The sequence below is a fragment of the Narcine bancroftii genome, chromosome 5, assembly GCF_036971445.1.
Source record: "Narcine bancroftii isolate sNarBan1 chromosome 5, sNarBan1.hap1, whole genome shotgun sequence".
In the NCBI taxonomy this organism is placed as follows: Eukaryota; Metazoa; Chordata; class Chondrichthyes; order Torpediniformes; family Narcinidae; genus Narcine; species Narcine bancroftii.
The window spans coordinates 191,382,558-191,525,434 of record NC_091473.1 but is presented as its reverse complement, the minus strand read 5'-3'; the positions used below and the strand labels follow the sequence as shown (position 1 = coordinate 191,525,434).

General features: G+C 49.2%; 4 protein-coding genes across 7 annotated transcripts; 2 read left to right on the top strand and 2 right to left on the bottom strand.

The window, feature by feature from the left end:
• Positions 1–25,075: 25,075 nt before the first annotated feature.
• Positions 25,076–89,413, bottom strand: smg5 (SMG5 nonsense mediated mRNA decay factor). 3 transcript variants are annotated; one of them, XM_069940409.1, is made up of 22 exons: positions 89,196–89,413; positions 86,448–86,546; positions 85,075–85,198; positions 82,215–82,371; positions 75,060–75,149; positions 72,916–73,005; positions 64,577–64,655; positions 61,513–61,638; positions 60,677–60,745; positions 58,881–59,098; positions 57,627–57,764; positions 56,545–57,213; positions 55,100–55,269; positions 53,665–53,740; positions 51,625–51,800; positions 47,575–47,733; positions 47,378–47,437; positions 43,640–43,799; positions 32,143–32,233; positions 29,561–29,635; positions 27,542–27,680; positions 25,076–26,733 (listed from the first exon to the last, which is right to left on the bottom strand). In XM_069940409.1, the coding sequence occupies exons 1-22, from the start codon at positions 89,270–89,272 to the stop codon at positions 26,650–26,652; spliced, it is 3,126 nt and encodes a 1,041-aa protein (XP_069796510.1). In that variant the 5' UTR covers positions 89,273–89,413; the 3' UTR covers positions 25,076–26,649. The 3 variants fall into 3 exon arrangements, with proteins under 3 accessions (XP_069796510.1, XP_069796511.1, XP_069796513.1); XM_069940410.1 differs by having other exon boundaries at positions 58,890–59,098; positions 89,196–89,412; XM_069940412.1 differs by lacking the exon at positions 61,513–61,638.
• A 1,656-nt stretch (positions 89,414–91,069) lies between these two features.
• Positions 91,070–104,125, top strand: LOC138764461 (transmembrane protein 79-like). 2 transcript variants are annotated; one of them, XM_069940408.1, is made up of 4 exons: positions 91,070–91,224; positions 94,388–95,165; positions 97,336–97,549; positions 103,102–104,125. In XM_069940408.1, the coding sequence occupies exons 2-4, from the start codon at positions 94,400–94,402 to the stop codon at positions 103,304–103,306; spliced, it is 1,185 nt and encodes a 394-aa protein (XP_069796509.1). In that variant the 5' UTR covers positions 91,070–91,224; positions 94,388–94,399; the 3' UTR covers positions 103,307–104,125. The 2 variants fall into 2 exon arrangements, with proteins under 2 accessions (XP_069796509.1, XP_069796508.1); XM_069940407.1 differs by having other exon boundaries at positions 91,071–91,215.
• A 16,869-nt stretch (positions 104,126–120,994) lies between these two features.
• Positions 120,995–132,356, bottom strand: glmp (glycosylated lysosomal membrane protein). The gene is made up of 6 exons (XM_069940405.1): positions 132,072–132,356; positions 130,148–130,420; positions 125,796–125,993; positions 124,975–125,193; positions 123,672–123,952; positions 120,995–122,741 (listed from the first exon to the last, which is right to left on the bottom strand). The coding sequence occupies exons 1-6, from the start codon at positions 132,339–132,341 to the stop codon at positions 122,570–122,572; spliced, it is 1,413 nt and encodes a 470-aa protein (XP_069796506.1). The 5' UTR covers positions 132,342–132,356; the 3' UTR covers positions 120,995–122,569.
• A 231-nt stretch (positions 132,357–132,587) lies between these two features.
• On the top strand, positions 132,588–138,153 carry LOC138764460 (protein phosphatase 1 regulatory subunit 1B-like). Its single transcript, XM_069940406.1, has 2 exons — positions 132,588–133,669; positions 134,989–138,153. Exon 2 carries the CDS (start codon positions 136,620–136,622, stop codon positions 137,142–137,144), a length of 525 nt encoding a protein of 174 aa, XP_069796507.1. The 5' UTR covers positions 132,588–133,669; positions 134,989–136,619; the 3' UTR covers positions 137,145–138,153.
• The last annotated feature ends 4,724 nt before the right edge of the window (positions 138,154–142,877 follow it).

The following is a 142,877-nucleotide window of genomic DNA, read 5'->3' as shown; positions in this document are numbered from 1 at the left end:
GCCGGAGCCCAAATAAGCAAAGAACAGGAGGGCGCCGGAAGAAAGAGTGAAGACTACCCCTGGGTGGGGGGGGGGGGGTGAGGGGTCCAGATCAACAACAGGTGGGAATTGGAGATGATCAGGGGAGAGGTTCTGTGAAAGGAGACAGAGGGGAAAGAGAGAGAGAGACAGAGAGAGAGACGATGAGAGAGGGAGAGAGAGAGAGACGGTGAGAGAAGGAGGGAGAGAGAGAGAACATCGAACAGTACATAACAGCACAGTTCAGGCCCTTTGGCCCACGAAGTTGTGCCAACCCTATACAAACCTACTCAACAAATTAAACCTTCCCTACCTTACATCCATAACCCTCTATTTGTCTTATATCCACATCCCTGTCTGTCTTTTAAATGTCCTCATTGCACCAGCCTCCACCACCACCCCTGGCAATGCATTCCACTACTCTCTGTGTATTAAAAAAACGGACGTCTCCCCTAAACTTTCACTTTGTACAACCGTATTTGTTTATTCCTGCCCTGGGAAAGGGCCGTCCATGCCTCTTGTCATCTTGTCGACCTCTATGAAGTCACCTCTCATCCTTCTTCGCTCCCAAGCAACGAGCCCTGACTCTGTGAACCATGCCCTCATAGGACACATTCTCCAATCCAGGGATCATCCTGTACCCATTCCGAGAGAGTATGTTTTGCAAGCTGTCTAGCTGGTCAACTCAGTTATAGTACAGCACATAAAAGACAGCAGAAGTTACAGAGACAGATTAGTTGGTATAGAGCAAAGACAGCATAAGTTTACTGTTGTGATCTTAATTCAGTAATCTGATCATGGCAGGGAATCTGGAAGTCATTAATCTGGAAGTGAATCTTCTTCCAAATGAGAGGGTGAAGAGAGGGTGGCTGGGAATGAGTCTTTTAATACATTGGCTGCTTTTCCAAGGCGGGGGTTAATTGTAGATGGGGGTCAGTGAAGGGGAGGGGTATTTGTATGGTGGTCTGAGCTTTCTTCACACCTCTTAAGGGCTGAGGGAAAGGCGATAGGGGAAGAAGTGGTGGGGGGGGGGTAACAGAATCTGCAGAAGTTTATGTTAGTACCCAAACGGAAGATGAGGTGTTCCCCCGATTTGCGGGTGGTCTCAGTCTGGCAGCGCATGAGACCCGTCAGCGAGGGAGCGGGCCGGGGGGGAATTGAAGCGGGCGGCTACCGGGGCATCCGCGTTATCTGGTTCCGCCACCGTTCGCTGCGAGGCTCGCTGAGTTCCGCCAGCGTCTCTGTGGGGGTTTTTGTTTTTAACCGAAGTTAACGTCCATATCCAGTTGGGTTTATCCAAGATGGTGGCTGGTGGAGTGAGCGACAAGGAGCAGGGGCCAGACTTCGCCGGGAAGCATCAAGCCAGCAAGGGATATGATGGAAACGTGCTTAGATCAGCAAAAATAATACTAATCGTTGCTATGTATCGGTAATCTTGGTAACCAAATGGAGTCTGTAATTATATTGATGTGATTGGCTGTGAATGTAACATTTGTTGTTAATGTTTGCATCTTTTTTAAAACAAAGAATTAAATCTCAGACATGTAGTAATGTCCAAGTACATAAATGCCTTTCGTTATTTATATACATACATAGTATTTTCCACCAATTCCTCCCACACGCTCACCTCCCCCCCCCCCATCAATAAACTAAAGAACAAGATAGAAAATAAAGTGAGAAAAAGAGAAAGGTCACAAAAAACTCAATTACACTTTTGCCTATTTATATTCACCAAGGAGTTGAGAAGCTTCGAGGTTTCGGGAACGCTTTCATACTTACATTTTGTAAATATGGGCTCCAAATTTTTCTTTAAAAATTATCATATTTATTCCTCAAATTGTCTGGGTTTTTTTTCCCAACTACGCATTTCAGCATGCCGTCTTCCCAAATCTGAGTCCTAATCGCTTTCCTTGCAATCTTCCACAAATCGCGCTTGAAACTTAATGAAGGTTTTAAGGTCGCCCTATTTCCAGGAAGATTTACCTCGCAAGAAAATCGTTGGATCTCGAGGGAAATTTGACTTCCGTGACCCGTTCTTTAAAAAAATACTGCTAATTCTGTCCCAAATAAAGTCTCAATTTTGAACGTGGCCAGGTGGAGTGTCGAAAAAGTACCTCTCTCTTGATTTCAGCCTGTTTAATTTCTATGGGGTAAGATATAATTGATGTAAAAAGGTTATATTGGAACAATCTAGATCTAACATTTATATATCATACAGTCATGGCACCAGTTTTTTTAAACCCCAATACTAATATTTAAGTCATTTTCCCCATCTTTGTTCTCAACCATTTTCTTTCCACTCACATCCCACTTTAAGTAATCCCTCGGCCATCAGTGCTCTGTGATGAGTAAGGGGTTGCTTAAGGTGGGATGTGGATGGAAAGAAAAAGTTTGAAAGCCACTGATTTAATTGTCCCTCATGGACTCATTATGTGCACGGTCTCAGAGCTCCAAAGGAAATGGGCCAACGACAATTTTTCTCAAGCAAAATATTTCAGTGACAATTGGGTCCAGAGCAGTGGTTATCAACCCACATCCCACCTTAAGCAACCCCTGACTGATCCTAGAGCCCCGATGGCCGAGGGATTACTTAAAGTGGGATGTGAGTGGGAAGAAAAAGGTTGAGAACCACTGGTCTATCAATTCTTTGTTTCTGTATTCCCTTTTGCAATTAAGAATAATGTTTGCATCTTTGTTTGAATTAATTGATTAAAGTGATCTTCCAAAAGTGTTGCACTGGTCCCTCTCGAAGTAACAACATTTAAAATGGGAGTGAGTGTAATCCTTCCTCCTAATGGGGTTCATTAGCTGTTCTGTGAGTTTACAATGGGCGACTTTACACTCACCTTTGAAATGCACTTTACTCAAGGAAAGGTCCAACAAACAGTACCTTGTATGTCATTATTGTCTCGCGGACAATGAAGAACCTCAGCGAGGGAAGACATCATCAATGTATATTGATCATCCATCATCGTCAGTGAAGACCTCAACACCATTTTTCTGCTGGCTATCCATCCCGTAGGATGGAGATGATCCGTTTCAGTCAGATTGTAGGGTTTAATACTGTTACAAGCCCAAAACCCAGCAACAATAGATATTCACCACAACAAATGGTTACTTCAACAAAAGTTGCTTTTAATTAACTTTAAACATGAAAACAGAATCACACTTTAACTTATCACTATTAATTTAATGAACCCAACTTAACTCCTTTCTAATTCTAAATGCATGTGTGTGTGTAAGTTCAGAGAAGTTCTTTGGTTCACAGTCCTATCTCACTTCTCACTCCTCCAAGTTCACTGGTTGCAGGTGATTCTTATACTGTGCACAGAATTTAATATGTATAAAGTTCACCAGGCTTTGGTGCTCGAAAGGTAAATGGTGACAGGAAGGTTCTTTGCAGTGAGAGATTTGTTGTTCCAGGATTTTCACAACTGAGGTACCACCACAAGTCGCCTCAATGTCTTGCTAATTAAACCTACACTAACTTTTCCCAATTTCTCTCCCAAAAATATTTTTTTATATATTCTGTCATAATACCCCCATTCCTCAGTAAGGAAGAGTGTGTGCGCAAATGGATTTTGGGTGATTCAGGGGTTGCACAGGTCCAGACCCGCCCTCTTGACGTCTCCTCCCAGATCCAGTGAGGTCCAAGACGGCTGGGGGGGGGCACATTCTGTTGTGGTGAATGGCCAGGCCAAGCTTTGATGCAAGGAATTCCCTTTCCCCGGCTTCACAGCGAGAGGGTTCATCAGGTCTTGTTTTTCATCCAGCAGGGTGTCCAGCCACCCTCCGCACCAGACAAGCCTGGTGGGGGACCCGGCTTAGCCACCGACCTCCCAACCACGCGACAGGCAGCACTGGGTGACATGGTGCCAGTATCACTCAGCCAAGGGCCCTGACACCGTTATGGTGGTATCAAGACTAGCATTTGATTTGGATTAAAGTGAGGGCGAGTGGCACACCCTCAATCCCACTCTCTCTCTCTCTCTCTCTCTTTATCGCCCAATTCCCTTCTGGATCCAGTGGCAGGACAAAAGGCGGGATGACTGGAGATGGGACCAGGCGCAGTGGATGACCAGTGCATCTTCTGGGTCTTGTCCTTCTCTTCACCTTCCACGACGCTTGCAGAGAAAACCCTGGTGATCATTGGTCTCATCCGCTCTGTCTGCCTTCCCACGTTGGGATAGACAACTATCTCACCTAGGGCCCACTCAGTAAGGTGTGTGTGTGTGTAAGTTCAGAGAAGTTCTTTGGTTCACAGTCCTATCTCACTTCTCACTCCTCCAAGTTCACTGGTTGCAGGCAATTCTTATACTGTGCACAGAATTTAACATGTATAAAGTTCACCAGGCTTTGGTACTCGAAAGATAAATGGTGACAGGAAGGTTCTTTGCAGAGAGAGATTTGTCGGGCCCCGGAGCGACAAGATCACACCGACCCAGCCTGTGCCTTCGGCAGCTGCTGTTTGGCCGCCCACCCGTCCTTGCACGAGGCCATGGGTCCCATCGCATCCGCTTCGACTCATGGGCCCTCGTCTGCATCGTGCGCATCTCCCAGCACAGCGCCGATACCCAGGGTGATTCGCGCACTCTCGTCACTGACTCAAGGACGCCGATTCCTCGGCTTGTCTTGATAACTCGCCTCCCATCGTCAGTGAAAGGAGAAGGGGGGGAGGGGGGGGCGAGGAAAGAATCAGAAGGAAACCGGAGAAGTGGGTGTTAATGCCATCCAGTTGGAGGGTGCCCAGATGAGGTCTTGCTCCTCCAATTTTCCACCTTGAAGAAGCGTCCAGGCCTCCCGTGGACGCTGTGAGACGGCTGAGTTCCTCCCAGCATTTCTGTGCGTGTGTGTGTGTGTGTGTGGTTTTAATTGTTAAAAGTATTCGTCCCACCCCGGCCCCGATCACCCTCCCAACCAGGAAGGCGATTCGCGAGTGTGAGATCCACGCCAGGTTCAGAGGCAGATTCCTTCCCGCTGTTATCAGACCCCAAAAATGGAAGTTTGCCCGGTACCAGCTGATCTCTCTCCCTAACTCTGTGGGGCGGTTAGCGCCAGGGGATGACCGCGCCAGCCGCCCGGGTTCGAATCTGTCCCTGCCCGTAAGGAGTTCGGACGTTGTCCCCCCCCCGTCTGCGTGGGCTTCCTCCGGGTGATGGCTCCGTTACCCCCGCACCCTCCAAATAAAAGCCTACTTTTAATGTGGGTGTAATTGGGCGGCCCGGGTTTAAATGGCCAGAATCGACTGCTACTGTGCTGGAAATATTTATTTTTTACTTATTGAACAATGTACGAGTCATCCAACTACTGATAAAACAACGATGATGTGCCCAGATGAATGAGGGCAGCGCACCTGCAACATATATTGGCCAGCTTCATGCCGTTGATACTACGGGCTGACACTGAGGGCAAGGGGTGGTGAACGGTCGCTGCGGGCGGGTCGACGTTTGGGCACATTGCATCCTCGAGTTACCACCCGTCCAATCGCTCTGGGGTGGGGGTGGGGGGGGACACGTCCAATCGCTCTAGAAAAAAAAACCTATTGCACCATCTCTAACCTTGTCACTCCGGGTCGTCTCCTTCCCATGGCTTCCAATTTCATTGTTTCCCAGCCCTGCACTGCCCAGTTCTTCCCCCTACCCAAACCCAATTATGCAGGTAGACCTATTGTTTCCATGTGCCCCACCGAACTAGTATCAGCTTGTAACCATATTACAATTTACAGTACGGAAACGGCCCATCTCGGCCCTTCTAGTCCTCACCGATTTACGTGAAACTCCACTAGTTCCACCTACCCACTCCCTTGCCCATACCTTCCAACCCCCTCACATCCATGTATTCATCCAATCTCTTCTTAAATCACAGAATTGACCCTGCCGCAACTCTCTCTTCTGGAAGATCATTCCACTCAGCCAACAGTCTCTGAGTGAAACGTTGGTTGTGTATCTTACCTCGACTTCATTTTTTCTACCCTGGTCCAGTCCCTCCCTACCTATATCCTCACATCTCTCCAATAGCTTCCAATTCCCTGAACTTGACCATCTCATTTTCACTATGGATATCTAATCCCTCTAGAGCAATGGTTCTCAACCTTTTTCTTTCCACTCACAAGCCACTTTTAAGTAATCCCAAGGCCGTCAGTGCTCTGATTAGTAAGGGATTGCTTAAGGTGGGGTGTGAGTGGGAAGGGAAGGTTGAGGATCACTGGTCTGGACTCAATATTTACTGAAATATTTTGCTTGAGAAAAATTGTTTCCTTTGGGGTTCTGAAACCATGCACATAACGAGTCCATGAGGGATGATTAAAACAGTGGTTTCCAAACTTTTTCTTTCCACCCACATCCCACCTTAAGCAATCCCCGACTAATCACAGAGCACATGTGGTGTAGGGATTACTTAAAGTGGGATGTGAGTGGAAAGAAAAAGGTTGAGAACCAACCACTGCTCGAGAGAAAATAGTATTTCCATAGACTTCTTCTCCTAGACCCCTCCCTGTTCTCCCCGTCCCTCTGGCTCGAGGTCCCATGCTCCAGCCTGAGGTCACCGCTTATCCCCACCCAAGGTCTCCAGGCCCCTTGGTTTAAGCCTCCTCAGCCAAATGGTTGATTCGCCACTGTATCTCCAAACGTCTTAGCTTTACTCTACTGCTACCCATCAACAGGCGCTGGTTGGTTGTTAACAGCCCTTATTACCAGTCATTCACTTTATGATGGCCTCATCTTGTGGTCAATGTTGCTTGACCGATGACAGTAGGCCCCAGAGCACGTTCATTTAATTGTCATGTAATAAAACAGAAAATGTAATATTACACTAAACCTCATTTTGCCTGCAAAAAAAATCACCGTTAGCAATGCCCAATGCTCTTTACAGCGAGAGAGAAGCGAAAAGAGAGTCCCTTCAGGGTCACTGAGCGCATGTGGATTCAACTCCAACACTCCTGAAGCAGGTCAGACCCTTTGGCAACCCGAAGTACAGATGCAAACCTCCTGCACAATCAAGAATCCCTCCAAACCCAAGGCCCTTGGGGGAGCCTTTGTCCTCAGCACCCAAGGCCCTTGGGGGAGTCTTTGCCCTCAGCACCCTCTTTTTCCTTTACAAGTTTCTGCGTTTCTCCGGCATTGTGTCTTTGCTGTGTTAATAATGTTCTATCCATAGATGTGTACCCACCATCGCTCTGCACAATGGACATGTTCCCCACCATCCCTCTGTACAACAGAGCTTGGGACCTGTCCCTGTGACCGCAGGAGCTGCTCCACTTGCACCCACACCTCCTCCCTCATCAACATTCGGGGCCCTGAATGAGTGGTAACTCGAAGCAATGCTTCGCTGGCGAATCTGCGGGGGTTCTGCCTACTGCATCCGGTGCTCCCGTTGTGGTCTCTCCTACGTCGGGGAGACTGGATGCAGACCGGGAGATCGCCTTGTTGAGTACTTCACCTCCATCCGCCGCAATAGCGTGGGATCTCCCAGTGGCCGCCCATTTCAATTCTCCATCCCATTCCCATGTGTGTCTCATCACGGCCAGTGTTTGCAGACTTTCCTGCTTCATTCAAGATCCCCCTGTACAATATACACCATAATCACGCTGTCCACCAATGCTCCCACAAAATTACATCGTTCACTGGACAGTCTCCTCTGCCATTCGACCTCCCAAAGTGCAGCACCTCACGAGCCCAGATTAAACTTCCTGGCCATTTGTTTGCCCACACCTCCATCCAATTGTATCCTGCTGCATTGACAAGTGGGAGAATAAGCAGCACTGTGGCCACCAAAGGGAAAATGACCACTTCACCAGCAGAGAGTAACATTTAAAAAAAAACACCAGCAAGACCAAGGAGCTGGTCGCAAACTTCCGGAGGGTCAGAGCTCACTCCCAGTCCCCCATCAACGTAGCTGAGGTGGAGAAAGGACTGTTTTAAATTCCTTGGCGTGAGCATCTCCTGGGTTAGTGTAGAAAGTGAAGGGAGGGAAGTTTAGGCGAGGCATTGGGGGGGGGGTAAATGTTTTTGTACACCATGTTGTGGGGGACTGGAAATGCATTGCCAGCGGTGGTGGTGGAGGCTGGAGACTCTTAGACCAACACATGAATGAAAGAAAATAGAAGGCGATGAGGTAGAGAGGGTTAGGGTTTTTTTTTGGTTTACAGTAAACCCCACCCCCCCAAAAAAAAAAATATCTAAGCAACTGGCAGCCTGTTGTGTGTGTGGAAGGAACGTGAACTCCATGTCTGGAATGTGTATTGCAGGTGGTTCCCCCTCCGTCTGGACTGACATCGGCTGTCAGTCAAGGTTGGACCCAGCCACCTATTAGTGCACACCTTGCCTTTGGCTAATTTAAATCATTGGGCCAGCAGCGCAGATTTAGCCCCAGCGCAGAGCACGTTCGCTCTCTGCCTCACGGCCCAAGCCCCAGACACCGCTCCATGCCAGGTCGCGACTGTGGGCGTTCCTGGAAGGGACAAAGGTAAGGTGTGTGCTACACTGAAGCTGAGCCAATAGTATTGCGATAGATCAGCACTTGTAGTGGAGCCGCACCCCGATTTGATCAGGGAACCCGGAGCGAGTGCGAGTCCCTGTTTATAGTGTGTCAGCCGGGTCAACATAGGATTACAGCTGTTGGAGTCTAACTGACATATGAGAATGTCTGCATCATCGCTAACGGCAACGAGTAATTATTTAATGTTCTCTCCTGCTTGTTTCCCGTGTGTTAATAAAAGCTACAAGTGATTGCAATGCCTGTGTCCAGACTCGTCTCTCTGCGAACCCACTGCATCTGAATCATCTCCCAACATAACTTCAAGCAACTGGCAAACCCAAATCAGGGAAAATACATTTTAAAAATTAAAATAAGATTAAATAGGTTAAAAAAAATCACACAAGTTTGTGATTGTAAAAATGACACTGTATATATTTGAAAAGGAAAATGTATGTATCATGGTCAGTGGTTTATGGTGTGAAAAATAAAAATAAAAATTTTTAAAGTTCGTGATTGTAAAAAGTAAACGTTCTCTGAAGTAACACATAAACCTTGGGTGAAGATGGGAGCCAATATCCAGCCAGCGGAGGGAGGGCCTTGGTCGGGCTTTGCTTGGAGCAGCTGTTTGAACAAAGCTGTGTGAAGCAGCGATGGCGTCGCTCAGGACGAAGGGCGGGTTGACGCCGCTCACCGTTGGGGGAACTCTCTTAAAGTGTCTCCTTATCCCTGCTTAGTAAGTGTCGCCCCGGTCAGAGGCTTTATCTGTAAAGTTTGGAGAGGGGGAAGTTCATTATCTATAATGTTATTGTTCGGTGGCTCCATGGAGGGGGAGGAACCTGCAGATGCAACGATGGTTAAATGTTTTTAAAGAAAATAAAGTCAATGCTTTAAGGTTTATAGAGAAAATGGAACACTACAGCACAATAAAGGCCCTTCAGCCCTCGATGTTGTGCTGGCCCATATATTCCTGAAAACGCTAAACCCTTCTTACCTTGTAACCCTCTATTTTTCTTTCATCCATGTGCCTGTTTCTTAAATGCCCCTAATGTTCCAGCCTCCACCATCACCCCTGGCAATGCATTCCAGGTCACCGTAATTCTCTGTGTTAAAAAAAAAATCTCAGATGTCTCCCCTAAACTTGCTTCTCTTCACTTTGTACAGATGTCCTCTGATGTTTGCTACGCCTGCCCTGGGGAAAAGGGGCTGGGTATCTTGTAGACCTCTTTTAAGTCACCCAAGTCGATGCCAAAGCCCTTGGAAATATAGTCTGCTCCCTCCATCACTTCACCCAGACAGGTGTGACCATTGAAAGCATCCTGTCAGGGCCCATCACTGCATGGGACGGGAACTGCCCTGCAGTGCTGGGAACCCCCACCTACATCTCCCACTGCCTTTGGAAAGCGTCGAACAGATTGAAGGATCCGGCCCCTTCACTAGTCACCCCACTCCGGATGGGAAGAAGATTCATGAGTGTGATATCACATACCACCAGATTCAAGGACAGTTTCTTTTCCAACGCGATCTAACTCGCTAATGAACATCAAATAGCAAAACTGTTGCCTTCGCTCAGTACCAACTCGAGCTCTGCACTTCTGTATTATGTCTTGCTTCTACTGTGCTTGAGATGACAAAGATTGGAGGTGTAGTGGACAGTAAGGAAGGTTTTCAAACCTTCCAGCTGCTGAAAACAGGGCAGATGGAATTTAATGCAGACCAGCATTTGATGAAAGGCTGAGGATGTTGTCAACATAAGGTCCTAACTTACAATGGGGTAACAGCACTCCCATCACGTCAAAAAAGGGCAGTGGGATCAGTGTAGGGGGCAACATGGGGCTGGTGGGGAGAGAGCGGGGCAGTGGGATCAGTGTGGGGACTGATACAGCACTGTTGGGGGAGAGAGCGGAGCAGTGGGATCAGTGTGGGGACTGATTCAGGGCTGTTGGGGGAGAGAGCGGGGCAGCAGGATCAGTGTGGGGACTGATACAGCACTGTTGGGGGAGAGAGCGGGGCAGTGGGATCAGTGTGGGGACTGATTCAGGGCTGTTGGGGGAGAGAGCGGGGCAGCAGGATCAGTGTGGGGACTGATACAGCACTGTTGGGGGAGAGAGCGGGGCAGTGGGATCAGTGTGGGGACTGATTCAGGGCTGTTGGGGGAGAGAGCGGGGCAGCAGGATCAGTGTGGGGACTGATACAGCACTGTTGGGGGAGAGAGCGGGGCAGTGGGATCAGTGTGGGGACTGATACAGCACTGTTGGGGGAGAGAGCGGGGCAGTGGGATCAGTGTGGGGACTGATTCAGGGCTGTTGGGGGAGAGAGCGGGGCAGAGGGATCAGTGTGGGGATTGATTCAGGGCTGTTGGGGGAGAGAGCGGGGCAGCAGGATCAGTGTGGGGACTGATACAGCACTGTTGGGGGAGAGAGCGGGGCAGTGGGATCAGTGTGGGGACTGATACAGTACTGTTGGGGGAGAGAGCGGGGCAGTGGGATCAGTGTGGGGACAGATTCAGGGCTGTTGGGGGAGAGAGCGGGGCAGAGGGATCAGTGTGGGGATTGATTCAGGGCTGTTGGGGGAGGGAGTGGGGCAGTGGGATCAGTGTGGGGACTGATACAGCAATGTTGGGGGAGAGAGCGGGGCAGCAGGATCAGTGTGGGGACTGATACAGCAATGTTGGGGGAGAGAGCGGGGCAGAGGGATCAGTATGGGGACTGATAGAGCAATGTTGGGGGAGAGAGCGGGGCAGAGGGATCAGTGTGGGGACTGATACAGCAATGGGGGAGAGAGCGGGGCAGAGGGATCAGTGTGGGGACTGATACAGCACTGTTGGGGGAGAGAGCGGGGCAGAGCGATCAATGTGAGGACTGTTACAGCACTGTTGGGGGAGAGAGCGGGGAAGCAGGATCAGTGTGGGGATTGATACAGCAATGTTGGGGGAGAGAGCGGGGCAGAGGGATCAGTGTGGGGATTGATACAGCAATGTTGGGGGAGAGAGCGGGGCAGAGGGATTAGTGTGGGGATTGATTCAGGGCTGTTGGGGGAGAGAGCGGGGCAGTGGGATGAGTGTGGGGACTGATACAGCAATGTTGGGGGAGAGAGCGGGGCAGCAGGATCAATGTGGGGACTGATACAGCAATGTTGGGGGAGAGTGCGGGGCAGAGGGATCAGTGTGGGGACTGATACAGCACTGTTGGGGGAGAGAGCGGGGCAGCAGGATCAGTGTGGGGACTGATACAGCACTATTGGGTGAGAGAGCGGGGCAGCAGGATCAGTGTGGGGATTGATACAGCAATGTTGGGGGAGAGAGCGGGGCAGTGGGATCAGTGTGGGGACTGATACAGCAATGTTGGGGGAGAGAGCGGGGCAGAGGGATCAGTGTGGGGACTGATACAGCAATGTTGGGGGAGAGAGCGGGGCAGCAGGATCAGTGTGGGGACTGATACAGCAATGTTGGGGGAGAGAGCGGGGCAGCAGGATCAGTGTGGGGATTGATACAGCAATGTTGGGGGAGAGAGCGGGGCACTGGGATCAGTGTGGGGACTGATACAGTACTGTTGGGGGAGAGAGCAGGGCAGTGGGATCAGTGTGGGGACTGATACAGTACTGTTGGGAGAGAGAGCGGGGCAGTGGGATCAGTGTGGGGATTGATTCAGGGCTGTTGGGGGTGAGAGCGGGGCAGAGGGATCAGTGTGGGGATTGATTCAGGGCTGTTGGGGGAGAGAGCGGGGCAGTGGGATCAGTGTAGGGACTGATACAGCAATGTTGGGGGAGAGAACGGGGCAGCAGGATCAGTGTGGGGACTGATACAGCAATGTTGGGGGAGAGAGCGGGGCAGAGGGATCAGTGTGGGGGCTGATACAGCAATGTTGGGGGAGAGAGCGGGGCAGAGGGATCAGTGTGGGGACTCATACAGCAATGTTGGGGGAGAGAGCGGTGCAGAGGGATCAGTGTGGGGACTGATACAGCACTGTTGAGGGAGAGAGCGGGGCAGAGGGATCAATGTGAGGACTGTTACAGCACTGTTGGGGGAGAGAGCGGGGAAGCAGGATCAGTGTGGGGATTGATACAGCAATGTTGGGGGAGAGAGCGGGGCAGAGGGATCAGTGTGGGGATTGATACAGCAATGTTGGGGGAGAGAGCGGGTCAGAGGGATCAGTGTGGGGATTGATTCAGGGCTGTTGGGGGAGAGAGCGGGGCAGTGAGATGAGAGTGGGGACTGATACAGCAATGTTGGGGGAGAGAGCGGGGCAGCAGGATCAGTGTGGGGACTGATACAGCAATGTTGGGGGAGAGAGCGGGGCAGAGGGATCAGTGTGGGGACTGATACAGCACTGTTGGGGGAGAGAGCGGGGCAGCAGGATCAGTGTGGGGACTGATACAGCACTATTGGGTGAGAGAGCGGGGCAGCAGGATCAGTGTGGGGATTGATACAGCAATGTTGGGGGAGAGAGCGGGGCAAGGGGATCAGTGTGGGGACTGATACAGCAATGTTGGGGGAGAGAGCGGGGCAGAGGGATCAGTGTGGGGACTGATACAGCAATGTTGGGGGAGAGAGCGGGGCAGCAGGATCAGTGTGGGGACTGATACAGCAATGTTGGGGGAGAGAGCGGGGCAGCAGGATCAGTGTGGGGATTGATACAGCAATGTTGGGGGAGAGAGCGGGCAAGAGGGATCAGTGTGGGGACTGATACAGCAATGTTGGGGGAGAGAGCGGGGCAGCAGGATCAGTATGGGGACTGATACAGCAATGTTGGGGAGAGAGCGGGGCAGTGGGATCAGTGTGGGGACTGATACAGCACTGTTGGGGGAGAGAGCGGGGCAGTGGGATCAGTGTGGGGACTGATACAGCACTGTTGGGGGAGAGAGCGGGGCAGTGGGATCAGTGTGGGGACTGATACAGTACTGTTGGGGGAGAGAGCGGGGCAGTGGGATCAGTGTGGGGACTGATTCAGGGCTGTTGGGGGAGAGAGCGGGGCTGAGGGATCAGTGTGGGGATTGATTCAGGGCTGTTGGGCGAGAGAGTGGGGCAGTGGGATCAGTGTGGGGACTGATACAGCAATGTTGGGGGAGAGAGCGGGGCAGCAGGATCAGTGTGGGGACTGATACAGCAATGTTGGGGGAGAGAGCGGGGCAGAGGGATCAGTATGGGGACTGATAGAGCAATGTTGGGGGAGAGAGCGGGGCAGAGGGATCAGTGTGGGGACTGATACAGCAATGGGGGAGAGAGCGGGGCAGAGGGATCAGTGTGGGGACTGATACAGCACTGTTGGGGGAGAGAGCGGGGCAGAGCAATCAATGTGAGGACTGTTACAGCACTGTTGGGGGAGAGTGCGGGGAAGCAGGATCAGTGTGGGGATTGATACAGCAATGTTGGGGGAGAGAGCGGGGCAGAGGGATCAGTGTGGGGATTGATACAGCAATGTTGGGGGAGAGAGCGGGGCAGAGGGATTAGTGTGGGGATTGATTCAGGGCTGTTGGGGGAGAGAGCGGGGCAGTGGGATGAGTGTGGGGACTGATACAGCAATGTTGGGGGAGAGAGCGGGGCAGCAGGATCAATGTGGGGACTGATACAGCAATGTTGGGGGAGAGTGCGGGGCAGAGGGATCAGTGTGGGGACTGATACAGCACTGTTGGGGGAGAGAGCGGGGCAGCAGGATCAGTGTGGGGACTGATACAGCACTATTGGGTGAGAGAGCGGGGCAGCAGGATCAGTGTGGGGATTGATACAGCAATGTTGGGGGAGAGAGCGGGGCAGTGGGATCAGTGTGGGGACTGATACAGCAATGTTGGGGGAGAGAGCGGGGCAGAGGGATCAGTGTGGGGACTGATACAGCAATGTTGGGGGAGAGAGCGGGGCAGCAGGATCAGTGTGGGGACTGATACAGCAATGTTGGGGGAGAGAGCGGGGCAGCAGGATCAGTGTGGGGATTGATACAGCAATGTTGGGGGAGAGAGCGGGGCACTGGGATCAGTGTGGGGACTGATACAGTACTGTTGGGGGAGAGAGCAGGGCAGTGGGATCAGTGTGGGGACTGATACAGTACTGTTGGGAGAGAGAGCGGGGCAGTGGGATCAGTGTGGGGATTGATTCAGGGCTGTTGGGGGAGAGAGTGGGGCAGAGGGATCAGTGTGGGGATTGATTCAGGGCTGTTGAGGGAGAGAGCGGGGCAGTGGGATCAGTGTAGGGACTGATACAGCAATGTTGGGGGAGAGAGCGGGGCAGCAGGATCAGTGTGGGGACTGATACAGCAATGTTGGGGGAGAGAGCGGGGCAGAGGGATCAGTGTGGGGGCTGATACAGCAATGGTGGGGGAGAGAGCGGGGCAGAGGGATCAGTGTGGGGACTCATACAGCAATGTTGGGGGAGAGAGCGGTGCAGAGGGATCAGTGTGGGGACTGATACAGCACTGTTGAGGGAGAGAGCGGGGCAGAGGGATCAATGTGAGGACTGTTACAGCACTGTTGGGGGAGAGAGCGGGGAAGCAGGATCATTGTGGGGATTGATACAGCAATGTTGGGGGAGAGAGCGGGGCAGAGGGATCAGTGTGGGGATTGATACAGCAATGTTGGGGGAGAGAGCGGGTCAGAAGGATCAGTGTGGGGATTGATTCAGGGCTGTTGGGGGAGAGAGCGGGGCAGTGGGATGAGTGTGGGGACTGATACAGCAATGTTGGGGGAGAGAGCGGGGCAGCAGGATCAGTGTGGGGACTGATACAGCAATGTTGGGGGAGAGAGCGGGGCAGAGGGATCAGTGTGGGGACTGATACAGCACTGTTGGGGGAGAGAGCGGGGCAGCAGGATCAGTGTGGGGACTGATACAGCACTATTGGGTGAGAGAGCGGGGCAGCAGGATCAGTGTGGGGATTGATACAGCAATGTTGGGGGAGAGAGCGGGGCAGTGGGATCAGTGTGGGGACTGATACAGCAATGTTGGGGGAGAGAGCGGGGCAGAGGGATCAGTGTGGGGACTGATACAGCAATGTTGGGGGAGAGAGCGGGGCAGCAGGATCAGTGTGGGGACTGATACAGCAATGTTGGGGGAGAGAGCGGGGCAGCAGGATCAGTGTGGGGATTGATACAGCAATGTTGGGGGAGAGAGCGGGCAAGAGGGATCAGTGTGGGGACTGATACAGCAATGTTGGGGGAGAGAGCGGGGCAGCAGGATCAGTATGGGGACTGATACAGCAATGTTGGGGAGAGAGCGGGGCAGTGGGATCAGTGTGGGGACTGATACAGCACTGTTGGGGGAGAGAGCGGGGCAGTGGGATCAGTGTGGGGACTGATACAGCAATGTTGGGAGAGAGCGGGGCAGAGGGATCAGTGTGGGGATTGATTCAGGGCTGTTGGGGGAGAGAGCGGGGCAGCAGGATCAGTGTGGGGACTGATACAGCACTGTTGGGGGAGAGAGCGGGGCAGTGGGATCAGTGTGGGGACTGATTCAGGGCTGTTGGGGGAGAGAGAGGGGCAGCAGGATCAGTGTGGGGACTGATACAGCACTGTTGGGGGAGAGAGCGGGGCAGTGGGATCAGTGTGGGGACTGATTCAGGGCTGTTGGGGGAGAGAGCGGGGCAGCAGGATCAGTGTGGGGACTGATACAGCACTGTTGGGGGAGAGAGCGGGGCAGTGGGATCAGTGTGGGGACTGATACAGTACTGTTGGGGGAGAGAGCGGGGCAGTGGGATCAGTGTGGGGACTGATTCAGGGCTGTTGGGGGAGAGAGCGGGGCAGAGGGATCAGTGTGGGGATTGATTCAGGGCTGTTGGGGGAGAGAGCGGGGCAGCAGGATCAGTGTGGGGACTGATACAGCACTGTTGGGGGAGAGAGCGGGGCAGTGGGATCAGTGTGGGGACTGATACAGTACTGTTGGGGGAGAGAGCGGGGCAGTGGGATCAGTGTGGGGACAGATTCAGGGCTGTTGGGGGAGAGAGCGGGGCAGAGGGATCAGTGTGGGGATTGATTCAGGGCTGTTGGGGGAGGGAGTGGGGCAGTGGGATCAGTGTGGGGACTGATACAGCAATGTTGGGGGAGAGAGCGGGGCAGCAGGATCAGTGTGGGGACTGATACAGCAATGTTGGGGGAGAGAGCGGGGCAGAGGGATCAGTATGGGGACTGATAGAGCAATGTTGGGGGAGAGAGCGGGGCAGAGGGATCAGTGTGGGGACTGATACAGCAATGGGGGAGAGAGCGGGGCAGAGGGATCAGTGTGGGGACTGATACAGCACTGTTGGGGGAGAGAGCGGGGCAGAGCGATCAATGTGAGGACTGTTACAGCACTGTTGGGGGAGAGAGCGGGGAAGCAGGATCAGTGTGGGGATTGATACAGCAATGTTGGGGGAGAGAGCGGGGCAGAGGGATCAGTGTGGGGATTGATACAGCAATGTTGGGGGAGAGAGCGGGGCAGAGGGATTAGTGTGGGGATTGATTCAGGGCTGTTGGGGGAGAGAGCGGGGCAGTGGGATGAGTGTGGGGACTGATACAGCAATGTTGGGGGAGAGAGCGGGGCAGCAGGATCAATGTGGGGACTGATACAGCAATGTTGGGGGAGAGTGCGGGGCAGAGGGATCAGTGTGGGGACTGATACAGCACTGTTGGGGGAGAGAGCGGGGCAGCAGGATCAGTGTGGGGACTGATACAGCACTATTGGGTGAGAGAGCGGGGCAGCAGGATCAGTGTGGGGATTGATACAGCAATGTTGGGGGAGAGAGCGGGGCAGTGGGATCAGTGTGGGGACTGATACAGCAATGTTGGGGGAGAGAGCGGGGCAGAGGGATCAGTGTGGGGACTGATACAGCAATGTTGGGGGAGAGAGCGGGGCAGCAGGATCAGTGTGGGGACTGATACAGCAATGTTGGGGGAGAGAGCGGGGCAGCAGGATCAGTGTGGGGATTGATACAGCAATGTTGGGGGAGAGAGCGGGGCACTGGGATCAGTGTGGGGACTGATACAGTACTGTTGGGGGAGAGAGCAGGGCAGTGGGATCAGTGTGGGGACTGATACAGTACTGTTGGGAGAGAGAGCGGGGCAGTGGGATCAGTGTGGGGATTGATTCAGGGCTGTTGGGGGAGAGAGCGGGGCAGAGGGATCAGTGTGGGGATTGATTCAGGGCTGTTGGGGGAGAGAGCGGGGCAGTGGGATCAGTGTAGGGACTGATACAGCAATGTTGGGGGAGAGAACGGGGCAGCAGGATCAGTGTGGGGACTGATACAGCAATGTTGGGGGAGAGAGCGGGGCAGAGGGATCAGTGTGGGGGCTGATACAGCAATGTTGGGGGAGAGAGCGGGGCAGAGGGATCAGTGTGGGGACTCATACAGCAATGTTGGGGGAGAGAGCGGTGCAGAGGGATCAGTGTGGGGACTGATACAGCACTGTTGAGGGAGAGAGCGGGGCAGAGGGATCAATGTGAGGACTGTTACAGCACTGTTGGGGGAGAGAGCGGGGAAGCAGGATCAGTGTGGGGATTGATACCGCAATGTTGGGGGAGAGAGCGGGGCAGAGGGATCAGTGTGGGGATTGATACAGCAATGTTGGGGGAGAGAGCGGGTCAGAGGGATCAGTGTGGGGATTGATTCAGGGCTGTTGGGGGAGAGAGCGGGGCAGTGAGATGAGTGTGGGGACTGATACAGCAATGTTGGGGGAGAGAGCGGGGCAGCAGGATCAGTGTGGGGACTGATACAGCAATGTTGGGGGAGAGAGCGGGGCAGAGGGATCAGTGTGGGGACTGATACAGCACTGTTGTGGGAGAGAGCGGGGCAGCAGGATCAGTGTGGGGACTGATACAGCACTATTGGGTGAGAGAGCGGGGCAGCAGGATCAGTGTGGGGATTGATACAGCAATGTTGCGGGAGAGAGCGGGGCAGTGGGATCAGTGTGGGGACTGATACAGCAATGTTGGGGGAGAGAGCGGGGCAGAGGGATCAGTGTGGGGACTGATACAGCAATGTTGGGGGAGAGAGCGGGGCAGCAGGATCAGTGTGGGGACTGATACAGCAATGTTGGGGGAGAGAGCGGGGCAGCAGGATCAGTGTGGGGATTGATACAGCAATGTTGGGGGAGAGAGCGGGCAAGAGGGATCAGTGTGGGGATGATACAGCAATGTTGGGGGAGAGAGCGGGGCAGCAGGATCAGTATGGGGACTGATACAGCAATGTTGGGGAGAGAGCGGGGCAGTGGGATCAGTGTGGGGACTGATACAGCACTGTTGGGGGAGAGAGCGGGGCAGTGGGATCAGTGTGGGGACTGATACAGCAATGTTGGGAGAGAGCGGGGCAGAGGGATCAGTGTGGGGATTGATTCAGGGCTGTTGGGGGAGAGAGCGGGGCAGCAGGATCAGTGTGGGGACTGATACAGCACTGTTGGGGGAGAGAGCGGGGCAGTGGGATCAGTGTGGGGACTGATACAGTACTGTTGGGGGAGAGAGCGGGGCAGTGGGATCAGTGTGGGGACTGATTCAGGGCTGTTGGGGGAGAGAGCGGGGCTGAGGGATCAGTGTGGGGATTGATTCAGGGCTGTTGGGCGAGAGAGTGGGGCAGTGGGATCAGTGTGGGGACTGATACAGCAATGTTGGGGGAGAGAGCGGGGCAGCAGGATCAGTGTGGGGACTGATACAGCAATGTTGGGGGAGAGAGCGGGGCAGAGGGATCAGTATGGGGACTGATAGAGCAATGTTGGGGGAGAGAGCGGGGCAGAGGGATCAGTGTGGGGACTGATACAGCAATGGGGGAGAGAGCGGGGCAGAGGGATCAGTGTGGGGACTGATACAGCACTGTTGGGGGAGAGAGCGGGGCAGAGCGATCAATGTGAGGACTGTTACAGCACTGTTGGGGGAGAGTGCGGGGAAGCAGGATCAGTGTGGGGATTGATACAGCAATGTTGGGGGAGAGAGCGGGGCAGAGGGATCAGTGTGGGGATTGATACAGCAATGTTGGGGGAGAGAGCGGGGCAGAGGGATTAGTGTGGGGATTGATTCAGGGCTGTTGGGGGAGAGAGCGGGGCAGTGGGATGAGTGTGGGGACTGATACAGCAATGTTGGGGGAGAGAGCGGGGCAGCAGGATCAATGTGGGGACTGATACAGCAATGTTGGGGGAGAGTGCGGGGCAGAGGGATCAGTGTGGGGACTGATACAGCACTGTTGGGGGAGAGAGCGGGGCAGCAGGATCAGTGTGGGGACTGATACAGCACTATTGGGTGAGAGAGCGGGGCAGCAGGATCAGTGTGGGGATTGATACAGCAATGTTGGGGGAGAGAGCGGGGCAGTGGGATCAGTGTGGGGACTGATACAGCAATGTTGGGGGAGAGAGCGGGGCAGAGGGATCAGTGTGGGGACTGATACAGCAATGTTGGGGGAGAGAGCGGGGCAGCAGGATCAGTGTGGGGACTGATACAGCAATGTTGGGGGAGAGAGCGGGGCAGCAGGATCAGTGTGGGGATTGATACAGCAATGTTGGGGGAGAGAGCGGGGCACTGGGATCAGTGTGGGGACTGATACAGTACTGTTGGGGGAGAGAGCAGGGCAGTGGGATCAGTGTGGGGACTGATACAGTACTGTTGGGAGAGAGAGCGGGGCAGTGGGATCAGTGTGGGGATTGATTCAGGGCTGTTGGGGGAGAGAGTGGGGCAGAGGGATCAGTGTGGGGATTGATTCAGGGCTGTTGAGGGAGAGAGCGGGGCAGTGGGATCAGTGTAGGGACTGATACAGCAATGTTGGGGGAGAGAGCGGGGCAGCAGGATCAGTGTGGGGACTGATACAGCAATGTTGGGGGAGAGAGCGGGGCAGAGGGATCAGTGTGGGGGCTGATACAGCAATGGTGGGGGAGAGAGCGGGGCAGAGGGATCAGTGTGGGGACTCATACAGCAATGTTGGGGGAGAGAGCGGTGCAGAGGGATCAGTGTGGGGACTGATACAGCACTGTTGAGGGAGAGAGCGGGGCAGAGGGATCAATGTGAGGACTGTTACAGCACTGTTGGGGGAGAGAGCGGGGAAGCAGGATCAGTGTGGGGATTGATACAGCAATGTTGGGGGAGAGAGCGGGGCAGAGGGATCAGTGTGGGGATTGATACAGCAATGTTGGGGGAGAGAGCGGGTCAGAGGGATCAGTGTGGGGATTGATTCAGGGCTGTTGGGGGAGAGAGCGGGGCAGTGGGATGAGTGTGGGGACTGATACAGCAATGTTGGGGGAGAGAGCGGGGCAGCAGGATCAGTGTGGGGACTGATACAGCAATGTTGGGGGAGAGAGCGGGACAGAGGGATCAGTGTGGGGACTGATACAGCACTGTTGGGGGAGAGAGCGGGGCAGCAGGATCAGTGTGGGGACTGATACAGCACTATTGGGTGAGAGAGCGGGGCAGCAGGATCAGTGTGGGGATTGATACAGCAATGTTGGGGGAGAGAGCGGGGCAGTGGGATCAGTGTGGGGACTGATACAGCAATGTTGGGGGAGAGAGCGGGGCAGAGGGATCAGTGTGGGGACTGATACAGCAATGTTGGGGGAGAGAGCGGGGCAGCAGGATCAGTGTGGGGACTGATACAGCAATGTTGGGGGAGAGAGCGGGGCAGCAGGATCAGTGTGGGGATTGATACAGCAATGTTGGGGGAGAGAGCGGGCAAGAGGGATCAGTGTGGGGACTGATACAGCAATGTTGGGGGAGAGAGCGGGGCAGCAGGATCAGTATGGGGACTGATACAGCAATGTTGGGGAGAGAGCGGGGCAGTGGGATCAGTGTGGGGACTGATACAGCACTGTTGGGGGAGAGAGCGGGGCAGTGGGATCAGTGTGGGGACTGATACAGCAATGTTGGGAGAGAGCGGGGCAGAGGGATCAGTGTGGGGATTGATTCAGGGCTGTTGGGGGAGAGAGCGGGGCAGCAGGATCAGTGTGGGGACTGATACAGCACTGTTGGGGGAGAGAGCGGGGCAGTGGCATCAGTGTGGGGACTGATACAGTACTGTTGGGGGAGAGAGCGGGGCAGTGGGATCAGTGTGGGGATTGATTCAGGGCTGTTGGGGGAGAGAGCGGGGCAGAGGGATCAGTGTGGGGATTGATTCAGGGCTGTTGGGGGAGAGAGCGGGGCAGTGGGATCAGTGTGGGGACTGATACAGCAATGTTGGGGGAGAGAGCGGGGCAGCAGGATCAGTGTGGGGACTGATACAGCAATGTTGGGGGAGAGAGCGGGGCAGAGGGATCAGTGTGGGGACTGATACAGCAATGTTGGGGGAGAGAGCGGGGCAGAGGGATCAGTGTGGGGACTGATACAGCAATGTTGGGGGAGAGAGCGGGGCAGAGGGATCAGTGTGGGGACTGATACAGCACTGTTGGGGGAGAGAGCGGGGCAGAGGGATCAATGTGAGGACTGTTACAGCACTGTTGGGGGAGAGAGCGGGGAAGCAGGATCAGTGTGGGGATTGATACAGCAATGTTGGGGGAGAGAGCGGGGCAGAGGGATCAGTGTGGGGATTGATACAGCAATGTTGGGGGAGAGAGCGGGGCAGAGGGATCAGTGTGGGGATTGATTCAGGGCTGTTGGGGGAGAGAGCGGGGCAGCAGGATCAGTGTGGGGACTGATACAGCAATGTTGGGGGAGAGAGCGGGGCAGAGGGATCAGTGTGGGGACTGATACAGCACTGTTGGGGGAGAGAGCGGGGCAGCAATATCAGTGTGGGGTTTGATACAGCAATGTTGGGGGAGAGAGCGGGCAAGAGGGATCAGTGTGGGGACTGATACAGCAATGTTGGGGGAGAGAGCGGGGCAGCAGGATCAGTATGGGGACTGATACAGCAATGTTGGGGAGAGAGCGGGGCAGTGGGATCAGTGTGGGGACTGATACAGCACTGTTGGGGGAGAGAGCGGGGCAGTGGGATCAGTGTGGGGACTGATACAGCAATGTTGGGAGAGAGCGGGGCAGAGGGATCAGTGTGGGGATTGATTCAGGGCTGTTGGGGGAGAGAGCGGGGCAGTGGGATCAGTGTGGGGACTGATACAGTACTTGGGGGAGAGAGCGGGGCAGTGGGATCAGTGTGGGGACTGATACAGTACTGTTGGGAGAGAGAGCGGGGCAGTGGGATCAGTGTGGGGATTGATTCAGGGCTGTTGGGGGAGAGAGCGGGGCAGAGGGATCAGTGTGGGGATTGATTCAGGGCTGTTGGGGGAGAGAGCGGGGCAGTGGGATCAGTGTGGGGACTGATACAGCAATGTTGGGGGAGAGAGCGGGGCAGCAGGATCAGTGTGGGGACTGATACAGCAATGTTGGGGGAGAGAGCGGGGCAGAGGGATCAGTGTGGGGACTGATACAGCAATGTTGGGGGAGAGAGCGGGGCAGAGGGATCAGTGTGGGGACTGATACAGCAATGTTGGGGGAGAGAGCGTGGCAGAGGGATCAGTGTGGGGACTGATACAGCACTGTTGGGGGAGAGAGCGGGGCAGAGGGATCAATGTGAGGACTGTTACAGCACTGTTGGGGGAGAGAGCGGGGAAGCAGGATCAGTGTGGGGATTGATACAGCAATGTTGGGGGAGAGAGCGGGGCAGAGGGATCAGTGTGGGGATTGATACAGCAATGTTGGGGGAGAGAGCGGGGCAGAGGGATGAGTGTGGGGATTGATTCAGTGCTGTTGGGGGAGAGAGCGGGGCAGTGGGATGAGTGTGGGGACTGATACAGCAATGTTGGGGGAGAGAGCGGGGCAGCAGGATCAGTGTGGGGACTGATACAGCAATGTTGGGGGAGAGAGCGGGGCAGAGGGATCAGTGTGGGGACTGATACAGCACTGTTGGGGGAGAGAGCGGGGCAGCAGGATCAGTGTGGGGACTGATACAGCACTATTGGGTGAGAGAGCGGGGCAGCAGGATCAGTGTGGGGATTGATACAGCAATGTTGGGGGAGAGAGCGGGGCAGTGGGATCAGTGTGGGGACTGATACAGCAATGTTGGGGGAGAGAGCGGGGCAGAGGGATCAGTGTGGGGACTGATACATCAACGTTGGGGGAGAGAGCGGGGCAGCAGGATCAGTGTGGGGACTGATACAGCAATGTTGGGGGAGAGAGCGGGGCAGCAGGATCAGTGTGGGGATTGATACAGCAATGTGGGGAGAGAGCGGGGCAGTGGGATCAGTGTGGGGACTGATACAGCAATGTTGGGGGAGAGAGCGGGGCAGAGGGATCAGTGTGGGGATTGATTCAGGGCTGTTGGGGGAGAGAGCGGGGCAGCAGGATCAGTGTGGGGACTGATACAGCAATGTTGGGGGAGAGAGCGGGGCAGCAGGATCAGTGTGGGGACTGATACAGCACTGTTGGGGGAGAGAGCGGGGTAGCAGGATCAGTGTGGGGACTGATACAGGGCTGTTGGGAGAGAACGGGGCAGCGGGTTTAGTGTGGCGACCAATATAGGGCCGTGGTGAGGCACAGAGCCTAACCAAAATTCAAACTACAGATTAGAATCATTGTAACTTCAGAAAATTATAAGTCGGGGACTGTACTTGGATTTCGTAAGGACTTTGACAAAGAGAACTTTTGACATGTAGCCTTCATAAATCAGTATCGAAGTATTGTAAAGTTGTACAAGACATTGGAGAGTATTGTGTGCAGTTTTGGTCACCTAACTACAAAAAAGATAATTGAAAGTGCAGATTTACTGGGATGTTGCCGGGATTTGAGTAACTGAGTTACAGGGAAAGGTTAAACAGGCTAAGACTTTAACCCCTGGATTGTAGAAGAATGAGGGGAGATTTGTTCGAGGTATTTAAAATTATGAGGGGGTCAGACTGAGTAAATGTTGGTCAGCTTTTTCCACTGATGGTAAGTGAAATACAAACCAGAGAACATGAGGGGGAAATTTTTCAGGGGAACTTCTTCACAGCAAGTGGTGGGAGTGTGGAAAGAGCTTCCAGCTGAATGTGGAGAGGTACATGGATGGGAGGGATATGGAGGGTTATGGATAGGGTGGAGGTCATTGGGACTAGGCAGAATAACAGTTCGACACAGACTAGAAGTGCCTGTTTCGGTGCTGTAATGTTCACTGTCCAACAGGATTACTCACAAAACAACCTCTGTTCTGGTCTATTGATTTGAGCAAGGATGCAGCAGGGGTTTACCAGGTTAATTCCAGAGGGGGTTTCGCCTACGAGGAGAGATTGAGTCATCTGGGACCGCACTCTCTGGAATTTAGAAGAATGGGAGGGGATCTTATAAAAATGTAAAAAATTATGAAAGGCGTAGATAAGATTGAAGTTGGTAAGTTGTTTCAATTGGTGGGGGAGACAAGAACTAGGGGATATAGCCTCAAGATTCAGGGTTGTACATGTCAGCCAGAGATGAGGGGAATCTGTGGAATTTGCTGCCCATTGAACTAGTGGAGGTGTCCTCAGTAAATATATTTAAGACAAAGTTGTATAGATTTTTTACATAGTTGGGGAATTAAGAGATATGGGGAAAAGGCAGGTCGATGGAGATGAGCCCATCATCAGATCAGCTGTGATCTCACTGACATGCGGAGCAGGCCTGACGGGTCGGATGGCCTATTTCTTATGTTCTCAACCTGTCACCACATTTTTGGTGGAGGGGACCATAAATGAAACAAACCACTCAGGAGTCACACTTCCCTTTCCCACAAAAAATTCCAAGACTTTATTGCCTTTACTTTCCTCATGGAATTGAAAGGTTTCTTGAATTTTCTTTTAAATTACTTCTGAGAAACACTTTTGAAGCATTTTTTTTCACAAAAAAATTGAAATGATATTTCAGAACACATTGAAGGGCAGCGCAGCCTGGGGGTGTGGGTCGCTTCTGGCTGAAAACAAACCGTGGGCCCCACATTCACCCCATCACGGCTTCAGCCCCGAGATTTGCAGCACAGGCAGGTCGGACACCCAGCTCACAGCCCCCAAACTCGTTAGACGTCACAACACCAAGCAACAGTGAGCACTAAGAAACACAGACCGGCCGGGTGGCAGTAATACCCCGCTGACTCCCCTCCCCCCCGTCCCCAACAAAGTCCATTCCCTCTCCCTGAACGCAGCCCTGATCTCTCTCCTCCACTCCGCCAGACCTACTCTCCTGGGGATTTTCCAAATACCACATTTTTCACTGGCTCTGTTCTCCGGCATACGATCGTTAACGTTCCAGGGCAGGAGGGTTTGCTTCAGGGAAACTGAATTCTGAAAACACCAAAGGATGGGCTTCCGAAGCAGGTTGTAGCCACAGCTCGTGGGTGTGTAAACACCAGCAGCCAAGCAGAGTCCCCTTCACCGAAAAGCTGGGAGTCGGGGCTCAAGAGGAATTGTGGAGGGGCAACAGGAGACAGTAGATCCACTGGTCGAGAGTAAGAGAGAGAGAGAGGGGGAGAGAGAGAGAGAGAGAGAGAGAGAGGAGCAGAGTTGCGTGCAGGCTGGGAAGAGCTCCAGAGAAGGGCCAGGAGATGCCAGGGATCGTCGCAGGGATCTCCATGGATATACAATCCTCAGGCAGGATCAAGGGGGTGTGGGGATACTGTGAGAAAAGGAAAGAGGCCGGACAGGCCCCCTTCCTCCATCACACTCCCTTTGTTACTCCTGACTCCCAACCAACCCCCCTTGCCCTTTCAATGCCTCCCACACCATGCCCACCATCATGCAAAGCAAAGCAACCCCATTCCACCCCACCCAAAGGAGGCAGCTGTTTTCCCAGCCAGCGGCATCATCCGGAGAGGGGCAGGAGGCAAATTAGAGGCTCTCAGCAGGTAGGTGGGCAGGGGGAAGAGTGGGTGGGAGTGCACCAGAGCCTGGAAGAGGAGTCAGGGAGAAGAGGCGGAGAAATCACTGAGGGCAGGGGTGATCATTTCTGCTCTGGGAGGGCAGACAGCTCTTGTCACATGACATTGGAGATCCTCCCCCCCCCACCCGCCCTCAAGGCAAGGGCTCTGACCTCTGCCCCCACCATTTCTTTTCAGGGGTGTTTACGACGAGGGGGAAAAGCATCCAACCTTCTCACTCCTCCCTTCACAATGTGATTTTTTTTTTTAAGTTTTCCCTCCCGGGTTGTGGGGGATTCTGCTGCGTTATCGTGCGTTGGGTCAGGTGAACGGAACAGCAGTCCCACGGCTTCCATCAGACACCTCCGCCGTGCGCGTGTATGTGTGTGTATGTGTGTCTGAAGACCTTCTTCCAAGGTTGTGACCCTCTTGTTCGGCATCTCCTCCTTCAGCCCATCTCTTTCCACTGTCTGTAGAAATCCAGGATATTTTTGATCTCCACTCCGGAACTGTGGGCAGCTTGCAGTGCAGCCTGTGATGAGTGGGCCAAATGGGTAATTACATACATTCCACTGACCTCTGCATTCACGACTTCAGCCACTCCCCAACCTCTTCCAACCCCTACACCATATTCCCCCACCACCCCCCCACCCCCAATTTTGGGCATCATAATGCCACAGCCATTGCCTCATCGATGCCCGGGTTCCATCCCGATTTCTGTGTGGAGTTTGCATGACCACCTTGGTTTCCCCCAGGTGCCCTCATTCCAAAGACAAGCAGGCTGGTAAACTGCTGTCCTCTGTAAATTGTCCCTAGTTGTGAGGGAGGAGGAACTGATGCATGATTAGGGAAAAACAGGGGCATTGACTCCTGTTGGGTTCTTGGGAAATGTGGCAGTTCCATCTTATTGCACAAACTGCTTTAGAAGAGACGAGTGTGGGGGTGGGGGGAAGAGAGGGAGGATGCACCAGGCAGGAGTGGGCGCCGGGTGGGAGGGGAGGGAGGGATGGCAGGCAGGAGGAAGGGAGAACGTGCCAGACCAGGGGAGGATGTGCCTGGCGTGGGGGGAGGGGGGGGGGAAAGAGAAGAGAGAGAGAGAGAGAGCACGTGCCAGACAGGGGAAGGGAAGGAGGGGAGAGAGAGAGAGAGAGAGAGAGAGAGAGAGAGAGAGAGAGAGAGAGAGAGAGAGAGAGAGAGTGTGCAAGCGCCCGCACACTAGACACAGGGAAGGGGATGGGGGAGAAGAGAGAGAAAGGGAGACAGGGAGCCGACACCAGACACAGGGAGCGCGAGAAAGTAAAAAGGAGAAAGTTACATCACCCTTGTTTGTGGTATGTTACCTGCACATTACTGGAAAGTGATGCGGGATCATCTGGTGAGAATTCTGTCAGGACAGTAACCATCCCTGCTACCTCTTCCTCGCCACTGCCCTGAGAAACCGTCAGTTGCTTGCAGCTGTCCAGGATTTTATACAAGTGCCTGCAAGGAAAATGTGCATTGATACCCTGCTCATCACCACAAACACCCCTCAGGAGAGCCTCCTGGCACCTGAGACACTGGTTCGAGCCCCACCTCCAGTGCTGATGTGAGGTGTCTGTATGTTCTTCCTACAAGAGTTCCCATCATGCAGATTGGTGGATTAACCTGTCAACCGGTGGGCATTGGAGAGAGGGCATGAGGATGTGGGGATAAATTAAAATAAAATGGGATTAATGTGGAATGAATTTGGTCAAAGGAGTGATTGATGTGAGAACATAGGTGAGCTGGGGAAGGGGCGTGGAGACCAACTGTCCACCCACACCCCCCCCCCCCTTCCAAGTCTTCCAACATGAAAGTCTGCAGACGCAATGATTGTAGTAAAAACACAGAGGAACTCAGATGGGCTACAGGAGGCAAAATTATATTATCGATGTTTGGGGCCTGAGTCCTTCCTCAAGGTATGAGTGATAAAAAGACAGGCGTCAGAATTAAAAGCTGGGAGAGAAAGGGGGAAGAATGGGAGCGGAGGAGTACAGACCATCAAAAGTTGTTAATTGGATATGATAAGGGGACAGGAGGGAATTGATTTTGGCTCTATGAAGAGACAGAGGAAAAAGGCCAGGGCAGATGTGCGCGTCGCAGAGGGTGAGGGCTGAGTGGATGGTGAAAGAGGGTCCTCTCCGCAGTGGATGCCTTGGACGGGACTGCACGCACAACCCATGGTGCAGTCTGCACTGCACCTTGCCAAAGGAAGGTGACTGCGGAGACGCACAAGTCCACGCCAAGGCAGTGGCGACGGATTTATGCTAATATTAATCTTTAGGTATATAATATACATATTTCTTATTATGGGAGTTTGTGGGCTGTAAAAACAGAGACACACACAGACAACCTTTTGAAATGGCAGCTGGCAAATATCGGAGAGCATTTGTTCAGTGTAAGCTGAAAACAACCGTAAAAATTAGAATTGAATGGTTAATTGAAAACTAAAGTCATCGATATTTGCTCAACAAGAACATCTGGTCAAACAAGAAATCCATTTGCTTGTTTATGTTTTTAGTGTTGAAGCGGAAAGCAGTAAACAGATGAAGTCATTTTGGTTTTAACATAAATTTGAAGTGGTTTTGAAGAAATTTCAAAGACAACAATGAATTCAAGTCATGTGATTAAAGATCTTTGAAAAGCTGCATTTTGAGTATTGAACCAATTTCAACGGAGGTCCTTGTGAAAAGGAGGAACTCTGAAGCAGTAGCTTTGGCCACTTTCAGCCATCTCTGGAACAGAGAGAGGGACAGTTCTGCTGTGTCCAGTATAAATAGTCACTTTTTGATTGAAAGAAAGCAAAATGAATCTTACATTTGAAACATAACCATTTTTAAATGGTTACTTCATTCAACCCATGCCAGGGATTTGTGAAATCATCGTGGAAGAAAACACGCAAGTTCTGAAACCTCCATTCGTATGAAGAAACAATTCTCTGGAAATAACTCCAGAAGAATTTCGAGTTTTGAGGCCTCACACCTATTCCTTTTGAGCAACAATTTAAAGAATCTGAGTTTTAAAACAAACAATGAACTTTAAAAATTTATTCTTTTTGCAATTGTGCCTAAACTGTTATTAATACAAATTGTTTTGTTGTTTTGGTGAATTTCTATTGCTGCTGGTCTGGTATGCAACACCACTCCTTGGGTGACGAAGCCTGGTGCCAGATTCAATCTTGTAGGTGCGTAACCTTTCACAGGGGACTACACATTTACTAGACTGTGAAGGGCGTCGAGTGCTTGGTTTGATTCTGGTCTAACAGCAGTCGGCAGCGGTGTCGACCTGCCTCGCATAGGGAGCCGCACTGAGAGAACCTCTCTCGCACAGTGGTTCCTTACCATGCATCCAGATCTTGCCTCTTCAGCTTGTGCCTGTCCACAGTCCTGCCAGTGTCCCGCTGACATCGGATGTAACTGAGATGGAAATGCATCATCAGTCCAAGTCAATTATCCTCGCACAATCCGAATTCAGCACCATCCTTTCCACAGAATCTTCGCTAACAACTAAGGGCAGTCCTTATCCACATTCAACATCCCTTCCTTATATTTATAACTGAAAGTGACGTAAACTTTCATCATGAAAGTGGAAGTAACACCACAGAGCAGTGCTGCAATTCAATTATGTTGGTAGAGGATACGAAGGTTGGAGGTGTTGTGGATGATGCTGAAGGCTGTCATGGGATACAGGCAGGATGCAGAGTTGGGCAGAAAAGTGGCAGATGGAGTTCAATCCAGATCAGTTGGGGGGGGGGGGGGGTGGGGTGATGCACTTTGGAAGGGAAAACACAAAGGGTCAGATACTTAACAGTGTGGAAGAACAGAGGGACCTTGGGGTCCAAATCCACAGATCTCTCAAGGTCGTTGTGCAGGTTGATAGGATAGTTAAGAAGGCCAATAGTATGCTGGGCTTGGGGGGGGGGGGGGGATTGAGTTCAGCAGTCATGAGGTGATGTCACAGCTCTACAAATCTCTGGTGAGATCACACTTGAAGTATTGCGTTCAGTTCTGGTCACCTCATGACAGGAAGGATGTGGAAGCCTCAGAGAGGGAGCAGAGGAGATTCACCAGGATGTTGCCTACATTGGAAAATGTCTTATGAGGCAAGGTTAGCAGAGCTGGGGCTTTTCTCTTTGGAGCAAAGGATGACTTAATAGAGGTCTACATTTTTACCTAGGGCAGGAGTAGTAGCAAACACCAGAGAACATCTGTACAAAGTGAAGGGAGAAAAATTTAGAAGAGATATCAGCGGTAAGATTTTATTTTTTAAAAAACACAGTTGTGGGAGTCTGGAAAGCATCGCCAGGGGTGGTGGTAAGAGGCTGGAACAATAGGGGCATGAAAGGAAAACAGAGGGTTTAGAGAGAGGGAGAGTTTTTTTTGGTAGATATATATATATATATTTGGCACAACATCGTGGACCAAAGGCCTGTACAGTGCTGTAATATTTTGTGTTTACCCTTCCAACCCACCAATGGAGTCACAACACTCTTCCCCCAAACGGTCTCACCAATTGGTGGCAAGATATCTGAAGACAACAATTAGTTCAAATGATAAACCATAACTGCTCCCCAAACTGATCAAACTGCCTTCAACATCGCTTCTGAAAAGGGCACCAATGTGTTCTTCTGAGGTGATTACACCGTACACCAGGTCCCAACCCTCGATTAGATTCCAGCCAACGATTTAGCAGAAAAACCTGTGATCCCCTACATAAACTTCTCAAACTCTTCGATTACATTCCAGCAAGTGACTCATCCTAAGCTCCCGTTATTCCCTCCGCAAACTCCTCCAATTGGAGGACTGCTGTATGGTTGGTGCAGCGGTTAGTACAAGGTTGCCAGTGACCAGGGTTCGAATCTCACGCAGTCGGTAACGAGTTTGTCCATTCTCCCTGGGTCTGTGTGGATTTATTCCAGGTGCTCCGGTTTCCTCCCACCCTTCAAAACATACCAAGGATTGTAGGTCAATTGCGTGGGACAAGAGCCTGTTACCGTACAATAGGTCGATATTTTATTTTATTTAATTTTCAAATTTGATCACTCCAAGGTAGATTACTCTACCCCATCCCCTCCCCACTTCAAACTATCTGATTAGATTGCAGCCCATTACTCATTCGCAGGCACTGATATGAATCCCTTCATCTTGAGATGTACGAGAGGAGGTTCCCTCAGGCATGAAACACTCAAATCAAGTTACGAACTTCAAATTCTTGGGTGCCAACATCTGAGGATCTGTCCTGGGGGCACCTCATCGATGCACTGATGAAGGCGGCTCATCAGCTGCTATACTTCATGAGGAGTTTGTGCAGATTTGGTAAGTCACCAAAGACTCTCGAAAACTTCCACAGGCGTACCATGGAGAGCATTCTGTCCGCTGCACTGCCGTCTGGTGTGGAGGTGCCAACACACAGAACAGGGAAAGACGACAGAGTGGTGAACTCAGCCAGCGCCAACACGGGCATCAGTCTTCACTCCATCGAGGACATCTAGAAGGGGTGGTGTCGTAACAAAGCAGCCTCTATCCTCAAGGACCCCCAGCACCCAAGCCCTCTTCACACTGCTATCAGGAAGGAGGTACAGAAGCCTAAAGACGAACACCCAGCAGTACACAAACAGCTTGCTCCCCTCCTCCATCAGGTTTCGGAATAGACAATGAAACACAGACACTACCTCACTTTCTCCTATTTTTCCTGCACTATTTATTTATTCTTGAAATGTAATTTATAGCAAGATGATGCAGTCACAACGTAAAGAATTTTATGACACGTTCATGACAATTAATTCTGATTCTGGACACAAGAGCCTGAACAGATCTGCACTGGGACCATGCTGACCGAAGTCAGCTTTAAATGAGAAGGTAAAAACAGCATTGCCTCAGCACTAGACCACTGACGGGTGCTTGCCCCTGAGATAAGTGCCTACCGGTTTCCCTTCTTGAACTCCGATTCCAGGAACCGGATGGCATCTCGTGCTCCTGAATTTTCTTTCTTCAGGAAATCCAATCCATCGATCACTGCAGGGAGAAGAGTACAGCAGTGAATGGATAGTCAGTCCCATTCTGAGAGCTGGTGCTCTCAGACAACTGTCCAGGAAGGGCACTCCATCTCGAGAATAACATCAAGTAAACACTCCGGAGCAGAGAACAAAGTTTCCTCTGCACCATTTCGTCACATATTCCTCGGGAAGGGATCAGACACAGAGTGAAGCTCCCTCCGCACCATCCCGTCACACACTCCCAGAGTCACACATAGAGTGAAGCTCCCTCCACACCATCCCATCACACACTCCCAGGGACAAACATTGAGTGAAGCTCCCTCCGCACCGTCCCATCACACACTCACGGGGTCAGACACAGAGTGAAGCTCCTTCCACACCATCACACACTCCCAGGGTCAAACACTGAGTGAAGCTCCCTCCGCACCGTCCCATCACACACTCCCGGGGTCAGACACAGAGTGAAGCTCCCTCCACATTATTCCATCACACTCCCAGGGCCAGACAGAGTGAAGCTCCCTCCACACCATTCAATCACACACTCCTAGGGTCAGACACAGAGTGAAGCTCCCTCTACACTGCCCCATCACACATTCCAGGGGTCAGGCACAGAGGGATGCTCCTTCTGCACTGCCCCATTAGATAGTTCCAGGGCAAGGATTAGACACAGAGTGATGCAGCCTCCATACTGTTCCATCACACACTCCCAGAGTCACACATAGAGTGAAGCTCCCTCCACACCGTCCCATCACACACTCCCAGGGTCAAACACTGAGTGAAGTTCCCTCCGCACCGTCCCATCACACACTCACGGGGTCAGACACAGAGTGAAGCTCCTTCCACACCATCACACACTCCCAGGGTCAACACACACTCCCAGGGTCAAACACTGAGTGAAGCTCCCTCCGCACCGTCCCATCACACACTCACGGGGTCAGACACAGAGTGAAGCTCCCTCCACACCGTCCCATCACACACTCCCAGGGTCAGACACAGAGTGAAGCTCCCTCTACACTGCCCCATCACACATTCCAGGGGTCAGGCACAGAGGGATGCTCCTTCTGCACTGCCCCATTAGATAGTTCCAGGGAGGGAAGTCACGTGATGGAGTAGTGGCCGGACGGTGAACTCCAGCCCTCAGAAAAGTTGAAAAAAAGCACAAAGGCACAAAAATAAAAATTAAAGTAAAGTGAATATAAAGGTGGAAAGAAGATGGCGACGAAAAAAGAAAAATCGAAACCAACGGTAAGAAGAGAGGAAGAGAAGACAACGGAAGAAGGAGAAGGCCTTACCTGTTCGAAGAGGCCCGCGGTGGAGAGAGAAACCCGCTCCCTCAGGTCGGTAGAAAGTGGACTACAAAAATGGCTCGCTGAGCCGAGTAAAAGTGCGCAACCGCGCATGCAAAAAAACACACCGACGAGAGGGGGGACCAGCTGGGGAGTCGATCTCCACAGCCGGCAATGACAGCTACAGAACAGCAGCAGCAAGAGGAGAACATAGAAGACAATGAAAACAAGAAAGAAGAGAAGAAAAGGGCAACAAAGAAACAACAGATGGCCAACCCAGAGGAAGAAGAAGAGGAAGAGTACAGTGAAATAGAAGAAGGGAAAGGCAAGATAAAGGATATACTTTCTCTTATTAAAGAATACATGGAGTCATTTAAAGAATGGCAAACACAAGAATTTAGTGATTTAAGAAGAAGAATAAACAGTACAGAAGAGAAAGTGAATAAAATAGATATGACCATATCAGAAATAGGAAAAAGAATGGACAAGATGGAAGAATGAGAAGCAGCAGTAGAAATGGAGGTAGAGGACTTAAAAAAGAAATTAGAGGAATCTAATAAAAAAGTTAAAGAGACACAAGAACTGTTAGCTCAGAAAATAGATATATTGGAAAATTATAACAGAAGAAATAACATAAAGATAGTGGGCCTTAAGGAAGATGAAGAAGGCAAGAATATGAGATAGTTTATAAAAGATTGGATCCCCAGGATCTTAGGATGTCCAGAACTACAGCAAGAAATGGAAATAGAAAGGGCACATAGAGCAGTGGCCTTTAAACCACAACCACAACAAAAGCCAAGATCCATTTTAGTAAAATTCCTAAGATATACTACAAGAGAAAAGGTACTGGAGAAGACAATGGAGAAAGTTAGAGAGGACAACAAGCCATAGAGTACAAAGGGCGAAAAAATTTTATTTATCCAGATATAAGTTTTGAACTCCTGAAGAAGAGAAAGGAGTTCAATACAGCAAAGGCGATTTTATGGAAGAAAGGGTATAAATTTATACTAAAGCATCCAGCGGTATTGAAAATATTTATTCCAGGACAGCAAAACAGACTATTCTCGGATCCAGAGGAAGCACGAAGATTTGCAGAACAATTACAAAATAGACTGAGAGATGAAGACGTGTAACGAGAGTACAAAAGACTGCGAACTAAAAAGACACGTAAGTTTTGAACTCCTGAAGAAGAGGAAGGAGTTCAATACAGCGAAAACGATCTTATGGAAAAAAGGATATAAATTCATGTTAAGGTACCCAGCGGTACTTAAAATAATTATTCCAGGGCAACAAAACAGACTATTCTCGGATCCAGAGGAAGCAAGGAAATTTGCAGAACAACTACAAAACAAGCAGAGAGATAAAGACATGTAATAAGAGTAAAAATGACCACGATCTATATGTATGTGTGTAAAGGGGTATATGTGTGTGTATATATATATATATATATATATATATATATATATATATATAGTGTGAATACATGAATGTATCCGTATTTAGAGGAAAATATACAGAGTATAGACAAGAATTAATAAGGGAGGGAAATGGAATAGAGGGAATAAGGAGGGAATTAAAAGAGTGACCTTTGTTACATATGAAAATTGAAATATTTTCTGGGGGGGGCTGGGTGGGGAGCAGTTACGGTCACTGCAAAATCAGCTGACGTTTGCGCATGAATTCGCAAATCCAAATGGAGAGGGGAGATGTGGTTGTCCGACAATGGATAAAGGACAACTCAGGAGGGGGAGGGGAGATTGGGGTTAAAGAAGTTTTAAATAGGAGAATAGGGAAAATGTTTGATGTTTTAGAAATGTTGTCTTATGAAGTGTTCAAAACAAGAAAGCAGAAATGGATAAGAAGGAAAGGTAATGATGGAGAAACGGAAAGGGAAGATAAACAAAGTATAAAATGGCTACGCTGAACTATATGACTTTAAATATTAACAGAATACATAACCAAATTAAAAGGAAGAAACTGCTAAATTTACTGAAAAAAGAAAAAATTGATATAGCATTCGTGCAAGAAACACATTTAACTGAATTGGAGCACAAGAAATTAAAGAGAGATTGGGTAGGACACGTAACAGCAGCATCGTATAATTCAATAGCAAGAGGAGTAGCTATATTAATTAGTAAAAATGTGCCAATTAAAATAGAAGAGGAAATAATAGATCCAGCAGGGAGATATGTAATGATAAAATGTCAGATATATTCGGAGTTTTGGAATCTACTCAATGTATATTCACCTAAGGAAGATCAAAAGTTTATGCAAGATATTTTTTTGAAGATAGCAGATACGCAAGGGAACATATTAATAGGAGGGGATTTCAACCTGAATTTGGATTCAAATATGGACAAAACTGGGAAAAAAATTAACAGAAAGAACAAAGTAACCAAATTTATAATTAAAGCGATGGAACAAATGCAACTTTTGGATATATGGAGGAAACAACACCCAAAGGAAAAGGAATATTCATATTACTCGGCTAGACATAAAACATACTCAAGAATAGACCTATTTTTGTTATCAGCTCGTATGCAAGATAGAGTAAGAAAAACAGAATATAAACCTAGAATATTATCAGACCATTCACCCTTAATATTGACAATAAAGTTAGAGGACATCCCTCAAAGAATGTATAGATGGAGATTAAACTACATGTTACTCAAAAGGCAGGATTTTAGAGAATTTATTGAAAGACAAATTAAAATGTATTTTGAAATAAATACGGAATCAGGGAAAGATAAGTTTATACTATGGGATGCAATGAAAGCGTTCATTAGAGGGCAAATAATAAGTTATGTAACCAAGATGAAGAAGGACTATAATCAGGAAACAGAGCAGTTGGAAATGGAAATAGTAAATATAGAAAAAGAATTAGCAATGAAGGAAGATACAACTAAAAGAAGAGAATTGGCAGATTAAAAAAAAATAAAATATGAAACACTACAAACATATAAGGTGGAGAAGAATATAATGAGACAAAACAGAAATATTATGAACTAGGTGAAAAAACGCACAAAATTCTAGCATGGCAGCTTAAGACAGAACAAGCTAAGAAAATGGTATTGGCATCAAGGAAAAAAGACAAACAAATCACATATAATCCAAAGGAGATCAAGGAAAACTTTAGAGAATTCTATGAACAATTATACCAAACTGAAAACGAAGGGAAAGAAGGGAAAATAGATGAATTTCTAACTAAAATTGAACTGCCAAAACTACAAATAGAGGAACAAAATAAATTAACAGAACCATTTGGAATAGTAGAAATACAAGAGATAATAAAAAAATTACCAAATAATAAGACACCAGGAGAGGATGGATTCCCAATAGAATTCTATAAAACATTTAAAGATTTATTAATTCCTCCCCTCCTGGAAGTAATCAACCAGACTGATAAAACACAAAGCTTACCAGATTCATGTCAAACAGCAATAATTACAGTGATACTAAAACAAGGGAAAGATCCACTCTCACCAGCGTCATATAGACCAATATCTCTGCTAAACACAGATTATAAGATAATAGCTAAACTATTAGCAAACAGATTAGCAGAACAGGTACCGAAAATGGTAAATTTAGACCAAACTGGATTTATCAAAAAAAGACGCACAACAGACAATATTTGTAAATTTATTAACTTAATTCATGCAGTAGAAGGAAATAAAGCACCGGCAGTAGCAGTTGCTTTAGACGCAGAGAAGGCCTTCGACAGAGTAGAATGAAATTACTTGTTCAAAGTATTGCAAAAATTCAGTTTACCGGAGAAGTATATTAATTGGATTAAAGCATTATATAAGGGACCGTTAGCGAAAGTGACAGTAAATGGACATGTATCAAAGCAATTTAACTTAAGCAGGTCAACGCGGCAGGGATGCCCACTATCACCATTATTGTTTGCGCTAGCTATAGAACCACTAGCAGAATCGATAAGAAGAGATAATAATATAAAAGGAATAAAAATAAAAGACAGGGAATATAAAATCAGTCTGTTTGCGGATGATGTGATAGTGTACTTAACAGAACCAGAACTATCAATAAAAGAACTATATAAGAAATTGAAGGAATATGGAGAAGTGTCGGGATACAAGATAAACGTAAATAAAAGTGAAGCAATGCCTATGAATAACGCGGATTTCTCAAAATTTAAGGAGGAATCCCCATTCAGATGGCAAACGCAGGCAATAAGATACCTAGGTGTGCAAATAAACAAAAATCTAGGCCAATTATATAAACTCAATTACAATCCACTAATGAAAAAATTACAGGACGATTTAGAGCATTGGAAAGAGCTACCACTAACACTGATAGGAAGGATAAACTGTATTAAAATGAACATTTTTCCAAGGATACTATACTTATTTCAGGCATTGCCAATACAACTGACAGAAAAATTCTTCAAAGAGTTAAAGAAAATAATAAGGAGATTTTTATGGAGAGGGGGGAAACCGAGGATAGCACTAGATAAATTAACAGAATAGTATAAACAAGGAGGCTTACAATTGCCAAACTTCAAAAATTATTATAGAGCCGCACAATTAAGGTACCTATCAGATTTTTATCAAACAAGGGAAAAACCAGACTGGACGAGACTAGAATTAGATAAAATAGGGGAAAAGATACCTGAACACATATTATATAAATGGGACGAAAAATTGGTACAACATAGAACTTCTCCAGTATTACACCATCTCCTCAATATATGGAAGAAGATTCATGTAGAAAGAAATAAAATAAATTACCAAATACCAAAACTAATATTGACGCAAAATAAGCTACTCCCTTTTACAATAGACAACCTTGCCTTTAGAAAATGGGAAAAAAAAGGGATTAAAAGAATAGAAAATTGTTTTTCAGGAAGTAGATTCTTATCCTTTGAACAAATGAGAGATAAGTACAATATAACTGGAGATACAGCGCTGGCATATTACCAACTGAGATCCTACTTGAAAGATAAATTAGGAAACAACTTGAGTTTACCAGAGGGAAGTAACCTTGAATATGTGATTACAGATACAATGTTAATCAAAAGATTTATAAAAAATATGTATATTAAACTGCAAGAAAAGGAGAATGAGGAAACAAATGGTAAAACTAAACAAAAATGGGAACAAGATTTAAATATAGAGATAAAAAAGGAAACATGGGAGAAGTTATGCTCTGGAACGATGAGAAATACAATAAATACGAGGCTGCGTATGATACAATATAATTGGTTACACAGACTAAACATTACACCGCAAAAGTTAAATAAATGGGACCCAACAGTATCTGATAGATGTTTTCGATGTAAAAAAGAAAGGGGAACAACAATTCATGCAATCTGGACATGTGAGAGAGTAGAAAAATTTTGGGATGATCTCAATCAGATATTAAATAAAATAACAGAAAACAATATACCAAAGAATCCAGAGATCTTTCTCCTAAGTAACATAAAAAATAAAGAATTTGGAATTGACTTGGAAGATGCACAAAAAAGATTTGTCAAGATAGCCCTAGCCGTAGCAAAAAAATGTATTATGTCAACCTGGAAATTGGAAGATAATTTGAAAATACAACAATGGTATATAGAAATGAATAAATGTATTCCATTAGAAAAAATAACATATAGTTTAAGAAATAATATTGAAATATTCGAACAAGTATGGGAGCCTTACATTAAATACAATAGCGAAAACCTACCGGGAACAAACATTACCTAAGTTGATGGAAGGAGAAGAAAAGAAAAGAATGGACTCAGTAGAATTTCTGGTGTATTTCTGTTGAATGACAACATTGTCTAACTGAATTAATGCAACCTAGATTGTATACCTAAAATGGATGAGAGGGGGGGGGGTGGGGGGGTGGCTTGGGAGGAGGGAGGGGGGAGGGAGAAAAAGTCACTGTAAATGTGTGGAAAAGAAAAAGTGTATATCATGGCTATTGTGATTTATGGTGTGAAAAAAAAAAGCTTACCAGATTCATGTAAAACAGCAATAATTACAGTAATACTAAAGCAAGGGAAAGATCCACTCACACCAGCGTCATATAGACCAATATCTTTTACTTAACACAGATTATAAGATAATAGCTAAACTATTAGCAAACAGATTAGCAGAGTATGTACCGAAAATGGTAAATCTAGACCAAACTGGATTTATTAAAAAAAGACGCACAACAGACAATATTTGTAAATTTATTAACTTAATTCATGCAGTAGAAGGGAGTAAAGCGCCAACAGTAGCAGTTGCTTTAGACGCAGAGAAGGCCTTTGACAGAGTAGAATGGAATTATTTATTCAAAGTATTGCAAAAATTCAGTTTACCAGAGAAGTATATTAATTGGATTAAAGCATTATATAAGGGACCATTGGCGAAAGTGACAGTAAATGGATATGTATCAAAGCAATTTAACTTAAGCAGGTCAACACGGCAGGGATGCCCACTATCACCCTTATTGTTCACGTTAGCTATAGAACCACTAGCAGAATTGATAAGAACAGAAAATAATATAAAAGGGATAAAAATAAAAGACAAGGAATATAAAATCAGTTTATTTGCGGATGATGTTATAGTATACTTAACAGAACCAGAACTATCAATAAAAGAATTATATAAGGAATTGAAGGAATATGGAGAAGTGTCGGGTTACAAGATCAACGTAAATAAAAGTGAAGCAATGCCTATGAATAATGCGGATTTCTCAAAATTTAAGAAGGAATCACCATTTAGATGGCAAAGATACCTAGATACCTAGGTATACAAATAAATAAAAATCTAGGCCAATTATATAAACTCAATTATTATCCACTAATGAAAAAATTGCAGGACGATTTAGAGCATTGGAAAGATTTACCATTAACACTAATAGGAAGGATAAACTGTATTAAAATGAACATTTTCCCAAGGATATTATACCTATTTCAGGCATTGCCAAGACACCTGACAGAGAAATTCTTCAAGGAGTTAAAGAAAATAATAAGGAAAGTTTTATGGAAAGGGGGGAAACCGAGGATAGCACTAGATAAATTAACAGAATGGTATAAACAAGGAGGCTTACAACTGCCAAACTTTAAAAATTATTATAGAGCCGCACAATTAAGATACCTATTAGATTTTTATCAAACAAGGGAAAAGCCAGATTGGACCAGATTAGAATTAGATAAAATAGGGGAAAAGATACCTGAACACATATTATATAAATGGGATGAAAAATTGGTACAACATAGAAGTTCTCCAGTATTACATCATCTACTCAATATTTGGAAGAAGATTCATGTAGAAAGAAATAAAACAAATTATCAATTACCAAAACTAATATTGACGCAAAATCAGTTAATCCCTTTTACAATAGATAACCTTTCCTTTAGAGAATGGGAGAAAAAAGGGATCAAAAGAATAGAAAATTGTTTTTCAGGAAATAGATTATTATCCTTTGAACAAATGAAAGATAAATACAATATAACTCAAGATACAGTGCTGGCATATTACCAATTGAGATCCTACTTGAAGGACAAATTAGGAAGCAGTCTGAGGTTACCAGAGGGAAGTAACTTTGAATATGTGATTACAGATACAATGATAATCAAAAGATTTATAACAAATATGTATATTAAACTGCAAGAAAAGGAGAATGAGGAAACAAATGGTAAAACTAAACAAAAATGGGAACAAGATTTAAATATAAAGATAAAAAAGGAAACATGGGAGAAGTTATGTTCTGGAACGATGAGAAATACAATAAATACGAGGTTACGTATGATACAATATAACTGGATACACAGGCTATACATTACACCTCAAAAGTTAAATAAATGGGACCCAACAGTATCTGATAGATGTTTTCGATGTAAAAAAGAAATGGGAACAACAATTCATGCAATCTGGACACGTGAGAAAGTAGAAAAATTTTGGGAAGATCTAAACCAAATATTAAATAAAATTACAGAAAACAATATACCAAAAAATCCAGAGATCTTCCTCCTAAGTAACATAAAAAAACAAAGAATTTGGAATTGATTTGGAGGATGCACTAAAAAGATTTGTTAAGATAGCTCTAGCCGTAGCAAAAAAATGTATTATGTCAACCTGGAAATCGGAAGATAATTTGAAAATACAACAATGGTATATAGAAATTAATAAATGTATTCCATTAGAAAAAATAACATACAGTTTAAGAAATAATATTGAAATATTTGAACAAATATGGGAGCCTTACATGAAACACAATAGAGAAAACCTACCGGGGACATTCACTACCTAAATTAACGAAAGGAGAAGGAAATGAAAAGAATTGACTCAGTGGAATTTCTTTATTTTTATTGAATGACAACATTGTTTGACTGGTTTAATGTATCCTAGATTTTGTACTTTAAATGGATGGGAGGGGGGAGGTAGGGAGGGTGGAATGGGAGGAGGGAGGTGGGGGGGAGAAAATGGCACTGTATATATTTGAAAAGGAAAAAGTATGTATCATAGTTAATGTGGTTTATGGTGTGAAAAATAAAATTTAAAAAAAAAGAAGATAGTTCCAGGGCAAGGATTAGACACAGAGTGATGCAGCCTCCATACTGTTCCATCACACACTCCCAGAGTCACACATAGAGTGAAGCTCCCTCCACACCGTCCCATCACACACTCCCAGGGTCAAACACTGAGTGAAGCTCCCTCCGCACCGTCCCATTAAACACTCACAGGGTCAGACACAGAGTGAAGCTCATTCCACACCATCACACACTCCCAGGGTCAAACACTGAGTGAAGCTCCCTCCGCACCGTCCCATCACACACTCCCGGGGTCAGACACAGAGTGAAGCTCCCTCCACACCATTCCATCGCACTCTCAGGGCCAGACAGAGTGAAGCTCCCTCCACACCATTCCATCACACACTCCCAGGGTCAGACACAGAGTGAAGCTCCCTCTACACTGCCCCATCACACATTCCAGGGGTCAGGCACAGAGGGATGCTCCTTCTGCACTGCCCCATTATCACAGAGTGATGCAGCCTCCATACTGTTCCATCACACACTCCCAGAGTCACACATAGAGTGAAGCTCCCTCCACACCATTCCATCACACACTCCCAGGGTCAGACACAGAGTGAAGCTCCCTCTACACTGCCCCTTCACACATTCCAGGGGTCAGGCACAGAGGGATGCTCCTTCTGCACTGCCCCATTAGATAGTTCCAGGGCAAGGATTAGACACAGAGTGATGCTGCCTCCAAATTGCCCCATTACACACTCCCAGCTCAGGGCGAACAAGTTGGTTACCACTCCACTTCCACAATAAACACTCTGGGGCTGATAGCAATTATCGTATATTTCGGCATTCAAAATGACTCTTAAAGCACAAATAAAAAAGACAAAAAGAGGGGGTCATTTTATAGGCTGGGTACAAAAATATCACCTTAAAGTTCTACTCAGAAGGCTCCATAATCCACTCAGACCCCACCCTACAACAAATGTTTAAGCTATATTCGAAATAAATTTTTATTTGTAAAACATCTGAAATCATCGTCTGAAGCAAAGTCCTCGGCAAGCGCATCCGGAATCTCGATGTCCTCATACAGGTCCCAGTCTGAATCTGGTGAGTCAGCTCTCCCTTCGCTATGAGTGTCCGGCAATAGATCATCCGCTGCCCTAGAGATACTGCACTTTTTGAAAGATTTTATTGCACCCTGTACTTTCATGCTTTGATCGCAAAGTCACACAGCATGTCAAATAATGGACCCGTCCAACAGCTCAATCAACACGTTTTTTTTTTGGGGGGGGCATCTTATATACCCTATATATGATATTAAAAAAATTATTAAATTCAGGCTGAAATTGGGGACCTTTCTTATCTGAAGGTGGTCTTCTACACCAAAAATATATAGTAAGCTCTCTTAATCTATATAAAATCTAGGGAGAGGACCAAATGGCTCGCAGTGTGGGCAATTGGAGGACGAGAGGTCACATGTTAAAGAAAGGGGATCTGTGCTCTTGGAGAGGCAGAGGGTGGTGATCCCCAAGACGTTGCTTAGTTGATACAAGCCCTGCTGTGCACTCTCGAGCAGCCGATTCTACACATGCTGGCCATATTTCTAAATAAATGACGGATCTTTAAATAATGGACAAAATGACGCAGACAGAGGACCGAGCTGAGAGGCACTGACCTGTCCGAGGGATGATGATGATGAATCGGCTGCTATTGGCCAGGTGCCGGATGTTGGCCAACTGCTGGCAGATGGCTTGGGTGTTGGGGATCAGGTACGGAGACATGGTCGACTGGTTCTTTGGCTGCTGCAGGCTTCCTTCCAACTGAGAAACCTCCAGCTTTGGTGGGGGATGGAATATGCAGTGGTAAGGAGAGGGTTTGGTTGGAAGAGAAAGGGGGAGGGGTGGGAAAGCCAGAGGGAAAAGGGGCCAAAGCGAGGGAGAGGGATGGGGTGGGAGAAGGGCAGGACAGAGTGGAGCAAGGGGGAAAGAAAGGACGTAATTAGCAAGATATCCTCCATCCACAGCGCGTCTTCAGCCTGCTATTGAAATACAAGGCTTAGGAGCAGGAGTTGGCCATCCGGCCCATCGAGCTTGCTCCGCCATTCAATGAGATCATGGCTGATCAGCTCAGATCCACCCACCTGCCTTTTCCCCCATATCTCTTAATTCCACTATTATTTAAAAATCTATCCACCCATGTCTAAAATATATTTACTGAGGTCGCCTCCACTGCTTCACTAAGCAGCAATTCCAATTCCCCACCCTCTGGGAAAAGCAGTTCCTCCTCATCTCCATCCTAAATCTACTAACCCGAGATCCCTCCTTCTAGTCTCCCCACCAATAGAAGCAGCTTACCTATGTATTCACCAGCCCTGGCAATGCTTTCCAGGCTCCCACAACTCTGTGTTTTATAAAAAAAATCTTACTCCTGATATCTCTTCTAAATTTTCCTCCCTTCACTTTGTACAGATGTTCTCTGGTGTTTGCTACTCCTGCCCTAGGTAAAAATGTAGACCTCTATTAAGTCATCCTTTGCTCCAAAGAGAAAAGCCCCAGCTCTGCTAACCTTGCCTCATAAGACATTTTCCAATGTAGGCAACATCCTGGTAAATCTCCTCTGCACCCTCTCCAAGGCTTCCACATCCTTCCTGTCATGAGGTGACCAGAACTGAATGCAATACTCCAAGTGTGATCTCACCAGAGATTTGTAGAGCTGTGACATCACCTCACGACTGCTGAACTCAATCCCCACCTCCCCCACCCCAAGTCCAGCATCCCATTGACCTTCTTAACTATCCTATCAACCTGTGCGGCGACTTTGAGAGATCTGCGGATTTGGACCCCAAGGTCCCTCTGTTCTTCCACTCTGTTAAGTATCCGACCCTTCATGTTTTCCCTTCCAAAGTACATCACCATAAAACATTACTGCACAGAAAGAGGCCCCTCTAGTCTGTGCCAAACTATTTTTCTGCCTCGTTCCTCTGAAGCACCAAGTCCATAGCCCTTCATACCCCTTCTCTTCATAATTTTATACATTTCTAAAGGATCTCCTCTCATTCTTCTAAATTCCAGGGAGAACAGTCCCAGACGACTCAATCTCTGTTCAGAGGCCAATCCCCTCATCCTTGGAATCAATCTGGTGAACCTCCTCTGCAGCCCCTCCAAAGCCAGTTCATCCTTCCTCAGGTAAGGAGATACCAGAACTGCACGCAGTTCTCCAGGTGCGGCCTCACCAGGACCTTGTACAGTTGCAGCACAACCTCCCTGCTCCTAAATTCAATCCCTCCGGCAATGAAGGCCTATGTTTGGCAGATGAAATTCAATGTAGACAAGTGTGAGGTGTTGCATTTCGGTAAAAATAAACAGAATAGGACATATACAGTTAAGGAGAGGGCATTAAGGCATGCAGAGAAGCAGAGTGACCTGGGGGCTATGGTACAGAGTTCACTGAAGGTGGATTCCCATGTAGACAGAGGCATATGGTATGCTGGCCTTCATAAATCATATCAGAGTATAGGAGCTGGGAGGTGATGCTGCAGCTGTTTAAGGCATTGGTGAGGCCATGTTTGGAGTACTGTGCTCAGTTCTGGTCTCCAAATTATAGTAAGGATATAGATATGGTGGAGAGCGTGCAGAGAAGGTGTACAAGGATGTTACCTGGCTTACAGCATCTGGATTACAGGGCGAGATTAAGGAGATTGGGACTTTATTCATTGGAACGTCGATGACTGAGAGGGGACTTGATAGAAGTATTATGAAAGGAATAGATAGACTAGAAATAAATAGACTTTTTCCCGTGAGGACAGGGAAGGTTGGAACAAGAGGCCATGAGTTAAGGATAAGGGGCAACACTTTCGGAGAAATATTAGAGGTGGTTTTTTTCACTCAGCAAGAGGTGGCAGAATGGAATGATCTTCCGAATGAGATAGTTGCGGCAGGGTCCCTTCTGTCATTTAAGAGAAGATTGGATGTGTACATGGAAGTGAGGGTGTTGGAGGGTTATGGGTGGAGAGTGGGAGGTTTGAGCTAGTGGAGTTGTTCTCGTGAACCGGTGCGGACTTGAAAGACCAACATGGCCTGTTTCCACTCCGTAAATGGTTATATGGCTCCATTTGCCTTCTTGACAGCCTGCTGCACTTGCAATCCAACCTCTTGCGATTCATGAACATACCCTCTCAAGTCCTTCTGCACAGTAGCATGCTTGCCATTTAACTCAGCTTCTCTTTCCAGAGTGGCTGCCCAACCTACTGAATGCTTATAGGACTCTCTTTATATTGCTTCCCTTTTTCCCAGGAATCCATGTTCGTGGAATCCGGCTGTGCAGAACTTGGCTGACAAGCTATCCAACCTTACTGCGGGCACGTCTGAGGATGCCCTGACATCCTGAACTGCCCTTCAGAGAGAGGCATCGTGCACTTCCACAGGACATAGTGGCGGGTTGGGGGAGGGCCCTGAAGGGCAAGGGGTGGAAGGCAGGGGTCAAGGCTGGGGTCTGCCAATTGGACAAAAAGCCTCTTTGCTAAATACACAAGGTTCAAAGCAAAGGTCCCTGGGAGTCCTCATCCAGGATAGTCTGAAGGGAAACTTGGTTGAGACGGTGGTGAAGAAGGCTGGCGTTCACTTCAAGAGGAAGAGAATACAAGAGCAGGGATGTGACATTGAGGCTTTATAAGGCATCGGGGAGTCCTCACTTGAACCATCGTGGGCAGTTTTGGGTTCCTTGTTTAAGAAAGTATGTACTGAAGTTGGAGAAGGTTGAGGAGGTTCACTAGGATGTTTCAGGGAATGAAAGGGTTATCAATGAGTAGCATTTGACAGATCTTGGCCTGTTCTCGTGGGAATTTAGGAAAATGGTGGGGGGACCTCAGTGACCATTTCGAATGTTGAAAGGTGTGGACGGAGTAAATGTAGAAAGGTCTGTTTCCCATGGTGAGAGAGTCCAGGACATAGGGGATAACTTCAGGAATGAAGGATGTCTGCTTAGTAGAGATGCGGAGGAATTTCTTCTTCCAGAGGGCAGTGAATCTGTGGAATTTAGTGACCCCAAGTGGTTGTGGAGGCCAGGTCATTGGGTGTATTTAAAGACAGAGATTGAAAGGTTCTTGATTAGCCAGGGCACCAAAGGTTATGGGGAGAGGGCCAAAAATGGATCGGATCATGATTAAATGGTGGGGGAAGACGCGAAGGGCTGAATGGCCTATTTCTGCTCCTTTGTCTTATGATCTTATTTCAGATGCAGGAAAGGACTCCTTCTGTTCGGGTGGTTTAAATCCACTGGATATTACTGTGAACTTCCCATTGAAAGGGGAAGGTCAGGTTGCTCGGAAGTGGCAATATGGGGCAAAAGAATCAGGGTCTGATTTCCAGGGCCGGTGTCAGCCCTCTGCTGGCTGGCCAGCAAGGCACCCACTCACCTGAAGCCGGAGCTGGGCCATATCCCGCATCAAGCGATTTCTCCGAGCCTCTTCCTCAGCCTGGAGAGGAACAGACGAAGGCAAATCAGCACGAGACCAGGCCTTGCGGTGGAGGTGGGGGGGGCGGAGGGGCAAGGGGAAGGCAGCGAGGGGCAGCCAGATGAGGCGTACAGAGCAGCGAGTTGGGGGTTTCTCACCATTCGGAACTGGGCTTGCGCCTGTTCCATCAGCGTTTCCTCCTCGCTGCGGTTGATGCTGATGAAGATTCCCAGCTCCCGGTTATACTGCAGAACGTTCTTCTGGAGGCGGGTCAGGAAGTGTCCAAAGCTTCGGATGCAGCAGGTGCGTACCACCGTCTGCAGGGGCAACAGAGAAGGGAAGGGGTGGAGAAGCCACAGACGAGAGGAACACGGTACGGCAGAACCCATGTGCCTAACGCTGCAGCACTCGCGCTCACTGGCACGAACGCCAGGGCCATGATTCACACACCAGAGTCACCGTGTTCGAGAGAGACTTCAGCACGATTGGGTGTGCATTCCCTCAATTCACCAGGTCCATGCCACTTGCCTCTGCTTTGGAAACAGTATCTCTGCTGTTGGCTCAAGTAATTATCCTACCCTTTGTGGTGCATCAGTTCTACACTCACAAGGATGCCAAGTGGGTCCACATTAGCTCCTGGCAGAGGATATTTATAGGACGCTACCTAGATTGGAAAATGTAACCTTTGAGGCAAGGTTAGTGGATTTTCTCTTTAGAGTGAAAAAGGATGAAGGATTTGAGGTCCAAATCCACACATCTCTCAAGGTCACTGTACAGGTTGATTGGGTAGTTAAGAAGGCTTGTGGGATGTTGGGCTTCATTAATAAGTTCAAGATTCAAGAGGTCATGCCGCAACTCTACAAACCTCTGGTGAGACCACACTTGGAGTACTGTGTTCAGCTCTGGTCACCTAGGAAGGATCTGGAAGCTGTGGAGAGGGTGCAGAGGAGATTTACCAGGGTGCTGCCTGCATTGGAAAATAAATCTTAAGCGGAAAGGTTAGCAGAGGAGAGGTCAACAAGATTCTGAGAGGCACAGATAAGGTGGACAGTCAGCACCTTTTTTTCCCAGAGCGGGAGTAACAAACACTAGGGCACATCTTTACAAAGTGAAGGGAGAGAGGTTTCTGAGAGACATCAGGGGTAAGTTCTTTTTTTTTAATAAATAGAGTTGTAGGTGCCTGGAATGCCTTGCCATTTAAGAGACTCTTAAACAGGCACATGGATGAAAAAAATTAGAGGGTTACTAGGTAGGAAGAGATTAGATCTTTTTTTTCCCCTTTGGTAGGAATATATGTCAGTACAACATCGAGGACCAAAGGGCCAGCACTGTGCTGTAATATTCTATGTTCTTGTTCACCTTTTAATTTCTGAGTCCATTCTCCTACATTGTTTCTGCCACTCAAATTTTTTTTTCATTAGACGGACAGCACAGCAACAGGCCCTTCCGGCCCATGAGCCATGCTGCCCAAATATACCCAATTAACCTACAACCCTCTATGCTTTTGAAGGGTGGGTGGATACCTGAGCACCCAGAGGAAACCCACGCAGACACGGGAAGAGCTTACAAACTCGTTGCAGACAGCGCCGGATTCGAACCAGAGTCTCTGCTGCTGTGATGTCATTGGGCTGACCGTGCCGCCCATCTACAGGGGGGTGGTTTCCAGCAGCCAATTCGCTGGGGATATGGGAGAAAAAAACAGAGCACCCAGGGGAAATCAGCAAGGATCACTGGGAAGAAGGTGCAAATTCCACAGGAAGCAAAGAAGGGGAGCGAGGAGGCAAGATACCAACTGGGTGACCCTTCCGGAGCTCCTGAGGGTTGAATTTTGTCTGATTTGCCTCTCCTGCGATCTTACAGTCCCCGCATGCCATCTGCAGACCTTCTGGTGTAGCTGCTACCACTATGCTGAGGGAGGGAGCTCCAGGATTTAGTCGTAGCAACAATGAAGGACCAGCCAATCAATGTATGTGCGATGGGAGGGTCATGTGACCTCCCCAACAGGCAAGAGATCAGAAGTGACTTCAAGGGTTGGACTTGCCCACCTGTGAGGCAGAGGCATGATTTTGGGCTTTGTAATTGGTCCACCAGGTGCCAATCAATGCTTAGATCTGCCCACAGGTGAGGCTGACGCGCAATTGGTCCTCGCAGGTCATGGGGCAGGGCCCTGCATTGAAACAGCCCACACGTGGAGCCTGCTGCTTTTCTCTTTTTGCTTCTGCAGAGCCCATTACTGAACTCCAGGCTACGGGCAGCACTGGAGGGCCAACGACATCAAGCCCGTCCTGGATGATGCTGGAGACCAAGTTCATTTTGTACATTGTGATTAATTTACTGTTTATTCATATGCTGTGACTGTTAGAGAGAGAGAAGGTTGATGGGTACTGTGCGTTTAACCCTTGCGTAACCACTCGGTAATTGAGAATGTTTAGTAGCAATTTATTTGCACCCCATGTATAGTTATTTTTGTGAATTTTCCTGTGCGTAAAGACCACCGTTTATTAATCACACGTGCCCCACCGTCGAACACATTCTGAACGCAATAGTGCGAGACTTGGAGGGGATGGTATGAGGAGAGGCCTCACTGAGTCGTGGACTGGCCAGACAGTTCCCCCCCCGTCCCAGGCCGAACAATCTCCAGTTCCAAGCCTTCGTTCAGGAAATTATCAGCTGAAACTTTTGAGGAAGAAATATTTCTGTCAGTTCAGAGAAGAAAAAAACCCTTCAACCTCCTCTTTTTTATAAGATGAATGCCTTTTCCTGTTTTCTCATCTTGCTGCAACCTCCAAGAGATTCTCCATTGAGAGATCATTATACAGTAAAATCCCTGCTCTCCGGAATTCACGCAACCGGCAAAAAAAAACTGCGGAAAATAAACAGGTAAAAAAAAATACAGAAGTTTAAAATTGGTGTGCCTGTTCGCCAACCTCGCAACATGTAATCTCAAGAATCTGGAAAATTCATTTATCCAGCATCTACCAATCGCTGTAGGTGCCGGATCCTAGGATTTTTTTTGTATTTGGATGCACTTGAATCTGCACTGATCACCCCGTCAGACACACGGGTTAAGGTGAGCAGAGAACTGATTCGTTGTCACATGGCAGAGTAGGAGGACAAAATATGGTCATCTCCGGTACTTGTTCCAGCTTCCACCTCTGTCAAACCTCCTGCACGGGCTGCAGGGTTAGCACAATGCTATTTCAGCGACAGCGACCTAGGTTCAAATCCAGCACTGTCCGTAAAGAGTTTTTTACGATCTCCTCACGTCTGCGTGGATTTCCTGCAGGTGCTTCGGTTTCCTCCCACCATTTAAAATGTACAGGAGTTGTAGGTTAACCATCCAGATCCTGGCTTTCCTGGACTACCAACAAGTGCATATAATCCGTCTCTGGTTTTATACCCCACCACCAGCTGGTTCATTGTGGTGTTTGTATATGGGTTCAGTCCAGAGTATATTCTATGAACATCATAATCTCCTCACTTGTTGGGAAGGTGCAACAGCGACTGCACTTCCTGTGAAGACTGAATCAGGCAAGGCTACCGGCCACCGTCATGTTAACCTTCTGCAGTAGCTCTATTGAGAAGGTCCTGGCTGGCTGCATCACAGTGTGGGTATGGTCGCTGCAGAGAAATGGATCGGAGGTCAATCCACAGGACGATGAGTGGCAGAGAGGATCACTGGAGTCGCTCTTCCTCACCCTTCATCCCCACGATCAACATGATCTACTGGGATCGTTGTCTGAAGAATTGATTGAGGGCCCTTTTCCACCCTGCACACAGCATCTTTCAGCTGCTCCCGTCAGGGAAAGAGATCCAGGAGGATCAGAGCCAGCACCGCCAGGCTGAGGAACAGCTTCTTCCCACGGGCTGAACAACCAAAGGAACGGCTCACAACGACCCTCCGAGACCCTCATTCATGAAACAACATTGATTTATTTATAATGATGAATATTTGTTCTGCAAATGTATTGATCATCTGTATATGTGTTATATCTGGTTGTGTGTCTGCGTGATTTGCACCGAGGACTGGAGAGTGCTCTTTTGTCAGGTTGTCCTTGTGCAATCATATGACAACTTGAAAGGTTTAAAAGCAGCCAGAGTCCAAAGGGTTAATTTGGGTGTAATTGGGAGGCACGGGTTTAAGAGGTCAGAAACGGGTTCTATTGTGGTGTAAATAAAATTTTAGAAAAATAAATGATGCACCTTACCTCCTCCAGAGGGCTGGCAGCCAACCTGATCTGCTCCACCCCAATCTTCCGGTGCACGGCCCGAAGAACGGGGAGATAGCGCAGTGCCATGTCTTCGGGAAGCAGCAAGACCTGGGTCACATCCGGCTCCTCACAATGGTTCAGCAACTGCTCCATCTCATCGCTGACGCAGACACCTGGGGTTTGGAGGGGAGCGGGGAGGAGAATGGGAAGAGGGCAGGGAAAACAACAGGCATGCTAAAGGTATTCGGCAAAAGCGGCAGAGAGCCATACTATCTGCTGCTGATAGATTGCCCAGCACATCACAGGCAAAACTATCCCCACCATCCTGAGAGCAGCAACAATCATCAAGGAGCCACTGAACCCAGGACATGCTGCCATCGTATAGGTGCTACAAGACTGGTACCACCAGGTTCAGGAACAGTGGCTACCCCTCCATCATTAATAGATTCCCATGTAGGCAGGGTGGTGAAGAAGGCTTTTGGTCTGCTGGCCTTTATAAATCAAAGCATAGAATATAGAAGCTGGGAGGTGATGTTGAGACTGTTCAAGGCTTTGGTGAGACCAAGTTTGGAATATTGTGTGCAGTTCTGGTCACCAAATTATTAGAAGGACATCAATAAGGTAGAGAAGGTGTAGAAAAGATTTACTAAAATGTTGCCTGGATTGCAGTATCTAGAATATGGAGAAAGATTGATTATACTGGGTCTTTATTCACTGGAGCGTAGAAGGTTGAGAGGGGATTTGATAGAGGTATTTAAGATTATGAGTGGGATAGACAGAGTGGATGTGAATAGGCTCTTCCCCTTGAGGGTAGGGGAGATTGGAACGAGGGGTCATAAGTTAAGGGTTAGGGGGAAAAACTTTAGAAGTAACATGAGAAAGCTTCTTCATTCAGAGAGGGGTGGCTGAGTGGAATGACCTTCCGGAAGAAACAGGGTCAATTTTGTCATCGAAGAGAAGGTTGGATGAGTGCATGGATGTGAGGGGATTGGAGGTTATGGGCAGGGAGCAGGTAGATGGGACAAGTGGAGTTCGGACTAGAGGGGCCGAGATGGCCTGTTTCTGCATTGTAATTGTTATATGGTTATATTAGACTCCTCAACCACAAACTCAGAGACTACTCATTTAAGGACTGTTACTTCGCACATTATTAAATATTTATTTTCTGCATTGCATAGCTTGTTTGCACTTCCTTATTGTTTACCTTTCTCTATTTTGTACACGTATCTTTCCTTGAGTATAGGTTTTATGCACTAACCAATAATTAGAAATTCTGCCTGGCCCACAGGAAAAAAAAATCTGTTATATGTGATGTATGTAATATGACAATAAATCTGAACTTTGGCACTGCCGCCCAATGAACTCTGGGCAGTCCCCTAGCATGGGGGGAGGGGGAGAAGTTCCATCTCCAGGGGTTACTGGCCACACCTCACCTGCGATGCCATGGTCAGGCAGAGACGAGTCTTTGAAATTCTCGCCTGAAGCAGTTGTGGAGGCTGAACCCCCAAATTCCTTCAAAGCCCAGATCAACAAATGTTTAGAGCATTTTCTTTCCACTCAAAGACCACTTTAAGTAATCCCTATTCCATCTGTGCTCAGTAAGGGATTAGAAAGCAAGTTTGGCCACCCCCGATCTATGTCAAAAATCCATAATGGTAGCGGCTGTTGGCGACTTGAGGCGAGGAACCCGCGCAGGGTGCAGGCGGCCGCTATCAAGGGCCTCGCTGGTGGCCTGCTGGAGACTGACTCAAGGGGTGCCAGGTATCGGAATTGGATGTGAGAGGGCGCTGAAGGGTTCCTGATTGTGTCGGAGGTTCAGGCCTGGAGTTCGGGCTACGCCAATGGTTTGGACTGGATTCTGTGTGGCAGGGCACGCTCAATACAGCCATCTCATAGCAAATGTTTAATTCAGGCATTGTCCGAGATTTTTCCATTGATGAAGGGCTCAAGCCCCGACACGTTGGTTATGCAGCTTTATCTTTGCTATACTGACCTGCTGAGTTTCACCAGCATTGTTTTTAACCAGCACAAACTTACCTGGTTCTCTCATCTTCCTGCCTTCAGGCAACATGTTCAGCAAGACGGACAGGCGATTCCACAGACTCTGCGAACTCTGCGGGAGACGTAGGGGTCAGACCGAGTGGATGATGACACGGCGCTCGAGAACTGGGCGGTCCGAGTGCCCCCCTTGGGAGTGGGGAGGGGAGGAGAATCAGTAGGAGCCACCAGGGAAGGGGAGGCTGGATTGCTGATCAGATTCACCTTGGGCTCTCACGCGTCACTCACAGGGTCACAATCCCAGAGGTGCAGCGGGGAGAGGGAGAGAGGCAGGTGGTCAGACGCAAACAGAAAGTGGTAAAAGAATGGGGATGGCGGAGTGAAGGATGAAGGATTCCAGAAGTCAGAACCCAAGGAGCAAGGCATGGGTGAGCGCTGGGGCGGGAGAGGAAGGGGGGTGCGGGCGGGAGAGGAAGGGGGGTGCGGGCGGGAGAGGAAGGGGGGTGCGGGCGGGAGGGAGGGGGGGTGCGGGCGGGAGGGAGGGGGGGTGCGGGCGGGAGGGAGGGGGGGTGCGGGCGGGAGGGAGGGGGGGTGCGGGCGGGAGGGAGGGGGGTGCGGGCGGGAGGGAGGGGGGTGCGGGCGGGAGGGAGGGGGGTGCGGGCGGGAGGGAGGGGGGTGCGGGCGGGAGGGAGGGGGGTGCGGGCGGGAGGGAGGGGGGGTGCGGGCGGGAGGGAGGGGGGTGCGGGCGGGAGGGAGGGGGGTGCGGGCGGGAGGGAGGGGGGTGCGGGCGGGAGGGAGGGGGGTGCGGGCGGGAGGGAGGGGGGTGCGGGCGGGAGGGAGGGGGGTGCGGGCGGGAGGGAGGGGGGTGCGGGCGGGAGGGAGGGGGGTGCGGGCGGGAGGGAGGGGGGTGCGGGCGGGAGGGAGTGGGGTGCGGGCGGGAGGGAGGGGGGTGCGGGCGGGAGGGAGGGGGGTGCGGGCGGGAGGGAGGGGGGTGCGGGCGGGAGGGAGGGGGGTGCGGGCGGGAGGGAGGGGGGTGCGGGCGGGAGGGAGGGGGGTGCGGGCGGGAGGGAGGGGGGTGCGGGCGGGAGGGAGGGGGGTGCGGGCGGGAGGGAGGGGGGTGCGGGCGGGAGGGAGGGGGGTGCGGGCGGGAGGGAGGGGGGTGCGGGCGGGAGGGAGGGGGGTGCGGGCGGGAGGGAGGGGGGTGCGGGCGGGAGGGAGGGGGGTGCGGGCGGGAGGGAGGGGGGTGCGGGCGGGAGGGAGGGGGGTGCGGGCGGGAGGGAGGGGGGGTGGGGAGGGGGGGTGCGGGCGGGAGGGAGGGGGCTGCGGGCGGGGCGGTGTTGGTGGGAGGGAAGGAGGTGGGAGAAAGAGGGGGTCGGAAGAGACAGGGTTGCCAGAGTGAGAGAGAGGGAGAGCAGTAGGGGTGGGAGGCTGGGAAGAGAAGGTGGGAAGGGATCCGGGCTCAGCGGCCCCACACCTGTGCGCACATGAGGATTATATCAGTGTTGGTCCGCAGCCAGTCCAGGAAAACCTTGACGGTGGCCAGCAAGCCCTCATTTGACAGGATCTCCAGCTTCTCCAGCGGGGTCTTCTCCTTCCGCACCGATTTGCTGCTGGCGTCACTGCCCTCTGAATCCGAACCAGTGTCTGCAAGATTGGACAAATAGTGACCCACTGGCAATGGTTCCAGAGCCCACTTCACTGAAGCAGAGATATTGAGGCAGCAATATTGCACAGACAAACAACAGGCCAGATAATCATCATTTCCAATGCTCCCTTCCCTCCCATTTCTCCACCTTGTTTTAAACCCAGGTCTTTGGCACAGCACTTTCTGTGGAAATCCAACCGTCTCTTCCTGCCCTGTCTCCATGTGCCTCACGTCAATGAGATGGGAGGGTGTTAGAGCTCTGGCTTCAGCCCCCTTCTTCCATGAGAGTGGAACAGCCTGTCATTTAACCCCTCAAAGGGGGTCCCAAAGGGTCACCATGATACCACGCCACTTCTCAGAGGACAAATCAGACCCACCAACAAGGGGGAACACAGAGCATCAGGGAGGGACACACACTCTCATCCACATCTCCAAACACCTCACCCACCACCTCAGTACACCCTCCTCCACATCTCCCCAACTCCAATGTTTCAATACCCCCCTCCACATCTCCTCCCCACCCCAAAGTTTCAGCACACACCCCTCCACATTTCCCCCACCACCTCAATATCCCAGAACACTCCCCTCCACATTTACCCCAACGTCTCAATGTTCCAGTACTCTCCCCTCCGCATCTCCCCCACCACCTCAATGTCCCAGTACACTCCCCTCCACATCTCCCCCACCACCCCAGTCTCAATACACCCCTCCACATCTCTCCCCCACCCCAACGTCTCAGTATACCCCCCTCCACATCTCCCCCACCACCCCAACATCTCAATACATCCCCCTCCACATCTCCCCCCACCCCAACATCTCAGTATAAACCCCTCCACATCTCCCCTCATTTCAATGTCCCAGTACACTCCCCTCCATATCTCCCCCACCACCCCAAAGTCTCAATACACCCCCTCCACATCTCCCCCCACACCCCAACGTCTCAGTATACACCCCTCCACATCTCCTCCACCGTCTCAATATCCCAGTACACTCCCCTCCACATCTTCCCCACTACCCCAACGTCTCAGTAACCCCCCCCCACATCTCCCTGACCCCAATGTCTCACTACACCCTGCCACACCACCCCCCGCACCCAACACCTCAATATTTCAGCTACACCCCCCCACATCCCCGGAAGGGACTGACTCTCCGACATTCCAGTGGGTGAAGGTCAAAAGGAGGGGGTCTTCAATCATAAATCTGACAGGAAGTCTCCAAGGAAACCCTCAACCCTTCTTCTCCTCCCACTGTGCCGCAGGGTCATGGGGTCTTACCGTGCTCGGTGACACCAGGGCTCTGGAGGACACCATTAGCGCAGGGTTTCTCCGGCGGTGGTGCAGGGGCTTGCTCCTCAGGCGGGGGCCGCACCATGACGTTGCTGAAGGTGGGGGCCAGGCGGAAACACCGCTTGGGTTGGAACATCTGGGAGGAGAGGGCCTGGAGGTTGCTGGCAATGGTAGCATCGCTGGCGCTAACCGGTCCGTTGGCCTGGGGCTCAGGGACATCAGGGCAGAGGACACGGGCAGTCTCTGAGACCAGCTCCCCTCCTCGGCCTGGGCCCCTGGGGTCCTCCCCACTCTGGCTGCCCCCCGGCTCCTCCTCGATGTCCTCCAGGTCGGAGCGGGACTCCTGGCTGTTCATGTCGGAGTCAGACTCCAGGTCGAAGGCAGCCTCGGTCTCCTCCTCCTCGTCGCTCTTTGCGGAGCCAGAGTCTGACCGCTCGCTCTCCCGGGCCGAGTCTTCACTGGGGTCCGAGTCGAAGCCCTCACTCAGGTCACTCTCATCGGCCTTCTGCCGGTGACGCCGCCGGCGCAGTTGCGACAGACGCGAGTACTTCTTGCCCTTGGGCTTGCCGGGAGGGATGAGGGCCCCATTTGGCATCTTGGCTGGCAGCTCCTCTGGCTCAACTCCCCTGTTCGAGGGGTCCTTCACCTCCAGCTCATCTGGAGGAGCAGAGAACAGGTCAGTGCAGCATCAGCCCACCAGACCACCCCCACCCCCATCCCTCTGCACGCCTTCCCCTCTGCCCGCCGGGGACCCCCTTCCCAGCGAGACAGACAGAAATAGTAACAGGAAGGTGGTGTCTCAGAGATCAAATGCTCCCCGGATCCGATACCCTGGATCGTCTGACTACAGGGGAAGGTGTTACCTGAATCATCAGGCTTCAGGGGAGGAGGGGGTGGTGTTACCCAGATCATCAGATGCATGGGAGGGGATTACCTGGATGCTCGGACCACAGGGAAGGGGGACAAGAGGAATTTACCAGAATGCTCAAATTGTACCATGAGAGAGAGGGGGACAGGAGGGATTTACCTGGGTGCTTGGACTGCGAGGGAAGAAGACAGGAGGGATTTACCTGGCTGCTCAGACTGCAGGGAAGGAACCGCATTCTCCACATCGTCCACCTCGGCCTGCAGCCGGATGTTGACGTGGTTCACCAGATGGGAGAAGAGAGCAAGGGTGAAGGCAATGGAAGCACTGTACTGCTTCAGACCTGCAACACAGGGGCAACAGTCAGTGAACAGCTGCAATGGAGGATAACAACCAGCTGAGGCAGTGCACCTCTGCCCATTGCTCCCAGCTCTTTACGCAGCGCGGCCGACAATTCTCCTGGATTCAGGAGAATCGCCTTTAACATTATTCGCCAGCACTTCTCAATCCAAGTTCAAGTTTATTGTCATCTGATTGCATGCATCAGGTGCCTTGCCGTTCAGTGTGGGCCATCACATTTCTCCATCCATCACGGTCTCTGACCCTTGAATTGTGGTTGTTGCCTCCTGTTTCTAATCATTTTCATTCCCAGTTGGCTTCTGCTTCTTTTTCCTTCCAGCTTTTCCGTTGTAATTAACTGTTCTCGTGCATCTCTTCATGTGATGTGTCCAAAGAATTGAAATTGCTCCTTTCTGATTCTTTTAAGTAATGTACATTTTGTTACATTCTTTGTAGAACTCACAGACTTCGGCAAACAAGTTGCAGATCTGAACCTCCGACACAATCAGAAAGCACTCAGCGCTCCTTGCATCCCAGTTCTGATACCTGGCACCCCTTCAGCCAGACTCAAGCCCGTCTCGGCGGTCTGCAACCTATTGTGAGCCCCTTTGGCTGCAGTCGCCAGCAGCCTGAAGCCCACGTGGATTCCTCGCCTTGAGTCACCAATAGCCCGCAGCTTCTGTGCTCTTCAGCCACAGAGCCCCTCGCTGGTCCGCCGCTGCGGCCACCGAACCATAGGGCTGTCTTCTCCTCAGATTTGGGGGGGGGGGGGGGAGGTCCTCCATGTCTTCGGGTGCCCTGCGCCAGCCACTGCCTCCCCGGTGTCTCCAACCCCTCAGGCTCCTGCCGAACACAGCAGCTGCCTTCTTGGGCTCAGTTGCCTGCAGTCACAGGAATTTAAAATAAAACACCCTTCGGCTCCTTTAGCAGGCCCTTAAAGCCTGTATGGAACCATCAGGAGTTGGTGTGGATGGTAGAACGCAGCTGAGGAGCACTGTGTCTCCTCTCCCTATTCTCCACGAGTCCACCCCAGCAGCAGCGCCGACAATGAAGCAGCCCCACTGTCTTAATTTCCCCTTTCAACTGTCGCCGCGTCCCAAATCCCCAGGAATAAAATCACCTTGCCTACCAGTCTTCTTGAGGCTGTGCACGCTCATTAAGCAGATGACCATCATCCGGAAGATGAGCAGGTCGGGCAGGAAGCCCGAGCCCCGGTCATACTCCTCCTCCTCCTCGCTTGAGCCGCTGTGATTGAGGTTGGAGGGAAGGTAGAAGAGGCACAGATTGAAATCCTCCAGGACCGACTGGCAAATGGACGTCACCTCCACGTCTGCAGTGCTGGTGAGGCGGGAGAGAAAATTTTCAGATTTATTGTCAGAGAAAATACTTGACATCACATACAACCCTGAGATTCTTTTTCCTGCGGGTGAGGCAGAATTATTGGTTGTGCAAAAAAAAAACCCCACGACGTAAGCATGTAACAAAATGTAAACAAACTGAGTATGCAATACAGAGAAAATAAAATGCAAAAGTAAGAATCCTTAAACAAGTTCCTGATTCTTAATATTTATTTATTATTTAGACATGCAGCACAGTGATAGGCTCTTTTGGCCCACAAGCCCATGCCACCCATTACACACAATTGGTGGGAGGAAACCGGAGCCACTGGGGAAAACCCACAAAGACATGGGGAGAGCATACAAACTCCTTACAGATAGCATGGGATTTGAACCCCGGTCCCGATCACTGGCATTGTAACAGTGCTACGCCAATTGTGCCACCAGATTGAGTTTGTTGTTGAGGAGTCTGATGGTGGAGGGGTAGTAGCTGTTCCTGAACATGATGGGGTGAGCCTTGTGGCACCTAGACCTCTTTCCTGAAGGCAGCAGCGAGAACAGAACGTGTGCTAGGTGGGGTAGATCCTTGACAATCGTTGCTGCTCTCCAATGGCAGCATTCCCTGTAGATGTTCTCGATGGTGGGGAGGATTTTGTCTGTGATGTCCTGGGCTGTGTCCACAACCTTTTGCAGGACTTTACGCTCCAGGGTGCATTGGTGCCCCCACACCAGATCGTGATGCAGCCGGTCAACACACTTTCTACCACGCACATGAAGAAATTTCTCAGGATTTCCGATATCATACCAAGCCTCCGCAAACTCATGAGGAAGTAGAGGCGCTGACGTGGTTTCTTCACAGTCACCTCCCCCACACGATTTGAAGGGTGGGATTAAACTGGAGAACATGGAAGAAACCCAGCAGACATGGGGAGAACGTACAAACTCTGGATTCGAACTTGGTTTGCTGGCGCTGTTTAGTGCGAAGATTTATGGAGGGGTAATGTCCACGTCAGCTGCAGGCTCGTTTGTGGCTGACAAGTCCGGTGCGGGACAGGCAGGCACAGTTGCAGCGGTTGCAGGGGAAAATTGGTGAGTTGGGGTTGGGTGTTTCCTCCTTTGTCTTTTGTCAGTGAGGTGGGCTCAAAGGAGATTGCTGCCCGCCAAACTGTGAGACGCCAAGATGCACGGTTGGAGGCGATATCAGCCCACTGACGGAGGTCAATGTGGCAGGCACCAAGGGATTTCTTTAGCCAGTCCTTGTACCTCTTCTTTGGTGCACCTCTGTCTCGGTGGCCAGTGGAGAGCTCGCCATAGAACACGATCTTAGGAAGGCGATGGTCCTGTTTATTACTGGACAATAGTATCTATCTAATCTCACACATCTGCGATAATCTAGATTGGACAATGGTGGAGAAAACTGCAAACAGGATGATCTCAAATGACTCCACTTTGCTGGTTGGTAGCAATAGCAAACTCACCATCTGTAATCAGCCACCTATGAGCTCAGCCCCTCGCTAACCCAGAAAGATCAATCAAAAGCAGACCACACAAGGACAAATTGCTGAACTGAGATGCTTACCTGTTCCTGGGTTGAAGGAGATTCTGCAGGTACATGAAACTCACCAACAAACGCTTGATGTCTCTTGACCTAATAAAAAGCACAAGGCGGTGAAGGCTACAGCCATAGCAGCAATTTCTAAAAAAACACAGCAACAGAATGTACTGTCTTTAAAAGTGCTGTTAACTTGCTTCAACTTCATGTTGTTTGAGGGATAAGTCAAGTTTATTGTCAACTGATTGCACAAGTGCAACCCGACGAAACAGCGTTCTCCGGTCCTCTGCGACATACCTCACAGACAGATAATGCATATGCAAGCCTTCAGCGACCGGACATTCAAGCTCCACCGATGATCCTTCCCCGGGAAGGGTTGGATTTGGTGCCTCAGAGCTGGCCACGACACATTCAGTCTCCAGGCGTAAGGGCGGAGAATCTCTGCCTTTACAGTCGGCCACTTTCCTTGCTTGAAAGGGCCCAAGAATACATTTTTACCTTTTGCAGACGCAGCAAGACCTGCTGAATTTCTCCAGCGTTTCTATGTCTTTACTGCAATCACAGCGTCTGCAGACTTTCATGCTTCACTGCCCACCCCACCACTCCGCGTGTAGGTCAGTCCCCTTTTAAATCTTTCCCTCCTCACCTCAAGTCTACACCCCTCAGTTTTAGATTCCCTACTCCTGCGACCACACCACTCAGGGGTTCGGGGGGGGGGGGTCTATCAGCTGTGACAGTATTGATAGTTCAAACATAGAGGAACCCAGATCTCTCCATCAGCCCCTCCATCTGCCATTCCCCAGCATGCAACCCCGCACCGCCGAAGGGAAGCTCAACGTTCGGACCAGCAGCAGCTTCCTCACCGTTGTCTGCTCACCGACAGCTTCTTGGTGTCCGTCCTGCAGATCTGGTGATAAGCCTTGGCAGCTTTGTCAAAGAGCCGGTTCAGGTTCCCATACGCTCCTTCGAAAGGCATTTCAGAGTGGATGCTGGCAGCGGGGCGAGGGGAAAGAGATGCGCCTCGGTGAATAAACAGACCCCCCTTTAAACTTGCACACTAACCATCTTCGCAAAGCAACCCGCTGGACAACGAACCTCGCCACATGCACCTCTGTTCTGCGATAGGCACTACCCTCCCTTATTCTAGTCATGCACGATCCTCATTATTTCTCCACTTTTTAAAAAATTATAATTTTAATTTAATTTTTTTTAGATATACAGCACAGTAACACGGCATTTCAGCCCACCCAATTAACCTACAAACCCCGGTATGTTTCGAATGGTGGGAGGAATGGTGGGAAAACTCACGCAAGCGCGGAATGAACGTGCCAGGTTCTTTCTGACAGTGCGGGGCTCGAACCACTGTGCCACTTGCAGGCACTGTAACGACGTTACACCACCATTCTACAGCACAGAATCAGGCCCTTCAGCTCAACTACTCCACTGCATCCAAGCTAGTCCCATATGCCCGTGCTTGGCCCAGATCCCCCTTCCTTATCCCCGTGTCTGTCTGGGGTGGCACGGTTAGCACAACGCTGTTACAGCACCAGCAAGCGGGACCCAGTGTCTGAATCCCGCACGGTCTGTAAGGAATTCTCCCCACGTCTGCGTGGGTTTCCTCCCACCGTTCAAATCATACTGGGGTTTGGAGGTCAATTGGGTGGCATGGATTCTTGGGCCAAATGGGCCCACTATGTATGTCTAAATTTAAATACTTTTTAAAATGTAAATGTCTTTCGAACAGTAAAATTGTTCCCTCCTCTACCAGCTCTCTCCACACACCCACCATCCTGTTTGTCCTTCTCTCTCTCTTCCTTTTTCCCTGTCTCCTTTCACAGAGCCAAAAGCAATTCCTCCCTCCCCAATAAATTCTCACCTTTCCTCTCTCTTGTATTCTCATCATATCCAATTTACACCTTTTGTCTGCTGGTCTCCCCTTCTTTCCCCAGCCTTTAATTCTTGTCTTTTTCCACTCAAACCTTAAGGCCTCAGGCCCGAAACATCAGTAATATTTCTTTCCCTCCTTTGGACGCTGTGAGACCAGCTGAGTTCCTCCAGTATTTCTGTGTTTTGACTTATTACTTAAAAGGCAAGCGATTGCAGGGTGCAGCCATACAGAAGGGCTTGGGAGTACATGAATCGCGAAAAGTTGGCTTGCAGGTGCAGCAGGCTGTCAAGAAGGCAAGAGGGACTGAATTTAGGAGCAGGGAGGTTGTGCTGCAACTGTACAAGGTCCTGGTGAGGCTGCATCGGGAGAACCGCATGCAGTTCTGGTCTCCTTGCTTGAGGAAGGATGGACTGGCTTTGGAGGCGGTGCAGAAGAGGTTCACCAGGTTGATCCCAGAGATGAGGGGGGTTGGCCTATGAGGAGAGATTGAGTCGTCTGGGACCATACTCGCTGGAATGTAGATGAGAGGGGATCTTACAAAAACAAAATTACGAAAGGCATCGATAAGATCAAGGTAGGTTAGTGTTTCCATTGGTGGGGGAAGACCGGAACTACGGGACATAGCCTCAAGATTCAGGGGAGTAGATTTAGGATGGAGATGAGGAGGAACTGCTTTTCCCAGAGGGTGGGGAATCTGTGGAATTCGCTGCCCATTGAAGCAGTGGAGGCGACCTCAGTAAAGACAAGGTTGAATAGATTTTTACATAGTAAAGGAATTAAGAGACATGGGGAAAAGGCAAGTTGGTGGAGATGAGCCTACCATCAGATCAGCCACGATCACATTGAATGGTGGAGCAGGCTGGATGGGCCGAACGGCCGACTCCTGCTCCTATTTCTTATGTTCTCATCGTGCACATCAAGTGGGCAGTCACAGGGGTCGTGGCACCACAGCCCCTCACTGAGTCCCAACTGCCCGGCACTCCATCAGACCCCCCCCACAATGTTTCCCCCACCACTCTTCCTCAATGGCACAGGGCTGCCTCAGCATTACTCCTCCAGTTAAGTACCCATGTTTCTGTGCATTATCTCTACCCCCTCAGCACCAGCCCTCTAAAGGCAAACATTCCTTTTTGTGTGTATGCCCCAGTGCTATTCCACCCCCCCCCATCCCCATCCCCCCCGCAGCGTCGACTTCATCGACCCAGGGGACGGAATGCTATCTGGTGTCATGCAACCTCAAACCAAGAGCCCAGGTCAAGGCCTTGGCAGAGATAGTGAGAGATTGTTTCCTACCTCCTAGATCATGGCAATGGTGGTTTCATTCACCCCTCAGCTGTACAAAGTTTGGCCTGTCGCACAGGCTCTTGTTTACCCCCTGCTTTTTATTTTGAACATTCAAAACATCAACGGGATTATCTTATATCCTCAGTAATAGTCGGGTTTTATGAGCCAGTTTTTCAGGTCAAATTTGGCTAGTTCAACTTTTACACAGGTCATACTTTTGACCGTGGTAAATACCTGTGTCGTTTAAGGCATCAGGAGCTTGGATGGACAGGTGGCAGAGGCCTCGGAGAGAGTTTGTGGCCGGGGCATCAGGAGCTCGGATGGGCAAGCGGCCAGGGCCTAGCTGAGTTTGCAGCCAGGGTGTCGGGAGGTTGAATGGGCAGGCGGCCGGGGCCTAGCTGAGATTGCGGCCGGGGCGTCAGGAGCCTGGATGGGCAGACAGCCAGGGCCTAGCAGAGTTTGCAGCCGGGGCATCGGGAGCTCGAATGGGCAGGCGGCCAGGGCCTAGCAGAGTTTGCGGCCGGAGCGTTAGGTGCTCAGATCAGCAGAAAACCAGGATGAGGTGTTGGGAGATCAGATGGGCAAGCAGACAGGGCCAAAAAATAGGGAGGTCAGCTTTTACACAGGACATAAGGAAAGCACGTGGTTTTTGGGCCAAAATAGTTGGCGGGGGTGAAGTTTTACACAGGGTTGACTATTACAAGAGAATATACAGTATGAGGGCACTACAATCGTGAAGTCTCAGTGAAACCTACCATCTGAGGTAGTAGTAAGTAGCCTCAACGTTGTAATATTTACTCCCAGCCAATGTCCCAAGCTGGTTAAAAGGCATACCTGAAAGAAAGAACAGGATCATTTTGAAGCTATACTACACCCCACAAATCAAGACAAGCCATTTTCTCCTTGGGTTTGCAGTGAGTTATGACTCTGGGCAAGCTGCAGTGCTGTTTCCCCTCTGATTTAAATTTAAGCCAGTGGTTCTCAGCCTTTTTCTTTCCACTCACATACCACTTTAAGTAATCCCTATGCTATAGGTACTCTGTGATTAGGAAGGGATTGCTTAAGGTGATATGTGGGTGGGAAGAAGAAAGTTTTAATCGTCCCTCATTGACTCGTTATGTGCACAGTTTCATAACCCAAAGGAAATGGGCCAGTAACAATTTTTCTCAAGCAAAATAGTTCAATAACAATTGGTTCTCGAGCAGTGATTCACAACCTTCCCTTCCCACCCTCATCCCTCCTTAAGCAATCCCTTACTAATCACGGAGCACTTATGGCACAGGGATTACTTAAAGTGGGATGTGAGTGGAAAGAAAAAGGTTAAGAACCACTGATTTAGACATACAGCACAGGAACAAGCCCCACTAGCCCATGACATCCCATTACCCAAATTAATCTACATCCTCCCTGGTACATTTTGAAGCATGGAGGGAACCAGAGCATCCAGAAGAAACCCATTCAGACACAGGTGGGGGGGGGGGGGGGGGGGTGGAATGTACAAACTCATTAGGACAGAGATAAGGAGGAACTGCTTTTCCCAAAAGGTGGTGAATCTGTGGAATTCGTTGCTCATTGAAGCAGTGGAGGCAGACTCGATAAATATATTTAAAACCAGGTTGGCTCGATTTTTACATTGTCGGGGAATTAAGGAATGTGGGGAAAAGGCAGGAAGGTGGAGATGAGCCGATCATCAGATAGGCCATGATCACAATGAATGGCGAAGCAGGCTCAATGGACCGATGGCCTAATCCTGCTCGTATTTCTTTCGGACAGCGGCAGATTTCAACTGGCTTAATGTCTTGAGCTTTGTTTATTGGATTTGCACGAGTCTTTGGAAAATTAAAATTAAAATATTAAAAAAAATAGTACATGACTGTAGACTTTCCGGCATTAATATTTCATTTGCCAATTTACCAAGTCACAGGTCGTAGAAGGGAGACAAAGCATCTGGAGAAACCTATGAGGGAACGTGACAATTTCCCCGAGACCAAGATTCAACCTGGGCCACCGACGCTGGGAGAGATCTCCTGGCTTAACCACTTAGCCCAGGGAGATCAACTCCTGCTCTTCACGGTTCGCCTTCCACACCAGTTTCGGTGACATCTGCCAATTTAACTACAGTCATCTAAGTATAATATAGATGACAAACAACAGTGGACCCAAGCATCGATCCCTGGGCTTCAATATATTTTTTAATTTGTTTATACTGTGACAGAGTATTTAGAGATGGGTTGGGAGGAATTGTTAGAGCAGCTTGCACACACACATTTTAAACACAGAATATTTGCAGGACTTTTGCAGAGTGCTTTTTGCAAGAGGCAACAAAGTATTGACAGCAGCTTGCCTAGGAGAACATATGATCTTTGCAAGGAGGGGAGAAGAGTTTGGCTCTCAGAGAGGGAGGGTGTGAAACAGAGAGAGAGGAGATAGAAATCAGTTTCAGAAGGACAAGCTGGCAAACTTTGGAAGGCTTCCTGGTCAAATGAGAAGACTGGTGACCTGAAAGAAAGAGGATCATCTGGAGAACCCTGAAGGGGGTAAGTTTCATCAGCAAGACTGATTGAGAAGGAATCAGTTGCAGATGTCCTGGAAAAGGAATCTCTCTCTCTGAAAACCAGCAAGAACCCTCCTGAGTGGTAACCATTTGCCTGTTAAGCACCAAAGACTTTTATTTTTCACACCATAAACCACATTGACCATGATACATACATTTTCCTTTTCAAATATATACAGTGTCATTTTCTCCGCCCCTCCCTCCTCCCATCCCACCCTCCCCACCTCCCCCCCCATCCATTTAAAGTACAAAATCTAAGCTACATTAAACCAGTCAAACAATGTTGTCATTCAATAAAAATAAACAAGAAATTCCACTGAGTCAATTCTTTTCATTTCCTTCTCCTTTCGTTAATTTAGGTAGTGAATGTCCCCGGTAGGTTTTCTCTATTGTGTTTCATGTATGGCTCCCATATTTGTTCAAATACTTCAATATTATTTCTTAAACTATATGTTATTTTTTTCTAATGGAATACATTTATTCATTTCTATATAACATTGTTGTATTCTCAAATTATCTTCCAATTTCCAGGTTGACATAATACATTTTTTTGCTATGGCTAGAGCTATCTTAACAAACCTTTTTTGTGCACCATCCAAATCAAGTCCAAATTCTTTGTTTTTTATGTTACTTAGGAGGAAGATCTCTGGGTTTTTTTGTATATTGTTTTCTGTAATTTTATTTAATATCTGCTTTATTTCTTCCCAAAATTTTTCTACTTTCTCACATGTCCAGATTGCATGAATTGTTGTTCCCATTTCTTTTTTACAACGAAAACATCTGTCAGATACTGTTGGGTCCCATTTATTTAACTTTTGAGGTGTAATGTATAGCCTGTGTATCCAGTTATATTGTATCATACGTAACCTCGTATTTATTGTATTTCTCATCGTTCCAGAACATAATTTCTCCAGTTTCCTTTTTTATCTTTATATTTAAATCTTGTTCCCATTTTTGTTTAGTTTTACCATTTGTTTCCTCATTCTCCTTTTCTTAAGTTTAATATATATATTTGTTATAAATCTTCTGATTATCATTGTATCTGTAATCACATATTCAAAGTTACTTCCCTCTGGTAACCTCAGACTGCTTCCTAATTTGTCCTTCAAGTAGAATCTCAATTGGTAATATGCCAGCACTGTATCTTGAGTTATATTGTATTTATCTTTCATTTGTTCAAAGGATAATAATCTATTTCTTGAAAAACAATTTTCTATTCTTTTGATCCCTTTTTTCTCCCATTCTCTAAAGGAAAGGTTATCTATTGTAAAAGGGAGTAACTGATTTTGCGTCATTATTAATTTTGGTCATTGGTAATTTGTTTTATTCCTTTCTACATGAATCTTCTTCCAAGTATTGAGCAGATGATGCAATACTGGAGAACTCCTACGTTGTACCAATTTTTCATCCCATTTATATAATATATGTTCAGGTATCTTTTCCCCTATTTTATCTAGTTCTAATCTAGTCCAATCTGGCTTTTCTCTTGTTTGGTAAAAATCTGATAGGTATCTTAATTGTGCGGCTCTATAATAATTTTTAAAGTTTGGCAGTTGTAAGCCTCCTTGTTCATACCATTCTGTTAATGTATCTCGTGCTATCCTCGGTTTCACCCCTTTCCATAAAAATTTCCTTATTATTTTCTTTAACTCCTTGAAGAATTTCTCTGTCAAGTGTATTGGAAATGCCTGAAATAGGTATAATATCCTTGGGAAAATGTTCATTTTAATACAGTTTATCCTTCCTATTAGTGTTAATGGTAAATCTTTCCAATGCTCTAAATCACCCTGTAATTTTTTCATTAGTGGATAATAATTGAGTTTATATAGATGGCCGAGATTTTTATTTATTTGTATACCTAGGTATCTTATTGCTTGCATTTGCCATCTGAATGGTGATTCCTTCTTAAATTTTGAGAAATTCGCATTATTCATTGGCATTGCTTCACTTTTATTTACAGTAATCTTGTAACCCGACACTTTTCCATATTCCTTCAATTTCTTATATAATTCTTTTATTGATAGTTCTGGTTCTGTTAAGTATACTATAACATCATCCGCAAATAAACTGATTTTAAATTCCTTCTCTTTTATTTTTATCCCTTTTATATTATTTTCTGTTCTTATCAATTCTGCTAGTGGTTCTATAGTTAACGCGAACAATAAGGGTGATAGTGGGCATCCCTGCCTTGTTGATCTGCTTAAGTTAAATTGCTTTGATATATATCCATTTACTGTCACTTTCGCCAATGGCCCCTTATATAATGCTTTAATCCAATTAATATACTTCTCTGGTAAACTGAATTTTTGCAATACTTTGAATAAATAATTCCATTCTACTCTGTCAAAGGCCTTCTCTGCGACTAAAGCAACTGCTACTGTTGGCACTTTACTCCCTTCTACTGCATGAATTAAGTTAATAAATTTACAAATATTGTCTGTTGTGCATCTTTTTTTAATAAATCCAGTTTGGTCTAGATTTACCATTTTCGGTACATACTCTGGTAATCTGTTTGCTAATAGTTTAGCTATTATCTTATAATCTGTGTTAAGTAATGATATTGGTCTATATGACGCTGGTGCGAGTGGATCTTTCCCTTGCTTTGGTATTACTGTAATTATTGCTGTTTTACATGAATCTGGTAAGCTTTGTGTTTTATCAGTCTGGTTGATTACTTCCAGGAGGGGAGGAATTAATAAATCTTTAAATGTTTTATAGAATTCTATTGGGAATCCTTCCTCTCCTGGTGTTTTATTATTTGGTAGTTTTTTTTTTATTATCTCTTGTATTTCTACTATTTCAAATGGTTCTGTTAATTTATTTTGTTCCTCTATTTGTAATTTTGGTAGTTCAATTTTAGTTAAAAATTCATCTATTTTACCTTCTTTCCCTTCGTTTTCAGTTTGGTATAATTGTTCATAGAATTCTCTAAAGTTTTCATTGATCTCCGTTGGATTATATGTGATTTGTTTGTCTTTTTTCCTTGATGCCAATACCATTTTCTTAGCTTGTTCTGTCTTAAGCTGCCATGCTAGAATTTTGTGCGTTTTTTCCCCTAGTTCATAATATTTCTGTTTTGTCTTCATTATGTTCTTCTCCACCTTATATGTTTGCAATGTTTCATATTTTATTTTTTTATCTGCCAATTCTCTTCTTTTAGTTGTATCATCCTTCATTGCTAATTCTTTTTCTATTTTTACTATTTCCCTTTCCAACCTCTCTGTTTCCTGATTATAGTCCTTCTTCATCTTGGTTACATAACTTATTATTTGCCCTCTGATGAACTCTTTCATTGCATCCCATAGTATAAACTTATCTTTCACTGATTTCGTATTTATTTCAAAGTACATTTTAATTTGTCGTTCAATGAATTCTCTAAAATCCTGCCTTTTAAGTAGCATGGAGTTTAATCTCCATCTATACATTCTTGGAGGGATGTCCTCTAACTCTATTGTCAAAGGTTAATGGTCCGATAATATTCTAGCTTTATATTCTGTTTTTCTTACTCTATCTTGAATACGAGCTGATAACAAAAATAGGTCTATCTTGAGTATGTTTTATGTCTACCCGAATAATATGAATATTCGTTTTCCTTTGGGTGTTGTTTCCTCCATATATCCAAAAGTTGCATTTCTTGCATCGATTTAATTATAAATTTGGTTACTTAGTTCTTTCTGTTAATTTTTTTCCCAGTTTTATCCATATTTGAATCCAAATTAAAATTGAAATCACCTCCTATTAATATGATCCCTTGTGTATCTGCTATCTTCAAAAAAATATCTTGCATAAACTTTTGATCTTCTTCATTAGGTGAATATACATTGAGTAGATTCCAAAACTCCGAATATATCTGACATTTTATCATTACATATCTCCCCGCTGGATCTATTATTTCCTCTTCTATTTTAATTGGTACACTTTTACTGATTAATATAGCTACTCCTCTTGCTTTTGAATTATACAACACTGCTGTTACATGTCCTACCCAATCTCTCTTTAATTTCTTGTGCTCCAATTCAGTTAAATGTGTTTCTTGCACAAATGCTATATCAATTTTTTTCTTTTTTCAGTAAATTTAGCAGTTTCTTTCTTTTGAGTTGGTTATGTATTCCGTTAATAATTAAAGTCATATAGTTCAACGTAGCCATTTCATACTTTGTTTATCTTCCCTTTCCGTTTCTCCATCATCACCTTTCCTTCTTATCCATTTCTGCTTTCTTGTTTTGAACACTTTATAAGACAACATTTCTAAAACATCAAACATTTTCCTTATTCTCCTATTTAAAACTTCTTTAACCCCATTCTCCCCTCCCCCTCCTGAGTTGCCCTTTATCCCTTGTCGGGCAACCACATCTCCCCTCTCTATTTGGATTTGCGAATTCACTCGCAAACGTCAACTGATTTTGCAGTGACTGTAACTCCTCCCCACCCAGCCCCCCCCGGAAAAGATTTCAATCTTCATATGTAACAAAGGTCACTCTTTTAATTCCCTCCTTATTCCCTCTATTCCCTTTCATTCCCTTATTAATTCTTATCTATATTCTATATATTTTCCTCTAAATACGGATACATTCATGTATTCACACATATACATACACATCTACATATAATATAAATATATACATATATATATATACATATACCCATATACACACATACATATAGTTCGTGGTCATTTTTACTCTCATTACATGTCTTCATCTCTCTGCTTATTTTGTAGTTGTTCTGCAAATTTTCCTGCTTCCTCTGGATCCGAGAATAGTCTGTTTTGTTGCCCTGGAATAACTATTTTAAGTACCGCTGGGTACTTTAACATAAATTTATGTCCTTTTTTCCATAAGATCGTTTTTACTGTATTGAATTCCTTCCTCTTCTTCAGGAGTTCAAAACTTATGTCTGGATAGAAAAAATTTTTTTGACCTTTGTATTCCAGTGGCTTTTTGTCTTCTCTTATTTTCTTCATTGCTTTCTCCAATATATTTTCTCTTGTTATATATCTTAAAAATTTTACTAAAATGGATCTTGGTTTTTGCTGCGGTTGTGGTTTTGGGGCTCATGTTCTATGTGCCCTCTCTATTTCCATTTCTTCCTTTAATTCTGGTCTTCCTCGGACCCTGGGGATCCAGTCTTTTATAAATTCTCTCATATTCTTGCCTTCTTCATCTTCCTTAAGGTCCACTATCTTTATATTATTTCTTCTATTATAGTTTTCCATTATATCCATCTTCTGAGCTAACAGCTCATGTGCCTCCTTAACTTTTTTATTAGGTTCTTCTAATTTCTCTTTTAAGTCTTCTACTTCCATTTCTACGATTATTTCTCATTCTTCCACATTGTCCACTCTTTTTCCTTAATCTGACATGACCATCTCTATTTTATTCATTTTTTCTTCTGCACTTTTAATTCTTCTTTTTATTTCATTAAGTTCTTGTAATTGCAATTCTTTTACTGATTCCATATATTCTTTAAAAAAAGATACATCCATTGTCTTGCCTTTCTCTTCTTCTTCCATTTCTTTCTGTTCTTCTTCTTCTTCTTCCTCTGGGTTGACCATCTGTTGTTTCCTTGTTTTCTTTTTACCCTCTTCTTTCTTGTTGTCGTTATTGTCTGTGTTCTGCACCTGCTGCTGTGCTGCAGGTGTCTCTCTCAGCTGTGGAGATCGACTCCGCAGCTGATCCCCCTCCCGTCAGTGTGTTTTTTTTCATGCGCGGTTGCGCACTTTTACTCGGCTCTACGAGCCATTTTTATAGTCCCGAGCCCGGGACTTTCACTGACCTGAGGGAGCGGGCCTCTCTCTCCGCGGCGGGCCTCCTCGGACAGGTAAGGCCTTCAGCTTCTTCTTCCGACGTTCTTTCTTCTTCTCTTCTTCCCGTTGTTTTCGACTTTTCTCTCTTCGCTGCCATTTTCTTCCCACCTTTACTTTCACTTTATTTTAATTTTCGTGTTTGTGCCTTTGCGTTTTCTCCGTTTTTTTTAAACTTTACCGGAGAGGGCTGGAGTTCCCCGACCGGCCACTACTCCATCACGTGACTCCTCCACTGGTGAACTTTGTTAATGCTAACTTCTGTGCACAGTACAAGAATTGCCTGCAACCAGTGAGATTGGACTGTGATCCAAAGAACTTTTCTAATCTTAAATATACATTACACACACCCGCACTTAGTATTAGAGGTGGGGGGGTTAAGTAGTTAGGTAGGTTAAGTAATAAGTTAGAGTTTAATTCTGTTTTCTTGTTCAATTATAATTAAAAACTACTTTTGTTTAAGTGACCCTATGTTGTGGTGCATATTAATTGCTGCTGGTTTTGGGGGTCCTTTGGACTCCATAACAATACAGCACAGTAAAAGGCCCTTTCCGCCCACGAGCCCTTGACGCCCAGTTACAACCAATTAACAGAACTCCAGTACCTTGAAAGGTGGGAGGAAACCAGAGGGCACCTACACAGACACAGGGAGAAAATTCAAACTCCTTACAGTCAGTGCAGGATTCAAACCCTGGTCGCTGCCGCTGTAACAGCTTCCAGCTTGGCAGTGTACTCACCCACATGAGGCGCCACCAGTAGTGACTGGTAGTAGAATCTCTCGGCCAGCTGCTCAGTGTCTACCCCAGACAGCTCATTCTGATAACGTGCTGAAACACAGGACAGGCATGAAGGTACTGAGATTCCATATCATGAAACAACATTTATTTATTGGTATGGGTGAAATACTTGTCCTGCACATGTATTGTGTATCTGTATGTGTGTTATGTCTGGTTGTGTGTCTGCACGTTTTGCACTGAGGACCGGAGAATGCGGTTTCATCAGATTCTATTTGTATAATAAGATGACAATAAACTTGATTTGACAAAAGGCATGATGAAAGGGCATTTCTATTCCACTTCCAGGCAAACAGGCAGAGGGTACTGAAAGGGGAGGGGGTTTCGGGGAGGGAGGGGGAAGTGTGGGCTCACACAATGGGGGAAGCAGGCCCATTGAAGATGCACTGCTTGGCCAGTGACTCCCCACATCGAGGCTTTTCCAATAGGAGCAGACTCTGGCAACAAAGTCAAGCCTCCTGCTACTCTCTCCATTCACAAGCCAACCACAAAGTGCACTCTCCACACTCTGCTGGTAGCCCAGATAATGGAATCCGGGGCATTGGTTCCTGGGCTAAAGGTAAGCATGGTATATGCGGTAGGTCTGGTTGTGGACAATCATTAATTCAAAAGTCCTGTTTTCAGCTTTTGGATACCTTGTATAGTCATGTAAACGTCGACCACCCCCCCCCCCCCCCTATGGCCCAAAATTCGCATATTTTCCATACCTCCCATGTAAAAGATCCCCTAATTTTTGGCATCAGCTGCCCGCCCATCCGTGCTTCCTGGCGCAAACCTTCGCTTCAGCTGCCCGCCGGAGCTCCCAACGCCCCGACTGCAAATCAGGAGCTCCTGACACCACAAACGCTGATCCTCGCCTTGGCCGCCCACCCACCGGAGCTCCCGACATAACTGTGAAACCTCACCTCAGCCGACTGCTCATCCGAGCTCCTGACCGCAGATCCTACCCAGGCCGCCCATCCATCCACGCTCCCGACACCCCGACCTCAGATCTCCCCCCACCCCCCTCAGCCATCCGCTCACTGGAGCTCCCAACATCTCGGCCAGATTAGATCCAAGGCCCCAGCCACCCACCCATCCAAGCTCCTGACACCCCAAACGCGGACTCAACGCCCAATCCTGGCCATCTGAGCTCCCAATGCTAGGTAGTATCTGTGTAAAAGTTGACCTCCCAAATTTGACCCGAAAAATTGGTCCCCAAAACTCAACTATTACACAAGTATACACAGTAGGTTTGGTTGTGGACAATCATTAATTCAAACGTTGCGACAGAGCAGAGAATAGGTCCTCTCCCAAATGAAGCCCACACATGGTGGGCAGTATCGTCGACATTGCAGGTGAGCAGAAACAGCATATCTCCTTCCCAAATACACAGCACATTCAAAGAATTGAAATGTCGCTGTGGCAATGAACAGATGTCTTCAGATGAACATTCCAGGCTTCGAACCCCCAAGGCCCTGAACTACAGCAGCCGCTGGGCAGAGAACCATGGAACACTGCAACACAGAAACAGGCCTTTCGGCCCTTCTGGTATGTGCTGAACTATTTTCCTGCCTAGTCCCACTGACCTTTCCTCCTGTTTACATACCTGTCCAAATTCTTCTGAAATGTTAAAATTGACCCCGCATTCACCACTTCAGTAGGCAGATCGTTCCACACTCCCACCACTCTCAGTGTGAAGAAGTTGCCCCTAACATTCCCCCTAAATTTTTTCCCTTTCACCACCGGTTTGTAACTCACCTACCCTCAGTGAAAAAGCTGACCTACATTGACTTATCCCTCTCATAATTTTAAATACCTCTATCAAATCTCCCCTCATTCTTCTACGCTGCAGGGAATAAAGTCCTAACCGGTTTAACCTTACCCTGTAACTCAGTTCCTGACATCCCAGGAACATCCCAGTAAATCTTCTCTGCACTTTTTCCAATCTTATTGGCATCTTTCCTGTCGTTAGGCAACGCCAGGCCTCTGCACCCAACGGAAGGCGGGGGGCCAAATGGGAGAGCGCGAGCCAAATTTCGGATCCTGCAACTTTCCCAAAGAGAGCGGGGGAGAGCAAACACCGAGCGTTGAGTACCAGCACTTACCGAGGTCCCCGAGGTACAAGAGGCATCTGTGACAAGCCATTTGAGCACATTCCATTTCCTTGCCTGAAGCAGTCACCAGTTTCCGGCGGCCTACCCAGGAAAGAAAAGTGAAACCCTTTCAGTTAAACGAGATGGAAGACAGTCCACTTAAATGTAATAGTTTAAAGGGAATTCACAAGGCTTTCCAGCTTCCACTCCAATGCACATCAGCAGACGAGATAACTACATAATAATAGGTGCCAACTATAACCCTCGTCTCATCATCCCAGATATGATACAGTAACAGAATGTCCACAGTAACTAGGCATCCTCTGTCAAATCTACTATTATCAGTGTTGGACTTGCACCCAAGTATTTTACAGCATTAGAATTATACCCAGCACCGCTGCTCCCTGTTGTTTGTGGGAAAATTGTGGGTGGTGTGGTAAGCAGACCAGGACCCGAATCCCGTACGTCTGCGTGGATTTCCTCAAGCTGCAGTGGTTTCCACCCACCATTCAAAACGTACCATCGGTCGCAATTGAGCGGTACAGGCTCGCAGGCCGAAAGGGCCTGTTACTGTGCTATGTGAGAACATTTAAAAATGTAAAAAGATTTATCCTCATATACATCACACAGCAACACACACAAGTACTATATTCAAGGATAATTCTATCACTAAAGCCATTACAATGCCAGATTTAGGCCAGCAGTACATCACCCAGTGTGGGTATAGACTCAATAGCATTTCCAGTTTTAATAAGCAACATGTCATTAAATATAACTAGAAGTCTAACACTGGGGTACAGCGGTGGTATGGTTCTGTCACTGTCCAATGCTGGGGTACAGCAGTGGTACGGATCCGTCACTGTCTAACACTGGGGTACAGCGGTGGTACGGATGTCACTGTCTAACGCTGGGGTACAGCGGTGGTACGGATCTGTCACTGTCTAATGTTGGGGTACAGCGGTGGTACAGATCTGTCACTGTCCAACGCTGGGGTACAGCGGTGGTACGGATCTGAAACTGTCTAACACTGGGGTACAGCGGAGGTATGGATCTGTCACTGTCTAACACTGGGGAACAGCGGTGGTCCGGATCTGTCACTGTCTAACGCTGGGGTACAGCGGTGGTACGGATCTGTCACTGTCTAATACTGGGGTACAGAGGTGGGAAGGATCTGTCACTGTCTAACACTGGGGGACAGCTGTGGTACGGATCTGTCACTATCTAACGCTGGGGTACAGCGGTGATACGGATCTGTCATGTCTAACGCTGGGGTACAGCGGTGGTACGGATCTGTCAAAGTCTAACGCTGGGGTACAGCTGTGGCACGGATCTGTCACTGTCTAACACTGGGGTACTGCAGTGGTACGGATCTGTCACCGTCCAACGCTGGGGTACAGCGATGGTACGGATCTGTCACCATCTAACGCTGGGGTACAGCGGTGGCATGGATCTGTCACTGTCTAACGCTGGGGTACAGCTGTGGTACGGATCTGTTACTGTCTAACGTTGGGGTACAGCGGTGGTACAGATCTGTCACTGTCCAACACTGGGGTACAGCGGTGGTACGGATCTGTCACTGTCTAACACTGGGGTACAGCGGAGGTATGGATCTGTCAGTGTCTAACGCTGGGGTACAGCTGTGGTACGGATCTGTTACTGTCTAACGTTGGGGTACAGTGGTGGTACGGATCTGTCACTGTCCAACGCTGGGGTACAGCGGTGGTACGGATCTGTCACTGTCCAACGCTGGGGTACAGCGGTGGTACGGATCTGTCACTGTCTAACACTGGGGTACTGCGGAGGTATGGATCGGTCACTGTCCAACGCTGGGGTACAGTGGAAGTACGGATCTGTCACTGTCTAACACTGGGGTACAGAGGTGGGAAGGATCTGTCACTGTCTAATACTGGGGTACAGCTGTGGTACGGATCTGTCACTGTCTAACGCTGGGGTACAGCTGTGGTACAGATCTGTTACTGTCCAACACTGGGGTACAGCGGTGATACGGATCTGTCACTGTCTAACACTGGGGTACAGCGGAGGTATGGATCTGTCACTGTCCAACGCTGGGGTACAGCGGAAGTACGGATCTGTCACTGTCTAACACTGGGGTACAGAGGTGGGAAGGATCTGTCACTGTCTAACACTGGGGGACAGCTGTGGTACGGATCTGTCACTGTCTAACACTGGGGTACAACGGTGGTACGGATCTGTCACTGTCTAACGCTGGGGTACAGAAATGGTACGGATCTGTCACTGTCCAACGCTGGGGTACAGCCGTGGTACAGATCTGTCACTGTCTAACACTGGGGAACAGCGGTGGTCCGGATCTGTCACTGTCTAACGCTGGGGTACAGCGGTGGTACGGATCTGTCACTGTCTAATACTGGGGTACAGAGGTGGGAAGGATCTGTCACTGTCTAACACTGGGGGACAGCTGTGGTACGGATCTGTCACTATCTAACGCTGGGGTACAGCGGTGATACGGATCTGTCATGTCTAACGCTGGGGTACAGCGGTGGTACGGATCTGTCAAAGTCTAACGCTGGGGTACAGCTGTGGCACGGATCTGTCACTGTCTAACACTGGGGTACTGCAGTGGTACGGATCTGTCACCGTCCAACGCTGGGGTACAGCGATGGTACGGATCTGTCACCATCTAACGCTGGGGTACAGCGGTGGCATGGATCTGTCACTGTCTAACGCTGGGGTACAGCTGTGGTACGGATCTGTTACTGTCTAACGTTGGGGTACAGCGGTGGTACAGATCTGTCACTGTCCAACACTGGGGTACAGCGGTGGTACGGATCTGTCACTGTCTAACACTGGGGTACAGCGGAGGTATGGATCTGTCACTGTCTAACGCTGGGGTACAGCTGTGGTACGGATCTGTTACTGTCTAACGTTGGGGTACAGTGGTGGTACGGATCTGTCACTGTCCAACGCTGGGGTACAGCGGTGGTACGGATCTGTCACTGTCCAACGCTGGGGTACAGCGGTGGTACGGATCTGTCACTGTCTAACACTGGGGTACAGCGGAGGTATGGATCGGTCACTGTCCAACGCTGGGGTACAGTGGAAGTACGGATCTGTCACTGTCTAACACTGGGGTACAGAGGTGGGAAGGATCTGTCACTGTCTAATACTGGGGTACAGCTGTGGTACGGATCTGTCACTGTCTAACGCTGGGGTACAGCTGTGGTACAGATCTGTTACTGTCCAACACTGGGGTACAGCGGTGATACGGATCTGTCACTGTCTAACACTGGGGTACAGCGGAGGTATGGATCTGTCACTGTCCAACGCTGGGGTACAGCGGAAGTACGGATCTGTCACTGTCTAACACTGGGGTACAGAGGTGGGAAGGATCTGTCACTGTCTAACACTGGGGGACAGCTGTGGTACGGATCTGTCACTGTCTAACACTGGGGTACAACGGTGGTACGGATCTGTCACTGTCTAACGCTGGGGTACAGAAATGGTACGGATCTGTCACTGTCCAACGCTGGGGTACAGCCGTGGTACAGATCTGTCACTGTCTAACACTGGGGTACAGCGGAGGTATGGATCTGTCACTGTCCAACGCTGGGGTACAGCGGAAGTACGGATCTGTCACTGTCTAACGCTGGGGTACAGCAGTGGTACGGATCTGTCACTGTCTAACACTAGGGTACAGCGGTGGTACGGATCTGTCACTGTCTAACTCTGGGGTACACGGTGGTACGGATCTGACACTGTCTAACACTGGGGTACAGTAGTGGTACGGATCTATAGAAACATAGAAGATAGGAGCAGGAGTAGGTCATTCGACCCTTCGAGCCTGCTCCGCCATTCAACGAGATCATGGCTGCTCTTAAAGTTCAGTACCCCGTCCCCGCCTTCTCTCCGTAACCTTTAATACCCTTATACTGAAGAAATATATCGAATTCCCTCTTAAATATATTTAATGAACCTGCCTCTACTGTCCTCTGTGGCAATGAATTCCACAGATTCACCACCCTCTGGGTATAGAAATTCCTCCTCATCTCGGTCCAAAATTGTTTGCCTATTATCCTCAAACCATGGCCCCGGGTTCTGGATTCCCCCACCATTGGAAACATCCCATCTGCATCCATTCTGTCCAGTCCTGCCAGAATTTTATATGTCTCTATGAGATCCCCTCTCAATCTTCCAAACTCCAGCGAGTACAATCCCAATTTGCGCAATCCTTCCTCATAAGTAATTCCTGCCATTCCAGGTATCAGCCTGGTGAATCGCCTTTGCACTCCCTCCATTGCAAGAACATCCTTCCTTAGATAAGGTGAACAAAACTGCACACAATACTCCAGGTGGGGTCTCACCAAGGCCCTGTACAGCTGCAGTAAGGTATCCTTGTTCCTATACTCAAACCCTCTTGATATGAAGGCCAACATACCATTTGCCTTTTTAACCGCCTGCTGTACCTGCATGCTCGCCTTCAGAGACTGATGTACAAGTACCCCTAGGTCTCTCTGCACTTCCCCATCTCTTAATCTATTGCCATTCAAATAGTAATCTGCCCTCCGGTTTGTATTACCAAAGTGGATAACCTCACATTTATCCACATTGTAGTGCATTTGCCATGTAGCTGCCCAGTCCCTCAATTTATCCAAATCACACTGGAGCTTCCTGACCCCCTCTTCCATGCACACAACCCCTCCTAGCTTAGAGTCATCTGCAAATTTGGAGATATTACATCCAATCCCCTCATCCAGATCATTAATGTAAATTGTGAACAGCTGGGGTCCCAGTACAGATCCCTGTGGCACCCCACTGGTCACCGCCTGCCACTCAGAAAATGAGCCATTTATCCCAACTCTCTGTCTTCTACCTGCCAGCCAGTTCTCAATCCACATCAATACTTTGCCCCCAATCCCATGAGCCTTGATTTTGGAAGCCAGTCGTTTATGCGGGACCTTATCAAAGGCCTTTTGGAAGTCCAGGTACACCACATCCACTGGCTCTCCCCCATCTATTTTACCTGTCACCATCTCAAAGAATTCCAGTAGATTTGTCAAGCATGATTTACCTTTTGTAAATCCATGTTGACTCCATCCAATCCCTTCTCTGCTAGTCATATGCTCCGCTATTACATCCTTAATAATGGATTCCATCATTTTGCCCACTACTGATGCAAGGCTCACCGGCCGATAATTCCCCGCTTTTTCTCTACCCCCCTTTTTAAATAGTGGGGTAACATTAGCTACCCTCCAATCCATGGGTACTGATCCTGAGTCTATCGAGTTCTGGAAAATAATTCTTAAAGCATCTGCTATCTGAATGGCCACTTCCTTGAGTACCCTAGGATGTAGATTATCAGGCCCTTGGGATTTATCTGCCTTCAATCCCATCAATTTCCCCAAGACCATGTCCTTAGAGATACTGATTTCTTTCAGTTCCTCCCTTGCATTAGTCTCTATGTTCCCCAACACTGTATTTGTATCCTCTGTGTCTAACACTGGGGTACAGTGGTGGTACGGATCTGTCACTGTCTAACACTGGGGTACAGCGGTGGTACGAATCTGTCACTGTCTAACACTGGGGTAAAGCGGTGGTAAGGATATGACACTGTCTAACGCTGGGGTACAGCGGTGGTACGGATCTGTCACTGTCTAACACTGGGGTACAGTGGTGGTACGGATCTGTCACTGTCTAACGCTGGGGTCCAGCGGTGATACGGCTCTGTCACTGTCTAACGCTGGGGTACAGCGGTGGTACAGATCTGTCACTGTCTTACGCTAGGGTACAGCTGTGGTACGGATCTGTCACCGTCTAATGCCGGGTTACAGCGGTGGTACGGATCTGTCACTGTCTAACGCTGGGGTACAGTGGTGGTACAGATTTGTGTCTAACACTGGGATACAGCGGTGGTACGGATCTGTCACTGTCTAACACTGGGGTACAACGGTGGTAAGGATATGACACTGTCTAACGCTGGGGTACAGCGGTGGTACAGATCTGTCACTGTCTTAACGCTGGGGTACAGCTGTGGTACGGCTCTGTCACTGTCTAACACTGGAGTACAGCGGTGGTACGGATCTGTCACTGTCCAACACTGGGGTACAGCGGTGGTATGGATCTGTGTCTAACGCTGGGGTACAGCGGTGGTACAGATCTGACACTGTCTGACACTGGGGTACAGCGGTGGTATGGATCTGTCACTGTCTAACACTGGGGTACATCGGTGGTACTGATCTGTCACTGTCCAACACTGGGGTACAGCGGTGGTATGGATCTGTGTCTAACGCTGGGGTACAGCGGTGGTACGGATCTGACACTGTCTAACACTGGGGTACAGTGATGGTATGGATCTGTCACTGTCTAACACTGGGGTACAGCAGTGGTATGGATCTGTGTCTAACGCTGGGGTACAGCGGTGGTACAGATCTGACACTGTCTGACACTGGGGTACAGCGGTGGTATGGATCTGTCACTGTCTAACACTGGGGTACAGCAGTGGTATGGATCTGTGTCTAACGCTGGGGTACAGCGGTGGTACAGATCTGACACTGTCTAACACTGGGGTACATCGGTGGTACGGTTCTGTCACTGTCTAACACTGGGGTACAGCGGTGGTACAGATCTGACACTGTCTGACACTGGGGTACAGCGGTGGTATGGATCTGTCACTGTCTAACACTGGGGTACATCGGTGGTACGGATCTGACACTGTATAACGCTGGGGTACAGCGGTGGTATGGATCTGACACTCTCTAACGCTGGGGTACAGCTGTGATACGGATCTGTGTCTAACGCTGGGGTATAGCAGTGGTCTGGATCCATCACTATCTAACGCTGGGGTGCAGCAGAGGAACAGCATTAGACAGTGACAGATCCATTCTACCACTGACCTCGGCATTAAAGTTCTGCTTTCATTGTAGTGCAAATCAATCAAATCTCTTAACCACTTTGCAGGAAAGTCCCAAATTCCTCTCACTCTGAACACAACTGCCCGGCCAATCACTTACCATTCCCAGACACTTTTTACTCAAAGACACACATCACTGAGATCGCATACAACTGTAGTCCAGGCACCAGGCTCTCTGGTGACGTGTTCGACCACCGAGTCCCGCCACCAGGAGTAGTGTACCGCACCACTCCGCACCAAATGACTCGCCCCCCCAACTTCTTCTGGACTGAAGCACTGACCTATGAGGGGGTCGGTGACGTGGGTCCAGTCGATGGAGCTGTGCAGTTCGAGTTGGTAGTGGGACTGGACGTACAGGAGCAGATGCTGATAAAACCCAATGCCCGCAATCAGATGGGTGCGGTAGGCGCACTCCAGGGCACTCCGACTGTGGATGTGCTGTGGGACAGGTCACAAGGTAGTCAGAACGTGACACAAACAGGTTTGCAAACAAGAAATGAGTGAAACACGAAAGTCTGCAGACGCTGTGACTATAGTAAAAAAAATACACCACTATTAACGGCCCCAAACTGTCCTTCCAAGTGAAACAAAATTTGACTTGTTAATCTGCAGGGATCATCTACTGCATCTGGCACTCCTCTACATCAGAGAGACTCTGCTCTATCCACCACCACAATAGCAGGGATGTCCTAACAGCCACTCATTTCAATTTCCTGTCCCATTTTCCTGCCAACGAGTCTCATGCACTGGCAGACTTAAACCACCCACAAATTTGGAGAACAACACCTCATCTTCCAACCGGGAACCCTCCAACCAGATGACATCAAGAAGGACTTCTCTGGCTTTCTTTAAACTGCCCCCTCCTCCACCATTGTCGCTTCCCAGCTCAGTCTCTCACCCCTTTCCCCTCTGTCTCCTTTCACAGAGCCAAAATCAATTCTCACCTCTCCTCTTTCATCCAATTAACACCTTTTGTTGGTCTGGACCCCTCCCCCAGCCAGCACTGTCACTCTGTGAGATTTCCTGTTTTTGCTTATTCCTTAAAGTAGGGCTCAGGCCCAAAACATCAGCAACATATCTTTATCTCCTATGGATGCTGCAAGGCTAGCTGAATTCCTCCAGCATTTCAGTGTGTTTTTATTGCAACCAAGAACCACAAGTTAGCAGCCCTGCTACAGTGCCAGCACACCTGGTTCAAACCCGGCGCTGTCTATAAGGAGTTTGTATGTTCTCCTCCTGTCTGCGAGGGTTTCCACTGAGTGCTCCAGTTTCCTCCCACCGTTCAAAACGTGCAGGTTCATTGGGGTATTGGGCGGCACGGGCTTGTGGCTGGAAGTCATCATCTTGGAGAATCTTTCCTGGACCCAAGACCCTAATGGCATCGTGACAAAAGCACGTCGACTTTCTCAGGAATTTGCGGAAGTTTGGTATGGCATCGGAAACCCTGGCAAATTTCTACATGCAAACGTGCTGACTGGTTGCATCACGGTCTGGCTGGGGGACACTGACGTAAAACCCAGCCCAGGACATCACATGGAGAACCGTCCCCCACCACCTACAGGGAACGCCGCTGTCGGAGAGCAGCAGCGATCATCAAGGATCCACACCACTCAGCGGCCACTCTGTGGTCACTGCTGCCATCAGGAAAGACGTGTTGGTGCCACAAGACTCACACCCACCAGGTCCAGGAACAGCTGCTACTCCTCCATCATCAAACTCCTATTGACAAACTCAATCAGGGACTTATTTAAAGACTCTGACGTGCACTTTTATTGCTTTTTTTCCCCTCTCTGAATTCCAGTTTGTTTACATTTCTTCAATGTACATGTGTACAGTTTTTTTTGCACTGCCAGTAAGTGATAATTCTGCCTCACCCACAGAAAATAGAATCTTAGGGTTGTATGTGATGCCATGTCTGTTCTCTGGCAATAATCTAAGTTTGGGATTAATTGGGTGGTGCAAGTTCATGGGTCGGAAGGGCCTGTTACCGTGCTGCATGTCTAAAAAGAAAAATGAAACTCTGGGGATTTCCAACCACAAACATCCATTTCATCAATTAACATCAAGCCAGTTCATTAAAAATACCAAACCTTTCTGAAATGGAAGAAACCTCCAAACAGAAATTGATTAACTGCTTGAAGCGTATGATTTGCAGAAGAGATGGGGGTTTAGCTCCAAAGGCTGAACAGTCTCAACACACAGTTTGAAAAATTCAATGATTCTTTGAAATTGCACAAAGTTGTTTGCATATTATTTTCAAGCAAAATCACAATTATTAACAGCAAAACTTGGAATTGGCAGCAGACCAATGCAAACTCAGAACGCCAACTCCCTCCACCTCGGAACACCAAGACGCCAGTTTGATGGTGTTGTGGACAGCTTTCCAGGCTCACAGAGGGATCTGGCCAGCTGGAAAAATGGCAGATGGAATTTAATGCAGACAAGGGCGAGGTGTTGCATTTTGAAAGGGCAAAACAAGGCAGGACATACCTGGTGAACAGCAGGGCACTGAGGAGTGCAAAGCTTTAGGTATAATAGCCTTGATAAATCAAAGAATTGAGAATAGGAATTGGAAAGTTATGATAAAGTTGTACAAGACAATAGTGAGGCCAAATTTGGAGCACTGTGTGCAGTTTTGGTCACCTACCTACAGGAAAGCTATCAATAAGTTTGAAAAAGTGCAGAGATTTACTAGGATATTGCCGAGAATTCAGGAACTGAGTTACAGAGAAAGGTAAAACAGGTTAGGACTTTATTCCCTGGAGGGTAAAAGAATGAGGGGAAACTTGATGGAGGTGTACAAAATTACGAAGGGTAAAGACAGTAAATGCAACTAAGCTTTTTCCACTGAGAGTAGGTGAGGTACAAACCAAAGGATATGGTTAAGGGTGAAAGGAGAAAAGTTTAGGGGGAACTTGTTCACAGAGACAGCGATGGGGGGTGTGGAACAAGCTGCCAGCTGAAGTGGTGAATGTGGGCTCAATTTTCACATTTCGGAGGAATTTGGACAGGTATGTGGATGGGGGCAGAGGAGGAGAATGGGAGGGGTGCAGGTCAGAGGGACTAGGCAGAATAATAGTTTGGCTCAGACTAGAAGGACCTGTTTTCCATACTTTCATGTTCTAATGATATGGAAGCTACCTTCTTATTGGTTTTGACAACCTGGATGACTTCGTAGTAAACCTTCCTCCAGAGAAGCTCTTCAGCCTTGCGTCCGTATTCCACCGGGTGCAAAAACATGAGCTTCACGCAGAGCTCTCTCAGCCTGTGGATTCAGAGTGCACACAGCACGGTCAGTTACCCTTACGCGGTTAGTCCACAACCAGGCGAGCCGTGATCGGGCTGAAAACTAGAACAAGCTCAAAGGGCTGAACAACAAGGCTCCAGGCACCCTCCCACTACATTCACAGGCCAGGGGATGAAACATCCACAGGAGAGAGAACAAAACAGCAAATCTGATGGGTAACTCAGAACCAGACACAGCTGGAGACCAGAAAGCAGTGCCCATTCTAAACTCAGGGAGATGCAGATTAGGAAACGTGGAACAGGACTTGCCACCTCCTATGAGAGTGACCTTGCAGCAGCCAACACGAGTGGAGATGGCATGGAGAGATTCATGCTGGCACACATTGCTTCACAGTGGCTTGGATTCTGACTGAGTCTCAGTGGGTCAGAAGGTAGCAGGTTGAAGATCAGTGAGTCATTTCACCCCAAGTTTCGGCAAACCCTTTCCTGTTAACAGCAGCACACCAGGTCCACCGCTCTCCGATCCCCATCCCACTCTCTGCACTCCCCCCCACCGACCATACCCGTCTCTAGCACTCTCCCCTCCCCATTGATCTCTGCCTCCTCCATTCCTACCGGTCCCTCCTGCAGTCCCTCTCTGCTCACACCACTCGCCTCCCCATCAGCTCCACTGCTCTCTACCCTTACCACTCCCCATCACCATCCCACACTTCGAGCTCCCTCTCACCATCCCCCTCTGTACCTAGCACTACCACCCCCACCACTTTCTGTCCCTCCATTCTTACCACTCCTCCTCTACCATCTCCACTGCTCCCCTCAACCTTCGCCACAGTCCCTATCACTCCATCACACCCCCCCTGCTCCCACCTCCCTTCAGTCCACCTCTCTGCAATCTCCCAGCCCCGCCCATCCCCCAGCTCCCACCTCACCACTCCCTCCTCCCTGCCACCCTCCATCCCCCCCATGCTCCCTCCCTGTTCCCCCCACGTTCCCTCACCCATTTCCCCCTACGCTCCTTCCCCTCGTTTCCCCCTTTCTCGCCCTCCCCTTGTTTCCCCTTCACTCGCCCTCCCCGTCCCCCCACCACTCTTCCTTCCCCATTCCCCCCCCCCACGCTCCCCCCATCCGTTCGGTTATGCATTTTTATCTATGCTATGTAAAGTTTGCTGTTTGACCAGCTGAGTTTCACCATTCACAAAGAGTTCTTTTGGACAAAAAAAAACTTCAATCAAGTCCATCAGCATCAAGCTCTTCCTGCCCACACTCACCTGTTGCGTAGGCTGATGTTTTCGGGTTTGAAAACCTCCTGATATGCCATCTTATTGCTGACGATTGCATCCAATCGATGAACCGCTTCCACCACAGCCCTGCGCAACAAAGTCAGAGCAACTTAGAATCCCTACCTCGATTTCCATTCAAAAATATATAGGATATGGAGCCGACTGCGCATTTAGTTCCCAGGCACAGCCATGCTAGAATCATCAACCAAGTCATTTTGCTGAGGACAGCAGACAGTATTTGGGACTTGTGGGCCAAAAGGGCCTGTTTCCGTGCTGATTCCCTACATTTAAACATTTTGAATTTTTTTTTTAAACTTCTCCGGTAATCCACAGGCATAAGCTGGGCCCAAGATGGCGACGCCTACCATCAGGAGGCATTAGCTTTGTACTTTTTGATTTGGCACCCAGCAAAACTTTCTCCAGACTTCCACTTGATCACACATCTTTCCCTTGACTCCTCGCACAACAGCCAACACACTCCACTCTGCCACTCTGTTATGGCGCCCGTGACGCAGGTTTGAATCCAGCGCTGGAGTTTGAAAGCTTTCCCGGGTGCTCTGGTTTCCTCTCACTTTCCAAAACGTACGGGGATTGTAGGTTAATTTGGGAGTAATTGGGCGGCACAGGGGCAAATGACCGGAATCGCCTTCTACCATGCTGAAAAGAAATACAACATGGTAACAGGCCCTTCCAGCCCTCAATCTCATGCCGCCCAAATACCCTAATTAACCTACGACAAGGTACATTTTGAAAGGTGGAAGGAAACTGGAATGCCCAGAGGAAACATGGGGGCGAAAGTACACTGACGGAGTTACAGCGTTTGCTATGCGAAATGTGCTGCTATTTAAAATTTAAACACTTTTCCTAACTTGCTGTCACCCATGGGCTCCATATTCTAAAACCTCAGAGGAGAAATTTCTAATGGAATGGCAAACTCCATTCACCTCGATTTCCAAGCAGGTGATTCCTCAATTATCCCCCAGAGCCTCGTTCATTTCTGTGACACTAAGCCAAGGCGGCACACCTTTACAGCACCAGCGATCAGAATTTGAACAGGTATGTGGATGGGAGGGGTTTGGAGGATTATGGTCTGGGTTCAGGTCAGTGGGGCTTGACAGAAAAATAGTTTGGCACAGACTAGGAGGGCCAAAGGCCCTGTTTCTGTGTTGTAATGTTCTATTAATTTGCAGGCTTTCTCATCATGGAAATCAATACAATATTCAGGAAAATTAACCTCAATTGCCCAAAATAGAACAGAGGAACTAAGAATGGACTAATAAGCGGGCAGACAGGAGCGAGTGGGCTCAAATTAGAGCACAATGAGTGGATTTTCGCCAAGCGAAGAGCAACGTAAAAGTCGAAAACCCATGCCCCAAGTTGAGAGTCAAATCATCACTTACAACTGGCCATCGCTAGCAGCCCTAGGACCCTGCTTTAAGGACTTGAAAATTCTGCGACTCTGTCCTGACACCTCCAGGTCGAAACAACCATGAAGAAGGCTCACCAGCAGCTACACCTTGTGAGGAGTTTAAGGAGACTTGGCGCATCACCAAAGACTCTTGAAAATTTTACAGGTGGACCGTGGAGAGCATTCCGTCTGGTTGCATCACTGTCTGGTACAGAGATGCCAAGGGGAAGGACAGGAAAAAAAACTCCAGAGAATTTTTAACTTAGCCTATGGTATCACAGGCACCAGTCTTCACTCCATTGAGGACATCTACAAGAGGCGGTGTCTTAAGAAAGCAGCTTCTATCCTCAGGGACTCCCACCACCAAGGGCATACCCTCTTCACTCTGAAAAAAGGTACAGGAGCCTGAAGATGGCCACTAAGCAGCACAAGGACAGCTTCTTCCCCTCCGCCATCAGATTTCTGAATGGACAATGAACCACAGACACGTCCTCACTTTATCCTATTCTCTTGCACTATTTACTTTGAATTGTAATTCATAGCAATATTTGCATTTGTGGTGCTACTGCAAAATAAATTGCATGACATGTTCATGACAATAAAATCTGATTCAAGTCTGCATCTTCTCGACAAAGATTAAGCAAATAAAAAATAGCATCCACCCTCTCCCTCCACCCCACCTCCCTCTTCCCTCCACTTCACCCCCTCCAACCCACCCCTCACCTCTCCACCCCACCCTCTCTTCACTCTAACCCCTCCTCCTCCAACCCTCCTCCAACCACCCTCCCCTCACCTCTCCACTCCATCCCCTGCAATCCACCCTCCCCTTCACCCATCCCCTCTTCCCCTTCACTCACCTCTCCACCCCAACCCTCTACCCCCTCCTCCTCCACCTACTCCTCCAACCTACTCCTCACCTCTCCACACCACCCCACCCCCTCCTCTCAGCCCCACCCTTCTTCCTCTTCACCCCCTTTTCTCTCAGCCCCACCCTTCTTCCCCTTCACCCCCTCTTCTCTCAGCTCCACCCCCTCTTCACTATCCCCTCCTCCTCTAACCCACCCTCACCACTCCACCCCATCCCCTCTTCAATCTAACCCCTCCCCTTCACCATCCTCTCCGCCTTACCTCTCCACCCCACCCCCTCTTTCCTCTAACCCCTCCTCCTCCAACCCACCCCTCACCTCTCCACTCCCCTTCCCTCCACCCCTCTTCTCTTCCCCTAACCTCACCTCCCCGCCCAGCCCCCCTCTTCCCTCCTCCCCATCCAGCCCCCCTCTTCTCCCCCCCGACTCCCCTCTTCCTCCCGCCTCCCCAACATCGCGCACCGGTACAGCCGCTTGGTATGAAGCACTTTGGCGTCCGGCTCGGCCTCGGGCTCGCCTTCCACCTCCGGCCGGCTCATGGTTCTCGCTTCCCCGCCCCCAGAAGGGAAGGCAACTGCTTCTCCAGTCACCCTGGGCACCAACCCGCCGCCATTCTGGCCCACACCGCGGCCGCTCTCGCGAGATCTCCGTCGGCCCACCGATCGCCAACCTCGCGCTCGGGGGCGGGCAAAATCTCGCGAGAGACGCACAGGTCGGCGAGAGGATAGGCACGTGATGCTGCCCCAGCCAATCACCAGAGGGGTTCTGGAGACTCCCACTTTGTGCCGTGGGCTCCTCGCCGGCCTCCTACTCTCCTCTCCATCTCCGTCACCCCCTCCGGTCCCCGACACCCCTCCCCGTCTCCGACACCCCCTCCGGTCCCCGACACCCCCTCCCCATCTCCGCCACCCCCTCCAGTGGGAAGGATTCAACTTATAGATGGAGGATATTTAAAGGGGAAATTTTGAGAGTATAGAGTTGGCCTGTCCCTGTTAGGCTTAAAGGAAAGGTTAGAAAATATAGGGAGTCTAGGTTTTCAAGGGATATTGGGAATTTGGTTCGGGGAAGAGGGGTAAACAGGTATAGACAGCAGGAAATAGATGCGGCGTCTAGGGAATATATAAATGCAAAAAAAATCTTAAGAAAGAAATTAGAAAGGCTAAAAGGAGATAGGAGGCTGCTTTGGCAGGCAAGGTAATAAATCCAAAGGGTTTCTACAGGTACATTAAAAGAATAGTGAGGGATAAAATTGGGCCACAAGAGGATCAGAGGGGTAGGCGATGTGAGCAGTCAGAAGAGATGGACAAATCCCTCCCCACTATTGAGAACATCTACAGGGAACGCTGCCGTCGGAGAGCAGCAGGAATCGTCAAGGACCCACACCACCCAGCACTCGCTCTGTTCTCGCTGCTGCCATTCAGTCTATGTCGGATGCCTCCTCACTGGCTCTGGAGCACCTGGACAGCAAAGATGCATAACAATTACACCACAAAAATAAGCCAGTTCGGCCATTCCAGTGCATGCAGTGCACCTTCTTTCACCTAGTCCCATTGACCTGCACCCAGCTCATAACTTTCCGTACCTCTCTTGTCCATACACCTATCAAACTTTTAAAATATTAAAATTCAGCCGGTCTAGCACTTCAGCCGAAAGCTCATTCGCCTGAGTGAAGAAATTCCCCCTCATACATTCTGGCGCCAACCCTGGGAAAATGGCAGGGCACTGAGGAGTGCAGTAGGACAGAGGGATCTGGGAATAATTCCCTGAAAGTGGCTTCACAGGTGAACAAGAGAGCTTTTGTAAATCAAAGTATCGACTTACAGGAGTTGGGATGTTTTGGTAAAATTGTCCAAGACCTTGGTGAGGCCAAATTTGGAGCATTGTGTGCAGATTTGGTCACTGAACTACAGGAAAGAGATCGATCAGATAGAAAGAGGGCAGAGAAGATTTATTGCGATTTTGCCAGGACTTCAGGAACTGAGTTACAGGGAAAGGGGCTTTATTCTCTGCAGCATGGAGGGGAGATTTGATGGAAGTCTACAAAATCATGATGTAGTTCTTTTTAAGGAATAGATGGGGTGGACACAACATCGAGAGCCTGACCTTTCCTGTTTGTGTTCTCGACGGTGGGGGTGGTTTTGCCCGTTCTGACCTGGGCTGTGTCCAGGGTGAATAAATCAGAATAATACTTTTAAGTTTGAAAACGACCGAAGACGTATTGTTGTATAGTATTAACATGCAGAAGATTAATGACCTATCTGGGATTGCATTTACAAATAAAAATGCTCCCCACTCCCTCCCGTATCTCCGTGCTCCACCCCGATCACATTTCTGGTCCGACAGGTTTGTGAAAACCTGTTTTTGTCTGGAGAGAGAGAAATCAATTCCGATCAATCGTCATTCCACGGACTGGCATGAGATTGGCTGTGTATTTGAAGTCGATCTAAAGATTTAAACTCGGTGAACCAGCCGCAGGATTGAGGTAAGTAAGGTCTGTTTTCTAGAGAAGTGTTTCTCTTGGGGTCACTACGACGTTCTCAGCCAAATCGCTTCCCGCAATGAGTTCACCTGTATCAAGGGGGAACTTCTGCCATTGGCCCCTTCCCCACCCTTGTTACATTTTCGTGGTCAGCTCAGCCAATCAGAGCAGGGAACCCGCCAGATACTCTCTTGGCGTGAGAAGAAGGGAGCCGTGAGTCGCAACCGGGACACTTTGGTCTCCAGAGCAATTCAGGGTCCATATTGGGGAACCTGCCTCGATTTTACACAGGACAATGGGAACGTTTCATCATTCTTAGTCCTGGCACCAGGAGAGGGCTGTGGGTCGCCACAAGGCTCCCTCGGTGGCGGCCGTCCTGTGGACACGGCGCTCCCTCACTACTTTCCCACATCCTGCCCCCGGACAGTTCAGCGGTCCAGCAGGCACGGCCCTCCCTCCTCGCTGTCTTCTCCCAAATCATTCCTTTGATTTTACGGAGGGATCGGCTCGGGTGCAGGCCCCAGATCATGTTCCAGCTCTAAATGGCGGAGAAGGAGCTCCCTCCTCCTTCCCTCTCTAGTCCAGGAGTGTTAGACCCTGACAACAACAGGAGTATACCTGGATCTGCTGCCCAGTGGGACAGGATGCAGGGGGTGTCTGTGAATCTGTCCCCAGTGGATCTATCCCCAGTGGGACAGGATACAGGGGGTGTCTGTGAATCTGTTCCCCAGAGGGACAGGGTACAGTTAAATTAAATTCAAGTTTATTGTCATCTATTTACACAAGCACAACCCAACAAAACAGCGTTCTCTGGCACTCGGTGCAAAACACACCAGACGTAACACATACAGACAAACAATGCACATGCAGAACAAGTATTCATATAAACAAATAAATATGTTCCTTGAATATGAGTGTCTCAGATGGTCAGTTTGAGCAATTCCTTTGGTTGTTTAGCGTTCTCGCTGCCCATGGGAAGAAGCTGCTCCTCAGCCTGGTGGTACTGGCAGGAACGGCTGAAAGATGCTGTGTGTGGGGTGGAAGGGGTCCCCAATGATTTTGCACACTCTCTTCAGACAATAGTTCACCTCGATGCGGTGGGGTGGTGGGGGGGTGTGGGTGCGGGTAGGGAGACTCCAGTGATCCTCTCTGTCACTCTAATGGTCCTGTGGATTAACCTCCGATCCATTTCTCTGAAGCAACCGTCTCCGCACTGTGATGCAGCCCACCCAGGACACTCTGGACAGAGCTCCTATAGAGGTTGACATGATGGTGGCCGGTAGCCTTGCCCCCCTCAGTCTTCTCTGGAAGTGCAGTAGCTGTTGCACCTTCCTGACAAGTGAGGAGATGTGTGAGATGTGTGTCCACGATGGGTCAGTGTGGATCTGAACCTCAAAGGGACAAGATATGGGGGGGGGGGGGGGTGGTCTGTGGATGGATGGGTCAGTAGGTTTGCGGATGATACAAAGGCTGGAAGAGTTGTGAATGGTGCTCCATGTTGTCGTAGGTTACAACAGAATATAGAAGACAGGACGCAGAGTTGGGTGGAAAAGTGGCAGATGGAGTTCAATCCGGATAAGTGTGTGGATGCATTTTGCTAGGTCAACCCAGAAGGCTGAGAACAGGGTTAACAGTGTGGAGGATCTTGGGGTCTAAATCCATACATCTCTTGAGGTGGTCGTATAGGTCGATAAGACAGTTAAGAGATTCTGGGCTTCATTAATCGTTGGGGGGGGGGGAGTTGAGTTCAGATCTCATGAGGTGATGTTACAACTCTACAAATCTCTTGTGAGACCACACTTGGAGGATTGTGTTCCTTTCTGGTCACCTCATTACAGGAAGGATGTGGAAACTGTGGAGAGGGGGCAGAGGAGATTCACCAGGATGCTGCCTGGATTGGAAAATAAGTCCATTGAGGCAAGGTTAGCAGAGCGAAGAAGGATGAGAGGAGAGTTAATAGAGATCTACAAGATTATGATGGGTATAAGCCGCTTTCAGGTGGCCAGAATACCCCAAAGTAAAGCCGCATAAAATACCCGAATGCGGCTGTGGTGGAGGCAACCTGAAAGCAGAGAACCCGGCCCCAAGGAGTACTTACCCAACCCTCCTTGGGTATGTATATTCTCCGCTTCTGAGCACTCCCCCCTAGGCGCCTGAAAGCGGGAGGGACTACGGCCACAGTCGACAGGAGCCGGTGTTTGCTCCGCAGTGCCTCTCCCCACTGTAGACCTTTCAGGTGCCAGAACAGTGCCTTCAGCACTGCCACCTGAATGTTGCTTCGCACACACCCGCATCCAGCTCCAGAGCCACATTCTCCCAGCTATTCCACCTGAGAGCAGCTATAGATAAGGTGGACAGCCGGTGCCTTTTTTCCCAGGGCGGGAGTGGCAAACATCAGAGGACATCTGTACAAAATGAAAGGAGGAAAGTTTAGGGGAGACGTCAAGGGTAAGTTTTTTTTACACAGAGAGTTGTGGGGGTCTGGAATGGATTGCCAGGGGTGGTGGTGGAGGCTGGAACAAAAGGGTAATTTAAGAGACTGTTAGACAGGCAAGTGGACAAAAGAAAAATAGAGGTTTAGAAGGTAGGGAGGGTTTAGTATTTTTTTAGTAGGAATATAGCACAACAATGAGAGCCGAAGGGCCTGTACTGAGGATGTTGCCAGGTCTTCAGGAGTTGAGTTACAGAGAAAGATTAAACAGGTTGGGACTTTATTCCTTGGAGCGTAGAAGAATGAGGGTATAGACAAAGTAAATAAGAGTCGGCTCTTTCCACATGGATTAGGAGAGATAAATATGAGAGAATATGGCTTTAGGATGAAAGGGGAAAGGTTTAGGGGAGAGTGATGGGAGGGTGGAATGAGTTACCATCTGACATGGTAAATGCAGGTTCAATCTCAAGTTTTAAGAATTGGACAGATACATGGATGGGAGAGGTCTGGAGGTTTATGGACTGGGTGCAGGTCAATGGGACAAGCAGGATACTGTTTCAGCCCAGACTAGAAGGGCCTGCTTTCTGTGATCTATGGTTCTATCTGTTCCCCAGTGGAACAGGAGACAGGGGGAGCCTGTGGATGTTCCCCGGAAGGACAGGTGTCCGTGGATCAGTCCCCAGATCTGTAAGTGCTGATCTGTACATGGGGTTTTGATGATTTCTGTGATTTTTCTCACTCCAGGAGCTGGCCACTATGTCTGCCGTCCTGCCTTTGATCCACATCAATTCCCAAAGTCCACCGGATGAGGACATTTCCAAGGATGAAGCCAGGGATCCCGGAGGAAGAGGGAGATCCATGCCATTGGAGGAAGCCAGCAACCCGCTGCTGCACACCTCCGACACGCTGGAGTACCCAGAAGACAGGCTGCGCCCCAGTTGTTTGGAGATGGTGGCTCTGGCAGCCGAGGTATTGCCGGAAGAAGAGGAAGAGGAGGAGCAGCCAAGGGGAACCTTGGACCGAGAGGAGCAGCCCGAGGGCTCACCCCTGCTGGAGATGCAGTCCGAGGCCATGCCGCCGCCCTGCAACCCCAGCGTCCTCGTGCAAACCCCTCCGGGCGTGGTGGCAGTGGATCCAGAGCTGACATCAAAGGCCGAAGAGGTGGGTGCCGCTGCCAATGGAGGCTGGAAATGGGAAGACGGCTCCTGTCCTGAGCACCCCCCCTTCCTGGTGCCCCACCGCGGGAGCCCACTGCAGAGATCCCCCCCTCCAGACGCCGAGTGGCCAGACGAGGAGATGGGCATGGAGGAGAGCAGCCAGTGCAGCAGACCCACTGCCTGCTGCAGCCGGTCAAACCTGAAGGCCACGGCTGCCCTGACTGGAGCCCTGGTGGTCTACCCCTGTTTTCTGTATGGGGCCTACGTCTTCCTACCCTTTGACGTGCCTCTGATGCCAAACCTCAATGCCCGCATTATTTACACGCTCCGCTGCAGCACTTTTGCGACTGTCCCCATCGTGATGGGTAAGTGAGGGGCAACCATCACCCTGTCGAATTTCTTCAGCCAGAGGGCAGTGAATCTGTGGAAACCAATGCCACAACCGGGTCATTGGGTGTATTTAAGGCAGAGATAGACAGGTTCTTGATTAGCCAGGGCATCAAAGGTCATGGGCAGAAGGCCGGACAGTGGGGCTGAGTGGGAAAACGGATCAGCTCGTGGTTACCGTATATACACGTGTAATAGTTGACCCCCCCTCCCCGCCCACCAGAGCTTCCAACACCCCGACCACGGACTCTCGCCCAGGCCCTAGCCACCCCTAGCATCTGAGTGCCAACAACCCAAGTTCACCATCGCTGTCTGGAAAGAGTTTGTATTTTCTCCCTGTGTCTGCATGGGCTTCCTCCGGCTGCTCTGGTTTCCTCCCGCTCGTACCCGGGGGAGGGGGGGGGTGGTCTTATAGGTCCATTGTAATTGGATGGCATGGGCCTGTTACCAGGCTTTACGTCAAATTTTTGAAATTGTAAAATTTAATTGTATGGCCTTAATGAAGAATTTTATTGGACTAATGTTGGAGTCAGGAGTGTTGGTGTGACAAGAGTTATTCCTCGTAACTTGAGAGCAGGTAAGAGGCATTGGGATCAGGGACTGAAATAGAACATTGAAAGATCTCGGCAGGTCGGGCAGGGTGTGTGAGGCAAGGGGTGTGCATGGGCATGTGGACTCAGGATGGAGATGGAAGAAGAAAGCTTTAACAAGCTCAGATTGTGGAACCAGGCAGGGTGAGATGGTGAACAGATAGAACCAGGTAGGGGAAGGGCAGAGGCTGGGACATGATCGGTGGAACTAGACGGGGGGGCGATGATGGATAGATAGAACCATCTGGTGGTGGGACACCATTCCCTCACGATGCCGGGCGCTGGCAGCGCCGCGCACGAGTATTGCCCAGCATACTCTTGCATGACGCTGACTCGACCATGCAGCCGATCGCACTGGGAGATCGCTTCACTCAGCCCTGCCCGCAACCTCAGCGATCTCCCAGTGGCCCACCACTTCAATCCCGGGTCGCACTTTCGCGCTCACACGTCTGTCCATGTCCCACCCGGACTACCCACAGATTAGAGGAACAACATCTGATCTTCCCTTCTGGGCATCCTCCAGCCATGTCGGCATGAGCATCCACTAACCTTGCTCACCTTTTCTTTCCCCCTCCCCCTTTCCTGTTTTACCACCCACACAGCCCTGCCTTTCCCCCTCATCGCTGCTGCCCCGTCGCTCCTTTCTCCACCGAACATCTCCTGCCTTTGCCAATCCACCCTACCCTTTTGTCCAGGCGCCCACCAGCATTTTCTCATACTTCAAGCCCAAAATGTCGGTGATATATCTCTGCCTCTGCTACATAAAGGGCACTGCTGAATGAGTGAAATCGATGTCCCTGTCGCTTTTGGATCCCCACCATCCAGCGATTAATTTAGGTAAATGCTTCAAACAATCTTCATGGCCAGTGAGCTTTCAGCTATGTACGATAATGGATTGTTTTTTTCCCACTATGGAATAAAGAGATTCTAAATTAAATTATTAAAAAAAGGGTAAGTGTGCCATATTCTTCACGGACTTGACAAATTTTTTTCTGACTTACGCACCCCCCCCCCCCCCATCATAAGTTGAGGAGCGTTTGTATCTCTAAATCCTTGGGGCAGCTCCTATAATTGGTTGTTGACAATCTACATCGTCCCGGATCACTTACAGGACTGGTTCCATTCACAGTAGAAGCCGATTCCGCCCCAATTAGGTTAGATTCAACTTTATTGTCTTTGTGCCCCAAGTAAAATACAAAGCCAACGAAATCCAATTAGCATCCAACCAGAAGTTAGACAAAACAGCACTCTCTCTACATATAACTTGGTGCCGCCAGATCTTTCCCGACCACTGCTCCAAGGGTAATGGTGCTGCGGTCAAAAGATGGCATAGAATAGTTCTCCGAAGGTGCGGCGCTCCTCAGTACCGCCCCTCCCACGGTGTGGAGGGAGCTCCCTCAGTACCGCCCCTCCCCCACAGGAATCCCTCAGTCACATGGGGAGGGAGGGGGAGGGGTTTGGTCTCTATTCCCTGATCAGACTGCAGGCTGTTTGAAGTGAATGAATGTTCCCACCCTCGGCTGCAGCCTGACCCCCTCCATTCTCTCCCCTCCCGCAGGCATCATCGTGTATGGCCTGGCGAAGCTGTGCTCCTCTTCAGTTGACCCCTTCGGCAAGAGGAAGGATGAGGTGGAGGTCCACCTGCGTTTCGTGACTGACTCCATCCATCTCTTCGTGCTGTTTCTCATCAACCTGCTAGTCCTGTCCACCTACATCCCACACGAGGTGCTGAAACTGCTGCCCCTCCTCACCGCCTTCTTCGCATTGGCCAGGTGAGTCTCCCCACACCTTTCCCTCAGTACCGCCCCCTCCCTCAGTGTGGGCAATGAAAGAATTGAGAGTCGTGAGGCCATGTTGCAGCTCTACAAATCTCTGGTGAGATCACACTGAGAATATGGTGTTCAGTTCAGGTCTCCTCATTACAGGAAGGATGTGGAAGCTATGGAGAGGGGGCAGAGGAGATTCACCAGGATGTTACCTGTGTTACGAGCCCAGAGGACCCCAAAACCCAGCAGCAATAGATATTCACCAAGACAAATGGTTACTTAAACAAAAGTTGCTTTAAATTATCTTTAAACATGAAAATAGAATCAAACTTTAACTTACTTAACCCCCTTCTAATTCTAAGCGCGTGTTTGTGTCAGTTCAGAAAAGTTCTTTAGTTCAAAGTCCAATCTCACCTCTCACTCCTCCAAGTTGCAGGCAATTCTTATACTGTGCACAGAATTTAACATGGATAAAGTTCACTAGGCTTTGGTGCTCGAAAGGTGAAGGGTTACCCCTCAGGAAGGTTCTTGTCAGTTTTCACAGAGAGATTTGTTGTTCCAGGACGTCCACCACTGATGTACTTCCATCAGTCACTCCAGTGTCTTACTGATGAAACTTGCCCCTTCAGGGTTCTCCAGATGATAATCTCTTTCTTTCAGGTCACCACAGAGTTCCTTTTTGTTTTCCTTCTTCCAAATGAAACATTAGACAGCCAGTCCTCTCCTCTTGCATGAACCACAAAGGCTTTGACCAAGCCATCTTCCAAACTGGGCTTCTTCCCAGCTTGTCCTGTTACAGTCCCACCTACTCTGCTGGCTGCAACACTGTCAAATTATCTCTCTATCTCTCTCTCTCTCTCTTTCTCTCTCTCTCTTTCTCTCTCTCTCTCTCTTTCTCTCTGTGATAGTACAGACCTATCACCATTATATAGTTACAATATCTAGAGTATGTAATGACTGTGCTTACAGCGATTGGCTGAGAGCTTAGCCACGCCTACTGTCTAGGCCTTAAAGGATTGTCTCCCTAGCCAGGTCGGATCATTCCAGACTGGTCGGCCTCCTGTGAAGAGCTCCTGTCTTTTGCTAATAAAAGCCTTGGTTTGGATCAACAAGTCTTTGGTTCTTTTGACGAGCTCTACTCTCTCTCTCTCTCTCCCCCTCTCTCTGAGAGAAAATCTGTTTGACTCTCTCTGCTTGCAAAACCACATGACCCTCTTACAACAGCAAGTTCATCTTCAGACAATAGCGGCTCCAGCCTGCTCTCTCATCTGTTGCCTTTGGTAAACACCAATCCATTAGTGAAGTCTCTTGGGCACTCTTCAAAGCTCTTGCAAAGGCTGAGTAGCCCATATGTCTAGCATGGGGCAGAGCTCCAGTATTTCAAATAAGATCTGTTTTAAAGTGTTTGTATGTGACCCACTCTAACAAACCTTTCCCAATTTATCTCCCAAAAACATATCTATACACTCTGTCCCACCTGGATTGGAAAGTGTCTTACGAGGTAAGGTTAGCAGAGCTGGGGCTTTTCTCTTTGGAACAAAGAAGGATGAGATGTAACTTTGTTAAATTAAATTTAAAAAGCCTGGCAAATCTCAACAGAGGTGTGGTGGAAAGTGTGCTGACCGCTGCATCGTGGCCTGGTACGTGGACACCGATACCCTTGAGCCTAAAGCCCTGCAAAAGGTAGAGAACACATCCCAGGGCATCAGGGGCAAAACCCTCCCCACCATCAAGATCATCTACAGGGAACATCGGAGAGCAGCAAGTCAAGTCACCTTTATTTTACCGTTCATACTCTGCTCATACAGTAAAGACGAGATAGTGTTTCTCCCTAAATACAGGTACACAATCCTTTATCCGGAAAGCTCCAAAGACCAGCATTTTTTTTCCTGATGCTGGTCGAGCAGAGAGAGAGACAGCAGCGTGACTAGGTTGGCCGGGGTGGGGAGAGACGGTAGCGCAACTCAGATGGGTGGGGGGGGAGAGAGACACGGCAGCGCGACTCGGGTGGGTGGGGGGAGGGGGAGAGAGAGACAGCAGGGCGACTAGGTTGGGCAGGGAGGAGAGACAGCAGCGAAACTCGAGTGGGTGGGGAAAGAGAGATGGCAGCACAACACAGATGGGAGGGGGGAGAGAGATGGCATTGCGACTCAGGCGGGGGAGGGAGGAGTGAGAGACGGCAGCGTGACTCGGGTGGGCAAGGGGGGGAGAGAGACGGCAGCGCGACTCGGGTGGGCGAGGGGGAGAGAGATGCCAGCGCAACTGGAAGGGGGTGGATACGGCAGCACAATTCGGGTGGGCTTAAACCTGGGGCAGCTGGCCTTTGTTCTGAAATCCAGAAAAATCCGAAATTCGGACACACTGTGTCCCCCCCCCACCCCCCCCCCCCCCCCCCCGCCAAGGGTTCCAGATAAAGGATTGTGTACCTGTATAAGTTAGAATAGAAGTTAAACACATTAAAATATTAAAATGTGTGCAGTAAAAGTCCCCGGTTCACTATCCACATCTATTCTGGGAGCCTGATGACTTGGGGGGGGTGGGGAGGGGTAGCTGTTGCCCGATCTGGGCCCAAGTGTGATGGTACCTCCTACCAGATGGCAGAAGGAAGAACAGTTTTTACGTGAGGGGTGTGTGGAGACCTTCACAATGTTTATTGCCTGCTGCCCACATCGAGTGTTGTCGGTGTCCCTCATGGTCAGAAGAGAGGCTCCCGGTGATCTTTTCCGCTGACTTCTCCGTCCTCTGCAGGGTCTTGCAGTCTGAGGAGGTACAGCTTCCAAACCGGGCGGTGATGTAGTTGCACAGGATGTTCTCGGGACATCCTCTGTAGCAATCGTCAAAGACCCTCTTCCCCCACCCCTGCACTCGCTGCTGCCATCAGGAAAGAGGTGTTGGTGCCACAAGACTTGCACCCACCAGGTTCAGGAACAGCTGCTACCCCCTCCACCATCAGACTCCTCAACGACAAACTCAATCAGGGACTCATTTATGGACTCTTTAATTAATTTTCCTTTTTATTCTCTCTGTATTGCACACAGTTGGTTTACATTCGTTATCTGTTTACAGTTGTTTGTTTACATATACACACGCTGAGAATATTGTGTTCAATTCTGGTCACCTCATCACAGGAAGGATGTGGAAGCTATGGAGAGGGTGCAGAGAAGATTCACTACCAATTCATGATTTTTTTTTTAAATTTGCACTACCAATTAGTGGTAATTCTGCCGCACCCTCAGGTGTAAGGAATCTCAGGGTTGTACATGATGTCATGTTAGTACTCTGACAGTAAATCCGAAATCCAACAAAGTGCATCACAACTAACGTGAGTACAATTTTATTCACTTTGCAAAGCAGGCACTCTGTTACAGGAAAAGACCTGCTGTAACTTACAACAGCGTCTCTCTGCAACAAAAGCCCATATTGCAGACGGGCACAAGCCCGTTTATGTAGTTTGGCTTCCCCCTTCTACAGCCTGTTAGCAACAATTCACATGGCCTGTAATCTGCAAAACGTCCAGCACAAATGTCAAGAACAGAACAGCCTTGTCTCTCACGTCTGACAGCTGCGCTGTGTCTTTTACAGGCTCTAGTATTTTCACTTTTAAAAAATATTCTTTTTAAACCTTTTCTTGCCGCTGAAATTTATATAACAAAGCAAATCTACTTAATCTCTGCGGTCATCTATCAACCTAATAGAGGTCTACAAAAATCTGGGCTGGCACACCATATATACTCGTGTATACCCACCATTTTTGGCCCACCAGAGCACCCGACCGCGGACTCTCACCTCGGCACCTGAACGCGCCTATGAGTGTCTGCTCTCGGAAGCTAAGCAGGCTCAGGCCTGGTCAGTACTTGGGAGAGGAGAGCGCCTGGGGACACCAAGTGCTGCAGTTTTCTGTGGGGGGCGCTGGACAATGTGGCGGCTCTCTGTCAACGAATTTCATGGATGTTACATTCTAAATGTTAGTATTACATGACAATAATGGAACTTTTACCTTTATCCGCCCCCCCCCTGAACTCTCGACACCCTGAGCAAGGCAGGTACTTACTGCAGTCGAAGGTGGTACATGTGTCATAATGGAACCCCTAAATTTAATCCCTAAAAGTGGGACAGCCAACAGCTTTTTTACCCAGGAAGGAACACCAGGGGACATCTGTACAAAGTGAAGGGAGGAAAGTTCAGGGGAGACATCAGGGGTAAGTTTTTTTTTGTACAGAGAGCTGAGGGTGCCTGGAATGCATTGCCAGGGTGGAGGCTGGAATCTTAGACAGGCATTGGATAGGCCGTCTCTACGTTGGACAAGCCAGTCGCAGATTAGGAGCTCGCTTCGTCCAGCACCTCCTCTCTGTCCACAACAAAAGCGACCTCCTTGTAGCCAACCATTTCAATTTTGAGTCACACTCTCGCGCTCACATGGCCTTTCCCACTACCCCACCCGCAGACTGGAGGAACGACACCTCATTTTTCGTCTGGACCCCCTCATCCCCCGGGCACGAACATTGAGTTCATTGCATTCCACTAATCAGCTTGCCTCCCCCCCCCCACCTTTACTAGTTATTCCAGTTCCTACTTCCTTTCACTCTCCGCCCAGCCTAGACTCCTCCCCCCACCGCGGTGTTTCTCTCCCCCCACCTATCATCTCCCACCCTCACCAACTCCCCCCTTCCACCTTTTGTTCGGACTTCTCTCATGTTCCCCCCAACACCTTGATGAAGGGCTCCAGCCCGAAACGTCGGTGACGTATCTTCACCGTTGCTTCATAAAGGCGCTGTTTGACCTGCTGAGTTTTTCCAGTTTTCGTGTTTTGTTTCACTTAACCACCGGTGTCCACAGAATCCTGTGTTTTACCTCTCTTGGACAGGCATGTGGATGAAAGGAAAATAGAGGGTTACGAGGTAGGAAGGGCTTAGGATTTTTTTTGGTCAGAAGATGTAGGTCAACACAACATTAAGGGCTGAAGGGCCTTTACTGTGATGTAGTGTTCTATGTTCTAAGAAGTTTTAGACTCACTGCCCTTCATCACCAGGACCTCATTTTGTTTTAAAATATTTAATAAAACCACAACAAAGCAGATGTGTTGGTGACAGTGTGTCCAGGACGCTCATGCCCGCAGTGTCTGGTCATGGAATATACCCAGTGAGCAAGTGGACGCCTCGTGTTCCCTCTTCAGGGAGACCTGGCAGAATTGTAACCAAGGAGAAGGCCAGGAGATCAGGACGAACACATTTCCAGTGCTGCCCACACTGTTAGTGCTAGTGTGTGATAGGAGGGAGCTTCACTCTGTGTCTGACCCCGGGAGTGTGTGATGGGACGGTGCAGAGCGACCTTCACTCTGTGTTTGACCCCGGGAGTGTGTGATGGGACGGTGTAGAACGACCTTCACTCTGTGTTTGACCGCGGGAGTGTGTGATGGGACGGTGTGGAGGGGGCTTCACACTATGTCTGACCCTGGGAGTGTTTGATGGGATGATGCGGAGGGAGCTTCACTCTGCGTCTGACCCATGCTGCCCGAGCCCTGCATGGCTGCGTAACGACTGTCTCTTTCCTCTTCTCAGGTTGATTTACTGGGTAACGTTTGCCATTAGCAGCATCTTCCGGGGTTTTGGTTACGGCCTCACCTTCTTCCCAATCCTGGGGTTACTGATCTGCAACTTGTCCTATATGTTCGTGCTGGCACCGGACAAGATGTTCGCCACTGCTGTCAGCGATTCTCAGCAGAAAGAGGAGGACGTGGCTCCACGCCAGAGATTCTGGGGGTGATTGGTTCACTCGTGTATGGTCATTGTAACTGAGACTTTTTATTGCTTCATTGGTGATTTTTTTTTAAAAAAAACAAATTTATTGTAAATTTCTACCCAATATCAGTTGTTTTATTCTCCATTTTAATAAATACTTTCTGACCAAGCAACAATGAAGGGGTTGCTCGCCAGAGGCCAGACTATGAATAAAGTAAACATTCTGCAAGAGTTCTCTGGTAAATTATTAGCCAGCATTGGTGAAATATTTACAAGGTTTCTTCCCTTTCTATATTTCCTGAAACATCTGTGATTTATGACCTACTCAACGCGCCCTTTACAGCCGTGGCCTTCTCTACACCTGGACGCTGACTGGGCGATCGCTTCACTGAGCCCCTTCACTCCATCCGCACCAGTGACGGCGATCTCCCAGTGGCCAGCTGTGCCCTCACGGCCCTGTGCGTGGCCTCGCGCGCTGCCTGACCAAGGCCACCTGCACATTGGAGGAACAGCCCCTAATATTCCGCCAGGGCTCCCACCACGCACATCTATTTCTCCCGTTCCTACTAGCCCACTCCCCTTCCTTCCCATTCCCTTTCCTCCAGCTCTCCACCCCCTTCCCTCCCCGTTCGCAGAGCTGTCCCCCCGTTTGCTGCTGTGTCTGCTCTCCCTTATCCACCCATTCTGCCTGTGGGGCTATCCTCCAGCCCCTCACCCCCTCTACCACTGGGTTCAGGCGACTGCCTATACTCTGATCTCTCCTTGTCTCAAACCTGAAACGTTGGTCTTGTATCTTTATCTTTGCCAAATAAAGTGCAGTGTTTGATCTGCTGAGTTTCTCCAAGTGTTGTGTTTGTACTTCAATCGCGGTGCCTGCAAACCTCCCTGTTTTACTCCCTTTTGTGGGCCAATTTGTCCGTGGACTCTACCCTCCTAGATTCTATGACCAACTTCGCTCCTTATCAGTTCCCAGTACTCCTCATCCCACCACCACTCCCTGCTCCAGCCTGCATGATTCATTTTCCACCACCTTGACTCCCCCCTACCTTCTCCGATGCCCTATCGCCAGTCTCTTCTCAACCGCAGAAGGAGGCTGTTCCTCCTGGGACCCGGGTGCGATTCCTGGAGGCAGAGGTCCTGGAAGCAGCCTGTTAAATTGATTTAAGGGGTGTGGGGAACACGTCCCCGTAAATGATGTGTCGTGCACTCACCGGAAGTGTCGCCGGATGCTGGCTGCACGCACGCACACTGGTGTCAGAAGCAGCGGGTTGGCCATTTTCCTGGCCCACGGACACAACCTAGGTGAGTTTAACTGGGTTCCCTGACTGCCTCTGAGGTAGGTCAGGGACCCGGTTGGATTCCAACGGGGCTGACCGGGTCGGACCGTTTCTAAGTGCCGCGTAACTGGGATACTAACTGGGAAAATTGCCCTGTTAATCCCCTTTTTAAACACGGCAGTTTGAAAGGGCCTATTAACTCCAAAGACTAGAAGTTCCCCGACTGATTGGCTTTTATTACCATGAACAGAAGGCATGTCTCATGTTGAAACCTTGTCCCGGGAGAGGGGTTATAGCTCTGCCTTTATTGGGGGAATCAGGGGGGAGGAGCAATGGGTCCAATCAGAGAGGGGTGGGGCCTGCCACATACACATACAGCACAGTAACAGGCCCAATCGGCCCACGACCCGGTGGTGCCCCAATTAGACAAGTCTAATCACCTCATTTATTGTCATCTGGGTTTGAAAGAGCTGTTCCTTTGGTTGTTCAACCCGTGGGGAAGAAGCTGCTCCTCAGCCTGGCGGCGCTGGCTCCGATCCTCCTGGATCTCTTCCCACCCCCCCCCCCCCAACGGGGACAGCTGAACGATGCTGTGTGCGGCGGGGTGGGTGGAAGGGGTCCTCGACGATTTTGTGTGCCCTTTTCACGCAACGATTCCAGTAGATCACATCAATGGTGGGGGGGGAGGGGAGGGAGACTCCGATGATCCTCCATGATGCTCTTGAGGTCCTGTGAATTGACCTCCGATCCATTTCTTGGCAGCGACCCGTACCCCACACCCCCGAGATGGGTGGAAACCCACACAGACACAGGAAGAGTGCGCCAACTCCCGAAGGTCGCCACCAGATTTGAACCCCGGGATCGCTGGCGCCTGCCAATCATCTGCCTCCACCTCCCCATTTGTCCATCATCCTTCACCCAGACCTGGCTCACTAGTTCCCTACTGCACCCCCCCCCATTCTTCCTCTGCTCTATCTCTCTCTCTTCCCTTCCACCCCCCCACCCACCCCCGTCTCCTTTCACAGAGCCAAAATCAATTCACACCTTTGGTATGTTGGTCTGGACCTCTCCCCCTGCCATTCTTTCCCTTTCTCACCCACCCCACATTGAGACGCATGCCTGCTTTCTCCTGATACCTTGAGGAAGGGCTCAGAGCCGAAACGTCGGTAAATGCATCTTTAACTCGTGCTGAATTCCTTTGGTTTTTCTGTGTTTTTATTACAAGCACCTAAAGACTTTCCTGTTTTGTTCTTTCATGGGATTCTGGACACCAATCAGTGAGACTTTTCAAAAAGATACCTTGCAGTGGGGATCTCCCTCAGTACTGCTCCTCCCACAGTGGGGAGCTCCCTCAGAACTGCTCCTCCCACAATGCGGATCTCCCACAGTACTGCTCCTCCCACAGTGCGGATCTCCCACAGTACTGCCCCTCCCACAGTGGGAAGCTCCCTCAGTACTGCCCCTCCCACAGTGCGGATCTCCCACAGTACTGCCCCTCCCACAGTGGGAAGCTCCGTCAGTACTCCCCCTCCCACAGTGCAGAGCTCCCTCAGTACTACTCCTCCTACAGTGTGGAGCTCCCTCAGTACTACCCCTCCCACAGTGTGGAGCTCCCTCAGTACTGCTCCTCCCACAGTGTGGAGCTCCCTCAGTACTCCCCCTCCCACAGTGCGGAGCTCCCTCAGTACTACTCCTCCTACAGTGTGGAGCTCCCTCAGTATTACCCCTCCCACAGTGTGGAGCTCCCTCAGTACTGCTCCTCCCACAGTGTGGAGCTCCCTCAGTACTGCCCCTCCCACAGTGCGGATCTCCCACAGTACTGCCCCTCACACAGTGGGAAGCTCCCTAAGTACTGCCCCTCCCACAGTGCGGATCTCCCACAGTACTGCCCCTCCCAGGTGCGGAGCTCCCTCAGTACTGCTCCTCCCACAGTGCGGATCTCCCACAGTACTGCCCCTCCCACAGTGCGGAGCTCCCTCAGTACTGCCCCTCCCACAGTGCAGATCTCCCACAGTACTGTCCCTCCCACAGTGGGAAGCTCCCTCAGTACTGCCCCTCCCACAGTGCAGAGCTCCCTCAGTACTACTCCTCCCACAGTGTGGAGCTCCCTCAGTACTGCCCCTCCCACAGTGTGGAGCTCCCTCAGTACTACCCCTCCCACAGTGTGGAGCTCCCTCAGTACTGCCCCTCCCCCAGTGGGGAGCTCCCTCAGTACCGCCCCTCCCCCAGTGGGGAGCTCCCTCAGTGCTACCCCTCCCACAGTGTGGAGCTCCCTCAGTACTGCCCCTCCCACAGTGTGGAGCTCTCTCAGTACTGCCCCTCCCACAGTGTGGAGCTCCCTCAGTACTACCCCTCCCACAGTGTGGAGCTCACTCAGTACTGCCCCTCCCACAGTGTGGAGCTCCCTCAGTACTACCCCTCCCACAGTGTGGAGCTCCCTCAGTACTGCCCCTCCCCCAGTGGGGATCTCCCTCAGTACTGCCCCTCCCACAGTGTGGAGCTCCCTCAGTACCGCCCCTCCCCCAGTGGGGAGCTCCCTCAGTGCTACCCCTCCCACAGTGTGGAGCTCCCTCAGTACTGCCCCTCCCACAGTGTGGAGCTCTCTCAGTACTGCCCCTCCCACAGTGTGGAGCTCCCTCAGTGCTACCCCTCCCACAGTGTGGAATTCCCTCAGTACTGCCCCTCCCCCAGTGGGGAGCTCCCTCAGTACTGCCCCTCCCACGGTGTGGAGCTCCCTCAGTACCGCCCCTCCCCCAGTGGGGAGCTCCCTCAGTGCTACCCCTCCCACAGTGTGGAGCTCCCTCAGTACTGCCCCTCCCACAGTGTGGAGCTCCCTCAGTACTGTCCCTCCCACAGTGTGGAGCTCCCTCAGAACTGCCCCTCCCACAGTGTGGAGCTCTCTCAGTACTGCCCCTCCCACAGTGTGGAGCTCCCTCAGTACTACCCCTCCCACAGTGTGGAGCTCCCTCAGTACTGTCCCTCCCACAGTGTGGAGCTCTCTCAGTACTGCCCCTCCCACAGTGTGGAGCTCCCTCAGTACTACCCCTCCCACAGTGTGGAGCTCCCTCAGTACTGCCCCTCCCACAGTGTGGAGCTCCCTCAGTACTGCCCCTCCCACAGTGTGGAGCTCCCTCAGTACTGCCCCTCCCCCAGTGGGGAGCTCCCTCAGTACTGCCCCTCCCACAGTGTGGAGCTCTCTCAGTACTGCCCCTCCCACAGTGTGGAGCTCCCTCAGTGCTACCCCTCCCACAGTGTGGAGCTCCCTCAGTACTGCCCCTCCCACAGTGTGGAGCTCTCTCAGTACTGCCCCTCCCACAGTGTGGAGGTCCCTCAGTACTACCCCTCCCACAGTGTGGAGCTCACTCAGTACTGCCCCTCCCACAGTGTGGAGCTCACTCAGTACTACCCCTCCCACAGTGTGGAGCTCCCTCAGTACTGCCCCTCCCCCAGTGGGGAGCTCCCTCAATACTGCCCCTCCCACAGTGTGGAGCTCCCTCAGTACCGCCCCTCCCCCAGTGGGGAGCTCCCTCAGTGCTACCCCTCCCACAGTGTGGAGCTCCCTCAGTACTGCCCCTCCCACAGTGTGGAGCTCTCTCAGTACTGCCCCTCCCACAGTGTGGAGCTCCCTCAGTGCTACCCCTCCCACAGTGTGTAGCTCCCTCAGTACTGCCCCTCCCCCAGTGGGGAGCTCCCTCAGTACTGCCCCTCCCACAGTGTGGAGCTCCCTCAGTACCGCCCCTCCCCCAGTGGGGAGCTCCCTCAGTGCTACCCCACCCACAGTGTGGAGATCTCTCAGTACTGCCCCTCCCACAGTGTGGAGCTCTCTCAGTACTGCCCCTCCCACGGTGTGGAGCTCTCTCAGTACTACCCCTCCCACAGTGTGGAGCTCTCTCAGTACTGCCCCTCCCACGGTGTGGAGCTCTCTCAGTACTACCCCTCCCACAGTGTGGAGCTCACTCAGTACTGCCCCTCCCACAGTGTGGAGCTCCCTCAGTACTGCCCCTCCCACAGTGTGGAGCTCTCTCAGTACTGCCCCTCCCACAGTGTGGAGCTCCCTCAGTACCTCCCCTCCCACAGAGTGGAGCTCCCTCAGTACTGCCCCTCCCACAGTGTGGAGCTCTCTCAGTACTGCCCCTCCCACAGTGTGGAGCTCCCGCAGGCCACTGATACCCCATTTTTTGGCATGTGACCTAGGAGATGGGGACCACCCTCGGGGTGAATCCCCTCCCCCTTCTCTCCTCTCCTTCCCTCTCCCAGCTCCGTGCGTATCAGATCCCCCACTCTGCAAGCGCCGAACCCCTTTAAAGGGAGTGGAGGGGGGGCAGAGCGCACTCCTGCGTGGTTCTGCCTGGGACGTCCCGACACCCCGCCCGAGGGTGGGGTTAGAGATGGCAGCGGCCGAGAGATGGCAGCAGCGCCGCGGACAGTGCGTTTTCCGCCTGGCGATCCAGCCCTGTCCACTGCGCAAACTTGCGCGGAAACTGCGGGGCAAGAACGCGTACAGTGAGTGCGAATCCCCACCACCACTCTCTCGGGAAATGGGGACTCTTCGGCGGAGAGGCTGGGGGAGACTCTCAAAGAAGCAACGAAGCTGGGCGGAGTGGCCTCTGTTTGAACATTTGGGTGGGAAGGGATTGCTTAAGGTGGGATGGGGTGGGAAGGGGGTTGCTTAAGGTGGGGTGGGAAGGGGGTTGCTTAAGGTGGGGTGGGAAGGGGGTTGCTTAAGGTGGGATGGGAAGGGGGTTGCTTAAGGTGGGATGGGGTGGGAAGGGGGTTGCTTTGGGAAGGGGGTTGCTTAAGGCGGGATGGGGTGGGAAGGGGGTTGCTTAAGGCGGGATGGGGTGGGAAGGGGGTTGCTTAAGGCGGGATGGGGTGGGAAGGGGGTTGCTTAAGGCGGGATGGGGTGGGAAGGGGGTTGCTTAAGGTGGGATGGGGTGGGAAGGGAGTTGCTTAAGGTGGGATGGGGTGGGAAGGGGGTTGCTTTGGGAAGGGGGTTGCTTAAGGCGGGATGGGGTGGGAAGGGAGTTGCTTAAGGTGGGATGGGGTGGGAAGGGGGTTGCTTAAGGTGGGATGGGGTGGGAAGGGGGTTGCTTAAGGTTGGATGGGGTGGGAAGGGGGTTGCTTAAGGCGGGATGGGGGTGGGAAGGGGGTTGCTTAAGGCGGGATGGGAAGGGGGTTGCTTAAGGCGGGATGGGAAGGGGGTTGCTTAAGGCGGGATGGGATGGGGTGGGAAGGGGGTTGCTTAAGGTTGGATGAGGTGGGAAGGGGGTTGCTTAAGGCGGGGTGGGGGTGGGAAGGGGGTTGCTTAAGGCGGGATGGGGTGGGAAGGGGGTTGCTTAAGGCGGGATGGGGTGGGAAAGGGGTTGCTTAAGGCGGGATGGGGTGGGAAGGGGGTTGCTTAAGGCGGGATGGGGTGGGAAGGGAGTTGCTTAAGGCGGGATGGAGTGGGAAGGGGGTTGCTTAAGGCAGGATGGGGTGGGAAGGGGGTTGCTTAAGGCGGGATGGGGTGGGAAGGGAGTCGCTTAAGGCGGGATGGGGTGGGAAGGGGGTTGCTTAAGGTGGGATGGTGTGGGAAGGGGGGTTGCTTAAGGTGGGATGGGGTGGGAAGGGGGTTGCTTAAGGTGGGATGGGGTGGATAGGGGGTTGCTTAAGGTGAGATGGGGTGGGAAGGGGGTTGCTTAAGGTGGGGTGGGAAGGGGGTTGCTTAAGGTGGGATGGGAGTGGGAAGGGATTGCTTAAGGTGGGATGGGTGTGGGAAGGGAAGGTTGAGAATCACTGCTCTAGACCCAATTGTTACTTTTTGCTTGAGAATATTTGTCCTTGGCCCGTTTCCTTTGGAGATCTGAAACCGTGCACATAACGAGTCAACGAGGGATGATAAAACAGTGGGTTTTCAACTTTTTCTTCGCACTCACATACCACCTTAAATATTCCCTATGATTAGTAAGGGGTTGCTTCAGGTGGGATATCGGTGGAAAGAAAAAGTTTGAAAACCACTTTTAATCGTCCCTAACTGACGGTTCCATGACTCCAAAGGAAATGGGCCATTCAAGTCTAGAGCAGTGGTTTCTCAACCTTCCCTTTCCGCTCACACACCACTTTAAGTAATCCCTCTGTCATCAGTACTCTGTGATTAGTAAGGGATTACTTCAGGTGGAATGTCATGGGGCCTTCAGTCTGAGAAACAGTAATCCACCACTACTCTCTAGCTTTTCTCGTCCAGTCATTGTCAAATCCAGTTCACCATGAATACCTTGCGCCTGAATCTTCCTGACTAACCTCCCATGTGGGGACCTTGTCAGAGGCCTTACTGAATGCCATGTGGACAACATCCACAGCTTTCCCTTCGTCAACCTTCCGGGGAACCTCCTCAGATTGGTTAAACTTAATCTACCACGCACAAAGCCATGTTGACTAACCCTAATCTGTCCCTCGCTATCCAAATTAAAATCCCATTTCTCAGAACCCCTGCCAATAATTTCCCTACAACTGACGTCAGGCTCATCGGCCTATAATGACCAGGGTTATTTTTGCAGCCTTTTTTAAACAACGGAACAACGTGAGCTGCCCTCCAATCTTCTGGCATCTCACCCATAGCTAAGGTCATTTAAATATTTCTGCCAGAGCCCCTGGAATTTCCACACCAGCCTCCCTCAAGGAGCAAGGGAATATCTTGTCAGGCCCTGGGGATTTATCCGTCCTTATTCACTTCAAATTCCATTTACAAATTAGTCCATGACACCACCGTTGTCAGCAGAATCACAGACAGGAAATGTACAGGAGGCAGACAGATCAGTTCATTGAGGGGTTCCCAAGAACCACCTTGATGTTAGCAAAACCAAAGAGCTGATTGTGGATTCCAGGAGATCACAAATCAGTCCTCATTGAGGGGTCAGTAGTGGAGAGAGTCAAGAACCTCAAGTCCCTGGGTGTCAACATGTCTAGAAGATCTGTCCTGGGATCTCCGTGATGAAGCAATCATGAAGAAGGCTCACCAGCGACTAGACTTCATGAGGAGTTTGAGGAGATTCAGTATGTCACCAAAGATCCTTGTAAATTTCTACGGGTGTTCTGTGGAGAGAATTCTGACCAGTTGTATCATTGGAGGGACCAATGCACAGGACAGGAAAAGACCACAGGGAGCTGTGAATTCAGCCAGTACCAACATGGACATTAGTCCTCACCCCACTGAGGGCATCTACAAGAGGCAGCGTCTATAGAAAGAAACCTCGAATAGAACCTGACTGGTTGATACAAGTTGTTGCTGAGCAACGGCCCACTTTGAGTGCAGCAGCGGCCCTGCTGGCGGAGAGTGTGACTGCATGGAGGGAAATTCCCACTGGGGATCAGACCATAAGACAGAGCAGAAGTAGGCCATTCAGCCCCTCAAGCCTGGCCCGCCATTTCATCATGAGCTGATCCATTTCCCCACTCAGCCCCACTACCCGGTCTTTTCCCCCATAACCTTTGATGCCCTGGCTCATCAAGATATGCCCTTTCCACATCTACTCTGTCCACATCTTTCAACATCCAAAATGTTTCAGTGAGATTCCCCACCACCACCCCCCCCCCCCACCCCATCTCTCCATTCTCCTAAATTCCAATGAGTTCAGGCCAAGAACTCAAACGCTCCTTTCATTCCTGGAATCATCCTGGTGAACCTCCTCTTCACCCTCTCCAATGTCAGCACATCCTTTCTTAAACAAGGAGCCCAAATTTGCCCACAATACTCCAAGAGATGTCTCACCAGTGCTTTATAAAAAGTCTCAACATCACATCCCTGCTCTGGAAGAGAACACCAGCATCGCATTTGCCTTCTTCACAACCGACTCAACCTGTAAGTTCACCTTCAGGCTGCCCTGCACGAAGACTCCCAGGTCCTTTTGCATCTGGGGATTTTCAATTTTCTCCCCATTTAAAAAAAATAGTCTGTCTGTTTATAGACCGAGCGGGATTTGTGCATTGACACTTCTCTCTCGATCCTTTTCCAGACGTGCCGACGGAGCCCTCAGGCAACCTCTCGGACCATTGGCGCTCACTCACTCCCATCCCTGGGACCTTCCCGGCAACCGAGGGCGGCGAGATCTCCTGGATTTCTGTCCCCCCTCCCCACCCCTTGCCCCAGGTGTCCTCGCAGCCCTCGCCTCTGGGCCCCCAGCCCATGGGGGTCTCTCCCCAGCTTGTGCAAGAGGAAGTGAACCGAGAGCCGGGCCTCCACAACATGGGTGAGTTCCCCTCTTCCCCACCCCCACCCCCCACTTTTTAAATTTGTTGACTTGTGGACAAGGAGCTTTCACAGATCAGGGAGGGGGGAAGTCGTTGGCAGACTGCATGTCAAACTTGGAGTGACAAAAATCACTGGAGTACCGTCGAGGGCTGTGGATGTTCCTGGGAGAGTGTGGAGAAGTGCTTAGCGTGATCCTGTTGAATTGGCTTACCACGGGATGTGGAGAAGTGTTATGAGTCCAAAGGACCCCAAAACCCAGCAGCAATAGATATGCACTACAACAAAGGATTACTTAAACAAAAGTTGCTTTTAATTATCTTTGAACATGAAAATAGAATCAAACTTAAACAAATCTCTATTGACTCAATTAACCCCCTTCTAATGCTAAGCGCACGTGTATGCAAGTTCAGCAAAGTTCTTTGGTTCACAGTCCAGTCTCACTGGTTGCAGCCAATTCTTGTACTGCCCACAGAAGTTAACATTAATAAAGTTCACCAGGCTTTGGTGCTTAACAGGCAAATGGTTACCACTCAGGATGGTTCTTGTTGGTTTTTGGAGAGAGTTTTTCTTGTTCCAGAGTTCCTTTCTGTTTCTCCTATTCCAAGGGAAACACCGGACAGCCAGTCCTCTCCTTTGACCAGGCCATCTTCCAAAGCTTGCCAGCTTGTCCCTCTGGAACTGATGTCTGTGACTCTCTCTCTCTCTCACACTCCCTCTAGCTCTGAGAGCAAAGTCTCTTTTTTTCTCTGCTCTCTACCTGCAAAGATCACATGACCTTCCAGACAGCAAGTTCTGTTTTCCAGACAGAGCTGCCACTGCCTGTTGTTACATTTGTTGCCTTTTGCAAATAACAGTCCATTAGGAGTCTTCTGCAAAAATTCTGTGTTTTAAAGTGTTTGTGTGTGACCTGCTCTCACAAACCTTTCCCAATTTATCTCCCAAACACCTCTATATACTCTGTCACAGAAGATAGTCGCAGGCGATGATTTTAAACCATTAAGCAAATGGTGGGATAGCGTTTGACAGGACGCAGAGCAGGTCACCGCATTCGAGGTGCAGCCTCTGCTCACATGCCTGGACTTTAGCCCCATGCTCCAGACCTACTGGTGCGGTGTTGGGGGGGGGGGGGGGGAGGATCTCGTGGAGTTGTTGCAGGTCTGCTCGCAGGGTTCGGGGTGAGCCAAGTGCCTGCCCGTCTTTCGGGGTTATGGCCGGGGCCCGTGCAGTGTTGGAACGGTTCTACGGTTCGGTGTCAGAGTTCTGCGAACATTAAACCCTCCCCGCCCAGGGGGAATCATAGATAGAATGGGATTTTAATTACATTTTCAATTTTTAAATTAATTTTGTCTAGTAAATATTACATGGTACGTGGTAATAAAATAAAGTTTTAACAAATCACATTTAATAATAATTTTTAAAAATCCTTGAAAAATACACTCTACTAATTGTTAACCCCCCCTCCCTTCGGAATCTACTGGGTAAACATAAACAGTCCACTACCTGACCATAAAAGGGAAGGTAATCAGTGGGGTCAAAACCTTAACATATTTTGAAAATAATTAACCCCATAAGGAAATATAATTAAGATTCATTTCAGGAGTGGAGCATCTAACTGTTTCCAATGTCAGACGTCCCATCGTATCGGACAACCCTTGAGGGAGAACATCTCATCAACCTGGCCCATCTAGTGATAAGGGAGGCCAGGGTGACAACATGGGATTGTGAAGCAGTCGGGGGCACAGTGCTGCCAGAGCTCACTGGACTGGCACTCCGGGCACCTCAGGGGGTGGCTTCGGGTACCTCAGGGAGCTGCTTCAGGCACCTCGAGGCAGCTCAGGGGGCCACTCCGGGAACCTTGGGAGGCGGCTACAGGCATCTTGGGGGGGTGACTCCAGGCACAAAGGGCCACTCCGGGAACCTTAGGGGGCTACTCCAGGCATCTCAGGGGGCCACTCCAGGCACTGCAGGGGGCAGCTTCGGGGCACCTCCTTGACACTATTTGTGGTGATCTCCAGCACCTAAAAAATTAGCCCTGCGCCCCTGGAAGCAAAATTTTGACACACAACCCTGTAACAGGCCCTTCCAGCCTATGACCTTATGCTGCTCAAATACCGCTATTAACCACATTTTAGAGGGTGGGTGGAAACCAGAGCCCCTGGAGTAAGCCGACCTGGGGAGAATGTACAAACTCCTTGTAACCAGCAGGAGACTCGAACCCCGGTCGCTGGCGGCGTAACAGTGCGGTGCTGAGCTGCCAAATATTAAAATCATGTTTCATTTGCCAACTTTTTTTGTGTGTGAATAGTCTGAATTGTAGACGAATGCAGTATTTGTAACTTCTGGGGCAATGAATAGTAAAGGGGAAGTTTTGATTTACAACTTAAAGGGGGGGGGGGGGGGAAGATGGAGTTGCTTATTGATGCATCCAAGGCTTATCCCTTTAGGGTTGCGGAGAGACCAATGAGACTTAGCTCGTGCCCTCGTCCCTCAAGAAAGAGGGGAATCTGGTCACCGAGTGGCAGAGATGTCCACGTGACACAGGAGCAGAAATAGGGCCATTCAGCCCAACGAATCAGCACCTGCCATTTAATCATGAGCTGATCCCTTTGCCCACTCAGCCCATCTTTCTGCCCATAACCTTTGACACCCTGGCTGATCAAGAACCTATCAATCTTTGCCTTAAATACACCTCATGGCCCAGCCTCCACCACAGCCTGCGGAGACAAATTTATCACCCTCTGGCTGAAGAAATCCCTCCGCCTCTCTGTTCTCAGCGGACGCCCCTCATTCCCGAGGTTGAGCCCTCTTGTTGTGGACTCTCCCACCATTCATGTTTTCATGTTCAACATTCAAAATGTTTCAATGAGATCCCCCTCCTCCCCCCCCCAACCCACTCACCCACCCACCCACCCATCCTGCTAAGCAGGCCGAGAGGTGTCAAATGCTCCTTGTATGATAACCCTTTCGTTCTTGGAGCCGTCCTGAAGAGAGGTCCCTATTTGTTTCTCGAGGGGCATGGATGTTTCTGGGAGAGTGTAGATGGTGTGATCCCGTTGAAGGTGACAGGCCTGCCGACATTGGTGGAAACAGCCGCTAACCGTTTTTTTTGGACAATTAGCGTCTGATGGGTTAGAGTCCGGCAAGACACAATGCACGTTTTGTACCTTCAAAAGTCGAGATCTGATGTACGAGCGTGAGAGGGATGGGTCAGAGAGGGTCAACAGTTGCAGGAGGGATGGGGGGCGTGGGGTAAGCCCCAGCAACTTGCCCAAGCCCACTCTGTGCTCACCGTGGGAGTGGTCACTCAGGGAAATGTGGGGAGGGGGGGGAAGCAGGAGTGCGGGAAACACGTGGAGGGTCTCTGCCTAATGTGCATCTCCTTTCATCTCAGTAGACGTGGATGTCGATCCAGAGACCGGAGAACACTCCTAATCCCAGGTCTTTCTCCCTCTTCCTGGAAGCGGCAGTCAGGTTCGGATTCACCTCCAAGCTGTCCTCCCAAGAATGGACTCAGATGTCACCAGCACTATTGGGGGGACACATGTTTTGACACACAGCACGGTCGCCAGCCCGCAAGCCCGTGCTGCCCAATTAACATATAAACCCCTCCCATTCATTTTTGAAGGGTGGGAGGAAACTGGACCCACCCCCCCTCACTGGAGGACACCCACGGGGAGAACGTACAAACTCCTTACAGTCAGCCCGGTCCCAATCGCTGGTGCTCCGCTACGCCAACCTTGTAGCCCGGCCTTCAGTTGTCACGAGCCCAAAGGACCCCAAAACCCAGCAGCAATAGACATTTACCAAGACAAGTAGTTACTTAAACAAAAGTTGTTTTTAGTTATCTTTAAACATGAAAACAGAATCACACTTTAACTTATTTCTATTAACTAACCCAACTTAACCCCCTTCTAATTCTAAGCGCACGTGTATGTGATGTGTGTGTAAATTTAAGAAAAGTTCTTTGGTTCACAGTCCAATCTCACTCCTCCAAGTTCACTGGTTGCAGGCAATTCTTATACTGTGCACAGAATTTAACATTGATAAAGTTCACCAGGCTTTGGTGCTCGAAAGGTAAAGGGTTACCGGTCAGGAAGGTTCTTATAGGTTTGCAGAGAGATGTGTAGTTCCAGGATTTCACAACTGAGGTACCACCATTAGTCACCTCAATGTCTTGCTGATGAAACTTGCCCCATCAGGGTTCTCCAGAATACAACCTCTTTCTTTCAGATGACCACAGAGTTCCTTTCTGTTCCCCTTATTCCACAAGAAACATCAGACAGATAGCACTTCCAGCCATCTGCCACTCTTGAGCTTCTGTTTCAGTTCCAACAAGCTTATCCTGGCTTGTTACAGCTTTCTGTCGCACACAGTCAAAAACTCCCTTTTCTCTCTCTCACTTGCAAAACCCCCGACCTTCTCCAGCAAACAATAGGAGTTAGTCTTTTGCTCCCATCAGATTAGGTAAACAATGACCTCCGAGTGAGCACTTTGCAGAGGTCAAAAGCCTTGCAAAAAGGTCCAAAACAGACAACCTGGCTCTTCCAAGACAACAGTCTCTTCATTTCATGACATCATTTCAATTAGCACCTACTTGTGAAATGTACATAGCATTCGTCATAGTTTCTGTAAAGTCATTGAATTCTTCAGTATTTCAAATAAGATCTGTTTTAAAGTGTGTATGTGTGTAACCTACTCTAATTTTACCAATTTATCTCCCAAATACATCTATTACATATTCTATCACAAAGTGTCCAGATGTGTTCCCAAGAGGCCAAACAATGAACGAACATTTTAAAAGTTGCAGGCACATATCAGATAACACTGGACAGTGTGTTCTTTTCAGAAGGTTTGCTTCTTGAAAAGAAATTGGGGATTACGAAAGACCATGTTAAGCTGAACAAAAAGATCATTTCAGATCACGTGGGAAGTTGGAGAAACATTAAATTAACTGATTGAATTCAGCAGGTTCAATCGCATAATGATGCTGACACACTGCCTTTGTTCAACTGCCCTAAAAATGTTTTGCCACTGATTTTTGTTTGTACTCAGCATCTGATGCCCCTCTTGTCAGTGTCCAACAATAGTCAGCCAGCATTGATGGATTCCAGTTGCCTTTTTCCATGGTCACAATGTCCTGGTGAATCTTTTCACCATGTCCGTCACCAAGATCAGCAGGGAAGACGTCCAAGTGCAAACGCAGAAAATGAATTTTCAATGGCGTGCTGCACTTCATGGTTTTGTACACTTGAAGTGAACTTAAAATGACAGGAAATCACAAAATTAGGTTCTATCTAAAAAACGGTACGTTATAGGGAAATTGTTTAGGTGATTTGTGAGATCAGCAGCCCAAAATCCATAAAAATACACCCAAAGTGTTCAAGAAGCAAACTCTTGGTAGTCCAGTGTCATAAAACAAATGCCAGGTTGGAGGAGGAGAAACGTCTCATCTCAAAAGGTTTGGACCAAATTCATTTACCCTTCAGAAACACTGCTCGACCTTCTAGGGTCCTGCAGCAGATTGTTTAGCTGGCTCTGAGTCCCAGCAATTGTCGTCTCTCCATGTCCATTGCTTTCAAGACAGTGCTGTAACATGCCCTTTCACCCCACAGGTCCGTGCTGCCCAATTACACCGAATTAACCTACACCCCCACCCCCCCCCGTACGTCTTAAGCAGTCACAGCACCCGGGGGAAGCCCACATGGACATGGGGAGAGCGTACGAGTTCCTTGCAGACAGCACCAAACCCAGACCCGGATTGTTGGCACTGTAATGACGTCGCGCTAACTGCGCTGGCCTTCTCGACTGAACACAAGAATATTAGTGACTCCAACCTGACTCCCTGCTTAAACAGGCAAAAGTGCTCAAGCAGAGACTTTGCCCAGCTGTGATTACATGCAGGTGGTCTGAAAGGGCCCCTGTGGGATCAGAATTTATTGTCATGAACAAGCCTCGAAATTTGTTGTGGAAATATTGGTCAAAATGATATCTCAAAAATAAATAAATAATGCGAGAGGAGTGAGGCAGGGCCCCGCGGTTCATCGATCATTCAGGAATCTGATGGCAGAGGGGAAGGAGCCGACCTCATGCCACTAGTCTTCAGGCTCCTGTCCCTCAGAGTGAAGGACCTGGGGGGTCCTTGAGGATAGAGACTGCTTCTGTTGCCTTTTCCTGCTCTGCGCACTGGCACCTCCACCCTAGACAGTGATGTGATCGGTCAGAGCGCTCTGCATGGTCCAGGGGTAGAAATTTGCAAGAGCCTTTGGTGGCGCGCCGAATCTCCTCAAACTCCTCACAGGATTCAGCCACCGGCGGGCCTACTTCGTGATTGCATCGACGTGGAGGTCCCAGGACACTCCCTCAGAGACATTGACACCAGGAATTTGGAGCACTCACTTCAACGATTCGAGTAGATATCTGGTTTGTGGGGGTCCTTGTAGACGAGGAAGCAGCATCTCGCAACTGTGGACCACATGATAATCGTGTGGACATGATGATGAAATGGCTTTAATTACCAAAATTACTGATTAATTACTGATCCACGACTTGGTCCTGGTTCCAGGCACAGGAGCAAGAGGGGGCAAGTTCGGGCGTACCAGCCTTTGTTGGGAAATCCGGGGAGGGGTCAGGGAAGGTCAGGTAGGTTTGGACAGGCCAGTCCATACATCTATACAAATGCCTTCCACCGCAGTGACCTCATCGGGTCTCTCGAGTTGAGAAGCATCACTTGACGTCCAGTCCTCAAGGGGAGCCATTTTTGTGCTTTCTGGCAGTCAAATTTGTGTGAAGTTTTCTTTCATTTGAAGGAATGATTCTGACTGCAAAGATGTCCAGCTCGATGCCCCCTCCCTTCTGGGCCCCCAAGCTTAAGCCTAATCCGCCTAATAGTCCAGTTCAACAAAGGGGTTGAGGGGTGTGTGACTCTGGCACGGTGAGAATGGCCAGTGGGAAGTTTAGGAAGGGTATTGAGTTGGGATGTTGTGGATAGTGAAGATGGTTTTCGGGGGCTGCAGAAGGATTTGGACGGCTTAGAAGAGTGGGCTGAAAGGTGGCAGATGTAGTTTAATGTAGATAAGTGTGAAGAACTTCATTTGGGGAAGAATAATCAAAACAGGATATATGCAGTGAAGGGGAGGGTGCTGAGGAATGCAGAGAGATCTTGGAATAATGGTTCATTGTTCTTTGAAAGTGGATTCTCATTATAGATAGGGTGGTGAAGAAGGCTTTGGGTATGGTGGCCTTTATAAATCAAAGCATAGAATATCGGAGCTGGGAGGCGATGTTGAGACTGTTTAAGGCATTGGTGAGGCCAAGTTTGGAATATTGTGTGCAGTTCTGGCCCCAAAATTATAGGAAGGATCTCAAAAGAGAGGGTGCAGAGAAGATTTACTAAAATGGTGCCTGCATTGCAATATCTAGAATATGGAGAAAGATTGAGTAGACTTGAACTTTATTCATTAGAACATAGAAGGTTGAGGGGGGTGGAATTTGATCAAGGTATTTAAAATTATGAGGGGGATAGACAGAGTAGATGTGATTAGGCTCTTCCCTTTGAGGGTATGGGAGATTGGAACGAGGGGTCATGTTAAAGGTTAGGGGGCAAAGTTTAGAAGTAACGTGCGACCCAATTTAGCTCCCCCCATTAACTAACACCCCCACCGGTACATTTCAAATGGTGGGGGAAACCCACGTAGACATTGGGGAGAACGTACAAACTCCTTAAAGACAGCGCGGGATTCGAACCAGGCCCCGATTGCTGGCGCTGTTAAGCCCTGGCATTAAACGTTCTGCTCACTGGGCAGCACCAATATTTTAACCTTAAACTCAGAACTAAGGCACAGTAACAGGCCCTTTCGGTCCATGAGCCCATGCCACTTAATTAACCTACAACCCCCATTGCAGTTTGAAGAGTGGGAGGAAACCAACAGGGACAATCTCCTTACAGAGTGCTGCATTCCAATCCCAGTCACACTAACTGCCACACTGATCGCTCATCTGTCTTCACTCTGAAGAGAAAGGCCCAGCTCTGTGAACCTTGCCTCATCTGACTTGTTTCTCAATCCGGGCAACTTCCTGGTGAATCTCTTCTGCCCCCTCTCCATAGCTTCCACATCCTTCCTGTAATGAGGCGAGCAGAACTGAACCCAATACTCACGAGAGATTTGCTACATGACGAGGACAGTCAGGTCACTGAAGGAGAAGCTGCATCTGCCAAAAAATCTCATTTAATAGAGTTTGACTTCAAACACAAGTTTGGTGAGCAGAAAGAGCAAGTTTGAGTCCAGAGTTGGGACACAGTACCAGCACTAGAATTTCAAACCTGAACCAGAGAACTACCTGTGATTGTTCTGCAACAGAGGCGTTCATCATCACTCATCCACAGACACAATGGGGGAGGACAGCTCGCAGAGCTGGGACAGTCCGGGTCAATTATACAGTGAAGCTCCCTCCACACCATCTCATCGTACACTCCCGGGGTCAGACACAGAGTGAAGCTCCCTCCACACTGACCCATCACACACTCCCGGGGTCAGACACAGAGTGAAGGTCTCTCCACATCGTCCCATCACACACTCCCGGGGTCAGACACAGAATGAAGCTCCCTCCACACCGTCCCATCACACACTACCGGGGTCAGACACAGAGTGAAGCTCCCTCCACACAGTCCCATCACACACTCCCGGGGTCAGACACAGAGTGAAGCTCCCTCCACACCGTCCCATCACACACTCCCGGGGTCAGACACAGAGTGAAGCTCCCTCCACACCGTCCCATCACACACTCCCGGGGTCAGACACAGAGTGAAGCTCCCTCCACACCGTCCCATCACACACACCTGGGGTCAGACACAGAGTGAAGCTTCCTCCACACCGTCCCATCACACACTCCCAGGGTCAGGCACAGAGTGAAGCTCCATCCACACCATCCAATCACACACTCCCAGAGTCAGACACAGAATGAAGCTCCCTCCACACCGTCCCATCACACACTCCCGGGGTCAGACACAGAGTGAAGCTCCCTCCACACCGTCCCATCACACACTCCCGGGGTCAGACACAGAGTGAAGCTCCCTCCACACCGTCCCATCACATACTCAAGGGGTCAGACACAGAGTGAAGCTCCCTCCACACCGTCCCATCACACACTCCCGGGGTCAGACACAGAGTGAAGCTCCCTCCACACCATCCCATCACACACTCCCGGGGTCAGACACAGAGTGAAGTTCCCTCCACACCGTCCCATCACACACTCCCGGGGTCAGACACAGAGTGAAGCTCCCTCCGCACCGTCCCATCACACACTCCCGGGGTCAGACACAGAGTGAAGCTCCCTCTACACCGTCCCATCACACACTCCCGGGGTCAGACACAGAGTGAAGCTCCCTCTGCACTGTCCCATCACACACTCCCGGGGTCAGACACAGAGTGAAGCTCCCTCCGCACCGTCGCATCACACACTCCCGGGGTCAGACACAGAGTGAAGCTCCCTCCGCACCGTCCCATCACACACTTCCAGGGTCAGACACAGAGTGAAGCTTCCTCCACACCGTCCCATCACACAATCCCGGGGTCAGACACAGAGTGAAGCTCCCTCTGCACCAACCACCACAAGGACAAACATTTAATTTTACACAAAATACTGATAAATCTCACTCCCACTCATCCTGATCCCCATTTGTCCACATTCTCCCAGTGAGGGCCCCTCATCCTGCTGAATGTGTGAGAGAGGGGGAGAATGTTCCACAGGGTGAGTTTGCAGCCGATTCACCCGCAGCTGCAGGGCCTCAGTTGATGGGCTGGTAGCCCGTGGTCTGTCGCCTCCGGCGAATGGTGGACACGACGACACCTCCTAGAAGGAGCAGAAGAGCAGGCAGTCCCAGGCCCACCGCCATGATGACAAGGACCAGCACTGAGATCGTATCCTCTGGGGGGTCACCGTAACCGATGAGTGCCGACCTGGCAGAGAAACCAACACTGTGGGCCCAGAGCAGGGAGACACTCCCACCCTCTACTCCCTCATCTCACTCCACCCTCCCCATCAACCTCCCTCCCGCACCATCTTGCCCTCCCCTCACCACTGTCCCTCCCTCTCACCTCTCCCCACCTCTCTTTTGCCTCCCTCACCTTCCTCCCTCATCTCCCCATCTCCCTCCTCGCCCCCTCACCTTCCCTCCCCCACACTCTTGCCCACCCCTTCTCTCCTATTCCCTCTCCCCACCTCCCTCCTCTACCTCACTCCTCTCCCCATGCCTCCCACCCTGCCCCCTTGCCCTCCCTCCCCCACCAGCTTGTCCTGCCCTCCCCTCCCATTCCCTCTCCCTATCACCCCTCCTCCCCTCGCTTCCCATTCCTTCTCCCCACCAGCCCTCCCTCCCCCCTCCCCCTTTACTTCTCCCCACCTCCTTGTCCTGCACAGGGAGAACCCCACCTTGCTTCCCCTCCATCCTTTGCCCCCACTCCTTCCCCACCCCAAATGCAAGGTGCCCAGGGGTGGGGGGCATCCAAGATCCCTCATTGTCACTCACCTCCGCTTCACCCCTCACTCACTGGACCCTCCCTCTCCCATGAACCCTTTCTCTCAGCCCAATTCCTCCCACCTCCCTCACGACCATTCTCTGGGCCCTACCCCTCCCTCCTCTCATGACTCCCCCCTCATTTGGCTCTCTCTCCCCTCCCTGCCCCTCCTTCCTCCCACAACTGCCCATATTGGGCCTTTTCCCTCCTCTGCCCTCCCCCTCCCCATGACCCTCCTTCCCCTCTTCCCCACAGCCTCCCTCTCTAGGCCCTATCCCTCCCACTCCCTCCACCCCTCCCCTCACTAGGGGCTCCCCACCTAGCTCCCATGATACCCTGACCAGTCCCCCCTCCCCATTGATCCCCACTCACCAGCTGATGTATGGGTGGGAGAGGTCGAGCTGGTCACCAGGGCTGCCAAACGAGATGTTGAGTGCAGAAACCCCAGACCCTTGCCTCCACTGGGTGCCGGCGAGAGCAAAGGCGATGCTGGTGGCCGGCAGGGTTTGGTTGGGGTCCGTCTGCAGCGTGTAGTGCCGGGACTGGGTGGAGTTGACAAGGCTAGGCCTCGGGGAACTGTACACCACCGGCTTCCACTGCAGAAAGCTCCTCACCTGGCTGCTGTTCCGCATCACGCCCACCAGCTCAGCCACCTGTGCAGATTGCACGCCTGGTCAGCCCCCTCGTTCACCACACACTCGACCAAATCACCCAAAGGAATCGCCTCCCTGAGAACAAGATGTGCCCAACTCCACTCCCCAAATGTAGGAACACTGGGTCAGACTCAGGGAGAAGGTCCCTCCGCACCATCCCATCACACACTCCCGGGGTCAGACCCAGGGTGAAACTCTCTCCACAGCGTCCCATCAAATACCCCCGGGGTCAGACACAGAGTCAAGCTCCCTCCACACCGTCCCATCACATACTCCCAGGGTCAGACACAGAGTGAAGCTCCCTCCGCACCTTCCCATCACACATTTCCAGGGTCAGACACAGGGTGAAACTCCCTCCCTACTGTCCCATCACACACTCCTGGGGTCAGACAGAGTGAAGCTCCCTCCACACCTTCCCATCACACACTCCTGGGGTCAGACACACGGTGAAGCTCCCTCTGCACCGTCCCATCACACACTACTGGGTTCAGACCCAGAGTGAAGCTCCCTTCACACCGTCCCATCACACACTTCCAGGGTCAGACACAGGGTGAAACTCCCTCCCTACTGTCCCATCACACACTCCTGGGGTCAGACACAGAGTGAAGCTCCCTCCACACCTTCCCATCACACACTCCCAGGGTCAGACACAGGGTGAAACTCCCTCCCTACCGTCCCATCACACACTCCTGGGGTCAGACACACGGTGAAGCTCCCTCTGCACCGTCCCATCACACACTACTGGGTTCAGACCCAGAGTGAAGCTCCCTTCACACCGTCCCATCACACACTTCCAGGGTCAGACACAGGGTGAAACTCCCTCCCAACTGTCCCATCACACACTCCTGGGATCAGACACACAGTGAAGCTCCCTCCACACCATCCCATCACACACACCCGGGGTCAGACACAGGGTGAAACTCCCTCTGCACCATCCCATGAGATGGTGTCTGTGATTGGCTTTGCGATTCTAATACAAGTAGCCTCATCCCCACATCAACTGGGTTTGTGGCAACCCCTACCTTGAAGATGCTAGGCGTATACTCGTCATCGATGGTTCTGCTAACCCTCATTTCCTGCTGGGTCACCTCGTCCTCCAACACCAGGAGCTCCAGGCCGAATCGGGACTGGTTACCTCGAGCTTGCAGATTTTCGATGACGAACTCCACCTTTGAGCTGTTGGCCGTGTGCAGGAGGTGAGGAAGATCCCCATCGCAACCCGAATCCTCAAACGCTGCAATCTATCCAAGACAACAATCACTCATCAACTATCAGTCAACAGAAAAAAGAACCCCTCACAGTGCTCAGCTGCAAGGGTAAATATCCAGAGTGGGAAACAGATTGAAGCTCCCTCCACACCATCCCATCACACACTCCCGAGGTCAGACACAGAGTGAAGCTCCCTCCGCACCGTCCTATCACACACTCCCAGGGTCAGACACAGAGTGAAGCTCCCTCCGCACCGTCCCATCACACACTCCCGGGTCAGACACAGAGTGAAGCTCCCTCCGCTCCGTCCCATCACACACTCCCAGGGTCAGACACAGAGTGAAGCTCCCTCCGCACCATCCCATCAAACACTCCCGGGGTCAGACACAGAGTGAAGCTCCCTCCGCACCGTACCCTCACACACTCCTATGGCCAGTCACAGAGTGAAGCTCCCTCTGCATCGTCCCATCACAAACTCCCAGGGCCAGACACAGAATGAAGTTTCCTCCGCATCATCCCATCACAGACTCCTGGGGCAGAGATAGGGTGAAGGCCTCACTGGGAGATACAACCAACTACCCTGTCCACTCTGAAGGTGCATGTATTCCCCACTAACCCATGATCACAATCTTACCCGGAAGGCGATGCTGCCATTGGCAAATGCCCGGCCAGTTGCGTTCCGTCCCCGGAGCTGAGCAGTGAACGTGCTGGTGTTAATGGTGGCATTGACGTCCTCCCAGGTGAAGTCTTCCAGCAGGTAGGAGGGGTAGAAGCTGTCGGCTGGCACCTGCATCAGATCCGCCGTGCAATTCACGTCGTCATATTCAAACAGCTGCCAAGGCAGAGGGAAGTTCAGGGATGCAGGTCCTCAAATCCCACCAGCCAGCTCCTGTCACGAACACCAGGGGGAGAGGTCCCAGATCTCTCTGTCCCCAGCCCATCCACACACCAGGGGTAAAGGCCTCAGATCTCTCTAAACCCAACCCATCCACATACCGGAGTAATGGCTCAGATCTCTCCACTCCCTTTCCCGTCCACACACTGGGGGGGGGGGGAAAGGCCTCAGATCTCTCCCCATCCCATCCACACTCTGGGGGGAAAAGCCCCAGATCTCTCCCCATCCCGTCCACACACCAGGGGGAAAGGCCCAGATCTCTCCACTCCCCATCCGCTCTGGGGGGGGAAAAAGGCCCCAGATCTCTCCACTCCCCATCCGCTCTGGGGGGGGAAAAAGGCCCCAGATCTCTCTGTCCCCAGCCCGTTCACACCCTAGGGTGTCCCCATATCTCTCCCCACATCCCAAGGACAAGGCCCTTTTCCCAGATATCTCCACTCCCCTCCCCACCTTCATGGCGAGACCCCGGCCGCCCCTCCACGCTTTCCACATATTGTCCCACCACACTGGCACCACCTGAGGCCAGGTCCCTCCACACTTCTCCCCTCATAGCCCCATAAAACCCAGCCTGGGTAATGAATCTAGCCAGGTAACAGACCTCTCAGTGGGGGTGGTGGGGGCAGAATTTCAGCAACACTGAGCTTTAGCATAGCTATGAACAAGGATAAAAGCAGGCAAAATGGGAAAGGGTTTAATTGGGGAAGGGACTAGGGAGCGTAAATTGGAAACAGATGTTCATGGGACAAAGCACAGAAGTAATGTGGAGGATGTTTCGGGTCCTCTTGTACTGTCCGAGTTCAGGATAGGTTGGTCCCACTGAGACAGGGCGCGATAGAATATTTGGAAATGTTTTTGGGAGGTAAATTGGTAAAATTAGAGTAAGTTACCTACATATAAACACATTTTAAAACAGATCTTATTTGAAATACTGAAGAATTCATATTCAGTGACTTTACAGAAACTATAGTGAATGCTGTGCACATTTCACAAGTAGGTGCTAATTGAAATTACGTCATGAAATGAATAGACTATTGTCTTGGACGGGAGTCAGGTAGGCTATGTTGAACATTTCTGTCCTTGCTGCAAAGTGCTCACTCAAAGGTCATTGAGAGGTTTGTTTACCTAAAACAACAGATGGGAGCAGAAGACTAACTCCTATTGTTTGCTGGAGGAGGAGGGGGTTTTGCAAGTGGGAGACAGCCAGGAGAAGCTTGTTGGAACTGAAACAGAAGCTCCAGAGCAGCGGATGGCTGGAAGTGCTATCTGTCCGATGTTTTTTTTTGGAATAAGTAGAACAGAAAGGAACTCTGTAGTAGCTTGAAAGAAAGAGGTTATCATCTGGAGAACCCTGATGGGACAAGTTTCAGCAGGAAGACACTGAGGTGACTAATGGTGGTACCTCAGTTGTGGAAATCCTGCAACAACAAATCTCTCTCTGCAAACCTACAAAGAACCTTCCTGAGCGGTAAACATTTACCTTTCGAACACCAAAGCCTGGTGAACTTTATAAATGTTAAATTCTGTGCACAGTATAAGAATTGCCTGCAACCAGAGAACTTGGAAGAATGAGAAGTGAGATTGGACTGAGAACTAAAGAACTTTTCTTAAATTTACACACACATTATATACACGTGCGCTTAGAATTAGAAGAGGGTTAAGTTGGGTAGTTAAGTTAATAGTGATAAGTTAAAGTTTGATTCTGCTTTCACATTTAAATATAATTTTAAAAATTTTTGTTTAAGTAACTATTTGTCGTGGTGAATATCTACTGCTGCTGGGTTTTGGGGTCCTTTGGGCTCGTAACAAGGGAAAAGATGGTAAGGTCAGGGGACAATGGTTGAGGCACTAGTTAAGAGGGGAAGGAAGAATGTGCAAAGTTGAGGGAGTAAAAGACAGGAAGGGCTCATGAGAATTATGGGGTAGCCAGGAAGGAAGTGAAGAAGGGACTTGAAGGGGGCACGTGTATGATTAAGGAGAACCCCAAGGCGTTCTACGTATATGTGAAGAACAGAAGGATGATGAAAGTTAAGTCAGGGCCGCCAAAGGACACAGCACGGAGGCGGAGGGTGTTGGGGAGATCCTGAATGGATACTTTGCTTCGGAGTTCACCAGAGAGAGGGGACGTTGGACAAGGGGAGATCAGTATAGAACAGGCTCGAGTCCTGGACCAGGCTGAGGACGTGCAGGATCTTCTTAAAAACATTAGGGTGGACACATCCCCTGTATCTCAGTTCACCAAAGGAGGAGGTGGTAGTGATCCTTGCCTCCTCCCTGACCGTAGGGGAGGTGCCGGAGGATCAGAGAACAAAAAATGTAGTCCACTTGTTTAAAAAAAACAAGGTAATCGGGAGAATCCTGGGGGTTACAGAGTCTTACGTCTGTGGTGGGCAAACTGTTGGAGGGGATTCTTGAGGATTTGGTGAAGTTTCACCCACTCTCGGGCAGTCAGCGTGGGTTTGTGGAGGGAAGGTCATGCCTCAGGAGCCTAATTTAAAGGGAAATAACAAAAGAAGCTGATTGATGTAGGGCAGTAGGTGCAGTGCATCTGGATTTCAGTTAAGGCATTCGACAAGGTTCCCCACACAGTAGACTCACTCAGAAAGACATGAGGTATGGGATCCCCGGGCATGTTGGCTCTCCCGCAGATGGGTAGCAGTAGATGGCTAGAGATCGGTGACACGTGGAGTTCTGCAGGGATCCGTTCTGGCAAATGTAGTCCTCTCTTTTTTTAATAAAAAAGGTAACTGAGATGCGGAGGAATTTCTCCAGCTGGAGGGTGGTGAATCTGTGGAATTTGTTGCCACCAGCGGCTGTGGAGGGTGGGTCATTTAAGGTGGAAGGGTCATTGGGTGTATTTAAGGCAGAGACTGACAGGTTCTTGATTAACCAGGGCATCAAAGGTGCAGAAGGCAGTGGGGAAAATGGATCAGTGGAGTTAATACTGTGGGGAACCTTTTTGAATTTCTTTCAAAATCTATGATTTGTTATTAACGCAGAGGTAAAGATTCCATTATTGTCACATAATACAAGATTTCGAACTTAACGTATATGAAATTCTTTAACTTTTGTCTACCGTAAGGCATAAGGCCCCTTTTAAACTGCAGCACCTGGGTCACCCTCCTGGGACCCGGGTGCAATCACTGGGGCATAAAGCACCTTTCAAATCACAGGGGGGAATGGACCCGCCCCCCCCACCCCCCGGTGATGACGTGTCACACCCTCACCAAAAGTACCGCTGGATGTTCAGGTGCCGGCTGCCCGGTGACGTGCACACGCACACAAGTGCTGACGTCACCAGGTAGGCAAATCTCCTGTTCAAATCAGCCGCGGGCGAGATCTAGGTCAGTTTAACTGGGTTCCCTAATTACCTCCGAGGTAGGTTGGGGTCCCTGTCGGATTCTGAAGGGGTTGACTGGATCGGACCCTTTCTAACAGCTGTGTAACTGGAGCGCTAAACCACATTTTACAGTGTGGTTTGAAAGGGCCTTCTAGAGCAGTGGTTCTCAACCATGTTCTTTCCACTCAGACACCATTTTAAGTAATCCCTAGCCCATCGGTGCTCTGTGATTAGTAAAGGATTGCTTAAGGTGGGATGTGGGTGGAAAGAAAAAGTTTGAATCTCACTGTTTTAATTGTCCCTCATTGACTCTTATCTGCACGGTTTCAGAGCTCCAAAGGAAATGGGCCAATTAAAATGATTCTTAAGCTAAATATTTCAGTTACAATTGGGTCTAGACCAGTGATTCTTAACCTTCCCTTCCTACTCACACCCCACCTTAAGCAATCCCTTACTAATCACAGAGCACCAATGAATGGCCTAGGGATTACTTAAAGTGGGGTGTGAGTGGGAAGAAAAAAGTTGAGAACCACTGGTAAGTGTAATGTGTTATTTTATATGACTTTTAATATGTATTTTTTATGCAGAATTTCAATATTGAAAAAGAAAAAGGTCGTGGGGCAGACTCGATGGGCTGAATGGCATATTTCTGTTCCAAGGTCTTTATGGAAAAACGTGGCTTCATTGAACCAAAACACAAAACAGGCTGCGGGGGCCTCGTCCTGTTCGTCAAAGCATGGGACCATCCGCTCACCCGAGAGAAGACGACAGCGGTGGAGTAGACGACTGCCTCAGGAGGTTCGATGCGCACAGCACCAGTCGGGTCCCGGAGCACCAGTTTGGTCCAGTTGACGCGCAGGGTGCTGCTGGCGCTGCGGCTGTAGATCAGCAGGACAGTGGGAGCCCCCAGTGAGCTCCAGACGTAGTGAATTGTGTCGTTGCAGCCCACTGCGCGGACGTGAAGCAGGTTAGGAGCGGTGGAAGAGGCGGTGGGAGGATCCCGGCCTGGATTGTACTCGAAGGTGACCTGTCAGGAAAGGAACCAGGTTAAGCATGCCCCCATCTCTGCCACCAAGTGCCCAATCCGGCCCACGGCTCAGGGGTGTAGCACCAGGAGTGGGGCGGACGTCAGGAGAAGGACCTGCCATTCGGGACCATCCCTCCATCTTCACCTGAAAATGGGGATTGGTCCTCACCCCGGGCCACGGTCTAATCTCCTCTTGGTTCATCAGGGTCCCAACTCCCCACTGTCTCCCTTTGCCCACTTTTGTCCACGCCTCCTCCCTCACCACCATTCGAGCCTCCGAACAGTCCTTTCAAGTGAAGCAACGTCATCGGCACAGTTGGCGATCACTGTTACAGCACCAGTGATCGGCATCGGGGGTTCGAGACCCATGCTCTCTGTTTGTACGTTCTTCCTGTGTCTGCATGGCTTTCCCCGGGGGCTCCGTTTCCTCCCACCTTTTGAAACGACCCAGGGGTGTAGGTTAATTGGGTGGCACGGGCTCATGGCCCAAAAGGGCCTGTTATCGTGCTGTATGTCTAAATAATTTTTAAGAATACATTTTATTCTGGTGCTCCCGCTGTGGTCTCTACTTCGGAGAGACTGGGCGCAGACTGAGAGATCGGTTCGTTGAGTGCCTCGGCTGTCCGCCGCAATAGCACGGATCTTCCAGCGGCCACCCATTTCGATTCCCTGTCCCAGTCCCTTGCTGAGGGGTCAGCCCACGGCCTCGTACGCTGCAAGACTGAGACCCACCTCCCAAACTGCAGGAACAACACCTCAACTTCCGTCTGGGAGCCCTCCAACAGGATAGCATCCACCCCCCTCCTCCTCCTTTCCCCTCATATCCACAGACCCAGAAACCTCCCCCCCACCCCATGAATTCTCAGCCCCTTTTACACAGCCTCTTCAAGGCGGTAATATTGTGCCACGCTGTTCTGAGTAAGATGTACGAACATGGAATTGGGGGGTGTCATTGCAGTCCCGCCTTTAAGCCGGCAGCGGTGGTCGTCACTGCGCCGAATTGATGTCTGCATTAAAAAGCACACAAATACTGGAGAAACTCAGCAGGTCCAAGGGCTGCAGCCGAAACGTCGGTGACACATCTTCACTTCTGCACTGCTTGACCTGCTAAGTCTCTCCCCAGGATTTCTGTGTTTTTTACTACAGTCGCAGTTGTCTGTAGACTCTGCATGAAGTGTTGTTCCTCCAATTTGCTTCCCTTTCCCATCCTCCCCACCCACGGCTTGAATAGATTTTGCTGACACAGTCCGAATGATCAGTTGGAAACGAGTGCAGACATTACAGCAGGGAAGGGGTACTTGGAGCTACCAGGTGGAGACAGAGAGAGACAGAGAGAGAGAGAGACAGAGAGAGAGACATACATACAGAGAGCGAGAAAGGCACAGGCACAGGCGCGCGCAGGCGCAGCCACGCGCACGCACACGCACAGAGACAGAAAGAGACGCACACACAGACAGAAAGGGAGGGACAGAGAGAGAGAGAGAGACAGGGAGAAACAGACAGAGAGAGAGAGAGAGTGGGAGAGAGAGAGAGTGGGAGAAAGAGATCGATCCCACCGCCACCGAACCTGCACCCTTCCTGATACAAACCTCCCTGCTCCCCACCAACATGCACCCAGCTCTCGCTGGTGAGCGGCGCGGGTCCCCTTTACCTGTCTGCGGTAAGAGTCCGGCCGCGCCAACGCTGGACTCAGTGTAACCAACCAGAAAGCCGCCAGCACTATATCCAACGCCATGATCGCTACAGTCTCATCAGCTGACTTCCGCGCTCTTAAAGGCGCCGCCAGCTCCTCCCCTTTCGCCGAGCCCCCGAAGGGGAATTTTCCCAAAGTGCCTGCAAAGTAGAGGGAGGCAAAAAAAATGAACGAGGAGCCACTCGAGGAATTGTTGGGGCGAGAGTTTTCATTGACCAGATGGAGCATCTCGTCTCCCACCACTAGACCTGTCATGAACAGGTCACGAAATTCGTTTTATTTTGTGTGGCAGCATCACGGGGTTCAAATTGATTACATTTAATATAAATACATTTAGCGCATCAGGAGATAAGATGAGGTTGAGAAATCTGATGGGGGGTGGGGAAGAAGCTGTTTCTTCAGGCTTCTGTGCCTCCTTCCCGATGGTAGCAGAGTGAAGAGGGCATGACCTGGGGGGGGGGGGGGGGGGTCCTTGAGGACTGAGGCTGCTTTCTTGGGACACCGCCTCTTGTAGATGCCCTGGATGGAATGAAGGCTGATACCCGAGTTCACATTACAGGACAGTACAGGCCCTTCGGCCCACGACGTTGAGCCGTTTTCCTACCCCCCAAAAAAACCCTCCCTACCTCGTAACCCACTATTTTTCTTTCATCCATGTATCTAAGAGTCTCCCAATGTTCTAGCCTCCACCACTGCCCCTGGCAATGCATTCCAGGCACCCCCACAACTCTCTGTGTAAAAACAAATAAAAACTCACTCCTAAACCTCCCTTCCTTCACTTTGTATGGAGGTCCCCTCATATTCTGGTTAGCGCGATGTTGTTACAGGGCCAGTGATGGGGGTTCAAATCCTCCCCCCGCGGTCTATGCGTGCAGTCTCCCCGTGTCGGCATGGGTTTCCCCCCCCCCCCCGGAGGTACTCCGGTTTCTTCCCACCGTTCAGAAATGTACTGGGGGTGGGGCTGTAGGTTATTTGGGTGTAATTGGGCCAAAAGGGCCTGTTACCAAGCTGAATGCTACATGTGTGTATATTTCCTACACCCCTCCCACCCTGGGAAGAGGTCTCTTGGTAGTCTCTGCCCTGTGCATTGGCTCCCCCGTACCAGGCAGTGAGGCAACCAGTCAGAATCATCTCCATGGTCCACCTGCAGACATTTGCAAGAGTTTTTGGGGATCTTCTCAAAATCCTCGTGAGGGAGAAACAGCAACTTGCTTGGACTAACGTGGCCACTGGCCTCACCAAACACGGATTGCAAACCAGAACAAAGGACAGTGAGGTGAAACAAGGAAGGCTGCAAACGCCAAGATCACAGTAAAAATACACGCAGAACCGCTGGAGGAACTCAGCCGGTCTTTTCAGGGACCGTAGGAGACAAAGGTACATTGCCGACGTTTCAGGCCCAAGGCCCCTACAACCTTTTGGGAGAAGCCTGCAGTCAAAATTGCGCCGCAAAACTCGTCCCATGAATCCGACATCCAGTTGATGACCCACGTTGCTCCACGTTAAAGCATCAGGACCGACACGCACAGCCACTTAAGGTGTCCCAACGACACAAGGTGAGTAATTACGTTGATTTATGTTAATTTTTTCCAACATTGCTGCTTAAAAAATCCACTCCCGTCTCCTTTTCCAGAGACGTGATTAATTCTGACCTGACCCCTTATCATTGCCAATTAATGCTCTGCATTGTTACAAGCCCAAAGGACCCCAAAACCCCCAAAAAACCAATGGAGTAATAGCCCACAAAAACTCATGTTCAATCGACTGGACGAATCCCCATAAAATGTTACCAGCTCAAAGGACCTCAAAACCCAGCAGCAATAGTTATTACCAAGACAAATAGTTACTTAAATGAAAGTTGTTTTTAATTATCTTTAAACATGAAAACTGAATCAAACTTTAACTTATCACTATTAACTTAACTACCCAACTTAACCCTCTTCTAATTCTAAGTGCACGTGTATGTAATGTGTGTGCAAATTTAGAAAAGTTCTTTGGTTCACAGTACAATCTCACTTCTCACTCCTCCAAGTTCTCTTAATTGCAGACCATTCTTATACTCTGCACAGAATTAAACATTTATAAAGTTCACCAGGCTTTGGTGCTCGAAAGGTAAATAGTTACCGCTCAGGAAGGTTCTTGTAGGTTTGCAGAGAGAGATATTTGGTTCCAGGTCTTCCACAACTGAGGTACCACCCTTAGTCACCTCAATGTCTTCCTGCTGAAACTTGTCCCATCAGGGTTCTCCAGATGATAACCTCTTTCTTTCAAGCTACTACAGAGTTCCTTTCTGTTCCACTTATTCCAAAAAAAAATCAGACAGATAGCACTTCCAGCCATCCGCCGCTCTGGAGCTTCTGTTTCAGTTCCAACAAGCTCCTCCTGGCTTGTTACAGCTTTCTGTGTCACATCCAGTCCAAGACTCCCTTCTGTCCCTCTCTCCCTGAGACTCTTAGATTCAAACTGCCAGAAAGCCCATGTGACTTTCTGTCTTCTCTCTATTGCAAAAAAACATCTGACCTTCTCCAGCAAACAATAGAAGTCAGTCTTCTGGTTCATCTGTTGTTTTTAGGTAAAGAAGAACCCCTCAATGACCTCTGAGATATCTTGTCAAAAGCCTTGCAAAAAAATGTATCAGTAGACAGTGTGTCTCCCGCTTGTTGTTTTAAAGACAATGGTCCATTCATTTCCACAACTCAGTTCAATCAACCTGTGAAGTCTCCATAAGCATTCTTCACAATTTCTTTAAAGTCACTGTGGCTATTAATACTTTAATATTTCAAATAAGATCTGTTTTAAAGTGTGTGCATGTATGTCACCTACTCTACTTTTCCCAATTTATCTCCCCAAACCATCTCCAAATATTCTGTTACAGCATCCCTCCCTCAGCCAATCTCTCTGCTCCAGGCTCGTTCTGCTTATTCCGTGAAGAGGGCCTCAGGCCTGAAACGTCAGCAATAGATCTTTGCTTTTCTAGGACTCTGAAAAGTCCGGCTGAGTTCCTCCAGCATTTTGGCATTTGTAATGACAATCCCAGCGTCCGCAGACTTTCGTGTTCCCACTCTGACCTCTTCGTCTTCGGACTCACGGATCTCTTTGCCACTGGATCCTCGATCTCCTCCTCACCAATCAGCGTGGATTGGCACCTTCACCTCCTCCTTGCTGACCATCGACACAAGGGCACTTCAAGGCTACGTGTTTCATCCCTGTTCTATTCCCTCTACAATTGCATACCCAGGCTCAGCTCCAACGCCCTCTCGAAGCTCGCTGATAATGCCACCATTGTCTGTCTCCACATTGTATGGTCATTTAAATTCTACTATTCTCTGACCACACCACCAGCTACTTCTCCTCCTCTGCGATTTCCACCACCTTCTACGTGATCCCACCCTCTCCGCCTCCCGCAGGGACTGCTCCCTCCCCACCAATTGCCTCCTTGGCACCTACCCCTGTGACCGCAGGAGATGCTCCACTTTGCACCCGCACCTCCTCTCTCACCACCGCTTGGGGATTCCCCCCCGCCTGTACAGTACTTCCAAAGTGAAGCCACACTTCACCCGGGAACCCGCACGGGGTCATCGGCTGAATCTGGTGCTCTGCATCAGAGAGACTGGGTGCTCATTTCGTTTCTCGTCTCCGTCCACCGCAACAGCCTGGATCTCCCAGTGGTCGCCCATTTCAATTCCCTGCCCCATCCCCTTGGTGACATGTCTGTCCAGGGTCTCGTACGCCACCAGACTGAGACCATCTGTAGATCGGAGGAACAACACCTCATCATCTGACTGGGCTCCCTCCAACCGGATGGCGATAACATTGATTTCTCTGGCTTTGTTAAACCCCCACCTCCCACCCCCTTGCTTCCAATTCTGTCCCCTTTCCCGCAGACATGATAAATTCTACCTAGTCCCTGATCACATCCAATTAACACCTTTTGTTGGTCTGGATTCTTCCCCCATTGTCTGGATTCTGAGACCTTCTGCTATATCTGCTGCTTTTCTGATTTTTCCTTGAAGGGGCTCAGCCCTGAAAGGTCGGCGATATATCTTTGTCAAAAAGATCCCAGATGCTGGGTTCCTCTAGCATTTTGCTGTTTATACACCTATTGTTGTACCTATGTGGACCCAACACACTCTTGGCTCATGAAGAAAGCAGCACGTCAGCGCCTCTACTTCCCTGCTGTGTCAGGAACCCGGCCAAACCCACAGAGGCATGGTGGAAAGGGAACTGATCGGCTTCATCAAGGTCTGGTACGGGGACACCAATACCAGCCCTCCCCACCCCAGAGAGTGAAGCCCCACTAAGAGGTAGTGGACGCAGCCCTGGACATCCAGGGAAAACCCTCCCCCACCGTCAAGGACATCTACAGGGGGGTTGAGGAGTCACGTGATGGAGTAGTGGCCGGACGGTGAACTCCAGCCCTCTCCAGAAAAGTCGGGAAAAACAAAGGAAAACACAAAGGCACAGAAATAAAAGTTACAGAAAAGTGAGTATAAAGGTGGAAAGAAGATGGCGACAAAAAAAGAAAAATCGAAAGCAAAGGTAAGAAGAGAGGAAGAGAAGACAAAGGAGGTAAAAGGTGAAGGCCTTACCTGTCCGAAGAGGCCCGCTGCGGAGAGAGAAACCCGCTCCCTCAGGTCGGTAAATAATGGACTACAAAAATGGCTCGCTGAGCCGAGTAAAAGTGCGCAACCGCGCATGCGCGATTCCTCGCGCATGCGCGATGCGAATGAACAAAAACACACCGACGGGAGGGGGGACCAGCTGGGGAGTCGATCTCCACAGCCGGCAACGACAGCTGCAGAACACCTGCAGCAAGAAGAGACCACAGAAGACAATAGAAACAAGAAAGAAGAGAAGGAAAGGGCAACAAAGAAACAACAGATGGGCAACCCAGAGGAAGAAGAAGAGGAAGAGGAAGAGTACAGGGAAATGGAAGAAGAAAAGAAAGGCAAGATAAAGGCTATACTTTCTCTTATTAAAGAATACATGGAGTCATTTAAAGAATGGCAAGCGCAAGTATTTAATGATTAAAGAAGAAGAATAAACAATACAGAAGAGAAAATGAATAAAATAGAGATGACCTTAACAGAAATGGGAAAGAAAATGGACAAGATGGAAGAGCGGGCAGTAGCAGCAGAAATGGAGGTAGAAGACTTAAAAAAGAAATTGGAGGAATCTAATAAAAAAACTAAAGAGACACAAGAACTACTAGCTCAAAAAATAGATACAATGGAAAATTATAACAGAAGAAATAACATAAAGATAGTGGGCCTTAAGGAAGATGAAGAAGGCAAGAATATGAGGGAGTTTATAAAAGAGTGGATCCCTAAGACCCTAGGATGTCCAGAACTACAGCAAGAAATGGAAATAGAAAGGGCACATAGAGTATTGGCCTCTAAACCACAACCACAACAAAAACCAAGATCTATTGTAGTAAAATTCCTAAGATATACTACAAGAGAAAAGGTACTGGAGAAGCCAATGGAAAAAGTAAGAGAGGGCAACAAACCACTGGAGTATAAAGGGCAAAAAATCTTCATTTATCCAGATATAAGTTTTGAACTCCTAAAGAAGAGAAAAGAGTTCAATACAGCAAAGGCGATTTTATGGAAGAAAGGGTATAAATTTATACTAAAGCATCCAGCGGTATTGAAAATATTTATTCCAGGACAACAAAACAGACTATTCTTGGATCCAGAAGAAGCACGAAAATTTGCAGAACAATTACAAAAATGGACTGAGGGAGGAAGACGGGTAATGAGAGTTAAAATGATCACGATTGATATGTATGTGGGTAAAGACAAAAATAGACTGAGGGATGAAGACGGGTAATGAGAGTAAAAATGATCACGATTGATATGTATGCGGGTAAAGAGGTATAAGAGTGAATAGAGACAATGAGCATACATGAATGTATCTGTACTTAGAGGAAAATATAGATAGTATAGACAAAAATTAATAAGGGAAGGTAATGGAATAGAGAGAATAAGGAGGGAATTAAAAGAGTGACCTTTGTGACATATGAAAAGTGAAATCTTTTCTGGGGGGGGGCGGGGTGGGGGGAAATAGCGGTCACTGCAAAATCAGTTGACGCTTGCGAGTGGATTCGCAAATCCAAATGGAGAGGGGAGATGTGGTTGTCCGACAAGGGATAAAGGACAACTCAGGAGGGGAAGGGGAGATTGGGGATAAATAAGATAGAAATAGGAGAATAAGGAAAATGTTGGATGTTGTAGGAATGTTGTCTTATAAAGAGTTGAAAATAAGAAAACAGAAATGGAAAAGGAGGAAAGGTAATGAGGGAAAAACGGAAAGAGAAGATAAACAAAATATAAAAGGGCTACGCTGAACTATATGACTTTAAATATTAATGGAATACATAACCAAATTAAAAGGAACAAACTACTAAATTTAAATGAATAAATGTATTCCATTAGAAAAAATAACATATAGGTTAAGAAATAATATTGAAATATTCGAACAAGTATAGGAGCCTTACATTAAATACAATAGCGAAAACCTACCGGGGACAAACATTACCTAAGTTGATGGAAGGAGAAGGAAAGAAAAGAATGGACTCAGTAGAATTTCTGGTGTATTTTTGTTGAATGACAACATTGTCTGACTGGCTTAATGCAACCTTGATCGTATACCTAAAATGGATGAGGGGGGGGGGGGTGGGGGGATGGCTTGGGAGGAGGGGGGGGGTAGAAAAAGTCACTGTATATGTGTGAAAAATAAATAGTGTATATCATGGCTAATGTGATTTATGGTGTGAAAAATAAAAAATTTTTAAAAAAAAAGGACATCTACAGGGGGACGCTGCCGTTGGGAGAGCAGCGGTGATCGTCAAGGATCTGCCTCGCCTGGCACACACTCTGTTCTCACTGCTGCCATCAGGAAAGAGGTGGCGGTGCCGCAAGACCTGCCCCCACTAGGTTCAGGAACAGCTGCTCCCCCTCCACCATCAGACAGTCTGTAATGGAAGATTCTAACCTGTTTTTTTAATTTGCTGCTCTTGGTTTTGCAAGGCTGAGAACCTGCTTGTGTTTTAGAATCAGCAGACATAAGCTAAATTCCACTGAGGGGCCAGAGATGCTGTTATCCGAAGAAAGGACATCTGTGTACCAAGAACATTTAATCTTCCTGCTTGTTTTGATCACAGACTGTCAGAGACCTAGCCTTGATGCAAAATAAACCATTGTATTCAAAGTGATAAGCTGAAAATTATGTTATTCGTTAATAGCCTAGCATGCTAGCTTGCTTGTTTATCTTTCTTGCTGTGCTGGGAATCGGTGCTTGGGTAAGCAGTTTTTGGGTAATATAAGCCATGGTCCCGCTGCTGAAGAGAGAGACTCTCCGAGAGGTGGCAACATCTCTCAGCAAGAAGAAGAACTTCTAGACTCCAGCCAACGTCCCGGTCAGGGGAGGTGGAGAAGCTGCTACCGGCGCCCTGACAACCAACTACAAGTGTGCAGTCGTTGCCTCGCTTCAGCAGTTGGGATCAGTTCAAGCATTGATAAGTATAGTTGGGAAGGGCTTGCATATTGTAGTGTGAAATCAGCTTTTGAATTTGTAATGAACATTTGTATAAACTGAATTGCTCTCGGTGTGTGTGTGTTTATTTTCTTTCGGTAGCTCAAACACTGTGACCAATCTAAAATGAACAAAGTGAGAGGTATAAGTTTACCCAAGACAATTGGTGCTGCGAGCAGGATTGGCCTCAAGATGTTTCACCGAAAGAAAGAAGTGAGCCATGAGCAGTTCTTGATTCCTGGATGGACTTCCAAAGACGATGGGTTTGGCATGTTGGCCAATACCCTGTCTTTGTTGGGACCACCCATTAGTTGGGATGAGAAGTTAGATTCATCAAGTCCACCTCTGGGAGAGCGGGTTGTCACTCTCCTTCGAGAAACAAAATTTCCGGGGAGGAGTCACGTGATGGAGTAGTGGCCGGTCGGGGAACTCCAGCCCTCTCCAGAAAAGTAAAAAAAAGACAGTGAAAAAACGAAGGCACAAACACAAAAACCAAAATAAAGTGAAAATAAAGGTGTGGAGAAAATGGCAACGAAAAAAGAAAAGCCAAAAGCAACGGGAAGAAGAGAAGAAGAAAGGACGTCGGAAGAAGAAGGTGAAGGCCTTACTTGTCCGAGGAGGCCTGCCGCGGAGAGAGAAGCCCTCTCCCTAAGGTCAGTTGAAGCCCCGAACTCGGGACTACAAAAATGGCTCATGGAGCCAAACAAAAGTGCGCAACCGCGCATGCGCGACTCCTCGCACATGCGCGATGCGCAAGACAAAAATAACACTGACGGGAGGGGGGACCAGCTGAGGAGTTGATCTCCACAGCTGAAACAGACAACTACAACACAACAGCAAGACTCTCAACGGGAAAACATAGAAAATAACGAGAACAAGAAAGAAGAGAATAAAAATAAGAAATCAAAGAAACAACAGATGACCAACCAAGAGGAAGAAAACCAGCAGCAAGACACTTCTAATAAAAATAAGAAGACCTACAATACCCAACAAAACAAAACAAACAACCCAACAAGAAAACCAGAAGAGACAGAGGTAAAGGACACAGATCCTGGAATGGACTCAGAAGAAGAGGAGGAAGAACACAGAGAAATGGAAGATGAAGGGAAGGGCAAGACAATGGATATATTTTTATTTAAAGAATATATGGAATCAGTAAAACAATGGCAATCACAAGAATTCAGTGAAATAAAAAGAAGAGTAAAAAGTACAGAAGAAAAAATGAATAGATTAGAGATGATCATGTCAGATATAGGAAAAAGAGTGGACAAGGTGGAAGAACGAGAAACAGCCATAGAAATGGAAGTAGATGACTTAAAAAAGAAATTAGAAGAATCTGATAAAAAAGTTAAAGAGACACAAGAGCTGTTAGCTCAGAAGATAGATATAATGGAACATTATAATAGAAGAAACAATATAAAGATAGTGGGCCTTAAGGAAGATGAAGAAGGCAAGAATATGAGAGAATTTATAAAAGAATGGATCACCAGGGTCCTAGGAAGACCAGAATTATAGGAAGAAATGGAAATAGAAAGGGCACACAGAACATTAGCTCCTAAATCACAACCACAACAAAAACCAAGATCCATTCTAGTAAAATTCTTAAGACATACAACAAGAGAAAATATATTGGAGAAAGCAATGAGGAAAATAAGAGAAGACAAAAAAACCACAGGGATACAAGGGTCAAAATTTTTTTTTCTATCCAGATATAAGTTTTGAACTCCTGAAGAAGAGGAAGGAGTTTATACGCTAAACTATATGACTATAAATATTAACGGAATACATAACCAAATTAAAAGGAAGAAACTGCTAAACTTACTGAAAAAAGAAAAAATTGATATAGCATTTGTGCAAGAAACACATTTAACTGAATTGGAGCACAAGAAATTAAAGAGAGATTGGGTAGGACACGTAACAGCAGCGTCGTATAATTCAAAAGCAAGAGGAGTAGCTATATTAATTCGTAAAAATGTGCCAATTAAAATAGAAGAGGAAATAATAGATCCAGCAGGGAGATATGTAATGATAAAATGTCAGATATATTCGGAGTTTTGGAATCTACTCAATGTATATTCATCTAACGAAGAAGATCAAAAGTTTATGCAAGATATTTTTTTGAAGATAGCAGACACGCAAGGGAACATATTAATAGGAGGGGATTTCAACCTTAATTTGGATTCAAATATGGATAAAACTGGGAAAAAAATTAACAGAAAGAACAAAGTAACCAAATTTATAATTAAATCGATGCAAGAAATGCAACTTTTGGATATATGGAGGAAACAACACCCAAAGGAAAAGGAATATTCATATTACTCGGGTAGACATAAAACATACTCAAGAATAGACCTATTTTTGTTATCAGCTCGTATGCAAGATAGAGTAAGAAAAACAGAATATAAAGCTAGAATATTATCGGACCACTCACCCTTGATATTGACAATAAAGTTAGAGGACATCCCTCCAAGAATATATAGATGGAGATTAAACTCCATGCTACTCAAAAGGCAGGATTTTAGAGAATTAATTGAAAGACAAATTAAAATGTATTTTGAAATAAATACGGAATCAGTGAAAGATAAGTTTATACTATGGAATGCAATGAAAGCGTTCATTAGAGGGCAAATAATAAGTTATGTAACCAAGATGAAGAAGGACTATAATCAGGAAACAGAGCAGTTGGAAAGGGAAATAGTAAATATAGAAAAAGAATTAGCAATGAAGGATGATACAACTAAAAGAAGAGAATTGGCAGATAAAAAAATAAAATATGAAACACTACAAACATATAAGGTGGAGAAGAACATAATGAAGACAAAACAGAAATATTATGAACTAGGGGAAAAAACGCACAAAATTCTAGCATGGCAGCTTAAGACAGAACAAGCTAAGAAAATGGTATTGGCGTCAAGGAAAAAAGACAAACAAATCACATATAATCCAACGGAGATCAATGAAAACTTTAGAGAATTCTATGAACAATTATACCAAACTGAAAACGAAGGGAAGAAGGTAAAATAGATGAATTTTTAACTAAAATTGAACTACCAAAATTACAAATAGAGGAACAAAATAAATTAACAGAACCATTTGAAATAGTAGAAATACAATAGATAATTAAAAAAAACTACCAAATAATAAAACACCAGGAGAGGATGGATTCCCAATAGAATTCTATAAAACATTTAAAGATTTATTAATTCCTCCCCTCCTGGAAGTAATCAA

What these genes read in the sequence shown, in the direction of transcription:
- smg5 (XM_069940409.1), bottom strand. Translation starts at nt 89,272, where the DNA reads ATGAGCCGGCCGGAGGTGGAAGGCGAGCCCGAGGCCGAGCCGGACGCC. An exon ending in AACATCAGCCTACGCAACAG is followed by an intron (nt 85,199 to 86,447) that starts GTGAGTGTGGGC and finishes CTGAATCCACAG; the next exon opens with GCTGAGAGAGCTCTGCGTGA. An exon ending in CTCCTTCAACCCAGGAACAG is followed by an intron (nt 59,099 to 60,676) that starts GTAAGCATCTCA and finishes CCGCCTCACCAG; the next exon opens with CACTGCAGACGTGGAGGTGA.
- LOC138764461 (XM_069940408.1), top strand. Translation starts at nt 94,400, where the DNA reads ATGTCTGCCGTCCTGCCTTTGATCCACATCAATTCCCAAAGTCCACCG. An exon ending in GACTGTCCCCATCGTGATGG is followed by an intron (nt 95,166 to 97,335) that starts GTAAGTGAGGGG and finishes CCCCTCCCGCAG; the next exon opens with GCATCATCGTGTATGGCCTG. An exon ending in GCCTTCTTCGCATTGGCCAG is followed by an intron (nt 97,550 to 103,101) that starts GTGAGTCTCCCC and finishes TCCTCTTCTCAG; the next exon opens with GTTGATTTACTGGGTAACGT.
- glmp (XM_069940405.1), bottom strand. Translation starts at nt 132,341, where the DNA reads ATGCTCCATCTGGTCAATGAAAACTCTCGCCCCAACAATTCCTCGAGT. An exon ending in ATGGCAGCATCGCCTTCCGG is followed by an intron (nt 125,194 to 125,795) that starts GTAAGATTGTGA and finishes TGTCTTGGATAG; the next exon opens with ATTGCAGCGTTTGAGGATTC. An exon ending in TCCCACCCATACATCAGCTG is followed by an intron (nt 122,742 to 123,671) that starts GTGAGTGGGGAT and finishes TTTCTCTGCCAG; the next exon opens with GTCGGCACTCATCGGTTACG.
- LOC138764460 (XM_069940406.1), top strand. Translation starts at nt 136,620, where the DNA reads ATGGCGACAAAAAAAGAAAAATCGAAAGCAAAGGTAAGAAGAGAGGAA.